This window comes from Adiantum capillus-veneris, chromosome 28 (assembly GCF_014529385.1).
Source record: "Adiantum capillus-veneris isolate H3 chromosome 28, ASM1452938v2, whole genome shotgun sequence".
In the NCBI taxonomy this organism is placed as follows: domain Eukaryota; kingdom Viridiplantae; phylum Streptophyta; class Polypodiopsida; order Polypodiales; family Pteridaceae; genus Adiantum; species Adiantum capillus-veneris.
Genome location: NC_140958.1, coordinates 70257466 through 70401644, shown reverse-complemented (window position 1 = coordinate 70401644; position 144179 = coordinate 70257466). Strand labels below are relative to the sequence as shown.

Below are 144179 nucleotides of genomic sequence, written 5' to 3'. Positions count from 1 at the left end.
TTTCTCTCCTCTTGGAAGGTGGGTCTTAGGATCGCTAAATAGTTTAAGTACGCTTCCCCTGCGAGGTGGAGCTAGATCTCATTACTAGTAGGCTCGAACTCGACTCACTTTGTGATGAGAGATCGTCCACTAGTTGAACCCTGAACCACATTGTTGCTTCCGCTGTAGATCTAGTGGCCACCAGGTTTACCATCAGATTCGTCGTTTGATACGACGGGGTGGGGACCTCACACCTAGTATCAGAGCTATAGGTTTACTAACTGGAAGATGATGTTGTTTGAAATTTTAAAAACTAAGGGATTGTAGGATAGCTCGTACTCAAAGCTTGAGCATGATGTTTCCCAGAATAATGACATTGGATTTGTCTAGTGGATTGTCTCCTGAGTGATGTTAAAGAGTTTTACTCGTTGAGCTTGTTGGGATTCAGTGGGTTCCACATGATGTTTTTTTTTGAGAAGTCGTTGGTGCGACTAGTGCTGCGGGCAGGTAGCCTGTTGATGCACATAAAGTTATAAGTATGGATCAAAGCTCTCGAGTAAAGTTTTTACCATTATTTATCGGACAATTTTGGATGTATTCAATGAAATTTAAATGGTGGAATGGTTAAAATCATTTGTGATAGATGTACAGATTAAGTAGGCTGGTTAAGCCCAAAAAGTTAAATTTCTTCTTGAGTATGGAAAAGCTTAGGTTCATTTGAGAAGAGTGCTATAGTAATGAGTTTTATACCATTGGATAGGCACCGCCTGTTGCTCTCTACTCGGCAGCGCAAGAGAAGAAGCTCCTCCTTAAACTAGCTCAGCCTCCAACCTTTAAAGGCGAAGGGGAAAATGTGGAAAGAGATGCAGACGTATGGATGGAAGCAATGGACGACTATTTCGAAGCTGCGGGAACTCAACCCGAGAACCAAACCATGCTTGCAATGTTCCGCTTATCTGGTGATGCCAAGATCTGGTGGAAACAACATTGCAGGGACTTGGATATCAAGGGATCTTCCAAGTCATGGGAAGACATCAAGGCTGCTATGATGGGACGTTACTTACCACCCGCCTATAAAACCTTGAAGATGAACGAGTTCTTTTCCCTTCGGCAGCTGACTTCATCTGTCGAAGAGTATTATGCAAAGTTTGTCACTCTACGGAGATATGCTCCTAAGATGACCTTGGAACAACAGGTGGCGAGGTTTTGCCAAGGGCTAATCGATCCTTTGTATACTCGGTTGGAAGCTCTCAGGCCGACAACACTACAGGATGCCTTGCTAAGGGCCAAACCGTTAGCTAAAGAGATTCAAAGGACTACCTAAGATAGTGAATACTATTTGTCAAAGAGGGCCAAGACAGACAATTGGAGTAACAGACCAATCAACCCTGCATACAACCATCGTCCGGTAGTAGCTACCACGACAGCTACCGAGTTTCCCAATATAAGATGCTTTGAGTGCCAGGACTATGGACATTACAAAAGTTGATGTCCAAAAAGGATTTCCCAAACATCCGGTGCTAATAATGTACCTCTGAACGCCAACGGGCGAGGTCAACCAAACGGAAGAGGAGGCCGAGGAAGAGGAAACATAGGACAAGGAAGTAGAGCTTTCGCTAATGCCGCAGTGAGACAACCAACTGTGGGTGATGAAGCTGATGAGAGAGCAGCAATGTACGATGCAACTGCTAATCCTAGTGAGCAATAAATCAAGCACCAGAATCTCATCAAAGTTCAGCAAAATAAAACGCATAAAGTTAAAGACTACTCTATTATCAAAGGATATCTTTACTTTAGACAAAGGATATATGTACCTAAGTAGTTAGCATAGAGTTTATCCAAATGTATTCTTGAGATGAGGACATCTCAATTTTTTTCACGATGGGGAGGTTGTAAGGTCTCTGACCCCAACCAAAAAGAGCACCCTTGTACCATGAAATGATCATAATGAAAAAAAGTTACTATTTTTAGCAGTTTTCCGAATTCTGTCAGTGCTATGATGTTTAAAATGTCATAAAGCTTCGAAATGTGAATTAAAATAATTCTTGTGAAAATTTTCCAAATATAGTAAGTTTTTGGTCACCCGACCCGTCTAGTTTTGACCGTCTCAAAAATCTGCACCTGTATCCCGAATTAAATAAAAATGCATTTTCGGACGCCGGGGGCTGCTAAATATGGCAGGTATTCAGACCCGTACGTCTTAGTTAGAGCGTAGTATAGCAATTTACGGCATCAAAATCCGACTCGTATGGCCCGTTTTAGCCTAAAACCAATTTTTCACAAAATTGTCCGGGAAGCACCGGGGGCCCAAGGCTGTGTGGGAACAGGTCCCAGGCCACTCCAGATCAGCTTTAGTAGCTAGGGGACGCCCTCTTGCTTTGTGGGAGTCCTGGGAGAGTTTCCAAGCCAGTAACTAAGTCTTAGAGTCAGTTAAACTAGCCAACCTGACACTTGGTGAGTAGGCAACTAGACTTGCCAATGCAGTGAACTGAGTGCTCCTCCAGATGCTAATAGCAGGGCTGATCGATTTTCAGCTTGAGGAGGCCTATTTAAAGACCTGCACACACACACACACACACACACACACACACACACACACACACACACACACACACACACACACACACACACACATGCTCACACACAGAGTGCACACACACACACACCTACACACACTCTGGGAAGGTGCTGCGGGAACACACACCTTTTGAAGGAGAAACAAGGAGGGAGGTGCTGTCGAATTCTCGCCTCAAGAAGCTCGATTAGATCAGAGAATCAAGAGGATTATCATCCCTTAATCACGATAACCACAGTTTAATTAATGCTTTCTGCAAATCCTTTTCATTACCGCCTAAATTTCTCGTCTATTATGCTTATTCCTAGTCGTAATTCTCTATAATTACTCTCTAAATTCTCATTAACCATATTCTATTATGTAATCATCATCCCATAGCTGAATTATCAGCCATTCATCACTCTCAATTAATGATTAGAGAATAATTACTAGAATTTTCTCTCTCTAGGCAGTATAGTAATTAATCGGTAAGCTAGTAATTGTGTAGATTGATGAGAACCACTCTTTCTATCACACATTGATAGTGTAACTGATTTAGATCCATCTTTGTTATGCATTAAGATATAATTAAGGTAAGATTAATCTGTCATTAAGTCTCTAAGAGGTGGTTTTTCTCACACCTATGCATGCGGTGACTCTGCACCCTCTAATTGCTAGGAAAGAGATTAATCGTGCTTAATTCATCTCTCTGGTAATCCCAATAGTGAAATCCTAATTATTCTTAATCATGTAAGCCGAGTAATTATCTTTAGAGCCGGTTCCCATAGGATTATGTGCCATCCTTAATGATTGCTTTATGAAAAATCTAGATCTATTATATAGGAGGGATTAATTAATGTCACTAATCTACCCATTGAACTGTTATGATGCTTGCGAACCTTAGCTCTTTCTCCAAGCTAATCATTTAAAGTAGTGAGAAATGGCCCCGGCTAAGAGGACTCGCTTCGGTGGTGCCCACGATCGCGAGGCAGGAACGAGCAATGTCAACGGGAAGGGGAAGGCTCCCATGGAGGGACAAATACCGGCCATCTCACGGGCCATCGATGAAGAAGGGGAAGAGGTAGATCATATTTTTATTCAAGTTGTTTAAACTAACATTGCATACGCTAGTTAGGAATGCTCATATCCCCAATCATGTTGGAGAAATCCGACGGAAACCTCGGCATTGAAAGCATTGTACATTAAGTTCTAAAGTAGGAAGGAAATGATTGATGGGAATACTGTTTGCAATAGGAAAGATTGTCTGCTAGGGAAAATTTAGCTCGGCATGTTCATTCTGTTTCCAATGTTGAATTAGTCATGAACCCCCTACTGATCACAGGGGGCAGAGTTCCTGGTTAAGAGCTCTTGAATCCACGACTGCTGGTTAAGCGGTGGATACCCACGTCTGCTGGTTAAGCGGTGGGAATGTCCATGTCGTGCTTTCTATGCGGTGGACATACCTAGTTGTATGGGCAGCTAGGCGACAACGGGAGGAGTAAACTCTCGCTGGAGGGGGAATGTTGTACCTCTAGAACATTGGAATTTTTATGAATAAGTTTGAGTAGAATTTTTACTAGAATTCTGTCTTGGTGTTTTTTGCAATACTGGTTGAAGGGCTGTCTTAACAAACAATGTGCTTCGGAATTAAAACAAGGAATGTCTATGTTGAACAACCTTTGTGGTAGTAATTAGGTCACACAAGGAAGTGTGAGTGTGGGGGTGGAAAGTGGGGGCTTGGCTCAGGTTGCCAAAGCCTACGAGATGGGTGGTCCCGATTGGTCGGGAACTCTCTGTCCCCTATTGTTTGATAAATTGTCACTATTTGATAAATTGTTGTTGCTCGATAAAATATTATTGTTAATAAGTTGTTACTACTTGATATAAAGAGTTGGTTGATCATGTTTAAAGAATCATTTAGGAAGAAGAATTGCTGAAAGAATATCTTTTGTTCCTTGCAATTAGCGAGATGTCTCGCGGTTAGCGAGATGATCCTGCGATTAGCAAAAAATAAGCTGAGATTATTGGCTCTCTTTTTATCCCTGTGATTAGCGAGATGCCTGACGGTTAGCAAAATGCCTCGTGGTTAGCGATATGCCTCGGGTTTAGCAAGATGGAAAGGTTGCACAATTCGCAATTAGTGAATAAATCAATCCTTTGCAAAGGCTTTATTGGTTAGACAGAGAAAGGCCGCGGATAGCGGCAAACTCATAAAAAATTGAAAAAATTATTCTTGTTGAAATATAGGATTGCCTTCATTAGGCTTTGTTTGAATTGTCTTGCTGATGTTCGAAGGACTGGATGAACAAACCTCTATTCGAAACTAATAAAGGAACCATGTTTGTATTTGTAAAACAATGTGATAGTAACTAAAAAAAAAAAAGAATGGGTGAGTGTGGTGTGGAAAGTGGGAGAGTAGTATCCTAACGGATCTATGTTTAAGATGGGTGGATCCGATTACTCGGATACTTTTCATAAGATTATTAGATAGTTAAGTATAAGTTTAATATCACATTTACGATTTATAAATGGTGACCGTGCCTCTGAAATGTGGGAAATAAGGCGTTGTTTATAGATCCTAAGTATGTCAATGAGATTTTATCTTTGTGATATATGAATTAGCTCCTATTGAAATCCCTTGATTATCGACCTAGCCTGTGGTGTAAGACCCTTAAGTCCACGATCACAATGGATAGAGGAATTCCTCTCTTGTATTGCTTGTATCTATACTTCGTGGAAACGGAGTAGGGTGTCATCACATGGAACTTGAGAATAAAAGAAGGCTATCTATCAAGTCACCCCAATATCCGGGGTTGGGGACTTCACAATTGGTATCAAAACTTTATGTTAAAAGTTTTCAGTGGTTACCCATAGCTTCCTCGTGTGTACCATTTTTTATATCTATTATCCGACTTGCAGAGATATTACAACATGCCAAATTGATATGTATCACAGTTATGGTTGAAACCTCCACTATATTTTCTCATTGAGAGTTTTTTCTAGATACATATATGACATTTTGATATCTTTATGAATAGAAAGATTGAGTTTTTTTTCTTCAAAAAAATTGTTTGACTGGTTAAGTCATGTAAGTGAGTTTTTGGTAGATTAAATAAGTCATGTGATTGAGATTTGATGGACTGGATAAGCTACATAAGCTCTTTGTGGTTGTATATCCTGATTGATTAAAAAATGCGATTGAGTTTCGATGGATTGGATAAGTCATGATTGGTCAAGTTATGTGATTGAGTTTTGATGGACTAGAGAAGTCATGATTGGTTAAGCCATGTGATTGAGTTTCAACAGACTAGATAAGTCATGATTAGTTAAGTTATGCGAGTTTAATGGAGTGGATAAGTATTGATTGGTTAAGTCATACAATGGAGCTTTTAGTGGATTGGATAAGTCTAAGTTTGGAAAATACCTTAGTATTTTGAGTTATTATAAACATTGATGTTAATATATGCGTACACTCAGGGGAATCCTCAAATGGAACTTTTACGTTGGAAAACCCTAAGAATGATGCTATTTACACGGAAATTCAGGAGAGTAAATTGTTGCTCAAACAAATGCAACAACCTTCTTTTAAAGGAGAGGATGCTGATATTGAGAAAAGATGCAAAAGTATGGATTGAAGCTATGAATGATTACTTCTCTGTTGCAAGAATCAAGCAATGCAGAGATGTTTTGCCTCTCTAGAGAAGCAAAATTATGGTGGAAACAACATTGTCATGACATGGGAGTGTTGGAGAACTCCCAGAGCTAGTGGAAAATCAAACAAGCGATAAAGAAAAGATACTTATCCCCTGCCCATGAAGCAATAAAGATGAATGAGTTCTTTATCTTGAAACAATGCAGCTTATCCTTGGAAGAGTACTACTCAAAGTTTGTAAGGATTAAACTTTATGTACCACCAATGACCATAGAGCAACATGTAGCTTGCTTTTGTCAAGGTTTAAGAGAACCAATTAACTCACGATTCGAAGCCCTAAAACCTACCACTATACAAGATGATTTACTACGAGCTAAACCTTTAATAAAAGAACAAGAGATTACAAGAAGAATTGAATAGAATTAGAGCTTCACTGATATACAACCACAAAGAGCTTATGTAGCTAATGCGCAAGATCCTCCACACTTGAATGTTTGATGCTTTGAATGTGCAGAGTTGGGACATTATCGGAACACTTGTCCACATTTGACTAATGGAGCAACAATATCAAGTGAAGCAGACTAAGGACACCACTCTTTTGGACATAATGATGGTCGAACTAGAAATGAGAGTAGGAGTACCCTCACTTTTTCTCGAGATGAGGACACCTCAAATCCATACGTTGGGAAGATTTTAATGTATCTAATATTTTTTAATAAAACTATTTCATTTATTTTTCAAAAGTATTTAGAATTTGCATTTTGTTAAGTGATAAAGTGTTTCAATGGAACGATTGGATAGAAAATCGGATTCTGGATTCTGAAACTATTGATTATGGTTCTTATTCACTTGGAAACAATAGGTTGATATGGGAAACTTAAGCCTCAAAACTATATCTAAAGATAAGAGTTGACCCTTAAGAAAGAAGTAGTAATTTTAGGAAAGAGAGTAATTTTAGGAAAGGAAGAGTATTTTTAGGAAAGGAGGAGTAGAACTAGTATTTTTGGGAAAGAAGGAGCAATTTTAGAGAAAAAAGAGAAGTAAGTCAAGTTTAGAGCTTCTTTCCTTGGAAGCCACGCTTCTCCTAAAATTAGAGACTCAAAATCGCACATCAACATGCATGCCCGCAAAAAAAATATAAAAAGAAAACTAGCCACAAACGTGCGCAAACTTATCTCTCTGCTTTTCGCTATTCTTAGCTTGTGATTTTGGCTCTTACGAGCCTATATAAAGGCCCCCCTTCCCTCACTTTAAACACACACACACACACACACACACACACACACACAGAGAGAAGTTCTCAAAAGTGGAAGCTCTCTTGCCTTGAAGAGGAAGTTACCTTCTCTCCCTCAACTTCTCACCCTCAACCCATCTCCATCTCTACCACCATCGTGTTGTCCCTCTGATCATTGAGTTCTCTTCCTCTCTCTCTTACAGTCTTTTCAACAAGCAAGGAAACCATAACTCTGCTTTTCACAGCGAAGCTTTCCTTTTCTCTTTTGTGATACGATGGCCCCCAAGCAAGTGACTCAAAGCTCCAAGGATGCTCCTGTTATTCCATCTCCAAGGAAGATGCAAAGGAAGGTATCATCTACTCCAATCATAAATCAAGCGGAGGTATCGACTCCGAAAGAAGTTGGAGCCGCCCAACCTCAAACACCGGAGGTAATTGCATATGTTACTAATCCGGTAATGCAAATTTATAATTTTACATCGTTATGCATGTCGACCTAGTAAGTCAAGTTTAAGAATTCTCTTAAACCGTCCAAGAAATGTTATTCTAACACAAGAAACAAACATATGTTTTTGTAGAATAGTGAAATAATTATTTGATAAATTATCACTGTTTGATAAATTGTTATTAATTGATAAACTATTATTGTTGATAAGTTGTTACTTCCTTCACTAATAAAAAATGCCCAAGGAGAGTCCATATTGTTTCTAATTGGCAATAACGCCATCTACACTCTGTGAGGGATTCCACACTCCAAGCTTGCACATCCAACAATCATAGTGAAATTGTATGTACAAGGAGGTGCGGGATTTTAAATAGCGCATCCCAATACCTAATGCTCCAACCTTACAACGGTAACTATCCCCATTGTGCGTGCCCTCCACAAAACCCGAGTCCTCTTCTAAAAGCATCCCTGAAGCCTCATAATGCACATCTTTACATACAAGCATTGTGGTAGTCTCCACAAATCCAAACTCTTTGAAGATATGCACAAAACAGTGAATAGCCAAACACCAACTCAAGCCCACAGACTTGAAAGCATTAGAATATTTCAAGGAGTTTTGGACATCTATTATTATCTTTGCTTGAAAGATGCTACCAGCCACAAATCTGGTTGTGGCCACTCCATACTTATTAAGGAAGATACATTTATGGGTTCAAGCTTTCCATACCCTTGTGTAGAAGCATACACAATATAGGAGTGAGAATAAAAAAAAGTTCTTCTTTGAACCAGTTTTGTTGGGCAAAGATATGAGAAAATTGTTGCTCCAATATCCACATGTATATCATTGAATGTGTCGAAGAGGCTATGTAGTGGATGCTCCTCCACCAATGTGGATGGAAATATGACTATAAAATAATGGAAACTGATAATCATGAATCCATAAGAACATTCCACTGTGATTTCACACCCAGCTTTGTATTCTCAAAACATGTACTTACAATGTATTGGAAATCAAGCTGGTTGTTGCAATTGCATGCTTCACATTGACAAAACATGTTGCACAATGGCTACGGTCCCCTTATCTTTGTGATTCTTAAAAATAAGGAGCTTTCCTTTTCGATGATGATCCAAATTTGCACGATTTTTCACACGGTGAGGGTCAATAGCAGATGGTTGCATGTATACCCAAGCACCTTTGGTAAACTCTTATGGCACCCACTCACCATCTATACCTCTTGTGTTGTGGCATGTAAGTGATGTGACCTCATCCTTTGGCCACCTTTGCGGAGTAGAGCTGGCCATGGGTGAACAAAGAAAATTAGGAGGAGGAGGAGGACCTTGCTTGTTGCTACAATGTAGGTGGGAGAAAGTGAATGAATTTTCTTGGTGTGCCAATGGGAGGTGGTAGTTGAAGAGAGGGGGGGGGGGGGGGGGGGGTGGCAATGGAGATAGAGAAGTTGGATGACCCTTACTTGGTGTGGCAATGGGAGGAGGGAGGGGAGGAGAGAGGAGCTTCCTTGCTGCAACAATGGAGATGGTGTAGAGAGAGAATATTGGACTAGAGGTTGAGTGTGATGGTTGCAACCAAGGAGGGGTTGGAAAAGGGGTTCTAGAGAGAGAAAGTCACTTTTTAACTGAGGAATAGTTTTGAGGGAGCTTTGGATAGTAAAAAATGATGTTTCAAAAGTTTTTGAATTTTAGGGTTTTTTGGTGCAAGTTTTGACTTTTGGAGGTAAAAAAAGCATAAAATAGGTTTAGGGGGGTTTAAGAAGATACGATTTGATTTTTGAAATTTCTTTTCGAAAATTTTGGGGTTTTTTCACAACCGGATCCAAAAGGAGGGAAACTTGGAGGTTCCAGGTGCCCCCCCCCCCCACCTTCTTACTAGGTAAGAGGCCGTGAAGAACTGTAAGAATACTTTGTCTCCCTACTTTTTTGAGGGCATAGAGTGTGTCCATCACCCTCTTCTCATTGGTTGGCCTCTAATTAACCTTAATGCCAAAGGGCCCCTAGAGGGTTCATATTTTTCCTAATGCCTTTCCCTGCCCATAACCTCAATTGGAAGAGATCTCTGGTTTTCACAAGCATAACCTTTGTTTTGGATTCATTCACAATCAGTCCACTATGCAAGAAAAAGTTCTCAAGGACAACCATAAGCTTTTACACATCTTCTAAAGTGTATGCTATAAGCACTACATCATCCGCATACAACAAAATCATGATTATTGCATTGCAAATAGTGACCTCTTCAATGCCTTCTTCTTGCATAAAGTCAAGTACCATTTGTTCCAATTGATTGATGCATAAACCAAAGAGAGTTGGTAACAACGGACATCCTTGTTTAACCCCAATAGTACTTGAAAATTATTTTGAAATTCCTCTTTCCATGTGCAATTGACACATCACCTTCTCATAGATTTGAGAAACCGCAAGCATAAAATCACTTGGCACTTGAAGTTCTTCCATACTTCTCCATAAATGGTTACGTGAAATCATATCAAAGGCTTTCTTAAAGTCCACAAGACAACAATACAATTGCTTGCCTTTCAACCGTTTTTCCTCCATTAGAACACGAAGAGTGACAAGATGATCAATGGTGCTATGGCATCAACAAAAACCCGCTTGTCATTCTCTTCAGACCAATCATTCAATTTCATCTCCATTATGCACCCAAACATCTTTGCCATAAGAGACCCAATCATTATAGTTCGTTAGTTGTTTACATTTTTCACATCCCCTCCTTTATACAAAGGCTTGACCCAAGTAGTACTCCAAGCATAAGGCATACCATGGTGAAGTGCAAGGTTGAACATATCACACATCCACTTATGTGTAAAATCTCCCATCCATTTAATCATCTCTGGCTTGATACCATGAAGATCTCCCACTTTGTGAGTGGCCAACTTTTCAAGCCCACTGTATACATCCTCAATAGTAATTTGCAGTAGGGTCTAAATATTTTCTCCATTAATTGATTGAATGTGGCTGGTGCATTAGTCAAACCAAAAGGCATGACCAAATATTCATAAAGAAAAAACGTTGTACGAAACGCGTCTTTAGGATATCTTCATCCACTATCCTTATTTGATGATAGCCACTTGATGATAGCCACTTTTAAGGTCAATACTACTGAAGTAGGTAGAGCCTTGTAGCTTATCAAACAGATCTTCTACCCGAGGCACGGAAAATCTATTTTTGATAGTGATATTGTTTAGTGCTCAATAGTCCACACACATGTGGTATGTACCATATTTCTTTTACACTAAAAGGACTGGAGAACAAAAGGGAGAGAAGCTAGGCCTCACCATCTCTTTGTCTACCAATTCTTGTACTTGCTTCATGATCTCCTCTTGTTGAGCTTGAGAAACTTGATAAGGAGGCTTGTTATGTGGTGAGCTTCTTGGTAGGAGCTCAATTTAATGGTCATCATCCCCTCGTTTTGGAGGTAAGTCCATAGGGATATCGTCGATGAACACATCTTGGAATCCTTTTAGAACATTAGACAAGTCTAACTCTTCTTGATTCCTACCATTTTCATTTGATGAAATATTAGGATCTTTTAGGAACTCTTTCACAAAAATCATGTACGCAAAAACTGAGCTCTTCATTGATTTATCAAAAGCAGGAGGACTTAAAAGTGGTATAGTACGATCAGACTCACTAGCATCTATATACATGCTCTTTCCCCTATAGGTGAAGTAGATTCTCCTTTTTGGGAACTTCATGTTGGCAGCCATGCAATTGAACCATGGTGCCCCTAGGATAGCATCCTCATGTTGGAGAGGAGAGATGAAAATTTATTCTTTGTCGACATAGCTTTGGACATGAAGGCTCAACTTCCCAATCAAGGGAGTAAAAAAGGCTTGCTATCCCTTGAAAGCCGTGTCAGCCGTTACAATATCTCCCATCTTGAAAGCTTGAATACCCAACTTGGTGGCCAACTACATTGATATGAAGTTGTGAGTAGAGCCAGGGTCAAACAAGATGAAGGAATCATGCTCCCTTACCTTTCCCCAAGCATAGGAGAGAGGTGATCCTTTGCAATGAGCATCCTCTTTTGGAGCTTTGATAGTGGAATCTCTAGGAGCCTCATTGCGGGCATTTTTGTTAGGGCAAGAACGATAACCATGTCCTTGCTCCTCACACTTAAAACATTTGTGGTGTGTAAGGTCCCCTTTCCACCAATACCAAGATTGGAACGGGGTCCTTGTTGACAGGTCTCTAGGCCTATTAAAAGTCAAAGTCTCTAAGTAAAAAGGGTCCAGGGAATAGAACTGTACCATTGACAATGGATTGGGTCTATCGCCCTAGAAGAAGATCTAGTCTTGTCTCATAGCGGAAACAGGACAGCATCTTGAAAATCTAAGACTGTTTGTGCCAGTTCCACAATTTTGGGCTAAGGTATTCTCAACCAACACTTTTTTCCCCCTAACAGATGTGAGGGCACAGCCGCTAGTGAACTCCTCTTCCAATTGGAGAAGTATTCTAAAAGTTTTTAGTGCACGAGAATGGATAGTTACCTGACTAATCAGGCCCATCTGTCCATGATTGACAACCTTAGTCAATCCCCACCTACCACCTTGCACTCACACATGATTCTTTTGTTTTCTAATTACTATCACTTTTGTATAATATTTAAAATAATGGTTTCTTTTAATTTTTCTTCACAGTGATACCTTCTATGAAGTATTAAAGACAACATTGAAAAACATTCTTTTAGCAAACATACATCTTTAAACTTAAGAAAGGGTATTGTCAATCAAAAACATTATCCATAATAACCATGACTAGTACTCTTCTTGCCTCAAGACCACCTAAAGGTGAAAAATGGCACCCATTCCTTGTTCACAATCCGGGGTGGAAACCCATCACCCAAAGTTCGGGGTGCCCATACACCAAACCAGATGCCCATACAATCGGACGGCTCCCCTAGGATAAAAACAATATCCTAACTTATGTAGAAACATCAAAACATGACATGGAGTAGAAACTCGTTGTTCATGGGGGTAACCGACTTATCAGTGGCTGGAAAGCCATCATTATCCATCAAAATATACCAAGGAGTCCTAGATTTCTTGAGACAAGCTGTCTTAAGGATGATCAATCATATCCTTTCTAATTCAAAATTCTTACCAAAACATTTCTTTCCTAATTTACAAATAAATGCACATTGGTTTCTTGGAAGATGTCTTCTGTTTTCAAACAGTTTCACTTTTCCTAATTCCTTACTCCCTCTTTACGTATGCAATGTTAATATTTAAAGAAGAACTTGAATTATTTAAACGTATTTATAATGAAGACCCACCTGGGACTGGTGGGACATTTGTTGTAGTGTCAGGGCCTAAATGCTCTCATGAGTAGGCCTACTACTAGGCCCGGCTTCGTCGTCGTGCGACTCTCTGGCTCTTTTAGGAACAATATCCTTATCATTAGATTGAGGATTGGCTTGGGTCCTTTTGGTTCCATGGCTTCTTATCCTTATAAAAAAGGACATCTATTTATTAGGTACATCCTCCCAAAACTTGACTTAACCTTTGTATTCAATCTAATTCCTCTTTTTAACCCAATTAAGGTTAAATTTGTAGTCCTAAAAGTTAATTTCTTGACCTAGTAATTTCTTATTTACTTATATGGGTAAGATAACTTCATCATAGCTTCTTTAAGGGTTTTCTCATAATTTTCTTATAAATTTTTGCATCCTTTTTTAATTTCCCTATCTTTATTAAGCTTAAAATCTTCTTTTTTGCTTAATATTTATTATATTCATTATCTCTCAAATATTGAATTTGCTCAGCTTTATATCAATGGTTTATACTTCTAGTAATTTTCTTAGAGACTTTTAGCAGTAGATTCTATTTATCTTAATTAATCTTTAAATAAAAATAGAGTTTTTAATCAATTGTATTTACTTAAACTAATAAATTATTTATGTTAAAATTATCACAAGTATAAAATAATATTTTCTAACACTGATAATTATCTTGTAATTATCCAAGCTAGTTATCTAATTTTATCCTTTCATTTTTAACTAAAATTAGTCTATTTAGGTCTAATTAAATATCTAAACTAACATTTTAACCTTAAGCTACTATCAAGGCTTACTTATGATGTGAAATAACTTTGATAAATAGCACATAATTATCTAACTTGATTAGTTAATTTTCTCCTTTTGATTTTAGCTAGAATTAGTCTATTTTGGTTTAGATAAATAGCTATATTAAATTTTTTTCCTTAAGACAACTAGCATGTCTTGCTTATGATATCAAATAGCTATGATAAATAGCACATAATCATTTAATTTGATTAGCTAATTTTTCCCTTTTAATTTCAACTAGAATTAGACTATTTTGGCTTAGATAAATTGCTAAATTAATTTTTTATCTTAAGATAATTACCATGGCTTAATTACAAAATAAAATAACTCTAATAAATAGCACATAATTATCTAACTTGATTAGCCAATTTTCCCTTTTTAATTGTAGCTAAAATTTATCTCTTTTGGCTTAGATAAATAGCTAAATTTATTTTTTAACCTTAAGATTATTATCATGTCTTACTTATAATTTAAACTAACTCTAAAAAATAGCACATATTTATCTAACTTGACTAAATAATTTCCCCCTTTTAATTTTAGCTAGAATTAGTCTATTTAGGCTAAGATAAATAGCTATATCAATTTTCTGACCTTAAGATAATTTTCACGGCTTATTTATGATGCAAACTAACTCTCATAAATAGCACATAGTTCTCTAGCTTGATTAACTAATTTTCTTTTTTTAATTTTAGCTAGAATTACTTAATCTTTTCTTAGATAAATAGATAAATTTATTTTTTGACCTTAAGATAATTATTATGGCTTACTCATGATGTAAACTACCTCTGATTAATAGCACATAATCATATAAGTTAGTCTACTAATTTTTATGATTAATTTGTTGCTTAAAACATATAATTTCAGCTTAATTAAATGCTTAGACCAATTTTTTGATAGCTGTTGTAATTACCCCGTATTCTTAATAGTATTTTCTAATAGTGATAATTAACTTAGGAATATTTGAGTTAATTAAGTAGATTTTTTATTAGTTTGTTTTTAAAAATAGTTAATTTTTGTATAATTAATCCCAAAAAGTAATAAAAATTATGATATAATTTTTCTAGCTTCTTAGCAACCTAATCAATTTGTGGTAATAATGTTGTAGTAACATTCTTAATTTAAGACTAAAAAGATTAATGTCATCTCTAATATGGTTTAATAATTAATTAGATTAATATACCTAATCTTAATCTAAGTAATTAGAAAAATATAAAGAGTTAAGAGAGTAATTTATACTATAAAGAGGTTTAATCTTCTTAATTAATTATATTAATTAAGAAAATAGAGGTAATTTAGCATAATTTTTCTAATTAAAATGAGATTAGGCTAATTACCATTCATAATCAGGTATAGTTTTTTCTCACATAGAGAGACGCAAGGGGGTCCTATTTATAGATTTCTGACACTTACAGGCTAGAAATGGTAGTAGGTTGCATCCCAAGATCTATAGCTCTCCTAGTGCCTTCTGCTGATATTCTTGTCCCTGGCAAGTTAGTGATGATCCCTCCCAGCACCTGCCAGCTTTAAAAATCAAATCTGCTAAATTTTGATCTATTTTTTGTTGTTTTCATAAATATTTGGAAAAATATCTGGGAGGCCTTAGTAAAATTCTATGCTTAAATGATTACTACAACCATTTAATTTTTCTTAGCAAATTAATTGACATTGAATCTTTCAGAGCGGCTAGCGGAGTCAATTTTTGTCTGACCTTAATTCTAAAAAATTCTAGCCCTGGGTTTCTTGTGCTAAATACCATTTTTAATTGCTTTTGAGATAGTGTTTTTACCTGTTTGTATGATCAATGATTTCTCATAAAGCGTTGAGTTCACTCCCGACAGCTAGAAAGGGAGACCTTACAATCACCCCAACTTAAGAATTTGAGATGCCCTCATCTCAACCGAAATTGGAAAAGACTTTGAAAAAAGAGGTTTCATCTTCCTAAGTGGCACCTCTGGTGGGATAATCTTTCCACTTTACCAATTGTTATTGATTACTCTTTTTTTAAGAGTTCTCTCTCTAGTCTCAAGGATACAATCTGGTTGGAGTTTCCACAATTCCTTACTAATTACTCAAATTTTCCCGAGAAACTCTCAATTTTCAGCCTATCTTAAAAAACTTTACAAACTAATTGTATCATCTCAAAAACTAGGTTAAATCCATTCCATAAAAGATTCATATATCCACCTTGTCAACATGAACGCGCTCGGTCTAACTGACCATTCAGAGCAATCAGCATTCAACAAGTATTATGTATTCCAGTTTTGCCAATCTGAACGCGCTCGGTATGTTCTTGCCATTCTAAGAAATCTACATTCGGCACAAGCTTCCACCATTTCACTAAAGGTATCCCCTCTGTACTCTAACCTGGTTGACCAACATTATGTAAAGGGTTTTAAGAGGTATCATACAAAGAGTTCTTTTGGCTTCCTATTAGTCTCGTACATTAAGACTTGAATATCTAGGTCTTTTCGAAGGAAGGCTATCTTGTGCACAAGGAATATGAGTTGGTTTTTAGATAACCATCTTATTTCTAAGATTTGAATTCTACCTTCCTTACGAGAACCTCTTTCTTATTTGCTAGATCTACCCTTAATTTCTTGATTGAATGTTAATCTAACTTTAGATTCCTTAAGTAGTTTTGGGAAAGAAAATAATGTATACAAGTATCATATATAACTAGCTCAAATTTTTACATTATCAGTTTATAGTGGTTTACAAAACTACCTATTGTTGTTGAGCTCTAGGATTGCTAATTGTGGCCAAGCGAGCGGCTCTTTCATCTTCCTCGTTCATTAAGGTTGGTTCTCCCATAATTGCATAAGCTCTGGCTCCTCTTGCTCTTCCTCTACCTTGTCCTCCATTTCTACCTCCTCTTAGATTGTCTCCTTGATTTTGAGAAATGGCTCTAGCATTAGTTCGAGGCTTTTTCTCTTCTGGACAATTATTTCTATAGGGCCCCATTTGATTGCATCCATAGCATCTAACGTTTGGGAAGGTCCAAGTTCGCTACTGCAGCTACTCCACGTTGTTGATATCCTTGGTTGAAGGTTCTCCTCGCTCTTTCCCTAAAGCTATTAAATCCATTATAGTTCCTTGTAGAGTTGGTTCCTTCAGCTGCAAGACATACCAACAAAGGGGTGCTCAAGGAGCTCCACGACAACCATTGGGACCATGTTGTAAATGTGGGGGCTACCATCTTATGAAAAACTATCCTCATACGAAAATTGTCAGAGTCAATTCGTATTGTTCAGACTGTGGTATCAATCATTTGATCCCCAATTGTCCAAAAAATCCAAGCAAAGTGATTAAAACAACTATAAACATTTTAGAGGCAATTCCTTCAAGCAGTGTTTCAGAAAACAGAACAATAATAACCTATACAGGTTATCACACGAGCTCAAGCTCAAAAAGAGAAAGGAGGACCTGTAAATGAAGAATTAGGACTAAAATCACCTAGCATTGAAGAAAAAAGCCAACAAACACATGGAAGGCTAGAAAAGCACGCGTAGAAGTTAGGAAAGAAAGAGAACAAAATGTCCCAACGAAAGAATTACAACGAACCAAAGACAAACTAGAAAACTTGAAAGACAAATGATTCAAAAACCAGAAACACAACAGACATAGAGGTTGAGAAGAAAGGGGAATTTAAAAGTGCGAGATCAAGCGATCTGTGCTAGTAGAGAAAGTAAACAAACATCTAGATGCACTCTTGAAAGCATATGAATCAAGGCTTAAAATTGACCAAACTCAGGAACAAAATGGATGACATATCCCTATGCTGAGTTAGAAAAATAGAGATTGGAAATGTGTCAAAAGATGATCCAAACAGCGCAAACCTTACTAGAGCCAACTGCAAGGAAACAAGTGGAGGAGGTAGAACTTCCAATATCAATACCAAGGAACCCTCCAACACAAGGATATGAAAGAATAAATGTTAGCCCGGAAATTGAATTGGAACCTGAACATTCAATTGAAAAACCTAGGATAGTGTTGAACACAACAGACCAAACATCAAAAGGTTTTCAACCTATCATACCGGAATTGTATAAAGGATACGAGGGCTTGAATGACCTTTGGAGGTAGATAAGGGAAGCCAATGAAGCTAATGAACTAAGCCAAAGGGTTAATGAAACCAGTATGGGAGAATATGCATTTCTTCCTCCTATTAAAGAACTTGAGGCAGGACCTCAAGCAGATCTAGAGATACACTCGTATTGGAGAGACAAGGGATTCGTGAGATCTTGGGATAGTCAACCTATATCTTTGAGAGCTTTGCCCTCTTATGGGAGAGTATGAAGCAAAGTCGGATGTGAAAGTTGTTCCATCACGGAGACTCTCTACAAGGAAGGGTATGGACTCCCAGGGGTAGATAACCATCTTATCAACTCCAGTGACTTGTACCATTAATCTCGCCAAGCTTCTCAAAATAAGACCTAATATGTGGAATATGGTAGGAAAATGTCTCGAAAAATTTGGAGTAAGGGATCCAAATTCACGAATGCGGGAAGGAATCAAGGAATTAGAGAAACCTCAATTAAACATGCAACCAATACCCTTAAACAAGGTAGGAGAATATTGTGAAGGGAAAGATAGAAATACTACGCTCCTATTTGAATTAGATGGTGTCACCACCATGGCAATTATTGATAGTGGAGCTGGTGTAGCCATCACAACAAAGGATGTATGGAAGAAATGGGGGAAACCAGCTTTGAGGACCACCAAGATGAAATTGCAACTTGCTAACGGCTATATGGAGAGATCCATAGGGCTTTTAGAAAAGGTAGTTGTTACATCTTGTAGAATCGAGTACGAGCATACCTTTGCAATCGTGGATTTTGACAAGAAAAATAACTACGACATAATACTTGGATGATCCTTCTACGAGAATAAACCTTAAAGACCATATCTACAAATATGTGGACTGAACCTCGATAGAGGAGTTTGATTCTCCTACATTAGTAGGGTCAGAACTTCTAGCCTAGCTAGGAAAACCAAAGGAGTTGTGGATGTGTGGGGCATCTAATTGTGGTAGCCTAAAATGAGAAGAATGCATTCTAGACATAGCTATTGAGGATACAAAATACATTTCGAAACCTTTTCCAAAAGAGTCCTTAGAACCTTTAGAATGGAAAAATATTCTAGCAATCTTAGATGTGTGCGCTATTGCGGAGGAACCGATGGCTAAGTTTTGTGACCAAGATGGTTATGATGTGGTTCCATACTACATTGTTGAGCTAATAGAAGATGATGATTACCAAAACTCAGGACAATCAAGAAAAAATGAAAATAAGCAAGAAGTAAACGGGGAGTTGTTCCACGATTCTACATATCATCTTGATATATTGGTATTACTCATTGCCCCTAGAGCGGCGAATCCTCGAGAGTACGTGCCTCTGAAACATGGGAAAAAAGGCACTCGGGGTTTCTCTCCTCTTGGAAGGTGGGTCTTAGGATCGCTAAATAGTTTAAGTACGCTTCCCCTGCGAGGTGGAGCTAGATCTCATTACTAGTAGGCTCGAACTCGACTCACTTTGTGATGAGAGATCGTCCACTAGTTGAACCCTGAACCACATTGTTGCTTCCGCTATAGATCTAGTGGCCACCAGGTTTACCATCAGATCCGTTGTTTGATACGACGGGGTGGGGACCTCACACCTGGTATCAGAGCTATAGGTTTACGAACTGGAAAATGATGTTGTTTGAAATTTTAAAAACTAAGGGATTGTAGGATAGCTCGTACTCAAAGCTTGAGCATGATGTTTCCCAGAATAATGACATTGGATTTGTCTAGTGGATTGTCTCCTGAGTGATGTTAAAGTGTTTTACTCGTTGAGCTTGTTGGGATTCAGTGGGTTCCACATGATGTTTTTTTTTGAGAAGTCGTTGGTGCGACTAGTGCTGCGGGCAGGTAGCCTGTTGATGCACATAAAGTTATAAGTATGGATCAAAGCTCTCGAGTAAAGTTTTTACCATTATTTGTCGGACAATTTTGGATGTATTCAATGGAATTTAAATGGTGGAATGGTTAAAATCATTTGTGATAGATGTACAGATTAAGTAGGCTGGTTAAGCCCAAAAAGTTAAATTTCTTCTTGAGTATGGAAAAGCTTAGGTTCATTTGAGAAGAGTGCTATAGTAATGAGTTTTATACCATTGGATAGGCACCGCCTGCTGCTCTCTACTCGGCAGCGCAAGAGAAGAAGCTCCTCCTTAAACAAGCTCAGCCTCCAACCTTTAAAGGCGAAGGGGAAAATGTGGAAAGAGATGCAGAAGTATGGATGGAAGCAATGGACGACTATTTCGAAGCTGCGGGAACACAACCCGAGAACCAAACCATGCTTGCAATGTTCCGCTTGTCTGGTGATGCCAAGATCTGGTGGAAACAACATTGCAGGGACTTGGATATCCCGTCCCCAAGGCTACCTACAACGCTTTCTGCTTGGTTCATGGGATGAGAAGATGTTCAGAAAACGTCATCGGGTGAGTAAAAATACATTTGAGTGAATTTGCTCTATGTTGGCCCCAACAATGAAGCGACAAAACACGCGTATGCGTAGAGAAATCAGCTTGGAGGATAGGGTTGCACTTTCCTTGCATAGACTTGCAAGCGGAGCTAATGTGGAGGTACTTGCAGATATTTATGGTCGTGCTAGAAGTACAGGTCCAAAGATCGTGCTGGATTTTTGCAAGGCAGTCTGTACAAGTGGTTTACGTGATTTCTATATACGTTGGCCATCACGCACTCGAATGTTGCAATTGGCTGAGGAGTTTCAACAAATTCATGGCATACCCAATGTCATTGGGGCAATTGATGGGTCACACATACCTATCATTGCACCCAGGGAGAATGCTGTGGATTATTTCAATCGGAAAGGATTTCATTCCATTCTCCTCCAGCTGCCAGTGGACTCTAATTGCATGGTGTGGGACTATGACGTCGGGTGGGAAGGTTCCATCCACGACTCTATGAATTTCTCAAGAAGTGAGCTTGGAAAAAGATGTGAGAAGGAAAAGCTTAATGAGTTATGCCTTGTCGGGGATTGTGCTTATTCTGCTTGTCCATATATGTTGGTTCCTTTCAAAGGTAGTAAGGATGGCTTACCTGATGATAAATATTATTGGAATTTCATACAGCCATCAACTTGCATGGCAGTAGAGAGGGCTTTTGGTATGTTGAAAGCTCGTTTTCACATTATTTTGAAGCGTTGCGACATGAAACTCTACAACATGCCATCTCTTGTCGTGGCATGTTTGGTCCTACATAACATATGTTGGTGCACAAAGACCAGTTCAACATGGAATGGATTAGGGATGCAAAGCTGGAGGTTCAAAGATTTTCACGTAGAGAACAAGGCCATATGACAACATCAGTTTTGGGTGAGTTGCAAGATATTAGGCCACAAACTAAGGATCAAGTAGTAGCACGTGGACAAAATGATGGAGGTTATAGTATTGAGGTAGAAGAAGATGACGATGATTGTGAAAGCAATGCACATCACTTGGGCTTCAAAGCTGCCAGGCACGACAATTTGGCAAGGGTAATGTATAAAGAGCACACGCAACAAAATGTCCAATTGGCATTTGGAACCACGAATGTAATTGACAGTGACAATGATAGTGCTGATGATGAAGTTGAGGGAATATGACATGCAAGATGCATTGTTTGTTGCATCATAAAATGCAAGTCTACCTTGCGGCAATTTTCTTTGAAGTTTTGTCTCTTATTTAAGAAAAGTGGATTTTATTTTTACTTCGAGAACATTTCGTAATCAATAATTGTTCAATGATTGGCCGGTTGTCCTAGTTGTTAACCTGGATTGCTCAGTTAAAAAGTGTGTTTTCTTTCCGTCTTCTAGCGAGGTAATCCGCAGAATGCAGCAGTCTCATTAGCTCGCATTTTGCTCACATTCTGCCTCAGGCTGCTTGTGTTCTGGACAGGTTGCTCATATCCAACACAGGCTGGTTGCGTTCTGGTTACATTCTGCACAGGCCGAGAGAGAGCTTGCGTTTTGGACAGGTTGCTCTCATCATCAGCTCAAATTCTGCTCGCGTTTTGCACAGGCAAGGTTGCTAGTCTGGTAGCGTGCGCAAGGTGTTTCTTTTTTTAAACGCAAGTCCGCCTTCCGGGTGCTCTAGTGTGACAGCAAACCAACACGGCCAATTTGGGGCGCATGTTGGCCTAGTGGACATCATTGGACACCTCATCATGGCCGGGTGTCCCAGTGTGACAGGGGCCTTACTTTTCTTTCTTCTCTAAAAATACTCCTTTTCTGTAAATACTCATTCTACTCCTCCTTTCCTTTTTTTTTTTTGGCAAAACTCACAACAATGAATGAATATATTAAACAAATCAAAAAATTACAAGGAGAGCCATGCTCATCGATAGAGCCAAGGAATCTAGATAGACCATATCCAATCCCACAACATTAGATACCAACCATAACCCAAAGTTCAAGACCATCCTTAAGAAAACCATATATTCAAATACATTGGCTAAATAGGGTGCCACCCTTGGAGGAGAAATAAGTACCATCGATGGGGCCGAAGTCCCCATCACCCGAGCCGAGATTCGAGATGTCACCACATCGGAGTAGCTGCCACCCACCACCATAGTGTCTCATTGGGCTTGGCAACAAAAAAAAGGAGCATAGATGAAGCATTTGCCATCAAAAAGCTGCACTCCAAGGAGACCGCCAACAGAGAACCGAAGCTTGAAGTCCCAAACCAAAGCCAGGCTGTTATGGGTGAGCCACTCACCCGCAACATCCTTTCCTAAAAATATTCTTCCTTTCCTAAAATTACTCTCTCTTTCCTAAAATTACTCCTTCTTTCTTAAGAGTCAACTCTTAGCTTTAGATATAGTCTTGAGGTTTAAGTTTCCCATATCAACCTATTGTTTCCAAGTGAATAAGAGTCATAATTGATAGTTTCAGAGTCCGATTTCTGATCCAATCATTCCGCTGGAACGCTTTATGATTTAAAAAAATATGAATCTTAAATACTTTTGCAAAGTAAATGAAATAGTTTTATTAAAAAATGTTGGATACATTACAACACGCTTATTTTTGTCCTCTCATCAGTAATTTTTATGTGCCATGAGAGCGCCATCTCCTCTATGATGGTGTGTTATCTCCACCATGTTATTTTCTTCCCCACCATGCACTACAAAAACGACATTCAAATATTGGTTAGGCACAATGCTCAAAGAAAAAAGTAATTTAATGTTCAAAATTTGTCCAAACATCATGGTAGATACGAACTATAAACAATTACCTATTATTGACATACTTTGCTCACCCTTTCAAAAAGGCTTGTTCTTGACATAATCCGATGCTCACTGAGGATATGCATGTAGACCTTTTAGATATAGGAGTAAATTTATGAGGAGCACATTGTTTTTGCTCACTCCCTTGTAACTTCTCAATGTGACAAGCATGTGAGGTGGGTTTTTGATTGCCTTCTCGGGGCTTCCATCCACTAGAATGGTGTCTAAGGATGCATGATGTAAGGTGGAACAAATTGAGATCTAAAGTTCTTCACAAACAATACATTGAATGATGGACATCTATCTTCATTTTGCATCTCTCGTCACAATGTCCTTGATGTAAGGTAAACTTAAAATATGTCTCACCGTAGCGAGCCTCTCTATATTTACTTTTTATTAACTCCATAATTGGGGTGAGATTTTCTCTTGCATAGAGCCCCACACCCCTACATTGAAAATCTTGAATATCTCTATAAGCAATACCAATAGGATTGATCATAGTGACACACCCATTTGCCCTATATTATGCATTATGCGCAGCATGGGAGGGAGCACTTTTTCACCACCAATGTTTCAAGAGGACACCATTCACATCAAACACAATGAGTTATCTTTTGGCATGGCAAGAAGGGGGTGGGCCTTTGCCTTCACAATGATCAATTTTCAAACAAGTCTTTCTTAGATTCATTACTAAATTTCCACTTCATACTACTGGTTTAGGGCACGTTTAGGGTTGACACTTACCATTGCTGGATGTTTTTATTCTTCCACCGACTCTTCACAATTTATCAACACTACATGCCGGCCCATTCAAGTGTCAGACGTGCAAGGAGTTTACATCCTGCATAGAATTGCAATACTACATTTCCCTCATATGTATAGAGAGAGAGGGGGGAGTAACTTCTCTCCAAGTCTCCTACAAAGATAGTATCATTCAAAATACATGCATAATAAATTAAAAAGGGAAATACTCTCGAAGCGAATGTGTCAAGGTTGTAAGACATACCCCGCTAAGGGGAGCCATCTGTTTTGTGTTGCCATTCTCTATCTGTGTAGTAATCCATGATAATGTTTGAATCAGGACACTAATACCTAGTGTACCTCAGGTTGTATGCATACCTGAATGATGTGCCATTGATTTTTTCACTTCATTGTGAGGTGCACTATTGCATTGCACCATGACAGTTGGGCATAAGAATCAGATCACTGCTTGAAATTGACATAACTAAACATATGTATGCTTTGTTGCTTGACACTTTCTCATCTCCAACAAAAAGAGTAGGCTCTCAGCCTGGACTAGCCTCCACCGTAGTAGACCTACCATTGACATTTCCTTTCTTGTGTCATTTTCTTCTCTTGTAACCACCCACCATAATAGAGCCCATGCTTACATAACATCCATCACAGAAATATATTTTATTACTTATGACATAGGTCGACATTTGTTGATATTTCTTGGGAGTGTTCAAAATTTTGTAACAAATTTATTGATGGACACTTTGGGGTAAGCATGAACAAGTGCTATATTATTTTCAATCAATGTTTAGTGGAACTATTAGGATTTCATGGTGACAAGGGTCTTTGAGTCAATAAGTCCTCTCTCAATGATTGCATGTCTACCTCTCAACCTGATCTAGGATCGGATGTATTTGGATTTTTGGGAGGCAAGGTATTGGTGATTGCTCCTTCACCTTTGTCCGTTTTTGTGTTGCTCACCCCTGTATACAATATATATATATATACATGGCTGCTATTAGTACAATATTTTTTCATTAAGGCAACAAGAAGGGTAGGTAAATAATTTCCTATGTAGACTGTGGGGCTCTTACAGATTTTGGAGTCAGAGAGGGTGGCACATCACTTTTGTCTTCATATTTTAGGAAATCTTATGGGCATTCACCATCACTGCATCTTGGGCTTCATTGTTCATGATTCTCCTCCTCATCTTCCATATGTGTGTCCTCATTTTCAATGTCTTTTCCTTTTAGAAAATGTAGGTTCTTACCTTGGCAAATGTATTTGTGATTAGTGTTATGGAGTTAAAATGACATGAATTGATCATAGTCCAATCCTGTAGGCATTTGTGTAATTTTTCCTTTTGTTGTTGCCTTATCACTCTTTTGATCTCCGCCTCCCTAAACTGCTCTTGCTCATCGAGGTGTGTCTTTTAGAAGTCAATGAAAAGAGGACACTCTACATACATTTTTTTAGGCCACAATGCTATGCGTTGCTCTTTTGTATACATGCAGTGTAATTTACATTCAACAATTGTTACGTTTTGGGGATCCTATCTGTCCAACCCAATTTTTGTAAAGTTGGTATATGCCTCTATATATATATATATATATATATATATATATATATATATATATATATATATATATATATATATATATATATATATAGAGAGAGAGAGAGAGAGAGAGAGAGAGAGAGAGAGAGTCAATTACACAACTTCTCTAACATGCAATCATTGACAATAGGATTACATACCTGTGAAAAGACTGTTTGGCAACCATACTAGTACCCTCCGTGTGTGTTTTCTTATTTTCTTTGAAACTCCCTTTCAACCAATTGCAGTGCACCTCATATAATTTGCCATGGTACCTCGATTGCCACTTCCATATACTCTTCACAAGGGTGTTTTTTTTTAGAGAGATGACATGAATTCTTTAGCAATATATATTATCTCACATCCTCTTTGATGAGTCAATTCCACCAGGTCTCTCATCACAACCATGTGTGGAACATAAAGTGGTTGCCTACATTAGCACACGACCATGTTTTAGAATAGTACTGTTTTTTTGCAACACTATATCACAATGAGATTACTTAATTTGGATTTTAGGCCTAGATATAACATTGTTGAGACATTGCTAACCAAATCCATCAGCACATTGCTAGGATGTTTGTTTGGTAGTGCAATACATATAAGACTATATAATCGATCATCTATCAACCATTTTGGTTTTGTGCTCTTATCTATGTCCATAAGTAAGCTAAAAACACATTACAAATTTTAGATCAGCACATGAATGCAAATATAACTCTCTTTGAGCCTAGTTATGTTTGGAGTTACCTCCGTCACTCTTCTCCTAGGTCAACATCTGCAATTGTAGATGTCTGTTGCGTTTTGCTCCTCCTCCTTTAATATGTAGAGAGAGAGGGTAGAGAGAGAGAGGGATGGAGAGATGGTGAAAGAGAGAGGTGGGAGTGAAGAGCGAGAAAGAATGTGTGTGTGTAGAGAGAGAGAGAGAGAGAGAGAGAGAGAGAGAGAGAGAGAGAGAGAGAGAGAGAGAGGGTATGTGTAAAAGGAGGGAGAGGGAGTTTTTATATAAAAAAGGAGAGGAGAATTGGGAGGGAGGCACTAGTGATATTGCTAATTCCCCTAAGATCCCACTCTCTTTTTTTTTTGGTTCTCTTCTCCATCTTTCTCTCTACCAAAAAAAAAGGAGGTATGAGGGGGCACTAGCGATATTGCTAGTGCCTCCATAGCCCACTCTTTTTTATTTGGTATAGTCTCTCTCTCCACCCCATTTCTCTCTTTTCTCTTATCTCCTCTATCCCTCTTTCTCCGTATTATCTTCTCTCTCTCTCTCTCTCTCTCTCTCTCTCTCTCTCATTTTGAAATGTGACTTTTGTCTGTGCACTTAAGGAGATGCAAACAGATGAAGGGATTATAAATAGAGATGGCTCATTTGAGCTTCTCATTTTTTTCTTTATTCGTGCTCTCTCATCCTTTAGATGTTTACATATCCACATTCCAACCGTCCCTCTCTCTTACCCCCATTTTTCTTTCACCCTCCCTATCTCTCACCCCCATTTTTATGACACCCCCTCTCTCCATTCTCTCTCACCCTCTCCCTCCGCCCTCCACAACCCCCCTCTGCCCACAAATGTTATGTATGGCTGAAAATTATGACACCAAAAAGAGCACCCATTTTTGTAGTCAGTTGCTACATTCCTCATCCTGATTCCTCCTTTTATACTTGCATGGATAGAGATCAACCATTTTTTTATTTAGAGGAGGACATTGCTTATTTTAAAGGTGAAGGTGATTTTATTGTCTTTGGGGAGATGAACGCTTGCACAAAAACATTGAAACACGATACTCTATAATTTGATATGCCATACATTTCAACGGAGCTGGAGAAAGTTCACTTGTATGATTGTACTTCAATGGATGAGAAAGAGCGGGATCACTATGGAGAGTTTCTTTTACACATGTATAATAGCACAGGTATGATCATAACTAATGGTGTATCTTTGTGGAGTGGAACCAATGGATTTACATGTAGAAAACATAATGAGGATAGTTTGATTGACTATATGCTACTCTTTGAAGCCATTATGTATCGCATAGAGTTTTACACTTGGCCAAAATGAACTCAGGGATTAAACCATCGGACCTTATGTAATGACCTTGCATGTGGGGAAGCAACTAAGCATGATAATCTCAGCCAAAGTGAAGAGAAGTTATCACTATGTACGAATTTTGAATGGGCACCTACGTACATTGAAATGGTTGAGGAAAAGTTATGGATGACAAAGCTTCAATATGACTCACCATTAGAAACTAAATTGGAAGCTTTCAAGAAATTTCTTTGTTCTTGTGCCGAAGAATGCTTTGCCACAAAGCTGCATGTCCATGGTATCAACAACAATAGATCACACAAAACATGGTTTGATAAAGAATCTCAAGATGCTCAAAAGTCCTTTATTAAAGCTTGATGCAACTTTGGACAAAGAAAACTATCAAATTCATCTGCATGCATACAAGCATTGATTCAAAAGAAGAGAAGAAGATGGAAAGTAAAACAACATTTTTTTTCAAGTACAAGAAAAGGCACGTGCATGTGGAAGATTTTGGAGAAACCTAAGGGGCAAGCGGGTTGAGAGTTTTGGTAACTTGAGTCTTGTGGATATGTACATACATTGTAGGCAACTATATAAAAAACCAAATGCTGGAAAAATGTCATTTTATGGTTCACTCCTATGTATGCCCTCTTTTTTTAACTATTGAGGATGTATGCGGTGGGCTCAAAAAGTTGGCCACTCGCAAAGCGGGAGATCTTCAAGGTATCAAGCCAAAAATGATTAAATGGATGGGAGATTTTACACATGAGTGGATGTGTGATATGTTCAACCTTGCACTTGAACATGTTATGCCTTATGATTGGAGCACGAATTGGGTCAAGCCTTTGCATAAAGGAGGGGATGTAAATAATGTAAATAACTATCGGACTATAATGATTGGGTCTCTTATGGAAAATTTATTTAGATGTATAATGGAGATAAAATTGAGTGATTGAACTAAAGAGAATCAAAAGCGTGGACAAGTGGGTTTTTGTCAACCCCCTTAGCACCATTGATCATCTTGTCACTCTTCGTATTCTCATGGAACAAAGTCGATTGAAAGGCAAGTGATTGTATTGCTGCTTTGTGGACTTTAAGAAAGCCTTTAATATGATTCCACGTAACAATTTATAAAGAAGGATGGAAGAACTCCAAGTGCCAAGTGAATTTATGCTTGCAGTTTCTCAAATATATGAGAAGGTGATGTGTCAATTGCGCATGGGAAGAGGAATTTCAAAAAAAAATGCAAGCACTATTGGGGCTAAACAAGGATGTCTATTGTCACATCTCATTGGTCTATGCATCAATCAATTGAAACAAATGGTACTTGACTTTATGCAAGAAGAAGACATTGAAGAGGTCACTATTTGTAATGCTATAATCATGCTTTTGTTGTAGCATACACTTTAGAGGATGCACAAAAGCTTATGGTTGTCCTTGAGAACTTTTGCTTGCATAGTGGGATGATTGTGAATGAATCCAAAACAAAGGTTATGCTTATGAAAACCAACCATAAGAAAATTACCATTCATTGTGTACAACAATGAGACACTTGAAGTTGTTGAGAGCTTTAAATACCTTGGCCTTGAGGTTTCCGCCAATCACAAGTGGCATGAATGTGCTATGTGTTGTTTGGAAGCGGAAAGAGAGCGTAATATGCATTTGAGACATGTGTAATTCCAAAAACATCAAGTGTTGGGTTCTCAAGAAGTACTTTTTTGACACATTGGTGACACCAGTTCTTCTTTATGGAGTTGAAGTGTGGAGTATAATCATCTCAAAATCTACTTGGAAAGAGTTTGAGAATTTCCAAAAGCATTTTCTTACAAACTTTCTCCAATTTAAGACACAAACACCATATAGGCTCCTACTTCTTGAGTTGCCATGGAAAGGGTTGTGGAGTACATGATAAAGATGCGTCAAAATCCCTAACATCAACTTCCTACAATTGCATGGAAAGCAAGCAAAAAAGTTCAAAAGATACATAAAAGCAAGATCTTGAGCACAAGATGGATGCAAGACATAAAGAAGTGGTTTGGGAGATGGGATGCATTACACTTGCTACATGATGCCTCAATTGACTCCCAAGTGAATGAAGCTTTTCTACAACGCCAATGTATTATGTCTTGGGAGGAATCCGATGGGTCACGCTTCATACATTACACCACCCATATTGCCCCCAACTACAAAACCATGTTCATTGCTGAAAGAGGAAACTGTACTCACCCTTACATGATTGAGCTTATCCCCTTGCCAGTGACGCACTATCGTAGCCATTCAACTTAGCTCCCACTCCCTTCGATGCAAGACATGGCGATGGGGCAATGGAGAAGAGTCAAATCATTTGTGCACATTATGCTCACTGCAAGTTCAAGAGTCTGAGTACCACACACTACCAGAGTGCTCAGGTTTTAGTCATATCCAAACTTGCTTCCCTCACATTTTTAGCCATGACTTAGACCTACACACTTTCCTCTCCCAGCCACATTGTGGGCACTCTATTGTGACCCTCATCACCACAATTTTGGAGCATCGAGAGTCGCTCATCAGTCACACACATACTGCATCACATCTAACTTTGATTCCATGAGTCATATTTGACCTCCAAGGATGATAATAAAATCTATCCTTCTCCCTCTCTCTCTCTCTCTCTCTCTCTCTCTCTCTCTCTCGATGTGTGTGTGCTCTCCTCTACCTTCACTCTCACTGCATCCCTCTCTCCACTCTCCTCCTATCTCATTCTTTCTCCCCCTATCCCTCACTACATCCCTCTCTCCTCCTCATGTCTCTTTCTTTCTCCCCCTATCCCTCACTCTACCTAGCACACTCACTCGTCCTTCCTCTCTCTATATACAAAAGACTCCTCCTTGATCTGCTCCAAATCCTTTGACCAAGACTCGCTCCCTATGTGTGACTGAGATCCTCTCTCTCTCTCTCTCTCTCTCTCTCTCTCTCTCTCTCTCTCTCTCTCACACACACACACACACACACACACACACACACACACTCGGGTCTCTTTGATTGTGTATCCACCGGTGCTGAGAACTTGTCTCCAATTTTTTCTCGGGTCATGTATAGGCTTGTCTGAGCTCTAAAATAGCTATCAAAAGGCTATCTTTTGATGTGCTTCTCAAAATGAGATTATGAGGGTAAAAAGAGCTTCAAAAGGGGAATAAAACCTCATGATGCCTATTGAAAATACTACTAAGATGATGAGCGTGTTGTCATAGTAGTCAAAACCAACATCCACCTTGAAAGTATGCACGTAGGAATGCAAAAAATATCAGCTCTCAAACTCACCTGCACTATGCTCCTTGTGCCTTTCAATTGTATGGTATGTGAGCTCTTAACCTTCTACACTTTGTACACAAAACAGATAATGTTCATTGACTCCTTATTTATATTTGATATAAGAATAAGGTTAGCTATGAGTTAGTATGGGTGTATCTGGCCAGAGGAGTTGACAACAAATCAACTCAAAAGTAAGAAGGACGAGCTCAAGAAGATGTTTGAAGCTCACAAACAAGATAAATGGGCAGTCTATTGAGGCAGTAATTTAGGAGTTCCGGACTTCAAAAGGGACTCTCCCCTCAACTATCCCCTTTTAGGTTTTCTTTTTGTTTCCTTTATGTTTACCCTTCTAATGGACCCTCAGTCCTTAATTGATATGTATCTCATGTCTTTACGTTCAAGCATGTCGCTGTAAAATGTTTTGCACCCGGTTCCATGGGTCATATTTGACCTCCGTGGATGATTGATCTCTCTCTCTCTCTCTCAGACACACACACACACACACACACAAAGTTGTATCCATCCTCTTCATGTCCAACTGATATTGTTGCAAATCTATGTGCTTCATCATTGCCCGTTATTACTGCATACTATAGACTAACGCATCGTTTTTGCTATTAGAAAATTTGTTTAGTTATTTCAAAAAGAGATATCTTAAGAAGTTCTTGCTTTTGTAATAAAAGTTTGATCTTTCTCGATCGTACAATGCTCCAAATATAAATGATGAAAAATTGGACTTTTCTTTTGAAAACGATAGTGTAGTCAATTTTTCAAGTCCCTCCTCTGGTAGGTATGTACCCATGTCTTTTTAATAAGAATAGTCCCCCTGTGTCCACGTGCGCATGCCATGGCTGAGAAAAGTATGTACATGTGCATTGTGCATGTGCTATTAGGAGTTCTTTCTTTCTCAACCAAAAAGGTTGCCTTTTTACTTTTGATAAAAGTTTACCTTATTCTTGTTCTACTAGTATTCGAACTTTACCTTCTCTTGTACCTAACCTTTTATATTCTGATGGTTTACTACGTCCTTTTTATGAGTTTAGTTTATTCAATGCATTTCTTGTTTCACGAGAATTTTCATTCTTACCATTGGTAGAATCCCCCCCCGCCCCCCCTCTTCCCTTCCCTCTTTTTTTTTGCCATGCTCACAATTGTGAGTGGATGAGTTATACTAATCTAGAAAGAAATGTACAATTGTTCTCAAGCCGGTTAGGTGCCTCGAGGAGTCATATGACACGTTTTGGGGCTACACATCCCGTGAGAGATGAGAGCTACTTAGATAATTACATTTTGGTAAATGGTTGATGCCAGACCCATGTTGGCCTTGATTGCTTGATTCTAGTCTTCAGAGTTCATGTGTTTTCCAATAGAGATGATCACTTCTCTGCTTTCTTGAATAATCTCAAGTTTGAAATTAGACATCGAGTGGTCATTTTATTAATGCCTCCTTGGGGGAATTGGCATTGTGTATACTCTTAATCATGATATTGTTCAGAGTGATAGATAGATACTACATGACCTGTCTTGCTCCTAACTTCCAATCGTTAAAGGCTTTGACTTGGAGTAGAACACTCCTTGAAGGACACTAGTGCATCTTCTTGTTTACCTTTAGTATACTCCCAATAACCATCATGAAAGAGTACATGTGCACGGATGCGTGCGTGCATGGTTCTATGATGGAGAGAAAAGAGGACAAGAGTGCACTATACGATGTGGGTGGAGCAAGCCTCCGAGAAGTGAGGATCTCTTTATTCTTCTCATGATCATGGTGGAGCTAAATCGTAAAGGAGACACGTCTTGTCTCTTGCTCAATTCATGCTAGCAACAAAACCAAGACTATGTCGTCTCGTACCTCAGATACATGCATAGGATATAGCAAGCCACCATGGGTTCCCCTGACAATCACTAATGATCCACAATGCAGCTAAAAAGACTACTCTCTAAGCAGTATTCGACACCCACAATCCACTAACTATCTCAATGAGATCAATCTCTATCTCAATAGAGAAGCATAGCATATGTGTCGTAGCCTATGGAATGCACCACTGGGCAATGACAAGCAAACATCTCCTGCATTTGCAACGTCAAACATCGATCATCCAAGTGTACACAACCAAAGCTCCCACTAGAGAAGGTATTAAACCACTCACAATGTGGTGTGATATGGAAAACTACATCCTCATCCAGCAACCAACAGGGAGAAGTATCACCTCTTGAAGACATGTAAGGAGGAGGAATGCTATAAAGGCAAGTGTGACATCACCACGCGTCATTGGCATATGAAGCCACCGCTCTAACATGTATCAATACCGTAACTGCATCATGCTCTAGCATGTGTTAAAACCTCACCTGCATCACCTTGTTGCCTTCATATGTCTGAAATAACGATGCTTGATGTACCCTGTGTGACCATAATGCCAACATCACAAGTACTGGTACCCAGGAGACCGTCACCCTTCATGAGTGATCACTGTAAGATCTGATTTGTCACATATGTTTCCTATATGGCTTCTAAGAAACCAAACCTATGGTGAGAAATCCTGGGAAATTGATAGAGTTCCCTTGTAAATTGAGCAAAAAACTCAAGAAAAATATCAACCATAAACCATGCCAAACTGGAACAAACTGGGATATCACTCGAACACTATATAATCATGAAAACCATGATCAATTGCATCAAGTCAATGCTAGCATATGTGTAAAACAGCTCTAAAATCTTCAATCATAAACAACGTCACAAACCAAGTGAGCCAATCTAGGACAAACAACTCAACCAAGCGGAAAGTGCATAACCATATACACAAATAGTGAGCAAACACACTCAAAATGCATCCCACAAGAAAACTACCTGCAAAGATCTCTAAAAATGTGTAAAACCTGTGACTACCTATAATTCGTACCCACACGAGAATATGCAATTGACTAAATGTGTGAAAAGTGAGAGTCTAAACTTAATCACTATCAAAGTGGGAGTCACGCTTGACCACTAAACCATCAAAGAGTAAACTACAGATACACACAAAACATGGTCCATCAAAAGCTGATGTCACTTATGGGAAATCTGCTCCAAAATTCTCCAAAATGGCCCGTCAAAGTTGTATGTGTCTCAAGTGTGTTTTCAAAGCTAAAAAAATCATTATCAAAAGTACTAAGGAGACACTATGGAGCCAAGTTTCTTTGGATGAGGGCTATAGGAAAGCCTATGCCACTCTCTCTCTCTCTCATCTGTCTCCTGCTAAATCGAAGTTGGGATGCCATGGGAGGAACTATCGGAGCAAAACTGCTCCAAAATGGGCATGGAATGGTAGCCGATGGCAAGACTCCGCTGGAGGAGAGCCAAAACCGCTCTCGGTTGCTCTCACTATTTCAAAGCCAAGAAAAGCATGCCAATGCCATCTTCTACCATCAAATGGAAATTGCTAGCCAACGTCATAGCCATTGATGTCGAGTCTAAGAGTCAAAGCAGAGAAGAGCGTTGAAAGCTAAGAAGATGTCGTAGAATGTGTACTTGCCAAATCCAGAACTAACCCAATCTAGCCCATCTGCTCTCTCTCTCTCTCTCTCTCTACATGTGTGACAAGGTCTTCAAATCATAGCCATTGATTCGATGTCAAAGTTGGAAAAGGCAATGATTAGTACAAAAGCAACTCAATCTTAGAATTATCTTTAAACGTGGCTTATGAGAATGAGGCCTCATTCTAGTATACAATGATAATGACTCATTAAAGAAGTACTTCCCAAGTAGTAGGAGCAAGTGTAATCATGGACAAGCATTTGCTACAAGCCAAAAAAAAATCCAAGAAAGGATAGAGTCCTCACCTACATCCATTCAATCAAGACAACAAGTACGTTAGTTTTGAATGTGTTTTACAGGTGTCAACGGACTATATCAGTTGTTATCCATGTCCAACTTACAAATTTTTTTACTTAAACAAACGTCCAAAGTGTACATTTATTTCAAAACAAAAAAAAAAGCTAGTGAAAAAGGCCATTACCCTTTTGAATTATGATAGTTATTATACGTATGGTTTCTATCTAGCCCAATTTTTAATAGACCTTAAATAGATATTTACATATGTATCATTTTGATCAAAAGGCCACCACCCCTTCTAATCAAAGTGACTTAATACCACCATTAGTTCAAAGTTATTTTGTGCCTACTTCTCAACTATACACCATCAAAATTTTACATAGCATGCTTGTCATTCACTTATTTTAATGTGGAAAAATTAGTCAAACAATTCTCCTAGACCAATCAAGTGTATGCAGTAAACCTCTTACCACCTCCATCTTTAAAACCATCAATCAAAACATAGTAACTTTGTCCTTAGCAACAGATACGACGCTAAAAAAAAATTCATGTTATACCTCAAATAGTTGTCTGTTGTTTGGTTAAGGCAAAAAAAATTCAGCTAAGCATATCAAGCCAAACAGATCCACTAGATTTAGTTTGAGTAAGAGGAACCAAAAAATATCAAACCTGTATAAACAAGTGTAAATAAGCCATTCCTTAGGTGAAAATAAACCCATTAAATCTAGTATGTTCAGTCACGGCATCGTTATAAAAAAAACCTCCATCATGGTATGCAATATGGCCCGGATCATAGTTCGCAATACATCATCAATGTGACACCATGATTATGCTAATAGCCCAACAAAAACCATGCATCAAGGGCTCATTGGACTCCGCCCCCCCTTTTTTACAGTTATCCCAATATACCGAGCCAGTACGTAGATACACCACTGGTGTATCTTGCTTTTTAATGGCATCAACGGCTTAAACCCGCAGCTAATAGCCCAAAATATTGAGTCAGTATGCAGAACTACAAGCCCAAAACCTAGGCCTTAGACTTATTGCCATGCTTACTCCTGAAGTGCATGGGTATGAACTAATGCTAGTTATCCCTATACATCAAAAAATATGGCCAAATCCTAGTTTTTCTAGAGTGAATGCCAGCCAAAGCATCAATCTAGAGATACCTACACCCGTGCAGTCATAAAACACAAGGCATGTGAAAAAACCCTTCATAAATCCTTGCAATTCTCATTTATCTACTCAGGCCAAGTGTCTTTTATGCCTAGAGTCAAAACAAATCAAAAGAAACTATGTCAACTACTTTTTTTTTACATACGTCGTTAGAGAAAGCACATAAGTTCATGGAGTAGTTTGTTCATGGCTGCTAAATCTCAAGCCACACCATCTTTCTTACTTTAGTTTAGAAAATTTCCCTACATACCATATAAAACTAGAACGTTTGGTGTGAAAAAACCAAGTAAATAAATACTTTTACAGAATGTGGACCTGAGAAGCACCATCTTTCTCCACGAGCTCCATGGTTAGATAGTAGGTAAGATTCCAGGAAAAGCCCTCAGATCTCTCTTCACACCAACACAAACACCACACAAGGAGACTAAGTGAGGGAATCAAGGCCATCCTCTCCTTTATATAGTGCTTCATGATGATGCAAACCTGTGTCTTTGAATTCTACTCGATTTCCAAAGTGCCTGGCTACAAGCAGAAGCCGCCATGGCCCCATAGGGGGATTGAGTGGGAGAGAAGAGAGAAAGAACATCATCATGAAGCGTGCGGGTGCACAGAGCTCATATGACAGTAAGGTCGTGAGGTAGATATTGTAAACGATAGGCGTGAACTACTCGACATGCACAAAGTCATTTAACTCAGTATCCAAAAATGCCCGCCAGTTACCATTATTTTGGGGTAGTGTCCCATAGTTCATGCGCCTTTGAGAGGCTAAAAAGGTTATTACAGTGATGCTTTAAGGGGCCAGTCCCAAGAAGGGAAGGGGGGGGGGGGATTTTGTAATGAGGGGTTGTGGGGTAAAGAAATCCTAAATCCAACCTGGTAAAGAGTCGGTTTTTGTGCTAGGTTAAAATATTAGTTGTATAAGTACTTAGGGGTGTGTGTGTGTGTGCACTCGCATGCGTGCACAAACACAACACTGAACAATAATTGCATACCTATTGGCCAATTTTTGCTCTTGACCTTGGCCAGTGCCACCTGCTTCCTTTAATTTCCTGTTTGATTTTCTCATTGTGTTCACTCCCCCAAGATTTTGCTCCGCTTGTGATTTTCTCACACTACTTTGAAAAATTAAAGAGCATTGATGCATGTTTGATTCCATGCTCGGAATGCGCTTGCTAAGGCTTGCTTCCAATGCTCCATTCACTACTCGATTAGGAGCTACTGAAACTTCTCTCTCCAATTGTAAGCTCTTGTGGCTGCCCACCTGCACACACAAAAAAAATAGCCCTGTAGAGCCCCCAATTTGCTTCTCATTTTGAGCTGCTACTCGTTGCCCACCTTGGAAGATTCCAATGCTCACTTCACCTTCAAGCCTTTGAATTTGATCCTTGATTGCCCATTTTTTCCTAGTGTTGTTGCTTGATCGGTTCTCACTGCACTTGCCCTTGCTTGATTGTGCTCGTTGTAGACATCTTGATTACTGCTTCTAAGCTCGACATGCTCGATGCTCTGCACTTCAACATTCCTAGCTTCCAATATTCCATGGTTGCTTAGGTTGCTTGCACACGAGCAAGGGCTTCAAGCTCCAAGATATGTCCATAGGCTTCAAGATGCTCACCTGCTCAATTCTCTGCAACTTTCAAGATCTCCAAAGAGATCAATTTGCAGACCTTCCTCCCTTGCTTCATTTCGTGCAGAGATTTCCCTCCAAGCTAAGCTTCTCAAGTGGCAATACACACGCCGTGATGCTCCAAGCTTCGTCAAGCTTCAAATCTGCCTTCTCCTTGCTGGCGGATCCGGGCCAAGCTCAAACCTCAAGCTTCCATAGTTGTTGCCAAGAGCTCGTTGGAAGGAGGGGCGGGGGGGAGGGAGGATAGGGGGTCGAACAACGAGAACGCAGGTGGGGGGCATAGCCTAAAAGCACTTTTTTTTATATGCATGAACTTTGCGTGCAACAGGAAGTCGGTCGCGGTCAACTGGCCTATGTGGGAGGACTCGTTCCAACTCCAAAGTCATGCGCTCGATCTTAAGATCTGTTCGTTGCATATTTTGGGGTTGAAAATGAAGACTAAGGTGAGAAGGTGGAATCTCCGCTAATTCCACCTAATTGAGTGGAAAGGAGCAAGTATAGAATTTGTAAAAAATAAAAATTGTATAAAATCTACAACATACCAAAAATAGCATGTATCTATCACCATATACGTACATACACTTGATATATTGTTTCATAGCACTATGTAATAGCTATAGGAACGGAAACACCTATCGAGCTTCCTCTGACACCAAACTAGGAGATTTGCAAAATCTTGAACCTTTGTGTTCGTGCCTTTCAGCACACTCTAGCTCCAAAATGGAGGTTCAAACATGCCCAAACGTGAAATTTGGATGCATAGGCCTAGTTGAGAGTACTATGTAGAGTGCTGACATGCAAGATCTCCCATAGAAATTGTCAAGGTTGAAGATCATTATTGACGCCTCTTGAGAATCCCGTGGGTGAGTGTACTACCAACCCTAGGGGATGCACCTTCTAGGTATGAAGGTGTTTCACGTGCACTTGACTTGAGGATATTTAACAATTGACATAAGTTACAGATTTACATTTACAAGAGAGGCATTTTAATTCATTTTGTAAAAAAAAAATCAAGTTTATGAGGGAAGATGGGTAGTGTCATTCCAATCCACAAAATGTGTAAAAGGGGTTTTTTATTGGGATTTGTTTGCACGTGATTTAGAGGGTTTTGTAAGGTGCTTCCCAAAACTACCGACACAACAAGGAGGAGAATGGAGAAACCCTTACCCTTAATCGCTTCTTAAATTGCTACTCCTGCTTGTTGCTCATAACTTCTTAGCTACAATCACTCTCTAATACCACGAAAAGAGATAGAGAAGGAGAGAGCTTGAGCTTTTTCAAGCACACATAAATGACAAAGAGAGTACACAATGGAGATGGAGACTCAAAGCTACTTTTCTCTTTTATTACTCAAAATGACGATAAAGTCTACAAAAACTTAAGTTGGAAACTAAAAATAATGAGAACTATCCTATGATGCTAGGAGCATTGCCACCAAGGGAAGGTTTTACTACCGCTTGCCTTTTGCTTTCCACTCACACATCTTTGCTTGCCACTCACACATAGAGACCCAACATCACCAGCAAACATTTCACGCCACCAGTAATCCCCCTACGAAAGGGATGGGAGGGCAAGCCTCTCCCAATGCGCCATAAGTAAAAGGGCACGGAACACCGAAAGCGGGGGGTTGTCGGGGCCCTCCTCCCAAGGCATGCCCAACCCCTCAATCATTTTTCCTTTCCCCACAACATTAGGATTGCTAGCCTCCCATCACCCAGCAAACCACCCTGCCATAGAGCACCTAGAAATCCAAAGGCAACTAGGCAGAACAACTCTCTGTCCCTCTACGCCTTCACTGTCAGAGATGGTATCTCTGCAAACAGCACCACTCCCTGAGTCGGAGTCCCTTTGTGTGTGTGCGCGCGCGCGCGCAATTCATTGATTTTCGTGGTTCACCCCCCCCCCCCCCCCCCCCCCCCCCCCCCTCTCTTTTCCCCCAAAAAAAAAAATCATGTGGTTCTTTGCAAGTCCGTCACCTCTAGCCCCATCTGCAATATCGTTGCCTCCCTCCTCCCTTCTCCCAACAAGTTCCATCATGCCCTATAGCCCAAGGCGCACAACTATCTCACAATCAGATATTGCTGCTCACATTAGTCGTGCAATACGATGTTATGTAGCCTTGCTATCCGCTGCTCATTGAGCGACCTCCCACACACCTGATCCCCATCTGATGCTCCTGCTCACAGCATTCCTACCTCCTTATCTGATGCAGCTTATTCTTTCAACATATGTTGTACCCTTACCTCGCTCCTTCCACACACACACACACCCACACCCACACACACACAGAGTAGCGTTTGTAGCTCTGCTCATGCTATGTGTGTGTGTGTGTGTGTGTGAGTGTGAGTGAGAGTGAGAGTGAGTGAGAGAGAGAGAGCATGCGTTTCTTGCCTACCCAACCTAAACATATATTCTGATAGTTTGTGCCCCTCCTCTCTCTGCGCACTGCCCATTGCTCATCCTCACTCCTTTAGTGTCTTCGCTCCAACTCACCTCGTTAGCTTATACCCTCCCCACCTTTGGAGAGTTGTGTGCATGATAAAGCACTCAAGGCACCCTCAACTCCTTCGCTGTCTATTGCGCAGCCAAGCAAAGCGCATGATCAAAATCTCTCTCTCTCTCTCTCTCTTCTCCTCCCATCTTTACACATGTCCATAAAACACTCTCTCTCTCTCTCTCTCTCTCTCTCTCTCTCTCTCTCTCGCGGAGTCTGTCTCCACATACCGATGAGTGGTGGACAAAGTGGATTTTCAGGTCATGGGTCGGACACTCTCTCACTCTTTGGGTCCTCAGCTCCAGTTCAGGTTGCAACAACAAGTCGTGAATGGTTGTGGTTCGGCGTCGAGCAGCGGCTTGTATGGTCGTGGTCGGCTCGACAGCTCACCCCAAATAGCCTGGTTTTCCGTTCAACTGCATGTGTTGGTGTTTGTGTTTCTCTCCGTTTTCTAAGTATCGCCAGGTTCTCCTCGGTGGTCGGTGGTGATTTCCGTTCACCTGATCTTCTTTTTGCTTGTGGGTCTCTTGAGGCACATCGGTGGCTGGTGGCAGCGGCTCCTGTGTGGTGGCACCTCGGAGTTCAGCTCGGGTGATGGGGACAATGGACCCCGCCCCGTATGGTCTTTCTCTTTGTCGAGGGTGGCAATTTGGTGTATGCGTATTCAGATGCATCTTAGGGATGACCTATGTCTGGGGTGGCAGTCTCAACATGGGCCTCTAGATATATTGGCTATGGATTGTTGGTTTACAATGTCTAGGAAGTTGTATCTGGTATCTGTGGATCGTGTTGAGCATGGATTATCATGTATTTTCTCTATTTATATTATATACTCACCCACCAATTGTGGGTTTTGCAAAAAGAAAAAAAAAAAGACATACCTATCCTACAAGAAATACATATCTAGCTCTTCATGTATAGTTTGTGCGCGTATCAAAAGCAATATCTGTGAGTTGGAGTCTTGGTTTAAAATAGCTGACGTGCATCTTCATGCTTGGTTAATGTCATGCATTCAAAACTCATCTTGCATTGTTTTTTTTTTTTTCTAGTAGCAAATCGCACATATCCCACGCGAGACGATACAAATATCCTTGTGAACGCAGAGCATCGCTAATTGGCTGCTAGCTCCATCGTATTTTAAGTAGATGTGCATGCTTCTTGTTGTACATACCAACTTTTGTTACGTGTAATGCTGATGGAGAATCCTCAACATTCAATTGCACTCCACTGCACCTATGGCTGTTAAAAGCCCCCTAGATAAGCTTTTGAATGTGCATGTCCATGCAACAAATAGTGATAGGCATGCCAGGATTGAGCCTATCCCATCTCAACCAGTTTTGGTAGCATATCAATCAAGAAAAGTGGTTTATTTATTTGGGAAGAAATATCCTTAGATGTTCTTGTTTTTTTATTCCGAGTTTGATCTTCCTGAATCGTACCATGCTCCAAATATAAATGATTTTGAAAAGGATAATGAAGTCAATTTGTCAAGCCTCTCCTCTAATAGTATCTCGTGTGTGTGTGTGTGTGTGTGTGTGTGTGTGTGTGTGTGTGTGTGTGTGCGTGCGCGCGCGCGCACGCATCCGTGTGTTCATCCATGCACATATGTCTGTAAATGTGTAGACATGTGCATGTGCTAATTAGGAGTTCTTTCTTTTTCAGCTGAGGTTTCTTTCTCACTTTTGAGAGTAGATTTCCTTCCTTTTTTTTGTTTTATCCGTATTCAAAATTTAACCTTTTTCTATCAATATAAATGCAAAGATTAATTAAGGAAGACAAAAATACATCCGTATACCCCAGGCAAGGAGAGAGAATATACATGAGCATGAAGTCGAAGTTACATACAGACATAATAAAACGTATCTCTGCGGGCCATATATGAGGTTACATTGAGATAAAAAAACAAGTTGGGCACCATCTTAAAACATATCTTTGCAGTGGGTCAGATATAAGGTTACATTGAGACAAAAATACATCCGTATACCTGGAGATATAAGGTTACATTGAGACAAAAATACATCCGTATACCCCAGGCAGGGAGAGAGAATATACAAGAGCATGAAGTCAAAGTTACATAGAGACACAATAAAACATATCTTTGAGGGTCATAGATGACGTTACATTGAGGCAAAAAACAAGCTAGGCCCCATCTTAAAACCCATAGACAAAGCATCAATTCTGTTTTGCATATTTATCATCAGTTTGTGGGCTTCGACCATCCTTGCTTTGTGTTCTTCAAGTTTCTCGCCAACTTCATCTAGCATCTTTTGCATAGCTTCATATCAACCAAAATGTATAGCAAAGGAGAACCTATCCATTGATGCTTCATAGCCCTCTTCACAATCTTCCAATACTTTGGCTTCAGAATTGTAAAGCCTAGCTTGAGCCACGTTGAGTTTCTAAACGTGCAATTTGGAATCGTAAAACAACACCCCCAAACTTTCGATCGGGTAAGCCCCCTCTAAATAGAAGTACACACCTCCTTCCACATAATCCACATGTATTCAAAACGGATTTTAGAACAATACGAAGAAAATAGTCTAACAAAATCCCCTAATAACCCTAGCAGAATCCCCTGGCAGGGCTAGCCTCAAAGGCATGCACAATACGAGAGAGAGCGAAAGGGTGAAAGAATCTAGGAATCTTGTGAGAAACTAATACATTTTGATTTTTGGTGATGCTAGGTATACTAGAGCCATGATTGTGAAAATAGGACAAATCCTTTTTGGCTCCAAAATGTGTCATCTCTTTCTCTTTCTTTGTTCATCTCATAGAACCCTGTTTAGGTTATCTCTTTGACAACACTATCCATGGTATGTCATTATGATTTTGGAGCCATTTTTTTGTGGCCAATCTGTTCAGATGCTTTGATGGCTTCGAGGAGAAAAAAGGGGCAGATGGCACGTGGCCTTTGGGTTGGGATAGTCCGGTGTTCTCTCTCTCTTTCTCTCTCTCTTTCTGTTGTAGTTTCGTAGGCAATACAACTCTTTGCATGTCGTGCTACTCTGTGTGTGTGTGTGTGTGTGTGTGTGTGTGTGTGTGTGTGTGTGTGTGTGTGTATGAGACACTCTTCTCTTGTTGGAGGTCGGGTCGGGCTCCACGTGATTCCGTGCCGATGTGCATATAGGACAATCGTGGAGGGAGGACGTGCAATGCAAGGTTAGGGGACTCCGAGAGAGTATAAGTTGTTATGTAGGTCGACGAATGGGGGCACCTGTTGTTAAGAAATAGGACGTAGCTAAGTAGATAATAGATTATCTTACTTAATGGAAAATTTCCACATGCAAGAGATTATAGAGGGGGGAGAGAGAGAGAGAGAGAGAGAGAGAGAGCACAGGATATATGTGGTTCACTCAATGTGAGCTACATCCATGGGAAAGCAGCCACTCAATGGCTTTAGTACTTCAAACAAGAAGTAGGTTACAAAGGGATTACCCTTAATGGAGCTCTCGCCTTGCTTCACTCTCGCCATCCTACACCCAACTTCACAATGCACCACAATCCATTTTGTGTGTAGAAGAGGCCTTCTTTTATAGTCCAAAAGGGTTGCCCTCTCTCATGAGAGATAGTCGTGTGTGGCCGCCCTTGTGTAGACAAGTCCAAGTTGAACTCTCCAATGCGCCCATGTGTGGTCGCCCTTGAGAAGACAAGTCCACCTTTGAAATCGGCCACCGGCCATTGACTTCCGACCATCGGCCATCGCCAACCGATCGGCCATTTTCGACCACTTTCCGCCGTCCGGCCATAATATTCTGACGAAGCTAATCTCGAGCAAAGCTCGAGACTGGCCGTAAATTTATTTATTTTTGCAAATGATTTTTCTTCACGCACGATGGCTTCTCCTCATAACAGGGGCCTTACAAATATACGTTTTTTAAACAAAAAATTACAAGGGGTAAATCAAGCCGCCATACTTAACAATCTCCCACTTAATCTCCACACCAAACCTGTGACTGCTTTCCATCCTGGCTTCTTATCCTTGAGTGCCGATTGAAGATGAGCAAAATCTCACCTTCTCCTTGTTGACTACCTTTGTAAACATTTCTGCAGGATTTACACTTATGTGCACCTTTCTTAGCTTTAGTTGTCCCTCTTCCAAAAGAGTGCTTGTTCCTTGAGTGAAAGACTAAATTCTTTGCAAGATGAATAGCGCTTTGGTTGTCACTGTACAAGATACAATTGTCTTGCTTGTATCCAGGCTCCTCCAAGAATCTGTGAAGCCACATAATCTTTTTGCTCACCTCTGTCATTGCTACATATTCTGCTTCCGTGGTAGAAAGTGAGACCACTTTCATCAACTTTGAAGCCCAAATTACTATTGTGCCTCCAATTGTGAAGACGTAGCCAGTAGTGCTCCTTCAAGTGTCTTTGTCACCTACCATATCTGTATCAGCATATCCTTGCAATAAAATGTCAATGCCTCGAAAATACAAAGCATTTGTGGTTGTCCCCTTTAGATACTTAGGTATCCACTTCACTGCTTGTCAATGCTCTTTACCTGGATTATCCATGAACCTACTCACCAACTCCCATTGCATGTGTAATATCTAGCCTTGTCCAGACCATAGCATATATTGGAGAGCCTATCGCTACAGCATTTGGAACTTTAGACATATAGGCTATCTCCTCTTGTGTCTTTCACATTCCTTGGTTAGTTTAAAGTGACTAGCCAATGGTGTAGAAATCGATTTTGCATCTTGCATTGCAAACCTTTCTAGTACCTTCTTGATGTAATCCTCTTGAAATAGATTTACTGTCTTCTTCGTCATGTCCCTTGATATCTGCATACCGAGTATCCTCTTTGCAGCACCTAAATCTTTCATCGGAAAAGATTTAGACAGGTCCTCTTTTAGGTCTTTGATATCCTGCATGTTATAACTTGCAATCGGCATGTCATCAACATACAACATTAGGATAATGAGCTTCCCATCTCCAAAATTCTTTGTGTAGACGTCGTGATCTGAGTTGCATCTTCTGAATCCGTGATCCAACATCCATTGATCGAACTTCAAGTACCACTGTCTAGATGCTTGCTTTAAACCATACAATCTCTTCTTTAATCTTCCAATCATTTTCTCCTTACCTTTTACTTCGTATCTCTTAATTTGGTTGAGGCATGTAAATTTCCTCCTCTAAGTCATCGTGAGAGGGAATGTCGTATTTACATCCATTTGCTCAAGATTTAAATCACGAGCAGCCACAAGACTTAAGACAAGCCTAATTGAGTTCATTTTTACAACAAAAGAAAATTTTCCATTGAAGTCAATACCTTTCTTTTGAGAAAATCCTTTTACCACAAGCCTAGAGTTGTATCTTTTCTTGCCAGATTCTTCTTCCTTCAACTTATATACCCATTTGTTCTGCAATGCTCACTTACCTTTAGGAAACTCAACCAACTCCCATGTTTGGTTGCGATGTAATGAGTCTATCTCCACTTGCATGCTCCTCATCCATTCTTCTTTGGATTTGTGTTCTATAGCTTCTTCGTATGATTATGGCTCTCCAAAATCTGAGACCAAGAGATGGTTGAAGGAAGGAACAAACCTTTCTGGAGATCTACTTGCTCTTGTGGATCTTCGGGGAATATGTTGAGGCTCCTTTTTTGGTTGACATTGTTGCATATTGTCACGGTTTGCACTCCTTGAGTCTTCATCATCCTCAAGCTCCATGTACTCATCACTGTTTCTTTCGTTTGTTTTCTTTTCAAGTAATCTTTGTACATATTTTGTTCATTGAAAATTACATCCCTACTTCTAAATATTTTACCATCTTCAAACTATCATAGATGATACCTAAAGTCAGCTTCTCCATAGCCAACAGTTTTTGGACTTTGCATCTAGTTTTGACCTAAGGCTTCTATCTATGTGCATGAAATCCTCGCACCCAAACACTTTCAGAAATGTATAATTCATTGGTTTACATGTCCATGCCTCTTCTGGAACTCCTCAATCCAATGCCGTTGAGGGTGATCGGTTGATCAAGTACACAAACATATTTACTGCTTCCGTCCAAAGCTCAAGCGGTAGGTCTGCATGTAGCCGCATGCTTCATGCTCGCTCCATGATTTTTTTGTTCATCCTTTCAAAAATGCCATGTTGTTGAGGTGTACTTGGGGTTGTTCTTTGCCTCTCAATGCCATTGCTAGCACAAAAGCTTGGCTGCATTATTCACCTCCATTGTCGGATATGAGCCATTTAACCTTGGTACTTGCTTCATTCTCTACAAAAGCTTTCCCCTTTGAAATATAAAAAACACATTGTATTTATTTTTCGTGACATAAATCCATGTTTTCCTAGTCGCTCATCTAGAAATTTTACATAGTACAATGAGCTACCAAGTGATGGTGTACTTGTAGAACCCCAAACATCAGAATGAACCCGCTCAAGTTTTTTATTTTTATTTTTCATTTCTTGATTTTTGAAATTTTACCCTCTTTTGTTTACCGTAAACACAATCTTCACAAAACTCTAATTCCCCTTCTTTCAAACCAGGTAGAAGCTTCTTTGATTGAAGGATTTGCATTCGTTTGGCACTCATATGCCCAAGCCGGTAGTGCCACACCCAACTGTCGACTCTTGTAGTTGTTGCACAAGTTGAAGATTATGTGTTGACAATACACAAGTAAAGTATACCAACCTTTTTTCCTTTGGCAACCACCAAAGATCACTTTGAGATCGTCCAATGTTTGTTTCCGAATGCAATGTCGTGACCTTCATCATCCAATTGTCCTATAGAAATTAATTTTTTTGCGAAGAGAAGGAACATACCTAACATCTTTAAGCTTCCATTCATTTCCATTAGTAGTTTTGACACAAATTGTACCTTTGTCGACAATTTCACAAGCTTCATCATCTCCCAAGTATACATACCCAGAATTACCTTTGGTGTAATCTTGGAAATGCTGCTTGTGCGGTGTCACATGGAATGAAGCCCTAAAATCTACTATCCAGGAATTAAACACATTGTCTAATGAGAGAATTAGAACGTCTTGCTCTACTTTACCTGCCACATTGGCGTCCCATGTTGGTTTGTTGTCTTGAGACTTCGACTCCTTCTTCTTCTTTAACTAGCAATCCTTCTTGACGTGGCCCTTATTGCCGCAATTCCAACATTCAAGAACTAACTTTATGCATGACTTGCTCCGCCTTGAGCGATCACGTCCCTTTTGGTTTTTGAACCTCTCCTTAGGCCTTCCTCTTGTTTCCACCGACAGTGCAACACTTGATGATTCTCTTGTGCTTCTCCTTCCTATTTCCTCGCTTAGGAGAACACCCACAACATCATCAAACTTCAGAGTTTTTGTGTTAGAGACAGAGTTACTTATAGCCATCACAAGGTTGTCCCAACTATCCGGTAGAGATGATAGTATCGCACTTCGTCGTCGAAATCGACCTTCACCGATCGAAGTTGACTTATGTTGGTGTTAAAGTTGTTTAGGTGTTCTGCAACTGAACAATTCATTGCCATTTTTAGATTGAGCAAGCGCTTCATGAGAAATACCTTATTGGATGCCGATAGTTTCTCGTAGAGGCCGTCAAGTAACTTCATCAAGTCCTCCGTGGTCTTCATCTCCGAAACATTGAAGGCCACCGTTGATGCCAAGCTTAACCGGATTGTTCCTAATGCCTTTCGGTCAAGGACAATCCAAGCTTCATCCTCCATTGTTGTGGGCTTCTTTTCAAGACCGCCTAGTGGCAAATAAAGGTCCCTCTAGTAGAGATAGTCTTCGATTTTCATCTTCCAGTGTTGGTAGTTTTTGATGTTGAACTTCTCAATCTTGAGCTTCCCTTCGTCCGCCACTACTCCCACAGAATTCAAGGAATTCTTTCCTTGAGATAATTTAGCTACGAGCAAACGTTGCTCTGATACCAGTTGTTAGGAAATAGGGAGTAGTTAAGTAGATAATAGAGTATCTTACTTAATGGAGAGACAACTTTTCACACATGAGAGATTATAGATTAGAGAGAGAGACAAAGAGAGAGAGAGAGCAGGGACCATATATGTGGTTCACCCAATGTGGGCTACATCCACGGAAAAGCAGCCACTCAATGGCTTTAGTACTTTAAATAAGAAGTAGCTTACAAAGGGATTATACCCTTGATAGCGCTCCGGCCTTGTTTCACTCTCACCACCTCATACCCAACTTCATAATGCGCCACAATCCATTTTGTTTGTAGAAGAGGCCTTCTTTTATACGCCAAAAGGGTTGCCCTTTCTCATGAGAGGCAGCCGTGTGTAGGCACCCTTGTGTAGACAAGTCCAAGTTGGACTCTCCAATGCGCCTATGTGTGGCCGCCCCCTTGAGAAGACAAGTCCACCTTTGAAATCAGCCATTGGCTATTAAATTCGGCCATCGAACACCAAGCCATTGACTTTTGAACACCGATAATCGGCCATTGACTTTCGACCACTGGTCAACTGATCGGCCATTTTTTGACCACTTTCTATCGTCCCGCCATAATATTCCAACGAAGCCAATCTCGAGCAAAGCTCGAGACTCTGGCTGTGAATTTTTTGTTTTTCAGCGAGTGATTTTTCTTCACGCACGATGGCTTCTCCTCATAACAGGGACCTTACAAATGTGCATTTTTAATACAAAAAATTATCAGGGATAAATCAGGCTCCATACTTAACACCTATCAGCGCAGGTGGAGTTTGTTGAGGCAGGGCATCGAAAGCCGCTAGCAGAGCTCACATGCATGTATTTGCTCTGCAGTTTGTGGAGCAAGAACAGTCATGGTGCAATGGTTGAGTTGTGGGAGTAGCATGCGCACAAAGCAAGGGAGGGTGCAGCTCTCTGTTGGCATCGCATGATGCCGAGCCACCATCGCACTGTCTGCCCCTCTCTCTCTACATTGATTCGTATTCGGAAAATCTCTCTCTCTCTCTCTCTCTCTCTCTCTCTCTCTCTCTCTCTCTCTCTCTCTCTCTCTCTCTCTCTCTCCCGAGAAGGGACTACTGCACATGATGCTGGGAACAGGCGGAGGTGGGCAGGCCACGCAGCAGCGGCCCATGAGAGGACATTCTGTGAGGATGCAAGGGCATGTAAGAAGATAATGCGAGGAGGGAAGGTGGCCCAAGCAGGAAGCATGCGCAGAACGTAGGGGATTAGCAGCACAGAGAAGCTGAGTGATGGAGACTGTCGGGGGGGGGGGGGGGGGGGGAGCCAAGGGTTCATTGTAGACCAAAGTGGAGAGGGAAAGAGTCTTCTCAGATTCTCAATAATAAAGCGATGTAGAGCCAGTAGATCTCATAGTATGAGAAGATGGAATAATAGCCTTGCGCATTTATCACAAAAGGAGGAGCAACACAAGAGAGAGCTAAGGAAAATAGAGAAAGAGGTGGGCCTTTTTCAATTTGTTCAATGCTACATGTATATACTTGCTAGTATATGTGTGAGTATATCCTATCAGGTCAATGGTAGGACCAAGGGGGCACAGCCTTAGGCTAAGTATGCAATGTTCAAGTGATTCCTAAAGATAGCTAAGAGTCTATAAAAGGAGACAAGTTGGGTGTCGAATAGCATGCATAGTTCTGGATAGTCTTCCATTGGTACTAGAGACCAAGGGAAGGAGGGGAGGTCGTGGCCTTGCATGTTCTCTCTCTCTCTCTCTCTCAACTTCCATGGTGGATCCACTGTAGCATAGACCACATGGGAATGAGGCCTTTGAGGCATGCTAGAGCTGAGCTCGAGTGGGTCCAAACCATATGTAGAGGAGGGGGTTGAAGTCTCCCTAGTGAGAGGAGCATATCTTCACACACGAAATCTTTCTAATATCACCCTAGCAAGTGTTGGCGGCTCATCTTCCATCTCACTCGTCTTTGCACGTTGCCCACTATTAAACATGACCTTGGATTCACATTGCTTTGGAGATTGAGGGCATTGGAGTGCCCAAAGGGCACCATCCCACACATCCCGCAAAGGGACAAGCCGATTGATGAAAGGAGGCTCCCAAGCAACACGAGGCATGCATCCAAGGGGCCAATCCCACAAAGGGACAATCCAATTGATGAAAGGAGGCTCCCAAGCAACACAAGGTGGGCACCAAGGGGCAAATCCCACAAAGGGACAAGCCAATTGATGAAAGGAGGCTCCCAAGAAACACAAATTGTGCATCTAGTTAGGTGCAAGCACAGGCCCATGACTTGCAAAAAATCTATAGCAATCGATCACAATTTGGGCAAGCAAGGCTTCAATGCCATGCACGACTTCAATGTCATGCTTTGCAATACAGCAAAAAAGAAGGCTTTGATGCCACTACTCGAGGAGCTTGACCTTTTAAATTTTTCCCATGCATGGCATGTGATGGTTTCAGGGCATGTGATGGTTTGAGGAAGCATTAGAAGGCTCCAAGAATAAATGCTCGTCATGCTTTTCAATATTGAGCTGCCAATATCTAAAGCAAGGCTTCCATTTTATGAATATGGAATGGTCGCTTCCAAATTTTGAGATATGCTATCAACATATAGACTTGGAGGGCTTAGCAAGTGTATATGAACAATTATCCAATGGGTGCTAGCATAAACCAAGGCAAGGGGATCCCACGGTACATAGGACAAGCTCTAAGTATATCAAAATTCACTGCTATAAGCCGGATTCAAATTAAGATACTTCAAAAGCCATGGCTATGAGCCGGGGTGGTACATTACTACATTCCAAGGACTGCAAAATCCATTTGAAATTCATTCTCAAGTGAGCACTTGCTTCTGGATCTTGAGACAACTTGCACATGTTGGGTGACAAGGTTGGAAATTTTAAGTTTTTATTGTATTTTTCACCTTCTATTGGCAAGCATCATAATTTACAAAGCAAGGTGCTTTGAAAGCCATAACAAGAAGCGAATGCTTCTATCCCATGCCAATACCCTACTCATTGAATTAGGATCTTCATCAAGTCACCAGGGGCTAGGGAATCTACATTATTTGGGATACAAGTTTATAGTTTCTATATGAGAAGGTTGAATTGTGTTGAATGCCACCTTTGGATAGTGTAAGTCACTTAAGGGTATCGACTAAAACCATTAAGACCGTCATTGTAGCCAAGGACTTATCGATCTCTTTTTCTGAGTTGCATGGAAGGCGTGACAGTAAGGTAGATATATTCCACCCAATTAGTTTTTATTGCTACACTACGAAGAGATTGGGTCTAAGAGGACCTCTTTGTTGGTAGTTTCAAAGAGTCAAACCTTTAGTATTAAGAAAATGATCAAATGATAGCTTTGAATTCAAAGAGGCAAAACAACTAGTCTATTTGAATCAAAGTTTCCCTCAAAATGAAATTTAAAATCTAGCAAGTTAAACCATATCATTAGATAGCTTTTAAATTCAAATAGGAAAAACGGCTAGTTTATTTGAATTCAAAATTTCCCCAAAATGAAATTTAAAATCTAGCAAGTAAACCCATATCATGTAGCATATCAATAGAAATAGCTCTACACTAGATTACAGATCTATACTCTCCGCTCAAATTAAAGATCATTTGTGAAGGGCCAAAAATCATAAAATCTTTCACCTTTTGGAAAAGAAAGGTGTATACTTTGACCACTCTTACATAACCACCATTCCTGCACACATGACGTGCACCTATTCGTCAAAATGTTAATCACCTCCATAATCTCGTGGCAAAATAAAGAGGCCCTCCTAGACCCCATCTTCTTCCTAATGCGATGCAAGATACTCTACCAATCTACCAACATAGGCAATGCGATGCCACATAACAGTTTATCTAATATGAGGACAAGAGTTCCCAACTAAGAGAGAAAAATTTGAGGCAAGAGAAACTTACAGTGTTTATGATACAATGACCCCAATGTTAGATGGTGATGAAATCCATGCCATATATTGGTGATGAGGCCATAGGCACAGATTTGTTTAGAGGTACTACACATTTGATAGTAGACTATTGAGGTGATTGAGAAAAATCTCCTCGAAGAGGACAACATCCTCACGATGTAGAGATGGAGAGAGAATGCGACCCATCAATAGCAATTGTTGGAAAGCCCCAAAGTTCAAGGCAAGCCTAGGTGGCATCAACCACCATATAGTAAAAGGTTGGTTCCCACAAGCAACATTTATAGCCAACACAAGTGGGAATGGTTACTATAAAAGTGAGGGGAAGGTACTCACAAGAGGTGAGCCATATTTGTTTATCCAAAGCCAAGAAACCTCAAATAGGGAAAGTATAATTGTGTAGTCAAATGCCTATAGGCAAAAAAGCCAAAGGCAGGACTCGTTGGCAATACCCATCATTGCAAAAGGAAAAGGAGGCTCCACAAAGATGAGCACCTCCAAGTGAGGCAGAGAGTTTCCACTATGAGGATACGGATCAGTTAAACAGCTAGAGCAAGGTTTTGTGGCATCAACCATCATAATGTGGAGGGGGTAGCTCCAGTTAGGAGACACGTTCTTAGACCTAAATTGATATATTCAAGAAGTCCTACTTCCACAATTATTGACAAAACTTGTTTCAAATAAGGCCAATGTGCTCATAGTCCATTGGTAATAGAGCGATTCAATTTAGAAGATCCTCTATTTAGATAAGGTGTAAACACCATTTTGACAAGTAAGTGAAGTCAAGCCCAATAAGGAGGTTGATTTAGAAAGGGTGAAAGATTAAAAACTTTGTGAGAGTTTCACAAGGGTTAGGTGTGGGTCAAAGTGGGAGAATCACCACCACTTGTATAGCTATAGAAATCCACGAAAGATCTTTTTCACTTTAGCGCTTGTAATTTGTTGCCTCCTAGTCATAGTGGCAAAAATTACCTACTTGCCTCCCAAGGTAGCAACCTCTACCTTACTATAACTGATGACCACCAAATCTATGAATCTCCCATTACATGTTTCATGGACAAATAGTCAGTACCACTATACTTAAACTCCAAAAAGTATACTAGAATTTCAATATGGATTAAATCAATTGGAACTCTTATCTGGTAGGAGTATTGGGACAGAAGCCCATTGGAAGCTCCACCTCTTATAGAAGTGAATTAATCCATGTATTTGAAGGAGAATGTGTGTTTAAATGATTCAAGTGACAATACCATCTATGTTCAGGTCATCTACAAAACCTCCCTAGTGCACGTTTTCATTGCTTCAAGGAAGGACAAAATTCAAAACTAGATTTTTTGGTCCTTACACAAAAAAATTTATCAAGGAAAATCCCACTAAAAGAGAATCAAATTATAGGGAGTGAATTATTGACCTTGTTAGACAATGTTTTTGACCCTACTAGTCTTGTTCTAGGAGAAGATGGCTCTCTTCAAGTTCTAACAAGCAAGCTAGTACCTATTAGACCTCCAATTTTGAAGAGAATGGAAAATGTTTTTCCAACTAATACAATCACTCTAAGTATTTCCAATACAACCTAGAAGAAGATGACATGAACACAATCAGATAAGCTTACCTCTTCTCCTTTTGTAGAAATCATCATGTCTCAAGGTGAAGAACAGGCTTTGTCAAGTATCATGAGTTGAAAGAGAAAAGAAGAAGTTCCGTGACTCCAATAAAGCTTTAGTCTCTTTGCTTAGACCCTCTAAAAGCTATAAGAAAATACTTATCTTAAAATCATTTCAAGTGTCATGCTGAATTGCAAAGGCTTAACTACTCCAGTAAGACATGTTGCAAGAAAAATTTGGATGTTAAAGTTACACTTATCTTTTGAATGGAAATTATTTCAAGTGTCATGTTGAATTGCAAAGACCTAACTAATCTAGTAAGACTTGTTGCAAGGAAAATTTGGATGCTAAATTTACATTTTTATCTTTTGGTTTTATATGTCTACAAGAACAAAAAACAAGAAGAGATGCTCTTCTATTCAACCTAAAAGAATTGGCTTAGATTTTCCAAGATTTCTATATTGACCGTTCATAAGGTAAAGGAAATGTGGCCTTAGGTATCTCCTCCAAGCATCACAACGTAAAGATGGGCCAGCACCATCAGTGAGTAGGGTAGCGTTGATCACCCCTGTCAATTGTCCAATTGTGCCTTTATATGCTTCTAATGCCATTTTCAGTAGGAGTTATGCTTGGGAAAACTATGAAAAACCTAAACCCTCCAATTCTTGTTGTTGGAGTCGAGACTTTAATATGGTTGTATCAATCATAGATGGAATCAATTGTTGGGACAAATGGTATCACATAAACAGAGGGAGTCTTTGGTTTGGTCCTCAAGAGAATCCTAACCTAGAGATGTCTCTATAGATACATAAGTTATCTAAATTAGCAAAACAATCAAATAATCATTTCCGAGCTTCAAACTAGACACAAGCTACATGTTTATAGACATGGTTGAATCAAGTTGAAACTATCAATAAAATGATTGTTCATTTCTTTCGCAAGGGCACTAGCCTATAGTCGTAAACATTAAGTATTCAGACACCTACTACAAATCTAGGTGGCCTCACATTGACAAATCCCTTCTTAGACTACATTCGGTCAAGAGAAAGATAAAGGAGATTCTTGACTCTAATTCTCCCACGGATGTTCCCCCTAGCAAATTATGGCAGCTTTCAATCAAGGAAACCTAGAAGGCCTAAACTAAGTTTGATAAAAAAGCTAGAGACATAAGAGCTAGGAGAAGTATGATGTTTAAGGAGAGCATTAAAAAAAGAAAAATGGGTCTCTAGTAAGCTAGACCCTCCCTCTTAAGCCTTACAAAACTCAAGAATAAGTTGAAATATTTAGAGCTCTCGGTGTCACCTAGTATTATGTGATTCATGCTTTTAAAGAGTTCAGAGTTGTAAATTAATTATGTCTAGCTATGGCTATGGAGTCCTTGAGTTTCTCTGTGCTCACAAGACTTTGTTACTAATGCAATGCTCTAAACTCTTTTCTCTAGTTCCTTCATATTTTTCATAGTTGTTACAAGTAAACAACAATGACTAGGCTTGAGCTCACCTCAAGGACGGGTATATATTGACAAATTACCATTAAATGCAACTTCCTTTTTAAGCTCATCATTAATAGTGGTAATCTCCACTCAATCAAGGGGCTTCTAGTTATATTAAGTGGTTAAATAAAATTAGGGGTACTTGTGGAGTTTAAACCTAACCATACTTGTTGATAAATGATGTGTTGTGAGGTACCTCACAAGAGTTTTAAGGATGAAAATTTCCCGGAGGGTTCTCTTTGTAGAAGTAAAAAATGGTTCTTAGAAGAGGGACTATCTAAAAGGACTTTTTATCATTAGACATTGAAAGGGGGTTTTAATTTCACAAGTGGAGGGAAAATGGAATAAGTAGCAAAGGGGGAAGGCAATGGATTAGAGGTGGGTGGATAGGACAAGAGGCTAAAGGGTTACTTTTTATACACATAATTGAAGAGGCTTAGATTGCAAAAAATAGGATATAGAGAAAGAGGAGACGAGGAAGCTAAGGGTCTTGTAAAATACAAATGGTTTAGGAAGGAGAGGTGGGGGGAGAGAACAAAATTTAATAAGGGAGAGTAGGGCATGGTGGTTTAGAGGGAAAGCTACCCAGACTAAATGACATTTACAAAACTCCGCCGCAATCAGATATAGCAAAAGAAAAAAAGCACCTATTCGTATAAAAGAAAACAAAAATTAACTCATATGAACATCACAATGAGAATACTCCATGTGAAAAAAAAAAAAACAATATTATTACACTAGATGAAAACATGGCAATGTCAATACATGCTCTATGTCGATGAAACAACACAAAAGCTTCTTTTTTATTTCTTGAATGCTAGAGACAATGCATCCACCAGCGAGCTCTTGATCTTCATATTTAAAGATGCACTCATTATTTATTTATACCCTGACCAATCACAATTTTTTGCAGCCAAAAAACCATTATTAGCAACCAAATTTTTGTGTATGGATGGAGGGGAGGGGGGACAGATCTTTCTTTCTCTGTGGTGCCATTGAAAACGCAGTGCTACTTCTTGCGTTTCTCGCATTTATAATCAACAGAAGACATACAAGAGCTTGATTTCATACAAGAATTTTAAAGAGGGATGCAGTGTACAAAACTCACTGCGAATGCTAACTGCTTTATATACCTGTGCTTAGATACTACCACCAGCATCCAACCGCAATGACCTCTAATAATCACCAAATAATCGCCAGCAGAACCAAGTAAGGTAAGCAAGTCATTCCTTCACTGAATTGCAACTCTGGGTCATGTCTTGGACTGCAGAAAGACCGACGAACGCCGTAGTGTCAGCCTTTACAGAATGCCTTTCAACCATCTTATGCTTTGATGCGAACAATAAATGAACCTGTTTAAAAACAGGAGCTTCAGCATCATCAATCTTACACCCACCTATAACCAGGAATACCAACAGCATTGACATTGCCCTCCTTATCATCACAATTCATTACTTAATCTCCTTACCCCTGACTTAGTTTCATCAGCTTTACGATGAAGCAACTAACATGGCTACTCATATAGCTTTAAGCAACATACATGAAGTTTAACTGCCAAACATATTCGTAAAAAGAGAATATTACCAAAGTTACCTCTGAAATTAGTGGAAATTCCTAGAATACCCCTCAAACTTCAAAAATTCCTAAAATACCCTTGTACCAATTTTGGACAGATTTCACCAATATTTTGCCTCATTTATTCTTTTTGACAAAAGAGATCCGTCTCTAAGTGTCTTAGACAAAATTTTCAGTAAAATAAGATAAGAACTAGAGGTGTTTGTGTCTGAAAATAATGAAGCATTTCATCTCAAGAGCCCACAATACCATCTAAATCCTAGTTCTATCATCTTTACTCGATCTTTTCTATTAAGGGAGAACTCTCCCATTCTTCCTATGAAAACTGCTCAAAAAAAATGTCTTTGCAGGTGTTTGCAAGATTAAAAGGGGTATTTTGGGAATTTTGGAAAAAAATTGGGAATGATTGTAAATATATGAGGCGTATTATGCAAATTTCCACAAACTTCAGGGGTATTTTGGTAATTTTCCCTTGTAAAAAACCCAAGACTATCACTGTCACCCAAGACCTCTAGTGCGCAGCTTACTTAAAATGGTAGTATAAGCGACAATTGCAAATCAAGACAGCAAAAAGAAACAACAATGCGCACACAATACTCGGGACAACTTGCAACCAAGTCAAAAGAAGAAGCACTTACATGCAGGAAGGCTTGCAACCTCAGCAGACACATCACAAGGGACTCCAAGATTGGTCAAAGCACCACGTATTAGTCCGCATGGAAAGTAGAGATACTGGCCAGCAGCTCTAGCAGCCATCACGGCATTATTTGTCAACGAATTTTCAATGGACACTCCATCTGCATTGTGTATGGGAGAATCCAAAGAAATGTGTGTCAGCCAACGGAATCGATTATCCTGAAGGACGAATACACCCTGCAGAAAGAGAGCACCTATTTAACATTAGATTGCATCATACAAGAGTAGCGATTGGGACCAAAGAAATTTCATTGTGCCAGTCAAATTGGTGCCCGCAATTCAACTTGCCAAACTTTCATCACCATACCCGATGATTTGTTTTCAAATTATCCACTTGCTTCTTAAAAATCTCTGCCCAAAAGTCTTTGCAAATAAATTTGATTGCCTCTAAATGGTCTCCAAATCTGGGCCTCTCCTTAGTGTATCTACATCAAGAAAAGAGAAGAGTTCATCACATACATAGCTTTTTGCTAAAGCAGAGGACAAATAAACGCAAATCCAAATATCATTCATGTTGTATTGAATGCTTGGTAACAGAAGGGTTTGTTCCTCGGCAGAGAAACACAGTTGATTCAGACCCCACGCTCAAGTAAATACAGAGGTCGTGATTTGTAGATCTTAAGCTCTAGAGGAGCCCTGCACACAGATTCTAAAAAGAAAACAAACTGGACAAGACACATTGCACCACCTCCCCACAGAACAGCACCAGTCAAAATCATCAGTAAAGGTAGAAAAAAGGAGTGACCAGCAGGCATAACTGATTAACTACAGAAGACCTCACCACCTACACAACCCTTGAAATGTCACGTGCACATGGGCTTGATGAGCCATGTGGACATGCTACTACGAACCAGAGCCAATCCATACACTACATTAGCATAAGAGATCTAGCACTGGCACATTTGTGAGCCTGTTCACAGACCTGCATATCCAGGCATAGCTCTCTTCGCACAAGTGATTGTACACGGCACAATCTGATGCTAGAATATTTTTGCAAGCATAAGCATATAGCTTAGGACTAATATGACAGGAAGTTACATTCCCATACCAGCTGAGAATGTGGAGCATGTTTCGAGCATGTGTGTGCTTAACCCAGTTTGTTTTTGCTCGTATTTTCTTCAAAAATTTAAATACGAGCTCTAGGTAGACCTCATTATACAATTAGTTTTTCCATATGTGAAACACATACAGGTACAAAAGTACGAAAAAAGTGCAACTCGGATCCCAGAAATAGCATGTAGTACCCTAAAATATAGGAAAAGCATGCCAACACTTGGAGACATCAAACATCAAAAACCATATCACAATTTAATGCACACATTCCCAAACTCTAGAGTCTAGAGGTCCATGTTCATGCATCATAACATTGTAATTTTTAATCCGCTACATCGCAACAAGAGTGAGGTCGACAAACTGCAAATACATGTATACTCACGTACAGACTGAAGATAGAGGTCAAAATTAGGGAAGTCCATAAATGCATAAGAGAAAGCAAGTCAGTAAAAAATGGCCCGAAGGCCACACTCGTCGCTCCTCTACATAAGTCAAAAAGAGAGTCCAAGTGCCAAGTGGAAGAAATTGTCACCAGGAGGAATGTTTCCTGTTGCCTTCTTTAAATATGTATTACATATTTTTTTAATTTTTTTTTTTACTTGTTTTCCCCAAAACCCTTGAAAAGATGCAAATGGACATTGCATGGCCAGTGTGAAACGTTTGCGGTCGAACGGGTTTCTCACATCCGGAATCTAGGTCGGTCAATCAAGAACTGGTCGGACCAGTTAGCATGCCAAACTGAAAATTGATCATGTCTACAACTTGTCTTATATTTGTCAAAAGTATATGTATCACATCTGCAACTTGATTAGTGCCTTTGTCAAAGTCAATTGTAACTTCGAGCTTTGCAAAGAAAAGATTGAATCTTTATCTGCTTCGAGTGAAACTATTGGTAACTGACTTGTTGGATGACGACCACTTGTTAAAAATGTGTAAGGTATTCCAGTGGTTTGTTTGGAAACAGTAAAATCCTCCTGAAGGAATGTCGTAGACTGAGACAGAGTAGTGTTTGGAGGTATATCCACCTGTAACAACTTGTGTCCAAAGATTCAATTGCAGCGACTAAATTCATGTTGCAAGAGTCTGTATCTGTTTTATCCTTTGCATCGTTAAAGGTAAGGACTGGAGTCTTCAAGTTTAAAGAATTATCATTCACCGTTGCATTTGGTATATGTTTAGAGACAAAGACTTTATTCTGCAAGGGCGGTGATGAGGCGACTTTTTCTGCCTGGATCACTGTAACAACTTGGGCACCCCAAGTCAAGATTCTACCGCGACATAGCAGAGATTCACTTCAAAACAGTTCACAATTCACACTTGATTCGACACGGCCCGGTAGAGTTCCGTGCCTAGAGATGTTGGCCCCAAAGACTGGCGCCCCTTTCGGTATTTCTTTTTGTATTAATCTGTGTTCAAAGTACGAGAGTGGGAGGGTTCTCACTCTAAGACTCTGCGTCCAGATGCTCTGAGGAGTGGGGGCCCTGCCCACCAAGTTATAAGTTACAAGGGATGCCCAAAAGTAGGTAATCAAAAGCTTCTAAAATTAAAGCAACTGAGTCAAAAGCAGCCAAAGTAAATCTGGGAATTCCGTACAGCAGCGTAAAAAGCCGAAATCCGTACGCCCTGCCACGCCAGCAAGCTTCCACATTCTGCGTCGGAAATCTCAAACTACCACGTCAGCCTATCTTCCGCATTTTTCGGGCCTGTCCAGCCAGTGAGTGTCTCTGGTCTGCTGCTTTGTTTTTGTTTTCGGAGTCGGGTAGGGCACGCCCGGCCGCTCCCCTCATACACCAAAAAAGTATACAAGAAGAACGACCAGGACTATGCACCCAGAAACCGAAGGCAAACGCTTTTGTCACTAGTTTCCTCTGGACTACGGGAATCCGTATCTACACTCTTAGGGCCATGACTAATGCCTTGAGAGACCCATTTCGCCACCTGGATTTGGGCATGACAGCGACCAAGTACCTCTGTTGAGAGGCCCAAGTATTGCGGGACTTGCTTCGGTCTTCCCTTTGAAGTTGCCGCCTCCAAGTAACTTATCGCTCACCTCACTAAACTGCCTTTGAAACCCGATGGTTTTCCCCTAGGAAATGCCATACCCGCTTGGAAGGGCGTCGGCTCACAGGTGGCGTCCGCTGAGGTTGGTGGTGTCTCCCGTTTGCACCTCCCAACCCCTTTTAGGTGAAGTTGACCCCTCCGGGGGGGGAATGGCACTTGGACGCTCTTGTAGCTCATCTGGCTTTGCTTGGGGAGAATTACGTCATTTCCCCCGGAATGTGTGTCCAGGGCCATGCCACGTCATCGATTGTGACATACCCTCTTCTTGAAAGCATTGTAATCGCCCTGGATTACGCCTGCAAAACAGACAGAGGCCATAAACTATCTTAGCAGACACTGACTGTTAGTACCGACGCACTAGGAACAACACATCTAGCCATAGTTACATGGGACAGCGGGTTGGGGTCGGGAACGGAGACGAGGAAGGGGACGGGACGGCAAAAGTCAGGAAAAGGGGACGAGGTTCAGAACGGCAAAAAAATAAAGAATTTTTCTAGCATTTTTTGACCTACACACATGCCACACATAGAGCATCACTTTGACCACAAATTTACACTAAATAGACCAAAGAGCACGAGTCATATAGGCACAAATGTGCTAATCAAACATCGATGGATACAAAATGAAAAGTGCATGCCACAAGGGCTCAAAAAGGACCTAGGACAAGCCTCAAAAATAACAAAAAGTACAAAGAGCTAGGTAGACTCTAGAAGAGTAGACTCTAGACTCGAGAGTGATCAATAATCATCAAACTCAAAAAGTGCTCGCCTGCTGAATCTCCATATCGTCGTCGGAGTCGAGGTCATCAGCGACATATGAGGCCTCGCGAGGCTCGCATTGAGGCTCGAAGTCCTCCTCTAGTTCCTCCAAAAGTGTCTCAGCCATAGATGGATTCTCTTGTGCCATCTCCCACTCAGTGAAGGAATCTGCCTTGTGTGTGACGCTCTTGGAAAGCATGCGCAAGTTAGCGCTCGCAAACACCAAATCATTGGCCCACTGGACCCCAAGGTGATTCCTCTTCTTAGAGGCAATGTGGCTGTACACACTCCATAGTTGCTCCAAGCAACTAGTGGTACATGCTTTGCTAAGGACACGAACAGCCAAGCGCTGCAAATGTGGGCCATCTCCTCCATAGTCCTCCCACCACAAAACCAAGCCAATCTTGTTGCGATGAACCTGTGCATCTACACATCCATAGGAGCCCTTCTTTTGCCTGTAGTTGAGTAGCTCGTCTCTAATCTTGCGCCTAGTGTCACTGCTAGGCTCAAGGCGCTCCAATGCAAGCCGCCATCCTTTGCTCACCTCCTTGTCAGTCTCTCGACGCCTTCCCTAAAACTCAGGGTCAAGCACATAAGCTGCCGCATGAAGTGGAGAATAGTATCCATTCCACCTCGACTCACACAAGCCATGAATCTCCGCATACTGAACAGGGTCAGGCACAAGCTTCTCAAGTGTCTTTATCATCCGATCCATGGCTTCGTAGACTTTGCCGATGCATGGTAGCAAGCCATCCACAACTCGAAGTAGGTGTAGAATAGGCTTGACCATGGCGTCAAGAGTCTTCACCTCCTCCCACCAAGCGACGTCGTCGGCCCATTCTCGGCATTTCAATCTTGTTGCTGATGTAGATTCCGGCATGGCTTGGAACTCATCACTGAGAAAGAGGCCCCTTAAGGCTCAGCCACATGTAGACAAGCGGCCTAGCATAAGCCAATTGAATGCAAATCTTGTCTCTGAATATTTGAGCAAGGACAAGTGGCTCCTCTTTAAGAACTCATGGCGCACTTTTTGATGGTTGAGCACAAAGAAGACAATTTGAGAAGTGTCACCAATGGTGGGTGAGATCCATGACAAGCTCCCTATGTCCTTGAGGAGGTTATTGAGGCAATGCGCCATGCAAAATGTGACATGGATGCTGAGATACATGCCCTCAATGATAGCCAAGGCTGCCCTATTTGACGCCTCTCCATCTGCAACCATACAAAGGATATTCTCCGGGCCGGTGATCTCTATGGTGCTTGTCCACTCTGCAGCAAGCATCTCCGTGGCCTTGCCACTATCGGATGCATCATGTGACTCCACAAAGTACATCTCCCCTCGAGAGTAGGCCACCACTCCGTGGATGGACCGCTTGCGGGTGTCACTTCATCCATCTACAAGGAGAGAGATGCCATTGGTCTCCCACAAATCCTTTGTTGCTTCGGCCGCTTTCTCCACGGCAAGCTTCTCTTTGTCAAGGAGGGTGGTGCGAAGCCTCTCTGATAAAGGTGGCACATAAGAGGAGCCATATTTCCCTATTTTCGTAACCATGGTTCGAAAGTATGGAGACCTATCCACTCAAAATAGAGCATGTTGTGTTAGTATGAAGAGTCGAGAGTGGAGACCCCATAATGAACACAAAATGGGAGATTGCAATGTGCATATGCCAAGGGAAACTCACCACGAAGCATGGAAGGCAATGTGGTCGTGGAAGAAGAATCTGGCAACCGATCTATCCACCTCTTCCTTCAATTTAGGATTCCAATTTTCGTTGAGGGTGCTTTGGCAATGCGCAACGGAAGAGGACGGTGTAGATTGAACGCTTGAGAGGTGGAGTCAAGGTTGGCTTCCCTTTGCTCTCGCGGTGTCGCCGTGACGAAGGAATCAACGGCAACAAAATGGCCCCTCTTGGCCGCTTCCGCGACCTCATACACTGCGAGCTTCTCAAGAAGCTCCAACCTCTTCTCGGGAGATACTGGAGGGCAAAACTTCACCTCGTGACCGGGTTTATGAAGAAGATGGGCTCGCACTTTGTTTGCACCACCCATTCTCCTGTACAAGCATAGCTTGCACGTCTATGGTCTTGCACCACCACCTTTACCACGCGTGGTAGAGTCCACTTCATCCCACCACGACCATGTTTGCACGGCGGGCCTCCTTCGAGAAGAGCCGACGTCCGTCTCCGGTACAGCAAGCTGCGTTTTCGCCGATCGGATGAAAATCCGACCGTTCCCAGCCGTCTCGCTCCGTCCCCGACCCGGTTACGCCCGTTTTGCATCCCTAAGCCCCGTCCCCTACGTCCCTTGTAACTATGCATCTAGCACATGTACCAATCGACACTCACATCACAGGACATCACTTGACTTCACAGGACATCACATGACAAATCACATTCAAAACTCATTCCAATCTCAGACCATGATAAATCCGCAACGTATTTAGCAGTCGCATCTACATCCAGTCGGGACCTCACAGATGCCCAATTAACTAATCCTTATTGCAATCATGTCTATAGAGATTTATCAGACCGAATTGCAACAGTCATTTCGTCTATCAGTTCCTACACTTAAACAAGTCAAGTACAAATCAGTATTATATTATCAGGAATTCCAAATCTTAAAGTCATTAGAACAGAATACTGTCATCCCACAATATCCCTGAAACCCAATAGGCACATCAGTGACTCTATTATCAAAAATCGGGACAATCTGTTGACAAAGGAGAGGAGTGACTCCTCCATCCACTTCGCATCCAATGCGGAAAAGTTCTTGTGACCAAGAACAGCCTTATCGCTTTACCTTTTATCTTTCTATCTTTATGTGCCAGTATCTGTTCTGGAACGAGTATCTTCTCGCTTTCCTCCACTTTGAGTTGCTCATGTGGCTCCCCATCATCGGGCACATCGGCCTTTAAAAGGCTTCAAGAGACTCACATGAAAAGCATTGTGAATTCTCCAAGTATCGGGCAGCTTCAGTCTAAAGGAGACATCATTTATCTTTTCTTTTATCAGGAAAGGTCCATAGTATCTCATGCTAAGCCAATGTTCTCCCAAATAGCCTTCCAAAACAAACTCGTGAATCGGGGATCTGTGTCAAAGACAATTGTCTCAGGCATGCCATGTAATCTGAATATCTGGGCAATGAACAGTCTCGCTAAGTGATCCAGCTTGACTGTTTTCTTCACTGGAATGAAACGAGCTTGCTTGCTAAATCTGTCAATAACAATCCAAATACCATCGTGCCAAGTCTGTGTCTTTGGAAAATCAAAAATGAAATACATTGCAATAGTTTCCCAGGGGCGGGTGGGAATGGGTAAGGCTGTAACAATCCCTGTGCTTTATGCCTGTCAAACTTGACCTTCTGACATACCAAGCAACTACGTACAAAATCGTCAACGTCCTTGAGTCTCTGCCAAAAGAAGTATCGCTCCATACCTTTCAAGGTGGTATCAATGCACGATGACCCATAAATGGTGGACAGAGGCATTAAGTTAGAGAACCTTTTCCCTCAACGGCTATGTAACGCACAACATCGTTTTCTTCATCAAGTAGCCATCCCGAATGGAATATTTCGCTACTACCTCCCCATTTTGTATTCGACTTAATACATTTCAGAAATCTGTATCTGTGGCATATTGATCTACCAGGTCCTCGAAGCTTCTATGGTGTATCATGAAAATAGCCAGAACCAACCGCTTCCGGGACAAAGCATCTGCCACCAAGTTCTTATGTCCCTGCACATGGACAATCTGGAAGTGAAACTGTCACAAGATGTTTGCCCACCGCATTTGCTTTTCCAAGAGCTGATGGTCAGTGAGGACCGTAAAATCGGCTCCGAGTAGGTAATGTCGCCACTGAGTAAGAGCATGGATAACCACCAAAAGCTCTTTCTCATATATCTGTGATGTCAATTCCGGCCTTGAAAACAATCGGCTCTCATAGGCAATGACATGGCCTTCTTGCATTAAGACCGCACCCAAACTACGACCACAAGCATCACAATTTACTTCGAATGACTTCTGCAAATCCGGCAAAGTCAAAACTGGTCCCGTAGTCAATTTCTCTTTCAAAGTCTAAAAGGCAATCACCTCTGTGGGTCCCCATGAGAAAGGGACTCCTTTCTGTGTCAAGAAATGCAAAGGGGACTCCTTTCGCGCCACACGATAAGGTGGCCAGTTCGGTGATGTGCTTCCAAGTATCAAATCAATAGTATGATCCTCAGGACGAGCTCGCCTAGCAGGCCCTCAGAGAAACAATCAGCACCTGAGGAGAAAATCTTGGCGTTCTTTTCGAGGTCATAACATATTCGACCTTCAATCATTATTCAACTCTCTCAAAAAAATCGAGTAAAGAAGCTGAATTTTATCGAGTACAATCTCTGCGCCTTTCATTTGTTGAAGTCGCTTTCTCAACCCGATAGTCAACCACGACGGTGTTTGTTGCTAAATTGGCTTTATCTGACATAAAAATAATTCTAAATGAATTATTGGATTTATAAGTGAGAGGGTTTTCTCGATTGGAACACCAAGAAAAATAATTCTAAATGAATTATTGGAATTTTAAGTGAGAGGGTTTTTCTCACTGGAGACATCCGAGTACGGAGTATTCCTAGTGCGTCATTCAAAGTAATGACAGAAGCACTGAGAACGGGAATATCTGTAAGGCCACTAGGAAAGGGTACTTCTGATGCGTCACATCGGATGGGTGACAGGGAGCATCGGAAAGAAGTATCCGACCATCCAAGAACGGACATCTCTGATGCGTCATAGGATGGGTGCCATAGAGCATCGTGAAGGAGATTGTACCGTAAGTTCGGTAGGAAAGATGTGTCACAAGGTGGGTGACGGGTGCATCGGAAAGGGAATATCCATAGTCGAGAGGAAATTCCGAACTGTGTTAGAATTGTGCACAAGGAAAAGCAAGCACTTGAATGAAGATGGGTTCAGAGGAAACTTTGAAGAAAAACAGATGCTTTTTGAGAAAGCAGGATTGCTTTTCGGGAAAGCAGATGCTTTCCCGCGAGGAAGTCGAGGAAATCTATGTCTGCAGTGCAACTGTGCATGTGATTGCATCCAGGGACGCCAGGGAAGTGTTGTGAAAGCATTGTTTTTAACTTATAAGGTTTTATTGAGTTTTTGGACAGATTCAGACTATTTTTAAAATATGCAGACCGCCCATTTAATAAGTGGGCAGCCATCAATAAGGCGACAGATCAGCCAGCGTTTTCTCTCTTTCTTTTTCTGGCAGAACAACGAAAAAAAAATTGGAAAAAAAAAAACGGCAGCGATCTCTATGCAAGCAACGATTCGTGCCCGTGGCTAGGAGCTATAAGAGCATCACATGCCCTCACTCAAAGGGGAGGATCAGTTTTTGCAAGGAGATGTTGTTGCAGAGTTCACCCGCAAAGAAGACGTTTGCCGGTGATGCCCATGGCTGCCCCAAGTGTACCCGATGTCCCCAAGACCCAGTGTGTGAGTTCCTCGTGAAGAAGTGCTTACGGAGCGTGTTTCCATCGCGACAAGCTGCTGTTTTTCTCTGTTTTCAGCCCATAAACGTCGTAGACGGGGCTGATTTACGAGAAGGAACTCGAGAACACACCTCTTTTGTGTGTAGGATTGGAAGAGAGGGTTTTCTATGTAGAGATCTCTTCCAGGGAATGGCTTTTCGAGAACCGAGTTGCGTTTCGAGCGTCGAGACTTTGAAGGTAACGATTTTCATGTTATGATCTCAGAGTATTTGATTGCAGGTGTACTTCCTCTTCGTGAGGGAGTAGGAGCAGAGGAAGGCATGAGCCTCTGCACGAGAAAAGCGCTCTGAGGAACTAGAGCCAGATCAGCCCAAGGGTTTCATACCCGAGTTTGGGAAGTAGATCCACGGATCGCAGAGAGGTAGTCTCTCAAGTTGTGATCCGAAAGTTGGAATTCCCAAGTAAGGATTTCGTGTCCGGGAAAGCAGAGTTGTTCTACGGGAAGAGGACTCTGGAAACAGAATTGGAAAAGAGAGTTGCAAGGATGTCATGCCGCGAGTCTGGAAGGTGAGATCCAGAGGCGAGAACCTTGGTTCTCATGGATTTGGAATAAGGAACGGAAGTTCCTTGGAATAGGGCTTTGCCCTAGGAATAGGAAGCCGAGGCTTCCGAGAACCATCAAGTCTTATTCTAGAACGAACGTGGTAATACGTTCGGTTCAAGTGCTTGTATAGACTTCTCCTCAATAATAAAGATACTATTACGGGGGGGGACCAGCCCATCTTCTGGTCCCCAGTACTGTGTCGATCTTCTCACTCTTTTCTCACTCTCTTATCTCTCTCTCTATCTATTTCTCTTTATATCCTCTGGCTTCAGTAATAAGTGATAAATCCTATTTATCCGAATGTATTTTATATTGTTATGCGCTCCCGTTTGTGACAGTGTTCTTGTGGTACCAAGGGATTTCGAGGAGGACGTTACAATCTCCCAAGGGAATTACGTAGAAGTCCTCGTGCCCTAAACACCCCTGACATTGCAAACGAAGTTTGCCAATGATCGGTGCAATGGCAACATCCCGTCCGGGTGCCGCTAGAACTACCTCTGCCTGTGGCCTCAGCCTGTCGGGCGTAATTCCAAATCGAGCCGCCAATTCAAGTGAAAAGAAGTTGGCCTTGGCTCCTCCATCAAAGAAAATGAGGGCTTCCTGATCTTTCACTTTGCCCTAAGTGCGGTAAAGTTTTGTGCTTTCGTTCATCTGCTTCGGTTCGAGCCCCACGCAATGTGGTACCAGTTCTGCTTTCATCTGCCTTTTCTGCCACGTTTCTCTGCTGCTCTAGAACTCTCTGGCCTGTCTTCAATCTGTTCTTGTTGTGCCTTTTTGGGGCACTTTGCGAAGATGTGTACAAATTCCCCGCAACCAAAACACTTCCCCTCTTTGAGATAGATGGCCCTTTCTCTAAAAGTCTGTTGAGGACGTGTATCTTTCTTTTCTCTTCTTTGGAACTCTTGCTCATTTTACTTTCATTATTAGAAGTCTATTGGGTTCTCTGAGTCAAGATCTCATCAGTGAGGTAAGTCAGATTGCCCGAGTATATCGAAAAACCCCGTTTCGCATGACCCATGAATTCTTGAATAGAATTTGGTTTTTGTTCCAAGCAGTAGTCTCGGATCTCTGTAGGAAGTCCGCAACAAAACCGCTCAATTTGTTCTTTAAACGAAACCTTCTTAAATAAAGAAGCTAGTAAAAAGAGCTCCAAAATCTCTCGCAATCAATGTCCAAAGAATCTCCCTTGGTCATCCAAAGATGATTCCAAGCGGTTCGTATGTCTCGTTCGTACTCCCAAGTCAGCCAAGAAGAAATAAAAAGCCTTTTGAAGTTCAACCATTTAACCAAAGCTTCCTTTCTCAGCAGAAGAGTGGACCACCATGTTCGAGCATCTCGGAACCCAGAAAAGGATTCGAATGTACTATCCACCTTCTTTAAATTCTTTTACTTTCTTGCTTTTATCTTCGAGGAAGTCATATTGGTTGGCTTTATAAAAATGTTTCTTCTTTGCATAAAACATGTGATTATCGGAGTTCGAACTGTTTGAGGATGACTCCTCTGTAGAACTGTTAGAAACTGAGGCTTCTTTGCCTTTTTCTTGCCCTTTCCGAAGCTTTGCTTTTTGATTCGCTTGTCCATGTCTTTCGGCGAGTACAGGTTCTGCTTTTCTGTACTTGTCTCTCTTTTCGGCTTTCCTCCCTACCTGAGAAGAGAAGCAATGGCCACACGCCATCTCAAGTAAATCTTATCGATCAGGTAATTCTTCAGATGTCTCGCCAATCTCAGATCCCTGGAATACTTAATTAATCTGTTCACACATATGTCAATCTGCAATTGAAGTTTGAACTTACTCTCAGACTCTGCGTCCAGATGCTCTGAGGAGTGAGGTCCCTGCCCACCAATTTATAAGTTACAAGGAATGCCCAAAAGCAGGTAGTCGAAAGCTTCTAAAATTAAAGCAACTAAGCCAAAAGCAGCCAGTAAATCTCAGCCAACATAAATCTGGGAATTCCGTACAGCAGCGTAAAAAGCGGAAATCAGTACGCCCTGCCACGTCAGCAAGCTTCCCCATTTTGTGTCAAAAATCTCGGACTGCCACGTCAGCCTGTCTTCCACGTTTTTCGGGCATGTCCAACCAATGAGTGTGTCCGGTATGCTGCCCCACTTGGGAATGTGTGTCCAGGGCCATGCCACGTCACCGGTTTGTGACAATCACGGCCATAGAAGGGGTTATGTGCTTGTCCGTTGTCACACAAGAACCGGAATCTTTTAAATCTTCAACTGTTTCAACGGGTATTAAGGCTTCCAATTGAGAAGGGGGAGGTCCAGGGAGCTGTTGCCCCTTAGACCTCTGAAGAATCCGCTTCGACAAGGAAAGGATCAATAAATTTTCAACTTTACCACCATCTATTAAGAAAGACTTAAATGTAGGGCATGGCTTGAGAGGGGGAACTTGTCCAACGTCGCGACATTCACGATCGAATACTCGACTAGGGTTGGATATATGTGCCACTAAGTAATCCCATCTTGATATCGTTGATGATCCTTTGGAAGCTTCACGTTGCTGCTTCTGTTGCCAATGATTCCGATAAGAAGTTTGCTTAGAACTGTAGCATTTCCAAGAATATTCATGCTGAGACTTTTGTTGCTCGCATGAAGGTACTTTGTGTCTAGTTGTCTCTGAGAAACCATGCTTTGGGTGAGAATACTTGAGTTCCGAAGCCTTTTGTTTGAGTGGTTCTTCTTGGTCAACCACTAAAGCGTTGGAAGAAGATGGCGGAGCAGCAGCATTAGTCGTCCAAGAAGTGTTTTGCGTGTGCATTTGCTCTAAGCGAGTGTGAATTGATGTGAGGCTCCTGGCAAGTGCTGCCATTTGTTCTTTGAGAACTGATATCGGGTCCTCAAGTGGAATAGAGTCGTTGCCATCTTGTAATTCGGCCATGCCGACTCCTTAGGGGGAGTAATTGATAACTTGGAACAAGCTCACAAACTGATACTTTGCAGGCAGGACCTGTTTTTGGAGCGGCATGATGGTGGGTTACATAGACCAAGTAATCCTAGAAGCCGCGAACTGGAACCTGTGTGGGAGTAGGTGCTGCTGCAGGAACAGGTTCTAAAATGCGTACTCCAAGAACAGAAACGCTATCTAGAAAGGGTTCTGGCTCCGAGGTATCGGGAGTCACAATACTTCAGGTTCAGAAGTGTCGAGTATAATGATCACGTCGTGTTCCCGTAGAACTTCAAGAATCTCGTCTATAAACGAGAGAAATGGGACGGGTGCGTTGAATTCTCCATCAACCATGTGGCACGCGCGCAGAGAAGGCCCCAAAATCCAGCGGTGGGAGAAAGAGCAACGTGCAAATTTTGATATCGCTGGTGTGCAAACATTCTTATGAGTTTTCTTTCCTTTTCTATGTTATCAGCCCAAGAGTGCCCACACTTGAGTAATAATTTTGGGGTAGACCGGCCACACTTGGGGCTTAGAAAATTTGGGTTTATTTTATAACTTTAATAATTAACGCTGCTGCTGCTGTCTTTTACGTAAAAAACAGCGATTCGATGCAACGCTTTCAACCCACCGCTTTCAGCCCAAGCGATTCCAGCAATCCAGCGCTAAGGGGTATGCCTCTTGAGAAAGGGGAGCGTAGCCGAAAAGGGGGTAGGCTGTGAAACCGGCCTGTTCAATCCAAAAAGGGCGGTAGACTTTAAACTTAAACCTTATTTACTTTCACCCATTTAATTTGTCGTCCACTTTACCTGTACTTTCAAGACACAACAAAGGGGAGAGGGATACAGGCTGCTAGATTGCACTTGTATGAGAAGACCGATACCAGATTGGCCCCTAACTTAGGCGCCACTTTCGGTATTTCTTTATTGTTCAACAGAGGGAATAAACGTTGTGGTTCCCTACAAGCTGCCCCGCACAGACTTGGCTGAATTTCAACTGTTCCAGCCCGATTTCGGCAACATAACTGTACTAGGACCCTTCACAGTCAGTATTCCCACGCATAGACTGACTTTCCCGACGCATACGAGCACTTTGCAAAACCTGGCGAGAATCTGCAGCACGCTGAATTCTCTGTTTTCAGCCCCGAAAATGCGCCAGATCACCTGTACAGCGGTCCCCTCGCGTCCCCGGACCTCCTGGGGGTATTAGGGACCGTTTAGGGCCAAAACCCTAAACTTGCAAAAATACACAGCAGGCTGTAATTTACTGTTTCGGGCTCCGTTTCGCGTGCCGGTCACATCCGTAGCAAGTCCTCGAGCTCCCGCACCTATAGGGCTACTTGCCCTTTGAATCGGACGAGATTTCTGGCGTGAAACCTCTCCGAATTCACCTGTACCTGCGGGGGACTGGCCGCTAGCTCATCCAGTACCTGTGCAAGAGGCTCTTGCCTCGGCAATTGCGCATGAACCCACACAACTGTACATTGGTCAAATGAAAAGCCCACTAGAGGGGCATAACATACTGCCATAGGGGAGAGAGAGGGCAGTGCGTAGCGTGCAGGGCATCACTCCTGGCACCGCACTGTACATAGGAGGGAAAGCAAGCACTCCATAGCTCTTAACCTGTGACAGACTGAAAATGAGCCCTTCTCCTCTCTAAAATCAGTGCCCCCTTCTCTTCCATGAGGAAAGTGCACCAGAAAGTGCCACTTGGCACATTTATAAGCATTTTCCCGTTTCGGGGTTGCCGCCTAAAAATCTCCCAACCGGTCGCCCAGTTGACTTCACGACAGAGTAAGAAAATGTTCTCCTTGTCATTCCGGAGGTAATGACGCAAACACATTTTCAAGTCTCAAAATAGCAGTTCCCTAAATTTTAGGAGATGCTGCCATTGTATCTTTCTAGGTCATCTGACCCTCTTTGTACACTGTAGCCACACCCAGAACTGAAATGTAGCCTCTGTAACAAAGGATTCTTGTTTGGCTAGTCAATGACCCCACTTGGCTAACCATAGTCCTTGTCCAACCTTAGGCTCTCTTGCCCTCAGGCCTGGACTCCCTCTGGACAGTTCCACACTAGCTATGCAATGCAGGGCAGTTAGATTTCCCGAGGGGTGTTTCCAAAAAGTGAAAGTAAATAGATAATAAGAAAGAAATCAACAAAAAAGATAGATAGTAGTCACACGCTGGTGACAGGCTGCCTCCTGTGTGTGTTCGCGGGGTGCGAGAGCAGATCCAAAAGGGTGTCACCGAAGTGGAGGGGTGCCTTCTATCGTACCCTTTGACGAAGAGGTGCGAGCGCAAAGGTTCAATACAGCCCAGCAATTCAGCCAGCACTTCAGCGAGAATATTGTGAAAGGGTGCCGCCTGGAGGGGTAAGAGCAAGGGAGTGGTACTCAGCAGCGCAAGGGGCACCAACCAAGAGGTTGTACGCAGGGTCCTCCGGGTACGCCGCACACACACACCTCTCTTCTGTCTTGCATATAGAATTGGAACATAAAAATTTATGTTACCTCATGCTCGTTCGTGTGTGTACCACCTTTCCTCTACTTCTATGCAATGCCAAGAGAGGGGGGAGAGGGTAGTGGCGAGGGTGAGAGACTCGCAACCTTCGGGTCCCCGGAAAAAAATTTGCTCTGATACCATTGTAAGGATTCTAGTTACTAATCCTTAATTAAGTTCTTAAACTTATGATTAAAACTTAAGAAACTAGAACTTGACTCAGAGACAGGACTCAGAAGACTCTGTGTTTGATTGATTGGATGATTGAAATGTGTTACAAGGGTGTTCTTATATAGAAACTGAAGAGATACGATGAAGAGACATGACCATAGGTCAAAAGACACGACTCTAAGCCAATAGTTGTGTCCCTCTGCTGTAGAGTCCTGACCCTTCGGCGTAAAGGTGCAGCCATTCGTTGAAGAGGCATAGCTATTCGCCGAATAGGTGCGACTCTTGGGCGAAGGGACGCATCCTTGGAAGAATCGAGGGTCTCGGATCTGCTACATCTTTGTATCTGCAAAATCAAGCAAGAAGGTAATCCAACACAAAGAATACGTCACAATCGTGACAACAGCTCTGCCATGTCAACAGGCCAACGCAAAATCCGAAATTCCGTACTTCTCTGCCACGTCATCGACTGGTTACAGGTGTGTGAAGGTCCAGCTTTATTTTAATGCCTTTATGTCCTCTGGGCCCCATCGGACGCAGCCCCAAAAGTTGGTGGTCTTCTTTCAAAATAGGCCACTCGGCAAGACTTTGTAAGTCGGTAAAACTTCTCCTACTGCTTCAGCTTCTTCACTTGGGTTTAGGCCCCTCAGCTGAGATCTGAAGGTTGGCTCCAATCTTCAGTGACTTGACACGTAAGTAGTTGGTGACAGACGTCCATCACTGCATGGCACTGCCTTTGAGAAAAAACAATGGCTTGAAAAAAAAATTGATCCGTCTTGCGTAAGTGGTCTTTATGGTTTATGACCTATAAGACAGAGCGATGAAAACGGGAGCGTGCATGATGCGCGATGAAGTAGGGGTGGGAGTGGCTAAAAAGTCTGGGGTCTATACACGAAGATTCCTTTAAAAAAATTTCCAGTGAACTTTGGAAGCGCCATCTTGCTCTGTTTGCTCTTTGGTAGGACCCCGGTATGTTTTCAGAAAAGCACACGCCTAAAGCTCTGATACCACTGTCACAAGAACGGCACCACGTGCCAATGGAAATGAACAGACTAAACAAACTTTTAGCACTTCAATAACAATTGAACTGAGAGAGAGAGAGAGAGAGAGAGAGAGAGAGAGAGCACATGCAACACCCCAGAGAGTATTGGCCCCAAACCATGGCACCCCTTTCAGTGTTTCCTTATATTGTTTAAACTCAGTACAATGCCGGTACTCCACCCTCTGCACCTTTGTACTGAAGTGTGCCAAAGAATGAGCCCTCTGCACATATTTAAAGGCCCTTGGCCCATGAAAAGCGGTTACATGAAAAGCTTCAAACTCAAAAGCATCTATTCCAAAAAGCATCTTGCCAAAAAAGCTGTCAACGCAAAACAAGGAATAATGTATACTCCCCCACGACAACACATGTTAAAGCAAAACGCGGAAATACGTACACTACCACATCAGCACAGACAGCACGAAATCCGGAAATCCGTACAAACTGTCACCTCAACATGCCAACAAAACTCGGGCGTTCGTACTAGTTGCCACATCATCAATTTTTTTACGCTTGTCTTTTCTTGTGGGATCTACTTCTAGTTTCTTGGGCCCCATCGGATGGGGTCCCAAAAGTTGGTATAAACTTCTTTTGTTGATTCTGTTGCGGCTTCTTAGGGTTTAGGCCTCTCAGCCGAGATCTGCAGGTTGGCTCCGTTCTTCCATGGCTTGACATGTCAACAATTTGTGACACTTGAATACGTATTATAGGTGTCAACGAACCTATCAATTCTTATCCAAGTCCTACTTAAAAAGTTTTTAACTTGGACCTAGTATCCTTTTTAGAGTATCAAATAGTGCAAAGTATTTAGGAGACAAATAACCCATCAAAAAGTAAGTAGATAAACCTAAAGAAGTGTATTTCCACATGTTTTCATTGTGATCAAAAGGCCACCACCCCTTCTGATCCAAGTGTCAAAAGTTCCCATTAATTTTAAAGTGTAATCATTGGGATCAGAAGGCCACCACCCCTTTTGATCCAAGAGTCAAAAAGATCCTTTTAATATTTCATTTTTTTAAAGTGTTATGTATTCAAAGCATGATGAAACCAGATAAGCTATGCACCTCTCTCATCCGATTTAAATATATATATACATATATATTAGAATAGTAATGTGGATCAGAAGGCCATCACCTCCTTATGATTCACGTGGCATAACCACTACTACATTAAGTCTACTAAAGTTTGTTTTGAGTAGTCATTCATTATGGTCTAAGAATATCTAGATTATCTACCACTTCTTCTTAAAACCATATGTTACAATGTTTAGATGTCAGTTTTTTCAACGTAGAGTCACGACAAAGGTTTACAAGATGTTTGCCAAATGGCGAAAACAAGTAATCATAAATCTTAAAAGATAACAGCCTGGTCTTAAATGCCATAACCCACTACTTTGTATTTGAAAGCCGACTTCCATTTGAAATGCTTTCTAGAGTTCTCTTTGGTAAAGACAGAGTTTTAAATAATTTCTACACCAAACCGTGGCCTCAATAACAGAAAACCCAGTATCAAAAATCACAGTCAAATCAGAGCTTCAGCCATAGTATTAATAGAGTTAAAACAAGCCTTTTAATGCCAAAAAAGAAAATTCACCCTCAACAACCAGCTGGTGAGGTTCAGTTAAATCACAACCACTTATCAATCTGTAAGCCCAGAATTTAAAAATCACAGCCATATTCACCAAGTCAAATAACATCAAAGCTTCACCCATAGTATTAATAGAGTTAAGAAAAGTTCGTAAATGCTAGAACTTCAACAGATATCAGAAATGAGTCTTATTCAAAGGGCAAGGATAAGCCAGAGAAGATCAATACCCAAATTGTTTAGAGAAATCAACTATTACCCAAATAACTATCATCCTAAACAAATGTTGGCTCTGTTTATGAGTAAAAGCCTAATGTTTAGTCCAACTCAAGGGCCAGTTCAAAGTCAACTAAAAGTGCCACACAACCACTACTTTAAGAATTCCAAGAGCCCATCTGATCCGATGTTGTTTATAAGTTACAAATGTAAATTAGGAGTTTTTGGGGATATTTTTCACTTTGGGACAGACGAGCAACAAAGGGGAGTATAGGAGTAGGAGAAATATCTTAACTTGTTACAAACCTAGCACTAGCCAGGGTCCGAAATATCCATCTCTAAAGTAGGCTCTTACCCCAGAACTAAAGCACTCACTCTAAAAGATTTCTCAGCAGGAAAGCCAACCATCATAAGTTCTATCCCCCATGGGAGTAAGTGTACTCAAAAAGCCAGAATCTAAACAACCTCGAGCTAGAGCATATCAAACATTTATAGGCCATACTCCAATAGTATAATGGCAAAAATATATGTAAAATGTAACTCAAGGATGTAGAATCTCAAAAATAGTAAAAATGAACTTGTTATGCAAGAATCACGATCATTAACAATTGGTTGTGACATACAATGGTACTTCAACACATTGTACATGAACAATCGTGCCATATGAGCAGATTTTATCTTCTTCCTGACAGGAATAAAATGGGCCTGTTTGCTGAACTTGCAAATAATGGTCCATAAACCATCATTCCCTGCCTGCGTTCTTGGAAGATTTAAGATAAAATCCATCAATGCTATCCCATACCTTATCTGGAATAAACAATGGTTCTAACAACCCTTTTTGCCTGTCAAACTTGACCTTCTGGCAAATTATAGGAATTTCTAGTTGTAGTCCATCACGGTGTCCATCGTAAGCATTTCAGGGTAAACCACTCTGCCAAAACCTTCTTTATTTTTCAAAATCATCGAAATCAAAATCCGCTCGCGTCAATGGGTAGGGTTTGTCGAGACAAACTCCTTCTTCTTCATCTCATCCTTCTCTTGCAAGTGGTCTTCGGTTCTTTATGGCTTATGCCCCTTAAGACAAAGCGATGAAGATGGGAGCACGCCCAATGCGCAATGGACTAAGGGTGGAAATGGCTAGTAAGTCCAAGGTAGGGACACGAAGATTCTTTGATTCTTCCTCCCCCAAAAAGCAAGAAAAATATCTCGTGAAATCTGGAAGCGCAATCTTGCTCTGTCCGCTCTTTGGTAGGACCAGTATGCTTTTAGAAAAGCACACAACTCGAGCTCTGATACCACTGCAACGGGAGGGCACCACATGCCAACGAAAAAGAATAGAGAAGACAACTTTAAACACTTCAAACAATTGAGCTGAGAGGGAGTTTATGACACATGAGACGGGAAGTGGCCGAGTTCCCCCCCAAGAGAGCTTTGACCCCAAATCCTGGTGATCCTTTCGATATTTCTTTATATTGCTTCAACAGAATACAATGCCGGGACTCCGTCTCTTCACCTCACACGGGAGCATGCCAGAGTATTAGCCCTCTACACATATGTAGCCCTTGGCCCTCTAAAAACAATTTACATAAAAAGCATTGACTCCAAAAGCTTTTGGTCCAAAAGCATCTGACCCAAAAGCTTGCATCGTAAATTCTGGAAATCTGTACAGTATGCCACGTCAATAGCTACCACCGTGAAACATGGAGTTTGTCACAAATTGCTGACATGTTAAGCCACTCAAGAACGGGGGCCAACATGCAGATCTCGGCGGAGTAGCCTAAACCCTAAGAAACAGAAGCAAAAGAAGAAGAAAAAGCGGAAGAAGTTCCCACCAACTTATGGGACCTCGTCCAATGGGGCCCAAGTGACAAAGGCATTAAAATAAAGTTGGACCCTCACACACAAAAGACAGCATGGAAAACTGATGATGTGGTACCTGTTGTACGTACTACGGACACCCCGCAAAACGCGTTGACTGATGACGTGGCATCTTGTATGGAAGTCCGGACTTTATGCAGGCCAGTTGACGTGGTAGAACTGTACGGATTTCCATGTTTTACGCTAATGGTTGACGTGGAAGAGTTGTACAAATTTCAGCTTACACTGGCAGCTTTTAGGCGTCTGTTTTTAAGCCAGTTGCTATTGAGTTTCAAGCTTTTCATGTAAACTGCTTTTCAAGGCCAAGGGCCTTTAAATATGTGCAAAGGGCTCATTCTTTGGCACGCTTCAGTGAGAAGAAGCAGAACGCGAGTACCGGTATTGTACTGAGTTCAAGTAATATAAAGAAATACTGAAAGGGGCGTCAAGGTTTGGGGCCAATACTCTCTAGGGTGGAATTCCACCACTCCGTGACACGTGTGCTCTCTCTCTCTTTCAGTTGTTATTGGAGTGCTAAATGTTAGAATTACATCACTTTGTTGCGTCACACGTCTTGGGCATACTTGTACGGCTAGTATGTCTCTGGGCTGGCCACCCATAGTCTAGGTTGTACCTGGTCCGCCCGCCCGAATGTGGGGCCGGTCGCCCACTTTGTCCAGGCGCCCTCATATATTTCCTGTGAGAGTGAGCAGCGGAAAGAGTGTGAGCCACGCACGCCGAAAACACTGAAGAGAGAGAGAGAGAGAGAGAGAGAGAGAGAGAGAGAGAGAGAGAGAGAGAGAGAGAGAGAGAGAGAGAACACAAGTGCTCTGCAAATGATGCTCTCAATACACAATCTGTATGACTACAAGACCCTAAGCATTCTATTTATAGAATCTTAGGTTGAGGTAGGGCAAAAAAATGTAACTGGTGCAAAAAACATAAAAGCCTAAAAATGGCTAAAAATGTGTGCACCCAGCCAGGCTCAAAAAATGACCGGCCAAACATGTGCTAAAAGTGTCCGCCCATGCAATCTACATGATGTGCGATGGGTGGCCAACCCAGGACAATCACTAGCCGTACAAAATGGCGAACCAACGGTGGTGTAACTCAACACCTCCTCTCAGCACCGGATGCTGAGACAACACAGAGGAGTCGAAGGTGAGAAGCCAAAGTCCGCTAAGGTACAGCTTCCGTGAAGATGTCTGTTGCATTGTCCGCTGTAGGAACATACTCCAATTTAAGATCTCCAGCCAAAACCTACTCCCGAACATAGTGGTATTGCACCTCAATGTGCTTTATTCGAGCGTGAAAGATAGGGTTCTTGGCAATAGCAATGCAACTCTGATTGTCGCACAAAAGACAAGTCGTAGGAGTGGGGGGAAAACACAACTCTCCCAGTAATCTTCGTAGCCCTATGGCCTCACAAGTAGCATAGCAAGCTGCTCTATACTCAGCCTCTATAGAAGATAGCACAATGGTGGGTTGCTGCTTACTGCTCCATGAAATGGGTCTCGAGCCGAGTGTGAAAACTACTCCTATAGTAGAGCGCCGAGAATCTGGATTTCCTACCCAATCTGAATCGCACCAACCAAGTAAGGTGCAACCCTTGGAGCGACCATAGAAAACACCATGGTCCAAGGTGCCGCTGATGTACCACAAAGTACGTTGGGCACACTGTCAATGTCGCAGACCAGGTCGGGTGTTGAAGGAACTGAGGACAGAAACTGTGTAACAGATGTCTAGTCGGGAATAAGTCAGTCATACGAGGCAGCCAACAACATTCCTATACTGCTCCAAGTCAATCCGTGGGGAAGGATCGTGAAGCGATACGTTCTCTCCGGGCTCAAGAGGAGTGTCAATCGGTCTACAGCCTGTCATCTGGAATCTCTCCAGGATAGCATTCACATACTTCAGCTGAGAAAAGAAGATGTCGTCTTGTATCTAAAAAATCTGGAATCCAAGAAAATAGTGAAGAAGCCCAAGATCAGTAATCTCGAAACACGTCTCCCTTTCATGATCAACTTGATCCAGTTGGTCCAAGAGCCTGAGAAAATGAGATCGTCCACATAGACAATCACTATCGCAACCAAAGAGCCATCAGAGACAACATAACAGTTGGAATCTCATGAGGTACGCCATAACCCCAGCTCCAAGAGAAACTGGTCAAGTGTGAGGTACCACTGTCGTCAAGCCTGCTTCAGTCCATACAATGCTTTCCAGAATTGATAGACCCAATCCTCCTTGCCTGGTATGCGAAACCCAAGAGGTTGCTCCACATAAACTTCTTTATCCAAATCTCCATTCAAAAACGCACTTTTGACATCCATCAGGAAGATAGACCAACCAAAGTTGGCTACAAGAGCAAACATTGTGCGTATGGTAGTCATGCGAGCAGTGGGAGCAAAGGTCTTTCAAACTCCACGCCTGGTCGTTGTGTGAAACCCAAGCAACAAGTCTCGTCTTGTGTTTGTCGAGGGAACCATTGGCCTTGTACTTTGTCTTGAAAATCCATTTCGTAGAAACCACCTTCCGCTTGTTGGGCCTGGAAACCAAAGTCCAGGTTTTATTCCGCTCGATAGCGTCCATCTCTGTCTGCATGGCACGCTTCCAGCAATCATGCTGGAGTGCTTCCTCCACCGAGGAAGGCTCAACTTTTTTTGTTGTGTTTTGTTTTCGGAGTAGGGTAGGGCACACGCGACCGCTCTCCTCATACACCAGAAAAGTGCACAAGAAGAACGACCAAGACTATGCACCCAGAAACCGAAGGCAGACGCTTTTGTCACTAGTTTCCTCTGGACTACGAGAGGCCAGAATTATCTACACTCTTAGGGCCATGACTATTCCCTTGAGAGACCCATTTCGCCAACTTGATTTGGGCGTGACAGTGACCAAGTACCTCTGTTCAGAGGCCCAGGTACTGCAGGACTTGCTTCGGTCTTCCCATTGGCACTTGGGCGCTCTTGTAGCTCATCTGGCTTCGCTTGGGGAGAATTATGTCATTTCCCTCGGAAGGGATCGGATTCAAAATAACAACATAGGCAGGGCAACATTATCTCCCCATCCGCCTATGCAAAGCACCCAAGTACCGGGGTACAACTTCACCGCGGAACTTCGCCACAGGCACGTGCCCTGCGGTTCCGACCCTCGAGTGCGGATCACAGCGTACCCAGAAGGGCATCTGCTTCCGCTTCCACGGAGGAAGGCTCAACTGGTGAAGCCTGAATCTGAGACATGAGTACAAGTTCACGAACTCTACGCCATCATAAGCTTGCCTATCCTTGAGACGTACAGAACATCGAGGCTGTCCAGGGTCTGGCGAGTCTGGTAACTTTGTAACTCCAGAGAAAGAAACCATAGAGTAGAGCCAACCAGGAACTAACTTTTCCTTGCAAGGTGGGACCGCCTCCACCCAAGGAGAACCATCATCCACATCAGAATCGGAATCTGACACCGCATGATCGGGTGAAGTAACTGGCTGCGGTGTAGAGGGTACACGAACAGGAACAGGGATAGGATCAAGTGTAGGAGGTGGACGAGGAGCATAGCAGCTAAAATACGCGTATCTTATTTAGAATACACGACGTCCCGTATTGAAACGTACATACGTCTCATAACGTTTTCAATTCTTATGTTTTTTTTGCTCAAAACATATTTCTTTTTCAAATTGATCAATTGTGTTTTAGAGCTTCATGGTGCTTGTTTTAAGTATGCTATGGCTAAATATTGAAGAGTCATTGAGGAGGTCCATGAACCGCTTCATTTGTTCTTATTGAAGAGGTCCATGAACCGCTTCATTTGTTCTTATTGAAGTATCATATCTAAAAAAGTTGACGTATTTTATTTTTTATTCTCAAAAATACGTGTAGTACACGTATTGTAAACCGCGTATTAAACGTCTCGTCCTGTACCGTAGCTGCTATGACGAGGAGGAGGTGGTGTGCTGAAGAGCTCCATGAAAGTCACATCACGGCTAATTGTGGTGGTCTTGGCGTCAGGATCGTAAAGCTGGTATCCATCAGACTCTCGTGAATAGCCCATGAAGATGAACTTCTTCGCCTTGAAGTCTAACTTTTGTCGCTTCTCCTTTCGCACATGGACGAAGGCTGGACATCCAAAAACTCGAAAGTTTGAGACTCGGCCGAGGGCTTGCGCCCGTAGTAAGCCTGATAAGGAGTCATATCCTGCAAAGCATGGGTAGGAGAACGGTTCTGGATGTAAACCGCCGTGTTGCATGCCTCTGCCCAGTAAACACGGGGCAAAGAAGCATGCGCAAACATCGCACGAGCCATCTCCATGATAGTCCGATTCTTCCGCTCAACAACTCCGTTCTAGGAAGGAGTCTAAGGAGTAGTCAAGTGGCGTTGGATGCTCTCTGACTTGCACCACTGTGCAAAGTCCTTCAAGGTGAACTCACCCCCTCTGTCTCAGCAAATACATTTGACGTGCAAGTCCTTCTCCTTTTCAACCATCGTCTTCCACTTTCGAACGAAATTGAAACCTAAAAGCCTCCAACTTTAGCTTTAGGAACCAAGCCCAAGTGCACCTGCTGAAATCATCTACAAGCACAAGTAAAGACTGTGAGCCAGAAAATGAAGGAGAGCTCATCGGGCCACATAGATCAATGTGAACCGATGCAAGTGGTGCCGAAGCTCTATTGGATGCCTGCTTCGGAAAGGCAACCCTATGTTGCTTGCCCATCTGGCAAGCCTCGCATACGCCTGATGAGGAGCGTATCGCTGGTAAACCCTCCACCATAGAGGTCCTAGCAGCCTACTGAAGCTGCTGATAACATAGATGTCCAAATCGTGCATGCCATAGAGAAGAAGACTTTGTGGTCCTAGGCAAAAGAGCAATGAGGCGGTATAGGGAACCATCTCGCTCACCGTGTCCAAGGATAGTACCTATCATAGAATCAAAAATGGTGACTGTGCCACTTCCAAAGTGTATGTCAGCTCCCTGAGAGTCCAAACTCGACACAGAGAGGAAGTTGAAGGCCATGTCCGGAACGTAAAGCGCCTCCATTAAACTGAACTTCGGGTCTGAGGTAGAACGAAAGAGGGTAATCTGGCCTGTGCTATACACTAGAATCTCATGGTTGTCACCCATAGTGATGGTCAGCCCGTGAGTCTCCCTGAGAGAGCTAAACCATGACTGTTGGGGAGTTATGTAAGTGGTGGCTCCACTGTCAACAACCCAACTACCTAACTGCGATGTAGCAAGAGCGTGGTCCATCGTCGTGACAAGAGCGGTCCCCACCGTCTCGTGAGAGGCTACTACTGTAGTCGAGGCTGTTTGTTTCTCCTTGTTGGCCTCGTCTCGCTTCTTTATGCATTCTGATTCTTTGTGCCCTTTCTTGTGGCAATGGTAACAATTGATGTCCTTGTTCTTCTTCTTCTTCTTACCTTTACCTTTCTTGTTACCTCCTTGAGCTATCAAAGCTCCTTCTGCATCAACAGCACCTCCAGCTCGGAATGCGGAGTGCCCCTCAATCTGTCTAAGGGAAGGGAGGTACGTCCAGATGTGAGCAAACTCGAAAAGTAGGGATCAAAGCGTGGGGGAAGCTTGAAAGGTAAGAGACCAGCCATGCGTGCTGAGGTGATGTCGCCTCCAGCAAAGACAAGGTCGTCCCAAAGTTCCCGCACGCCATCAAGTGAGTTGAAATCCTTGAACTCAAGGTTCTACAACTTCAGTTCAAGTGTGATCTGTCTGGCAAACGAGGTCTCCTCAAACTGGTCAAGAATTCGTCTCCACAATGGATGTGCATGCTCCTCTTTGGAAACTTCCTTCGTGATGCGGTCCGAGAGGTTCATCATAAGAAAGGTGAAGACTTATATGTCTCGATCCACCCACTCATCAATCTAGGCCTGAGTGGCGGTGGGCAGGGAAGGCTAAGTAGCCGAATGGGTGAGATCATTCAACCATTCCCAGAGTCGATGGTAGGCAATAATTGTGCAGACTCGTGTCCTCCACACATAATAGTTGTGTAAACCGAACTTCTCCTCAGCAAACTGGGTGAGGGCATAATTGTTGGATGTAGCGATGGCAGATGCCGACGTTGTCACAGAAGTGGAAGTGGCCGTAGTCGCAAAAGACGTAGTTGTCACGTGCACATCTAACCCTATGTGTACGTGGACAAGCTACTTCATGACATGGGTTCAGTTCAGTTCAGTTCAGTTAGCCTAGCTTAGGAAGTGTTCTGGCACTTTTGTGAGTCTCTTTGAAGACCGTGCATGTCCAAACACTTAGAGTAGATACATATCCTCTGGTTGTACATAGCATGATCATCAGATTTCCATTAGAACTCATCTTGACCAAAGTTCAACTTTCACTTCCGCTGCACCTTACATTGGTATCAGAGCTTTCGCAATGTTCTGTATCACTCAAGGAAAGAACCACAAGAACCACATAATTTTTTTTGCTTGTTGCGGTCGCACGTAACCCAAGTCCTCTTGGGCGTGTCAATTCCTAATCGTGTTTTTGAAGAGTGACAGGAAACCCAAGAAAGAAGGGCTTGTCCAGCCTCCCCTTGTGCCTCTTTTCACTCATTGAGACCGAACCGTGCACTTAGCGGCCGGCCAACCGACGTGAGGTGGGAAAAAGCAGCCTTGGTGTGAGCGAAAGGCCGCCAAGGGGTGCGCCCGCGGAAAAGAGCAGAACTCGAGTGAAGAGAAGATTCTTCTCTAACACAAATTGCAAGCTAAAGAAGAACCTCAAGAACCTCAAGACCCTCAAGAACCCAAGACCCACAAGAACCCAAGTTCCTCGTGAACTTAAAAACCAAAGACTTCAGTGGATGGTCATCACCTGAAGCAGAATGGATACTTCGCATGAAGGTGGTGAGCATTGGACTGGCGAAGAAGAGTTTTCCCCACCAGGAGGTTTCTCCGAACCTCCCCCTTCCCCATCTACACAACGGATTGCAATAACTCCTATGGATGCTTTCGACAAGATGATGATGGACAAGACGTTAGAACGCAAAGCAAGAGAAGCAAAAAGAAAGGCCGTCTTTGAGCGTGAGCGTGATGAGCGTGAGCGCGAGCGAGCACGCTTGGAGGCCGCAGAAAGAAAAGCAGAAATACAACGTGAACACGAAGAAAGAATGGCAACCATAGAGCATGAGCACAACGAAAGGAAAGCTGTAACAAACTTGGACACTCCAAGTCAAGAATAAATCGCGACAGCACCAAATAACCACTTCAAACAATTTACAGATCACAATAGACTTGCACTGGCCCAGCGGAGTTCCGTGCCTAGAGATATTGGCCCCAAAGACTGGCGCCCCTTTCGGTATTTCTTTTTGTATTATTCAGTTCAACGTACAAGAGAGTGGGTCGGGATTCACTCTCAAACTCTGCGTCCAGATGCTCTGAGAAGTGAAGGCCCAAACCACTTATTTAAATGTTTACAAGGGATGCCCAAAAGCAGAGCCCCAAAAGCTTCAAAATCAAAAGCAACTGCTCTCTCTCTCTCTCTCTCACAGAGAGTCTAACTGAAAGCAAAAGCATTCTCTCTCTCTTTCTCATTGCATAGAGAAGAAAAAGCACACTGCCTTACGACTGGCTGTAACAGACTTGGACACTCCAAGTCAAGAATCAACAACCGCGACAGCACCAAATACCACTTCAAAACAAGTCACAGATCACAATAAATTTACACTGGCCCGGCGGAGTTTCGTGCCTAGAGATATTGGCCCCAAAGACTGGCGCCCCTTTCGGTATTTCTTTTTATATTAATCATATCAAAGTACAAGAGAGTGGCTCGGGGATTCACTCTCAGACTCTGCGTCCAGATGCTCTAAGAAGTGAGGCCCTCACCACTAATTTAAAGGTTACAAGGGATGCCCAAAAGAAGAGCCCCAAAAGCTTTTAAAATAAAAAGCATCAGTTCTCTCTCTCTCTCTCTTAGAGAGTCTTTTCTCTTTTTTTTAATTTAAAAAAAAAGCAAAATTTGCGTTTATTTTTATTTTTAAATTTTTAGCCTCCGCGATTCTCGGAAATTAGGGTTTTTGGAAGAAATTAGGGTTTGAAGGAATTTTAGGGTTTTTGCTGTCCGCCACGTCATCACTTTGTGACATACCCCACTCTTGAAAGCATTGCAATCGACCGCGATTACACCTGCAAAACCGACAAAAGCCATAAACCGTCTTAGCAGACACTGTCTGTTAGTACCTACGTACTAGGAACACACATCTAGCACATGTACAAAATCGACAGTCACATCACACGACATCACAGGACGTCACCAGACATCACAGGACATCACATGACATTCAACATTCATTCGGATCTTAGACCATGATTTAGCAGCAATGTAGCTAGCAATCACATCTAGGTCCAATCGAGACCTCATCGATGTCCGATTGACTAACCCCTATTGCAACCATGTCTATTCAAGATCAAGTAGACCAAAATGCTGCAGTAATTTCGTCTATCAGTTCCCGCACTTAAGAGAAGTCAAGAACAAATCAGTATCATTATCAGGAATTCCATTTCATAAAGTCATCCAGCAGAATACTGTCAGCTCTCAATATCCCTGAAGCTCAAAGAGACATCAGTGACTTTAGTATCAAAATCAAGGCATCTGTTGACAAAGGAGCGGAGTGACTCCCCTCTTGTGCATCCCACTGCACCAGATCTCCGGCCAAGCCGAATTCTGGGTTCCGTTTGGAGTAGACTATGCTAAACCAAAACATCGAGGTAAAGTTTCACAATCTGAGAAGTATCTACTAGGTCCTCCTCCTCCATCCACTTCGCATCAAATGCAGGAAAGTTCTTGAACTTAACCAAGAACCCGCCTTCGGACTTTACCTTTCTTTGTATCGTTATGTGCCAAAATCTGTTCAGGAACCAGGATCTCCTCGTTTTCTTCCACTTCGGGTTGCTCATCATGCTCCCCATCATCAGGCACATCACCCTTCAAGAGACTCACATGCAATGCATTGTGAATCCTCCAAGTACCTGGCAGTTTCAATCGGAAGGAGACATCATTTATCTTTTCAGTAATTTGGAAAGGTCCGTAGTATCGCATACTAAGCTTTGGAACAAGACTCTCCTTTCCCTTTTTCTTTCGTAGGCGTGCCTTCTCAAAACGTAAGAGAACCCAATCATCCTCCTTCAATTTCAAATCGCGACGATGGCGATCCGCTGCCTTTTGCTGTCGTTCTTGAGACTCTTGCAAAGTCTCGCCAACCTTGGCAAAAGCCGTATCCAAATCTCGCGAATATTCATCCGCTTCCAATATCTAATCTTTCGTGCTCAGGAAGGATAGAACCTTCGCAGCACTTTCAACAATCTCACATGGCGTCTTCCCCGTCAAAGAGTGTATCGTGTTATTGTAGGCAAATTCCACCAAAGGTAAGTTCTTTTCCCATTGAGTCTTCTTATCCGAGATACAAGCTTCAATAAATCTAAAATCACTGAATTGGCAATCTCAAATTGCCCGTCAGTCCGCAAGTGGAACGATGACGAGAACTACAACTGCTTGCCAATGTTCTCTCGAATTGCCTTCCAAAACAAACTCATAAATCTGGGCTCTCTGTCGGAGACAATCCACTCAGACGTGCCATGTAATCGGAAAATCATCGTGATCATTCTTTGTTCTCGGGACATCAAAAATGAAATCCATTTCAATACTTTTCCAGGGGCGGGTGGGTATGGGTAAAGGCTTTAACAATTCCTGTGCCTTGTGCCTATCAAAATTGACCTTCTGGCATACTAAGCAACTGCGCACAAACTCTTCCACATCCTTTTTGAGTCTCGGCCAAAAAAAAGTATCTCTCTATCCCCTTCATGGTGGTAGCAATGCCGCAGTGACCCGTAAAAGGTGGACAGTGGCATTCAATCATAACCATTTCCCTCAACGGCTGTGTAACGCACAACATAGTCTTTTTCATCAAGTAGCCTTCCCGAAGGAAGTATCCAGCTATTGTCTCCCCATCCCGTATTCGTGTGAAAATATCTGCAAAATCTGTGTCAGTGGCATACTGATCGACCATATCCTCGAAGCTCCTATGATGTATCGCGGTAATAGCCAGAACCAACAGTTTCGGAGACAAAGCATCTGCCACCACATTCTTCTGTCCCTGCACATGGACAATCTGGAAGTGAAACTATGACAAGATGTTCGCCCACCGCATCTGCTTTTCCAAAAGCTGCTTCTGTGACAAGAAGTAGCGCAAACTCTGATGGTCTGTAAAGACAGTAAAATCCGCTCCGAGTAGGTAATGCCGCCACTGCGTAAGAGCATGGATCATTGCCAAAAGCTCTTTCTCATAAATATGTGCTGTCATCTCCGGCCTAGTGAACAATCGGCTCCCGTAAGCAATGACATGGCCTTCTTCCATCAAGACCGCACCCAGACTACGACCACAACCATCACAAAATACTTCAAATGACTTCTGCAAGTCCGGAAAAGTCAAATCTGGTCCTGTAGTCAAGTTCTCTTTCAATGTCTGAAAGGCAGTCATCTCTGTGGATCCCCACGAGAAAGGGACTCCTTTCTGTGTCAAGATATGCAAAGGGGAAGCAACCTCTGCAAACTTTCGTATGAACCGCCTGTAGTACGGACACTGTCCCAAGAAGCTTCTAACTTCATGGACATTCCTCAAATCGGGCCAATCACGGATAGTCTCTATCTTGGCAAGGTCCATTTGCACTCCTGCTGTTGACACATTGTGTCTCAAAAAGTGTATCTCTGGTAGGAAAAATTCACTTTTCTTTGCATTAATCACTAACGTGTGATCTCGTAATGCCGGAAAGACTTGAAGCAGATGGTCTTTGTGTTCTGCCTCATTCTTGGAGAAAACAATGATGTCGTCAAAGAAAGTGCCAACAAATAGCCTGTACTCTCGAAAAATCATGTCCATCATCCAGTTAAATGTCGCAGGAGCATTGCTTAGTCCAAAAGGCATCACCAAAAACTCAAATAACCCAAAAGTCGTTCGAAAAGCTGTCTTGTAGACTCCCGGGGAGATCCTGATCTCATGATATCCACTCTTCAAGTCAATCCTATTAAAGCACGAGGATCCCCGTAACCTGTCGAGTATATCATCGATCCTAGGGATCGGAAATCTGTTCTTGATGGTGATTTTGTTGAGAGCTCTATAATTGATGCACATTCTCCAAGATCCGTCTTTCTTGAAAACCAACAACACTGGAGAGCAATACGATGAAGTACTAGGCTGGACAAGACCCTTTTCCAAGAGGTCTTTCACTTGGTTCGTAATCTCTTCATTCTGTGCTCGGCTCACACGGTAGGGTGGTCGGTTCGGTGGTGTGCTTCCAGGTATCAGATCAATGGTTTGATCTTCAGGCCCTCTCAAAAGCAATCGGCATGAGTGTGGAGAAAAATCTTGGCGTTCTTTTGATCAAGTCAAAACATATTCAACCTTTATCCATCGTTCAGTTCTCTCCCAAGAGAATGAGTAAGACACTGAAGTTCATCAAGTACAATCTCTAAGCCCTTCATTTATCAAAGTCGCTTTCTCAGCCCGGTAGTCAACCACGGCGTAGTTCTTGTGGTACCAAGGGATCCTGAGTAGAACGTCACTCGCGTGCCCTGAACACCCCTGTCATTGCAAACGAAGTTTGCCAATGCTTGGTGTAATGGCAACATCCCATCCGGGTGCCAGTCGAACTACCTCCGCCTGTGGCGTCAGTCTATCGGGCGTAATTTCCAAATCGAGCCGCCAATTCCAAGTGAAAAGAAGTTGGCCTTGGCTCCTTCAAAAGAGCTTCCTGATCCTTCACTTTGCCCCAAAAGCGGCAAAGTTTGTACTTTCATTCATTAGATTCGGTGGTTCCATGCCATGTGGTACCAGTTCTGTTTTTCTATCTGCCTTTTATGCCACGTTCCTCAGCTGCTCTCGAACTCTCAGGCCTGTCGTCGTCTTTATCATTCTGTTCTTTCTGTGCCTTTTTAGGGCACTTCGCGGAGATATGTCCATGTTCCCTGCATCCAAAGCACTTCCCCTCTCTGATGAAGCGAGCTCTCTCCTCAAGAGTAAGCTTGGGTCGTGCATCGTTTTTCTCTGGGTTGCTCTTTTTCTTTCTACTTCCATTCCCAGAAGTCTGTTCGGCTCGTTGTGTCATGGTCTCATCTGTGGGGTAGGTCAAACTGCCAGAGTGAATGGCAAAGCCCCGCTTCGAATGACTCATCAACTCCTGAATAGAAGCTGACTTCTGTTCCAAGCAGTGATCTCGGATCTCTGTAGGTAGACCCAAGGTAAACCGCTCAATCTATTCTCTGAACGAGATCTTCTTGAATGAAGAGGAGGGTAGAAAAGAGCTCCAGAATCTTTCACAATAAGCATTGATTGTATCTTTCTTGGTCATCCGAAGATGGTTCCAGGCAGCTCGTATATCTCGTTCATATTCTTGCGTCAACCAAGAAGAAATAAAAAGCTTCTTAAATAGCCATTTAACTGGCACAGTCTTGTTTAAAAGAAGTGTGGACCACCAAGTACGAGCATTCCTCTTAAAGTAAGAGGCAGCTCTCCGAATCTTGGAGTGCTCTGAATAGCGTCCTCCCGCGAAAGCGATGTCAAACTGTTGTATAAAAGACAAAGCCTTCGAAGCATCTGAGTATCCTGAAAAAGTATCAAACTTGATCAAGTGGCCACCTTCCTTAAACTCTCGGACTTTCTTGCTTTTATCTTCGAGAAAGTCATACTGGTTAGCTTTGTAAAAAAATTCTTCTTGTCCGCATAAAAGTTTCCCTCATCGGAATCTGAGCTGTCTGTAGACGAGTCCTCAGTAGAACTGTCAGTCTCTGGGCGAGATGTAGCCTTCTTTGCTGTTTTCTTGCCCTTTCCGAAGCTTTGTTTCTTCCTTCGCTTTTTTTGCTTTGTCTGTCTTCTTCACTCGAGTCTAAAGAGCTAGAAGAACTATCAGAAGAAGAAGAAGAATTGGGTAAGCCTTCAAACTTGACACGCTTCTTTTGTTTCTTTGCCTTGTTGAATGTCGACTGACGACCCAAATATCCCGGGAAGTCAGTGCCTTTCTTCTGCTTTTTGCCGTGCTTTTTGCCTTTCTTTTACACGTCGAAAAGCTGAGCAATCCGTGCATCAACCACGTTCTCCAGTTCCGTCTCCGTATTCTTGGAGGCAAAAGGTTTCTTGAGAGCGGGTTTCGGGAGTGGAGTTGTGGTTTTCTGCCACTGTTCATGCACGAAGTCTCGCTCATATATTTTGCCAATTTTGGATCCTTCGCAAAACTGAGCATCATCTTCGTTGCATCGCCGATTAATTGACGACGCTCCATCTCTTGTCTCTCCGCCCGAGTAGGCAGAGGCGGGCAATACTCTGCATGAATCTTCGTTGTTATCCCAGCCCGCATCTCCAGAAGCAGAGGGAGTCGACTGATCATTGCCTGAAGCCATAGGTGCCGCGGAAAAAAAATTCGGGGATCGGATTTCCCGTAGAAGAGAAATGGGCCGTGCTCTGATACCACTATAATAGACTTGGACACTCCAAGTCAAGAATCAACCGCAACAGCACCAAATAACCACTTCAAAACAAGTCACAGATCACAATAGATTTACACTGGCCCGGCGGAGTTCCGTGCCTAGAGATATTGGCCCCAAAGACTGGCGTCCCTTTCAGTATTTCTTTTGATATTAATCATATCAAAGTACAAGAGAGTGGCTAGGGGATTCACTCTCAGACTCTGCGTCCAGATGCTCTGAGAAGTGAGGCCCTCTCCACTAATTTAAAGGTTACAAGGGATGCCCAAAAGCAGAGCCCCAAAAGCTTTTAAAATAAAAAGCACCAGTTCTCTCTCTCTCTCTTAGAGAGTCTTTTCTCTTTTGTTTATAAAAAAAAGCAAAATTCGCGTCGCATGATTTATCGCCAATGTAGCTAGCAATCACATCTAGGTCCAATCAGGACCTCATCGACGTCCGATTGACTAATCCCTATGCAACCATGTCTATTCGAGATCAATCAGACCAAAATGCTGCTGTCATTTCGTCCATCAGTTCCTGCACTTAAGAGAAGTCAAGAACAAATCAGTATCATAATCAAGAATTCCATTTCATAAAGTCATACAGCAAAATACTATCAGCTCTCAGTATCCCTGAAGCTCAAAGAGACATCAGTGACTCTAGTATCAAAATCAAGGCATCTGTTGACAAAGGAGCGAAGTGACTCCCCTCTTGTGCATCCCACTGCACCAGATCTCCGGCCAAGCTGAATTATGGGTTCCATTTGGAGTAGACTATGCTAAACCAAAAGCATCGATGTTGCTAAATTGGCTATATCTTACAGAAAAATAATTCTAAATGAATTATTGGATTTATAAGTGAGAGGGTTTTCTCGCTTGGAACACCAAGGAAAAAATAATTCTAAATGAATTATTGGAATTTTAAGTGAGAGGGTTTTTCTCACTGGAGACATCCGAGTACAGAGTATTCCTAGTGCGTCGTTCAAAGTAATGATGGAAGCACTGAGAACGGGAATATCTATAAGGCCACCAGGAACGGGTACTTCTGATGCGACACATCGGATGGGTGACAGGGAGCATCGGAAAGAAGTATCCGACCATCCGGGAACGGACATCTCTGATGCGTCATAGGATGGGTGACATAGAGCATCGTGAAGGAGATTGTACCGTAAGTTCAGTAGGAAACGACTAGGTGATGGGTATTCCTGATGCGTCACAAGGTGGGTGACGGGTGCATCGGAAAGGGAATATCCATAGTCGGGAGGAAATTCCGAACTGTGTTAGAATTGTGCACAAGGAAAAGCAAGCACTTGAATGAAGATGGGTTCAGAGGAAACTTTGAGGAAAAACGGATGCTTTCTGAGAAAACGAGATTGCTTTTCGGGAAAGCAGATGCTTTCCCGCGAGGAAGTTTATGTTTGCATTGCAATTGTGCATGTGATTGCATCCAGGGACGCCTGGGAAGTGCTGTGAAAGCATTGTTTTTAACTTATAAGGTTTTATTGAGTTTTTGGGCAGGTTCATACTATTTTTAAAATACGCCGGCCGCCCACTTAATAAGTGGGCAGCCATCTGATAAATGAGGCAACAGATCAGCCAGCGTTTTCTCTCTCTTTTTCTGGCAGAAAAGAAAAAAAAAAAAAAAAAAACCCGGCCACGATCTCTACGCGAGCAGCTATTCGTGCCCGTGGCTAGGACCTATAAAAGCATCACATGCCCTCACTCAGAAGAGAGGACCGATCTTTGCGAGGAGGAGATGCTGCTGCAGATTTCAGCCGTAAAAAAGACGTTGCCGGTGATGCCCATGGCTGCCCCAAGTGTACCAGATGTCGCCAAGACTCAGTGCGCGAGTTCCCTCGCGAAGAAGTGCCTACGAAGCGTGTTTCCATCGCGACAAGTTGCTGTTTTTCTCTGTTTTCAGCCCATAAACGTCGTAGACGGGGCTGATTTACGAGAAGGAACCCGAGAACACACCTCTTTTGTGTGTAGGAATGGAAGAGAGGATTTTCTATGGAGAGATCTCTTCCGAGGAATTGCTTTTCGAGAATCGAGTTGCGTTTCGAGCGTCGAGACTTTGAAGGTAACGATTTTCATGTTCTGATCTTTGAGTATTTGATTGCAGGTGTACTTCCTCTTCGTGAGGGAGTAGGAGCAGAGGAAGGCATGAGCCTCTACAGGAGAAAAGCTCTCTGAGGAACTAGAGCCAGATCAGCCCAAGGGTTTCGTACCCGAGTTTGGGAAGTAGATCAACGGATCGGAGAGAGGTAGTCTCTCAAGTTGTGATCCGGAAGTTGGGATTCCCAAGTAAGGACTTCGTGTCCGGGAAAGCAGAGTTGTTCTGTGGGAAGAGGACTCTGGAAAGAGAGTTGGAAAAGAGTTCCAGGGATGCCATGCCCTGAGTCAGGTAGGTGAGATCCAGAGGCGAGAACCTTGATTCTCGAGGAATTGGAATAAGGAACGGAAGTTCCTTGGAATAGGGTTTTGCCCTAAGAATCGGAAGCTGAGGCTTCCGGGAACCATCAAGTCTTATTCTAGAACGAACGTGGTAATACGTTCGGTTCAAGTGCTTGTATAGACTTCTCCTCAGTAATAAAGATACTATTACGGGGGGGGACCATCCCATCTTCTGGTCCCCAGTACTGTGTCGATCTTCTCACTCTCAATCTCTCTCTCTCTCTCTATTTATTTCTCTCTATATCCTCTGGCTTCAGTAATAAGTGATAAATCCTATTTATCCGAATGTATTTTATATTGTTATGCGCTTCCGTTTGTGACAATCGAGGTAAAGTTTCACAATCTGAGGAGTATCTGCTAAGTCCTCCTCCTCCATCCACTTCGCATCTAGTGCAGGATAATTCTTGAACTTAACCAAGAACCCGCCTTCGGACTTTACCTTGAACTTAACCAAGAACCCGCCCTCGGACTTTACCTTTAGTATTCGTATCTTTATGTGCCAAAATCTGTTCAGGAACAAGGATCTCCTCGTTTTCTTCCACTTCGGGTTGCTCATCAGGCACATCACCTTTAAAAGGTTTCAAGAGACTCACATGGAATGCATTGTGAATCCTCCAAGTATCTAGCAGTTTCAATCGGAAGGAGACATCATTTATCTTTTCAGTGATCTGGAAAGGTCTGTAGTATCGCATACTAAGCTTTGGAAAAAGCCTCTCCTTTCCCTTTTTCTTTCGTAGGCGTGACTTCTCAAAACGTAAGAGCACCCAATCATCCTCCTTCAATTTCATGTCGAGACGATGGCGATCCGCTACCTTTTTCTGTCGTTCTTGAGACTTCTGCAAAGTCTGCGAACCTTGGCAAAAGCCGTATCCAAATCTCGCGTATATTCATCCGGTTCAAAGATCTTATCTTTCATGCTTAGGAAGGGTGGAACCTTCGCAGCACCTTCAACAATCTCAAATGGCGCCTTCCCCATCGAAGAGTGTATCGTGTTATTGTAGCCAAATTCCACCAAAGGTAAGTATCTTTCCCATTGAGTCTTCTAATCTGAGATATAAGACTTCAATAAATCTAGAACCACTGAATTTGCAATCTCATATTGCCCATCGGTCTGTGGGTGGAACGATGACGAGAACTGCAACCGCGTGTCAATGTTCTGTCAAATTGCCTTCCAAAAAAAACTCGTAAATCTGAGGTCTCTGTCGGAGACAATTGTCTCAGGCATGCCATGTAATCTGAAGATCTGGGCCACAAACAATCTCGGTAAGTGATCCGGCTTGACTATTTTCTTCACTGGAATGAAATGAGCGTGTTTGCTAAATCTGTCAATAACAGTCCAGATACCATCGTGACCTCGAGAGGTCAAAAATCAAATCCATCGCAATACTTTCCCAGGGACGGGTGGGTATGGGTAAAGGCTGTAACAATCCCTGTGCCTTATGCCTGTCAAACTTGACCCTCTGGCATACTAAGCAAATGCTCACAAACTCTTCCACATCCATTTTGAGTCTCGACCAAAAGAAGTATCTCTCTACCCCCTTCATGGTGGTAGCAATGCCGCGGAGACCCGTAAAAGGTGGACAGTGGCATTCAGTCATAACCTTTTCCCTCAACGGCTGTGTAACGCACAACATAGTCTTTTTCATCAAGTAGCCTTCCCGAAGGGAGTATCCAGCTACTGTCTCCCCATCCCGTATCCGTGTGAAAATATATGCAAAATCTGTATCTGTGGCATATTGATCGACCATCTCCTCGAAGCTCCTATGATGTATCTCGCAAATAGCCAGAACCAACGGCTTCCGAGACAAAGCATCTGCCACCACATTCTTTTGTCCCTCAACATGGACAATCTGGAAGTGAAACTGTGACAAGATGTTCGCCCACCGCATCTGCTTTTCCGAAAGCTGCTTCTGTGACAAGAAGTAGCGCAAACTCTAATGGTCTATAAAGACAATAAAATCCGCTCTGAGTAGGTAATGCCGCCACTGAGTAAGAGCATGGATAACAGCCAAAAGCTCTTTCTCATATATCTGTGATATCATCTCCGGCCTTGAGAACAATCGGCTCTCGTAAGCAATGACATGGCCTTCTTGCATCAAGACCGCACCCAGACTACGACCACAAGCATCACAATAACTTCAAATGACTTCTGCAAGTCCGGCAAAGTCAAAACTGGTCCCGTAGTCAATTTCTCTTTCACGGTCCGAAAGGCAGTCACCTCTGTGGATCCCCACGAGAAAGGGACTCCTTTCTGTGTCAAGATATGCAAAGGGGAAACTTTCGTATGAACCGCATGTAGTACGAACATAGTCCCAACAAGCTTCTAACTTCATGGACGTTCTTCAAATCGGGCCAATCACGAATAGTCTTCATCTTGGCCGGGTCCATTTGAACTCCTGCTGCTGAGACAATGTGTCCCAAAAAGTGTATCTCTTGTAGGAAAAATTCACTTTTCTTTGCATTATTCACTAACTTGTGATCTCGTAATGCCTGAAAGACCTGAAGCAAATGATCTATGTGTTCTGCATCATTCTTGGAGAAAACAATGATGTCGTCAAAGAAAGTGCCAACAAATAGGCTGTACTCTCGAAAAATCCTATCCATCATCCGGTTAAATGTCGCAGGAGCATTGGTTAAGCCAAAAGGCATCACCAAAAACTCAAATAACCCAAAAGTAGTCTGAAAGGTTGTCTTGGCGCAATTCAGATCTGATGATATCCACTCTTCAAGTCAATCCTATTAAAGCACGAGGATCTCTGTAACCTGTCGAGTATATCATCGATCCTAGGAATCGGAAATCTGTTCTTGATGGTGATTTTGTTGAGAGCTCTATAATCGATGCACATCCTCCAAGATCCATCTTTCTTCAAAACCAACAACACTGAAGAGCAATACGGTGAAGTACTAGGCTGGACAAGACCCTTTTCCAAGAGGTCTTTCACTTGGTTCATAATCTCTTCATTCTGTGCTCGGCTCACACGGTAAGGTGGCCGGTTCGGTGGTGTGCTTCAAGGTATCAGATCAATGGTATGATCTTCAGGACGAGCAGGTGGTAGCTCTCCTGGTAGGCCCTCTGAGAAGCAATCGGCATGAGAGTGGAGAAAATCTTGACGTTCTTTATCAAGTTTAGACATATTTGTCCTATCCTTATCGCTCAATTCTTTCATAAAGATCGAGTAAACAAACAGACAAGATTTCATTAATTTTGAAATGGCCGAAGCAGATACAATAGGGACAGACTCGCCCTTTAGTTTAATATCAAGTACAATTGTTCTGCCCTTTTTTGTAGTCAAAGTCGCTTTTCTCGCCCGATAATCGACCACGGCGTTGTTCTTGTGGTACCAGGGAATCCCTAAGAGAACATCACAACCCTCCAAAGGCATTATGAATAAGTCCTCATGCCCCAAACACCCCTGACAATGCCACCGAAGTTTGCCAATGACAGGTGTAATGGCTACGTCCCTGCCAGGTGCCGCTAGAACTGCCTCTGCAAGTGGTCCCATCCGATCGGAGTAATCTCGAGCCGCGCCGCGAATTCCGGTGAAATGAAGTTGGCCTTGGCTCCTCCCTCAAAGAAAATCAGGGCCTCTTGATCTTTCACTTTGCCCGAAGCTCAGCAAAGTTCTGTACTCTCATCCATGGTGTCGGGGTCGGTACCCACACAATCTGGAACCAGTCCTGTTTTCATCTTGCCTTTCCGTCCACGTTCCTCACCTACTCTCGAACTCTCAGGACTGTTGTCGTCCTTATCATTCTGTTCTTTCTGTGCCTTTTTTGGGCACTTCGCGGAGATGTGTCCCTGTTCCCCGCATCCAAAGCACTTCCCCTCTTTGATGAATCGAGCTCGCTCCTGAGGAGTAAGCTTGGGTCGTGCATCCTTTTTCTCTGGGTTGCTCTTTTTCTTTCTACTTTTATTCCCAGAAGTTTGTTCGGCTCACTGTGTCATGTTCTCATCTGTGGGGTAAGTCAGACTGCCAGAGTGAATGGCAAAGCCCCGCTTCTCATGACTCATCAACTCTTGAATAGAAGCTGACTTCTGCTCCAAGCAGTGATCTTGGATCTCTGTAGGTAGACCCAAGGTGAACCCCTCAATCTGTTCTCTGAACGTGACCTTCTAGAATGAAGAGGCGGGTAGAAAAGAGCTCCAGAATCTTTCACAATAAGCATTGATTGTATCTTTCTTGGTCATCCGAAGATGGTTCAAAGTAGCTCGTATATCTCGTTCATATTCTTGCGTCAACCAAGAAGAAATAAAAAGCTTTTTGGATTTCAGCCATTTAACTGGCGCAGTCTCGTTTAAAAGAAGCGTGGACCACCAAGTACGAGCATTCCCCTTAAGGTAAGAGGTAGCTCTCCGAATCTTGGAGTGCTCTGAATAGCGTCCTCCCCCGAAGGCAATGTCAAACTGCTGTATAAACGACAAAGCCTTAGAAGCATCTGAGTATCCTAAAAAGGTATCAAACTTGATCGAGTGGCCACCTTCCTTAAACTCTCAGACTTTCTTGCTTTTATCTTCGAGAAAGTCATACTGGTTGGCTTTGTAAAAATTCTTCTTGTTCGCATAGAAGTTTCCATCATCAGAATCTGAGCTATCTGTAGACAAGTCCTGAGTAGAACTGTCAGGCTCTGGGCGAGATTTAGTCTTCTTTGCCTTTTTCTTGCCCTTTCCGAAGCTTTGTTTCTTGCTTCGCTTTCTACCTTTTGTGTCTTCTTCACTCGAATCTGAAGAGCTAGAAGAACTGTCAGAAGAAGAAGAAGAAGAAGAACTGGGTACTCCTTCAAATCGAACAAGCTTCTTCTGTTTTTTTGCCTTATCAAAAGTTGACTAACAACCCAAATATCCCGGGAAGTAAGTGCTTTTCTTCTGCTTTTTGTCGTGCTTTTTGGCTTTCTTTTGCACGTCAAAAAGTTGGGCGATCCGTGCATCAACCACCTCTTCTAATTCCTTCTCTGAATATTTCTTGTGAGCAGAACGTTTCTTGAGAGTGGGTTTCGAGGGTGGTGTAGTGGTTTTCTGCCACTGCTCATGCACTTCCTGAAAAGAAGTCTCGCTCATATATTTTGCAAGTTTTGGATCCTTCGCAAAATTGAGCATCATCTTCGTTGCATCGCCGATCAACTGGCGACATTCGATCTCTCGCCACTCCGCCTAAGTAGGCCGAGGCGGGCCATACTCTCTGCCGGAATCTTCATTGTGATCCCTACACGCATCTCCAGATGCAGAGGGAGTCGACTAATCCTTGCCTGAAGCCATAGGTGCCGCGGAAAAAAAAAATTTGGGGATCGCATTTCCCTTAGAAGAGAAATCGGTCGTGCTTTGATACCACTGTAACAGACTTGGACACTCCAAGTCAAGAATCAATCGCAACAGCACCAAATAACCACTTCAAACAATTCAAAGATCACAATAGACTTGCACTGGCCCGACGGAGTTCCGTGCCTAGAGATATTGGCCCCAAAGACTAGCGCCCCTTTCGATATTTCTTTTTGTATTAATCAGTTCAAAGTACAAGAGAGTGGGTCGGGATTCACTCTCAGACTCTGCGTCCAGATGCTCTGAGAAGTAAAGGCCAAACCACTTATTTAAATGTTTACAAGGGATGCCCAAAAGCAAAAGCTTCAAAATCAAAAGCAACTGCTCTCTCTCTCTCTCTCACAAAGAGTCTAACTGAAAGCAAAAGCATTCTCTCTCTCTCTTTCTCATTGCATAGAGAAGAAAAGGCACACTGCCGTACGGCTGGCCGCAAAACCCGCCGCAATTCACGGAAATCTGTACCAACTGCCACATGTCATTTCCCCGACAATTTAGGGTTTGCTGAAATTAGGGTTTCAGCCAGATATTAGGGTTTGCTGAAAATTACGGTTTTTGGCAGATTTTAGGGTTTCAGCCAGAAATTAGGGTTTCTGCTGTCCATAGCCACGTCATCACTTTGTGACAAAAGCCGCCTTATTCTGATTCTTTTCTCAAGTGCAGGCACAGATGCAAGAGATTCGGGAAAAGGAGACTCTCAGAGTCTCTTCTTCTCCAAAGCATGACACACATGATTTGCATGATAATGACAAGCATGATGATACGCATGATGATTTGCATGCTCAAGATGTGATTATTCACAAGCATGATGATTTGCATGATCAAGATGTGATTACTCACGAGCATGATGATTTCCATGATGAAGATGTGATTGTTCACAAGAATGATGGTTTCGTGGATACTTTGTATAGGGAAGCTAACCTCATTGCAAATTCGATCAATCACGACGAACCGATCTTTGCTCTCAAGTCGAGGTTCCAAGAACCCCCACAGGAAGTATTATGTGTTCAAATGATTAGTCAGTACGCATTGTTCGAGTGTTTCATTTGTGATGCTTTCCTGTATTTTAGTCACTGTCCTTATGTGATCCCTTTTCATAGGCATGACATATTGTACGTTTAACACGATTCACTTATGAATGAGCACGGATGTATACAGATTACTCAGGAAAAGATGAAATGTTTGCATTCAAGAAACTCACATTCCATGTCTCTTCCTTGGTATGACACAGTATCCGAAAGAGAAAGATTGAGCATCAAGCATAGGCATTTCCATTGTGTTTTGCCACAGTTGATTGATTTGGATAAGAAAGTCAAGATCGACCCCATTGTTTGCGTGTGTTTGATGAACGGTTTGGCACTCCGTCTATATGTTCATCTACATTGCATGCACAATCTTTGAAGAAGAGTAGAATTTTTCCAGTCACGTTACATGGAATGGGTATGTTCATGTTTTTGTGTTGGAAGTGGTTTCAAGAATTTTCAGCCTCAGAGATTCTTGAAGAAGGTACACGCATGACTATAGAAGAAGTTGAGCATTGAAGGAGACAGAGATCACTGTGTCGCTTTCGACGCGGCCCATAGAAGCAAGCGTTGCAAACCTTTATGAAATTCAAGTATTGCATGCAGGACCCACGCATCAAAGTGGACCGGCGAAGAGTCCTTCCCAGGATTCCAGACGCTGTTGGCGATCTCCCTCGAAGCCATACAGTTCGGTACCAGTACCTCACTTTGAAAAGGAGGGGAGTCACGTGCACATCTAACCTTGTGAACAAGCTACTTCATGACATGGGTTCATTTCAATTTAGTTAACCTAGCTTAGGAAGTATTCTAGCACTTTTGTGAGTCTGTTCTCGCAGACCGTGCATGTCCAGACACTTAAGAGCAGATGCATATCCTTTGGTTACACACAACATGATCATCAGATTTCCATCAGAACTCATCTTGAGCAAAGTTCAACTCACTTCTGCTGCACCTTACAGTAGTGGCCCCCTTCTGGGACTGTTGTTGTTGTCCCTTCTGCTTCGAAGTCGACATGTCGCATGCTCAAAGAGAAGTCCCAAAGGTAGATCGATAAGATCGCAAGTCATCGATGAAGGTACCGTTCCCAAGGCTGTAGCAGTCCAAGATAACTGCACGGACAACCACCGGATGGTGCCCTAACGAGCAAGGGATGGTTCAACCGCTCAAGAGGTAAAAATTCAGCGTGCTGTCCGCCCAAAAAACGTTGCAAAGGGTGCTGAAAACAATGCTAATAGAGATTTCAGCGTGCCTGTACCCCACCGGTCGGTGCGGGAGCATCGCACAGTGTCAAAGGAGAGGGTTCTTGCACTTTTCAACCGTTGAGGGACTGAAAACAGAGAAAAAACAGCAAGTAATAAGTAACGAAAATGGTGTCGATTGGGTGTAGATACCTGTCCAAAATGTAGATCTGCAAGTTCCACGCAGTGTAGAAGACTCCTGGGTGTTCCTTGGCCGCTCCCATAGGTGCACAAGATCAGTGTTTTGTGTAAAACGCCGCAAATCACCAAAAACTAAAGCAAAACACGGAAAAACGCAGCAGGAGAGGGATGCAAATCAAGGCTACAAGTGCAAATACGCTAGCTGAATCTGCAAAAATGCTAGGTTGTTGAAAATGCTAGGCTGAAATTTTGCAGTTTTCCGTGACGAAAGGAGCCAGAATTGCAAGCGCTAGCCTCTGGAGGAGAGATCGATGCAAATTCTCCGCATCTTGGCGACTGATACCATGTTAGAGTGAGCAGCGAAAAAAGTGTGAGCCACGCGCGACAAAAACGCTAGAGAGAGAGAGAGAACACAAGTGCTCTACAAATGATGCTCTCAATACACAATCTGTATGACTACAAGACCCTAAGCATTCTATTAGGTTGAGGTGGGCCAGAAATGTGTAACTGGTGCAAAAAACATAAAATCCCAAAAATGGCTAAAAATGTGTGCACCTAGCCAGACTCAGAAAATGACTGACCGGACACGTGCTAAAAGTGTCCACCCATGCAATCTACATGATGTGCGATGGGTAGCCAACCAGAGACAATCACTAGCCGTACAAAAAAGCGAAGCAATGGTGGTGTAACTCTAATATTTCCATATATCATTTTTTTGTTGGGTCATGGGGATTTTTATCATGCCTTGCCCTACCTCCCCTTGGGCACCTATATATGGGGCCAAGGGGGTACCCACTTCCACATCTCTCATCACACAGAGATCATCAAATACTAATTGTATTGAGGGTCTTCTCCTCGTGGTAGTCATGGGCCCCCTCTTCCCTAAACCAACGTTTTGTAATCTACTGTCTCTCTCTCTCCTCTCTCATGCTTCCTCACACGCACACTCACATGGTATCAACAGCTTCAAGCTCTGCCGTGTTTCAAGACGCATCCCCGCAACAGATTCCTCTCCAAAAGGATCAAATCTGCCAACGTTTTTGGAGAATCTTCATCGCTCTCATCCCCTGAGGCTAGCGCTAGCATCTCTGCAGACTTTCATCGCAGGAAAGTTGCAAAAGAACCTAGCGTTTTTCCGCCCTAGCGTTTTTGCATCTACCGGCCCGGATCTGCACACCTACTGCAGGCGCTACCTCCCTAGCAGCGGATTGCACCCAAGATCAGCCTTGCGTTTTTCCTGGTAGATTTGCGTTTTTGGGATTGCTTGCGTTTTTGAGAACTTGCTGCATTTTCAGTCACACGTTGCCCTTGTGCACTCGAGTTAGCGGCCTACACTCGCCTAGTGAACCTTCTACTGCCAGGCACTTGCAGATCTACGACATCGTCAGGTATCCCCCAAAAATCGGCACCATTTTGGCATTGATTACTTGCTGTTTTTTCTTTGTTTTGAGCCCCTCGATGGCTGAGAAGTGCGAGAACCCCCTCCTCTGACACTCTGCAGCTCCCGTACCGATCGGTGGCGTATAGGCATGCTGAAATCTCTGTTACAGCAGTGTTTTCAGCACCCTATGTAGCGTTTCTTGGGCGGACAATGTTGCTAAATTGGTTTTATCTGACATAAAAATAATTCTAAATAAATTATTGGATTTAAAAGTGAGAGGGTTTTTCTTGCTTGGAACACCAGGAAAAATAATTCTAAATGAATTATTGCAATTTTAAGTGAGAGGGCTTTCTCACTGGAGACATCCGAGTACAGAGTATTCCTAGTGCGTCATTCAGAGTAATGAAAAGAGCACTCTGAAAGGGAATATATGTAAGGCCATCAAGAACGGATACTTCTGATGTGTCACATCGGATGGTGACAGGGAGCATCGGGAAGAAGTATCCGACCATCCGGGAACGAACATCTTTGATGTGTCATAGGATGGGTGACACAGAGCATCCCGAAGGAGATTGTACCATAAGTTCGGTAGGAAAGGACTAGGTGATGGGTATTCCTGATGCGTCACAAGGTGGGTGACGAGTGCATTGGAAAGGGGATATCCATAGTCGGGAGGAAATTCCGAACTGTGTAAGAATTGTGCACAAGGAAAAGCAAGCACTTGAATGAAGATGGATTCAAAGGAAACTTTGAGGAAAAACGGATGCTTTCTAAGAAAGCGGGATGCTTTCCCGCGAGGAAGTCTATGTCTGCATTGCAACTTTGCATGTGATTGCATCCATGGACGCCTGGGAAGTGCTGTGAAAGCATTGTTTTTAACTTATAAGGTTTTATTGAGTTTTTGGGCAGATTCAAACTATTTATAAAATACGCCGGCCGCCCACTTAATAAGTGGGCAGCCATCTGATAAATAAGGCAGCAGATCGCCATCATTTTTTTCTCTCTTTCTGGCAGAACGGTGCACAAAAAAAAAAAAAGACCGCGATCTCTACGCGGGCAAGAGTGCTCTGCTATCTTTGTCGTGGCCAAGGAGCTATAAAAGCATCACGCCCTCTGCCAGAGGGAAGACCAGTTTTTGCAAGGAGAAGATGCTGCTGCAGATTTCGGTTGCAAAGAAGACATTGCCGGTGATGCCCATGGCTGCCCCAAGTGTACCAGATGTCGCCAAGACCCAATGCGCGAGGTCCCTCGCAAAGAAGTGCCTACGGAACGTGTTTCCATCGTGACAAGCTGCTGTTTTTCTCTGTTTTCAGCTCATAAACGTCGTAGACAGGGCTGATTTACGAGAAGGAACCCGAGAACACACCTTTTTTGTGTGTAGGATTGGAAGAGAGGATTTTCTATGTAGAAGATCTCTTTCGGGAAATTGCTTTTCGAGAACTGCTTGTGTTCGAGCATCGAGACTTTGAAGGTAACGATTTTCATGTTATGATCTCTAAGTATTTGTTTGCAAGTGTACTTCCTCTTAGTGAGGGGGTAGGAGCAGAGGAAGGCATGAGCCTCTGCAAGAGAAAGCGTTGAGGAACTATAGCCAAATCAGCCCAAGGGTTTCGCACCCGAGTTTGGGACGAAGATACACAGATCCGAGAGAGGTAGGCTCTCGACTTGGGGATCCGGAAAATGAGATTCCCAAGGAAGGACTTTTCGTCTGGGAAAGCAGAGTTGTTCTGCAAGAAGAGGACTCTGGAAACAGAGTCGGAAAAGAGTTGCAGGGATGCTATACCTTGAGTCTCGAAGGTGAGATCCAGAGGTGAGAACCTTAGTTCTCGAGGATTTGAAATAAGCAACGGAAGTTCCTTGAAAAACGGTTTTGCTCTAGGAATAGGAAGCCGAGGCTTCCAAGAACCATCAAGTCTTATTCTACACCAGACGTGGTAATACGTTCGGTTCAAGTGCTTGTATAGACTTCTCCTCAGTAATAAAGATACTATTAGGGGGGGGGGGGGGGGGGGGGGGGGGATCAGCCCATCTTCTGGTCCCCAATACTCTCTCTCTCTCTCTCTCTCTCTCTCTCTCTCTCTCTCTATATATATATATATATATATATATATATATATATATATATATATATATATATATATATATATATATATATATATATATGTATATATGTCTATATATGTATATATATATATATATATATATATATATATATATATATATGTATATATATATATATATATATATATATATATATATATATATATATATATATATATATATACACACACACATATATGTATATATACATATATATATGTATGTATATGTATATATGTATGTATGTATATATATATATATATATATATATATATATATATATATATATATATATATATATATATATATATATATATATATATATATATATATATATATATATATATGTATATGTATGTATCCGCTGGCTTCAATATAAAGGGTAAATGTTATTTATCCGAGTATAATCTATATTGCTACGTGCTCCATTTTGTGACAGACAGCAGGCTAAATTTTTGCCTATTGCGTGGTCAATCACTCCATTGCTCGTCAGCACACCATCCGCTAGTTGTCTGAGCGGTTATTGTGGACTGCTACAGCTTTGGAGACGTAACGGTATCTTCAACATTGGCTTGATCATCTACAAGCATACGATCCTTGAGAGATCCATTCATTCCAGCCATCATTCGACGGTTGCGCACTCGAGAGGAGGTGGTGACTCGTGGTTTGCTATGGACACACCTATGCACTCATCAGAGGAGTTCACACGAGATATGGCCACGCTCATGGCATATGGGATTCCGACATTCCCGGAGAAGACACCATCATCTTGGGTGGACAGACACTTACCACATGACCTCGACACGTCCAATCACTTGCTTACACGGGAGCATCTACATGGACTTAGGGAGAGGATCTTGGAGGATCTCTTCTTGGACAGGTTCATTGCTTGGATCTACAAACTGAAGTGGGACTTCAGTTCTTTAGACTCTCTTGGAGAGTTTACACACAAGATCAGGCACCATTATGCAACTACATTCGGAGTCACCTGGAGCCTGGCTTGGATGATAGTGCAGTTTCTCTTCTACAATCCTGATCATTTGGATTGCTACCTTCAGAGTTACTTACACTCACCCTTGGTAACCTTACAACAGACTTATCCCCCGACCAGGGCAGTAAGCCACTCCCAGCTCAATCGCATTGAGAGCCACACCGAGATGCGGTTTGGTGGCATTGTTTGCGTGGATTCTGTTTTGGTTGACACCAAAGGAATTGGAGGCAGGAGCTACAGGCAAGATGGCGTAGACAAATTGGTATGGCCTTTCCTCTTCTCAGAGGTCCTTCACAGCACAGACTGTTGAGTCTGGCTTTCCCCTCATCTTGGATTACCCTATTTACTGACAGGACACCATCCGGTAATGGTCTGTGCGCTCTCTCGATGACTGCTGCAACTTACGGTAGCTTCTACATTGGTCAAATGAAAAGCCCACTAGTGGGGCATAACATACTGCCATAGGGGGGGGGAGAGAGCACTGCGTAACGTGCAGGGCATCACTCCTGGCACCGCACTGTACATAAGAGGGAAGCAAGCACTCCATTGAAGCTCTCAAACTGTGACAGATGCAAAATGAGCCCCTCCCCTCTCTAAAATCAGCGCCCCCTCTTCATGCATGAGGAAAGTGCACAGAAATGTGCCACTTGGCACATTTACAGCCTATTTCCCGTTTCTGGGTTGCCGCCTAAAAATCTCCTGACCGGTTGCCCAGTTGACTTCGCGGCAGAGTTGTAAAATGTTCCCCTAGTCATACCGGAGGTAATGACGCGAACACATTTCTCGGCCCAAAATAGCAGTTTCCTAAATTTTAGAAGATGCTGCCATTGTATCTTTCTAGGTCATCTGACCCCCTTTGTACACTGCAGCCACACCCAGAACTGAAAATGTAGCCTCTGTAGCAAAGGATTTCACTTTGGCTAGTCAATGACCCCACTTTGGCTAACCATAGTCTTTGTCCAACCTTAGAGCTCTCTTGCCCTCAGGCCTGGACTCCCTCTGAACAGTTCCACACTAGCTATGCAATGCAGGGTAGTTAGATTTCTCGAGGGATGTTTCCAAAAAGTGAAAACGAATAAATAATAAGAAAGAAATCAACAAAAAGGATAGATAGTAGTCACACGCTGGTGACACATTGGCCCGACGGAGTTCCGTGCCTAGAGATATTGGCGGCGCCCCTTTCAGTATTTCTTTTTGTATTAATCTGAGTTCAAAGTACAAGAGTGCGGACAGGCGCTCACACTCAGACTCTGCGTCCAGATGCTCTGAGTTGTGAGAGGTCTGCTCACATATTTAAAGTTACAAGGGATGCCAAAAGCAAAGCCCCAAAGCTGAAAATCAAAAGCTCAAAAGCTTTGTAAAAATAAAGCAGGAGTTTCTCTTTTTCTCTCTCTCTCTTGCTAAAATAAAGCAAAGAGGCTTTCTCTCTCTCTCTCTCTCTCTCTCTCTCTCTCTCTCTCTCTCTCTCTCTCTCTCTCTCTCTCTCTCTCTCTATAATAAAGCAAAGAGGCTTTTCTTCTCTCACTCCCAATTTGCGTGGAGTAAAATAAAGCAAAGCTGCGCTGCTTTTACTGTTGCCGGAAAATCCGCCGCAAATTGCAGGCTTCCATGTCAGCAGCGAATTTATGCATTTCACGAGCTGCCACGTCAACAAATTAGGGTTTCTGATTTTCTGGAGTTAGGGTTAGGGTTTCAGCAAATTAGGGTTTCTGATTTTTTGCAATTAGGGTTAGGGTTTCAACAAATTAAGGTTTCTTGCAAAGCAGGCAGCCACGTCATCACTTTGTGACGTACCCCCCTCTTGAAAGCATCGTAACCGCCCTCGATTACGCCTACAAAACAAACAGAGGCCACAAACCGTCTTAGCAGACATTGACTGTTAGTACCTACGCACTAGGAACACACATCTAGCACATGTACTAATCGACAGTCACATCACACGATATCACAAGACATCACAGGACATCACATGACATTCAACATTCATTCGGATCTTAGACCATGATTTATCGGCAATGTAGCTAGCAATCGCATCTAGATCCAGTCGGGACCTCATGGATGCCCGATTGATTAACCCCTATTGCAACCATGTCTATTCGAGATCAATTAGACCAAAATGTTGCAATCATTTCGTCTATCAGTTCCTATACTTAAAAACAAGTGAAGAACAAATCAATTTCATTTTCAAGAATTCCATTTCATAAAGTCGTACAGCAGAATACTGTCAGCTCTTAGTATCCCTGAAGCTCAAAGAGACATCAGTGACTCTAGTATACAAAAATCAAGGCATCTGTTGACAAAGGAGCGAAGTAACTCCCCTCTTGTGCATCCCACTGCACAAGATTTGCGGCCAAGCTGAATTCTGGGTTCCATTTGGAATAGACTATGCTGAACCAAAAGCTTCAAGGTAAAGGTTCACGATTTGAGGAGTATCTGCTAGGTCCTCCTCCTCCATCCACTTCGCATCCAATGCAGGATAGTTCTTCAAGAACCGCCTTCTTACTTAACCCTTATTATTTGTGTCCTTATGTGCCAAAATCTGTTCAGGAACAAGAATCTCCTCGTTTTCCTCCACTTCGGGTTGCTCATCGGGCTCACCATCATCAGGCACATCACCTTTGAAAGGTTTCAAAGGACTCGCATAAAATGCATTGTGAATCCTCCAAGGGTCAGGCAATTTCAATCGGAAGGAGACATCATTGATCTTTTCGAAGATCTGGAAAGGTCCGTAGTATCGCATACTAAGCTTTGGAAAAAGCCTCTCCTTTCCCTTTTTCTTTCTGAGGCATGCCTTCTCAAAACGTAAGAGCACCCAATCATCCTCCTCCAATTTCAAATCGCGACGATGGCGATCCGCTGCCTTTTTCTGTCGTTCTTGAGATTTCTGCAAAGCCTCGCGGACCTTGGCAAAAGCCATGTCTAAGTCGCGCGTATACTCATCAGCTTCAAAAATCTTATCTTTCGTGCTCAGGAAGGGTGGAACCTTCACAGCACCTTCAACAATCTCAAATGGCGGCTTGTAACAGACTTGGACACTCCAAGTCAAGAATCAACCGCGACAGCACCAAATAACCACTTCAAAACAAGTCACAGATCACAATAGATGTACACTGGCCCGGCGGAGTTCCGTGCCTAGAGATATTGGCCCCAAAGACTGGCGCCCCTTTCGGTATTTCTTTTTTATATTAATCAGATCAAAGTACAAGAGAGTAGCTAGGGTTTCACTCTCAGACTCTGCGTCCAAATGCTCTGCGAAGTGAGGCCCTCACCACTAATTTAAAGATTACAAGGGATGCCCAAAAGCAGAGCCCCAAAAGCTTGAAGGCAAAAGCAAATTCTCTCTCTCTCTCAATGAGTCAGTAAAAAGCACGTTTTCTTTTTCTCTCTCTTTCTCCCAAATCAAGCAAGTCCGAAAATTAGGGTTTCTGACACAAATTAGGCTTTGCAAGAATTTTAGGGTTTCTGCAATCCGTAGCCACGTCATCACTTTGTGACATACCCCCCTCTTGAAAGCATTGTAATCGACCGCGATTACGCCTACAAAACAGACAAAAGCCATAAACCGTCTTAGCAGACACTGACTATTAGTACCTACGTACTAGGAACACACATCTAGCACATGTACAAAATTAAGAGTCACATCACAAGACATCACATGACATTCAACATTTATTCGGATCTTAGAGCATGATTTATCGGCAATGTAGCTAGCAATCACATCTAGGTCCAATCGGGACCTCATCGATGTCTGATTGAATAACCCCTATTGCAACCATGTCTATTCCAGATCAAGTAGACTAAAATGCTGCAGTCACTTCGTCTATCAATTCCTGCACTCAAAAAAAGTGAAGAAACAAATCAGTATCATTATCAAGAATTCCATTTCATAAAGTCATCCAACAGAATACTGTCAGCTCTCAGTATCCCTGAAGCTCAAAGAGACATCAGTGACTTTAGTATCAAAATCAAGGCATCTGTTGACAAAGGAGCCGAGTAACTCCCCTCTTGTGCATCCCACTACACCACATCTTCGGCCAAGCTGAATTTCTGGGTTTCGTTTGGAGTAGACTATGCTAAACCAAAACATCGAGGTAAAGTTTCACAATCCGAGGAGTGTCTGCTAGGTCCTCCTCCATCCAATTCGCATCAAATGCACGAAAGTTCTTGAACTTAACCAAGAACCACCTTCGGACTTTACCTTTCTTCGTATCGTTAGGTGCCAAAATCTATTCACGAACAAGGATCTCCTCGTTTTCTTCCACTTCGGGTTGCTCATCAGGCTCCCCATCATCAGGCACATCACCCTTAACAGGTTTCAAGAGACTCACATGCAATGCATTGTGAATCCTCCAAGTATCTGGCAGTTTCAATTGGAAGGAGACATCATTTATCTTGTCAGTGATCCGGAAAAATCCGTAGTATCGCATACTAAGCTTTGGAAAAAGCCTCTCCTTTCCCTTTTTCTTTCGTAGGCTTGCCTTCTCAAAACGTAAGAGCACCCAATCATCCTCCTTCAATTTCAAGTCGCGACGATGGCGATCCGCTGCCTTTTTATGTCGTTCTTGAGACTTATGCAAAGTGTCACGAACCTTGGCAGAAGTTGTATCCAAATCTCGCGAATATTCATTCGCTTCAAATATCTAATCTTTCGTGCTCAGGAAGGATGGAACCTTCGTAGCACTTTCAACAATCTCAAATGGCGTCTTCCCCGTCGAAGAGTGTATCTTGTTATTGTAGGCAAATTCCACCAAAGGTAAGTTCTTTTCCCATTGAGTCTTCTGATCCGAGATACAAGACTTCAATAAATCTAAAACCACTGAATTGGCAATCTCAGATTGCCCGTCAGTCTGCAAGTGGAACGATGACGAGAACTGCAACCGCGTGCCAATGTTCTCCCAAATTGTCTTCCAAGACAAACTCATAGAATTTCTCTTAGCCCCTATTTGGAAATTGATTTGAGAGGCCACCATAGTATGATGTATTACTGCCGATATGGTGCGTTGCCTTTGGGAGTTGACATACTCCACCATTTCTTCGGTTAAGCCCGCACAAAATTGCTACTTTTGCTCTCCAAAAGCCAACTTTTTCAAGATAGTGGCTTTGAGTTGTAGGTCCCAAAACTTGTCTACATATTTGTGGATGGATTCATAGGGAGAGAGCTTCAAGCTTCACCATTCGGTGAGTACTTTGTCTTTGGCATTGGTGGCCAAAAACTGTTTCATAGTGGAAGCTCTTAAAGCTTTCCATGTTCGTGGAGCTTCATCGTTGACCCGTAGGCTAGACCACCGTTGTCTGGCGGACTTTTGAAAGTGCATAGCTATATGGTGTAGCTCAGACGTGCCGTGTAATCGGAAAATCATTGTGATCATTCTGTGTTCTCGGGAGATCAAAAATGAAATCCATTTCAATATTTTCCCAGGGGCGGGTGGGTATGGGTAAAAGCTGTAACAATTCCTATGCCTTATGCCTGTCAAACTTGACCTTCTCGCATACTGCGCACAAACTCTTCCACATCCTTTTTGAGTCTCGGCCAAAAGAAGTATCTCTCTACCCCTTCATGGTGGTAGCAATGCCGCGGTGACCTGTAAAAGGTGGACAGTGGCATTCAGTCATAACCTTTTCCGCAACGGCTGTGTAATGCACAACATAGTCTTTCTCGTCAAGTAGCCTTCCCGAAGGGAATATCCAGCTACTGTCTCCCCATCCCATATCCGAATGAAAATATCTGCAAAGTCTGTATCTGTGGCATACTGATCGACCATATCCTCAAAGCTCCTATGATGTATCGCGGAAATAGCTAGAACCAACGGCTTCCAAGAAAAAGCATCTGCCACCACATTCTTCTGTCCCTGCTCATAGACAATCTGGAAGTGAAACTGTGGCAAGATATTCGCCCACCGCATCTGCTTTTCCGAAAGCTGCTTCTGTGACAAGAAGTAGCGCAAACTTTGATGGTCTGTAAAGACAGTAAAATTTGCTCCGAGTAGGTAATGCCGCCACTTAGTAAGAGCATGGATAACCGCCAAAAGCTCTTTCTCATATATCTGTGCTGTCATCTCCGGCCTAGAGAACAATTGGCTCTCGTAAGCAATGACATGGCCTTCTTGCATCAAGACCGCATCCAGACTACGACCATAAGCATCACAAAATACTTCAAATGACTTCTGTAAGTCCGACAAAGTCAAATCTAGTCCTGTAGTCAATTTCTCTTTCAATGTCTGAAAGGCAGTCACCTCTGTAGATCCCCACGAGAAAGGGACTCCTTTATGTATCAAGATATGCACAAGGGGAAGCAACCTCTGAAAACTTTCGTATGAACCGCCTGTAGTACGAACACAGTTCCAAGAAGCTTCTAACTTCATGGACATTCCTCAAATCGGGCCAATCACGGATAGTCTCTATCTTGGCCGGGTCCATTTGCACTCGTGTTGCTGAGACAAAGTGTCCCAAAAAAATGTATCTCTCAAGCATATGATCTCTGTGGTCTGCTTCATTCTTGGAGAAAACAATGATAGCATCAAAGATTTAAGAAAGTGCCAACAAATAGCATGTACTCTTGAAAAATCATGTCCATCATCCGGTTAAATGTCGCAGGAGCATTGGTTGAACCAAAAGGCATCACCAAAAAACTCAAATAACCCAAAAGTCGTCCGAAAAGCTGTCTTGTAGACGTCTTCCGGCGCGATTTCGATCTGATGATATCCACTCTTCAAGTCAATCCTGCTAAAGCATGAGGATCCCTGTAACCTGTCGAGTATATCATCGATCCTAGGAATCGGAAATCTGTTCTTGATGGTGATTTTGTTGAGAGCTCTATAATCCATGCACATTCTCCAAGATCCGTCTTTCTTCAAATCCAACAACAATGGAGAGCAGTACGGTGAAGTACCAGGCTGGACAAGACTCTTTTCCAAGAGGTCTTTCACTTGGTTCATAATCTTTTCATTCTGTACTCAGCTCACACGGTAAGGTGGCCAGTTCGGTGGCGTGCTTCCGAGTATCAGATCAATGGTTTGATCTTCAGGCCCTTTGAAAAGCAATCGGCACGAGTGTGGAGAAAAATCTTGGCAAAACATATTCAACCTTTATCCATCGTTCAATTCTCTCCCAAAAGAATGAGTAAGAAACTAAAGTTCATCAAGTACAATCTCTAAGCCCTTCATTTATCAAAGTCGCTTTCTCTGCCCAATAGTCAACCACGGCGTAGTTCTTGTGGTACGAAGGGATCCTGAGTAGAACATCACTCGCATGCCCTGAATACCCCTGTCATTGCAAACGAAGTTTGCCAATGCTCGGTGTAATGGCAACATCCCATCCGGGTGCCGGTCAAACTACCTCCGCCTGTGGCGTCACTCTGTCGGGCGTAATTCCAAATCGAGCCGCCAATTCCAAGTGAAAAGAAGTTGGCCTTGGCTCCTTCAAAAGAGCTTCCTGATCCTTCACTTTGCCCCAAAAAGCGGTAAAGTTTGTACTTTCATTCATTTGATTCGGTGCAAGTCCCACGCCATGTGGTACCATTTCTGCTTTTCTATCTGCCTTTTCTACCACGCTCCTCAACTGCTCTCGAACTCTCAAGCCTGTCGTCGTTCTTATCATTCTGTTCTTTCTTTGCCTTTTTAGGGCACTTCGCGGAGATATGTCCATGTTCCCCGCATCCAGAGCACTTCCCCTCTCTAATGAAGCGAGCTTTCTCCTGAGGAGTAAGCTTGGGTCGTGCATCCTTCTTCTATGGGTTGCTCTTTTTCCTTCTACTTTCATTCCCAGAAGTCTGTTCGGCTCGTTGTGTCACGGACTCATTTGTGGGGTAGGTCAGACTGCCAGAGTGAATGGCAAAGCCCCGCTTCGCATGACTCATCAACTCCTGAATAGAAGCTGACTTCTGTTCCAAGCAATGATCTCAGATCTCTGTAGGTAGACCCAAGGTAAACCGCTCAATCTGTTCTCTGAACGAGATCTTCTTGAATGAAGAGGCGGGTAGAAAAGAGCTCCAGAATCTTTCACAATAAGCATTGATTGTATCTTTCTTGGTCATCCGAAGATGGTTCCAAGCAGCTCGCACATCTCATTCATATTCTTGCGTCAACCAAGAAGAAATAAAAAGCTTTTTAAATTTCAGCCATTTAACTGGCGCACTCTTGTTTGAAAGAAGTGTGGACCACCAAGTACGAGCATTCCCCTTAAGGTAAGAGGTAGCTCTCCGAATCTTGGAGTGCTCTGAATAGCGTCCTCCCGCGAAAGCGATGTCAAACTGTTGTATAAAAGACGAAGCCTTTGAAGCATCTGAGTATCCTGAAGAAGTATCAAACTTGATCGAGTGGCCACCTTCATTAAACTCTCGGACTTTCTTGCTTTTATCTTCGAGAAAGTCATACTGGTTAGCTTTGTAAAAAAATTCTTCTTGATCCCATAAAGGTTTCTGTCATCGGAATCTGAGCTGTCTGTAGACGAGTCCTCAGTAGAACTGTTAGTCTCTGGGCGAGATGTAGCCTTCTTTGCCTTTTTCTTGCCCTTTCCGAAGCTTTGTTTCTTGCTTCGCTTTTTGCTTTTTCTGTCTTCTTCGCTCGAGTCTGAAGAGCTAGAAGAACTGTCAGAAGAAGAAAAAAAACTGGGTAAGCCTTCAAACTTGACACGCTTCTTCTATTTCTTTGCCTTGTCGAATGTCGACCGACGACCCAAATATCCCAGGAAGTCAGTGCCTTTCTTCTGCTTTTTGTCGTGCTTTTTGTCTTTCTTTTGCACGTCGAAAAGCTGAGCAATCCGTGCATCAACCACGTTCTCCAGTTCCTTCTCCGTATATTTCTTGGAGGCAGAAGGTTTCTTGAGAGCGGGTTTCGGGAGTGGTGTTGTGGTTCTCTGCCACTCTGTCTGTACCTCTTCCACAGAGGTCTGGTTCATATTTTGCCATCTTCGGGTCCTTAGCAAAATTGAGCATCATCTTTGTTGCACCGCCAATCAATTGACGACACTCCATCTCTTGTTGCTCCGCCTGAGTAGGCCTAGGCGGGCCATACTCCGTGCCGGAATCTTCGTTGTGATCCTTGCCCGCATCTCCAGATGCAGAGGGAGTTGACTGATCATTGCCTGAAGCCATAGGTGCCATGGAAAAAAAATTGGGGATCGGATTGAAGAGAAATCGGCTCTCTTTCTCCCAAATCAAGCAAGTCCGGAAATTAGGGTTTCTAGCAGAAATTAGGGTTTGCAAGAATTTTAGGGTTTCTGCTGTCCGTAGCCACGTCATCACTTTGTGACACGCCTTCCCCGTCGAAGAGTGTATCGTGTTATTGTAGGCAAATTCCACCAAAGGTAGATACTTTTCCCATTGAGTCTTCTGATCCGAGATATAAGACTTCAATAAATCTAAAACCACTAAATTGGCAATCTCAGATTGCCCATCATTCTGCGGGTGGAAAGATGATGAGCCCTGCAACCGCGTGCCAATGTTCTCCCAAATTGCCTTCCAAAACAAACTCCTAAACCTGGGGTCCCTGTCGGAACAATTGTCTCAGGCATGCCATGTAATCTGAAAATGGGCCACAAACAGTCTCGCTAAGTGATCCGGCTTGACTATTTTCTTCACTGGAATGAAATGAGCCTGCTTGCTAAATCTGTCAATAACAGTCTAGATACCATCGTGATCACATACTTTCCCATGGGCCGGTGGGTATGGGCAAAGGCTGTAACAATCCCTGTGCTTTATGCCTGTCAAACTTGACCTTCTGGCATACCAAGCAACTGCGCACAAACTCTTCCACATCCTTCTTGAGTCTCGGCCAAAAGAAGTATTTCTCTACCCCTTTCATGGTAGTAGCAATGCCGCGGTGACCCGTAAAAGGCGGACAGTGGCATTCAATCATAACCTTTTCCCTCAACGGTTGTGTAACGCACAACATAGTTTTCATCATCAAGTAGCCATCCCGAATGGAATATCCCGCTATTGTCTCCCCATCCCGTATCCGTGTGAAAACGTCTGCAAAATCTAGATCTGTGTCGACCATATCCTCGAAGCTCCTATGATGTATCGCAGAAATAGCCAGAACCAAAGGCCTTCGAGACAAAGCATCTGCCACCAAATTCTTCTGTCCCTGAACATGGACAATCTAGAAGTGAAATTGTGACAAGATGTACGTCCACCGCATTTGCTTTTCGATAGCTGCTTCTGTGACAAGAAGTAGCGCAAACTCTGATGGTCTGTAAAGACAATAAAATCCGCTTCGAGTAGGTAGTGCCGCCATTGAGTAAGAGCATGGATAACCGCCAAAAGCTCTTTCTCATAAATCTGTGCTGTCAATTCTAGCCTTGGAAACAATCAGCTCTCGTAAGCAATGACATGGCCTTCTTGCATTAAGACCTCACCCAGACTACGACCACAGGCATCACAATATACTTCAAATGACTCTTGCAAGTCCGGCAAAGTCAAAACTGGTCCCGTAGTCAATTTCTTTTTCAAAGTCTAACCTCTGCAAACTTTCGAATGAACCGCCTGTAGTATGAACACATTCCCAAGAAGCTTCTAACTTCATGGACATTCTTCAAATCGGCCAATCACGGATAATCTCTATCTTGGCCAGATCTATCTGCACTCCTGCTGCTCAGACAATGTGTCCCAAAAAGTGTATCTCTGGTAGAAAAAATTCACTTTTCTTTGCATTAATCACTAACTTGTGATCTCGTAATGCCTGAAAGACCTGAAGCAGATGATCTCTATGTTTTGCCTCATTCTTGGAGAAAACAATGATATCGTCAAAGAAAGTGCCAACAAATAGCCTGTACTCTAGAAAAATCATGTCCATCATCCGGTTAAATGCCGCAGGAGCATTGGTTAAGCCAAAAGGGCCAAAGGCATCACCAAAAACTCAAATAACCCGAAAGTCGTCCGAAAGGCCGTCTTGTAGACATCTCCCGACGCGATTCTAATCTGATGATATCCACTCTTTAAATCAATCCTGCTAAAGCACGAGGATCCCTGTAATCTGTCGAGTATATCATCATCTGTCGAGTATATCATCAATCCTCGAAATCGAAAATCTGTTCTTGATGGTGATTTTGTTGAGAGCTCTATACTCAATGCACATTCTCCAAGATCCGTCTTTCTTCAAAACCAACAACATTGGAGAGCAATACGGTGAAGTACTAGGCTGGATAAGACCCTTTTCTAAGAGGTCTTTCACTTGGTTCATAATCTCTTCATTCTGTGCTCGGCTCACACGGTAAGGTGGCCGGTTTGGTGGTGTGCTTCCAAGTATCAGATCAATGGTATAATCTTCGGGACGAGCAGGTGGTAACTCGCCTGGCACGCCCTCTGAGAAGCAATTGGCATGAGAGTGGAGAAAATCTTGGCGTTCTTTATCAAGTTCAGACATATTTGTCATATCCTCATCACTTAACTCTTTCATAAAGATCGAGTAAACAAACAGACTGGATTTCATTAATTTAGAAATGGTCGAAGCCGATACAATAGGGACAGACTCATCCTTCAGTTTTATATCAAGTACAATGGTTATGCCCTTCTCTGTAGTCAAACTTTTTTTTACTTTAGCGAGTCAATGTCGCTTTCCTCGCCCGATAGTCGACCACGGCGTTGTTCTTGTGGTACCAGGGAATTCCCAAGAGGACATCACAACCTTCCAAAGGCATTATGTAAAAGTCCTCATGCCCCAAATACCCCTGACAATGCAACCGAAGTTTGCCAATGACAAGTGTAATGGCTACGTCCTTGCCGGGTGCTGCTAGAACAGCCTCCGCAAGTGGTCCCATCCGATCGGGAGTGATCTCAGGCCGCGCCGCCAATTCTGGTGAAATGAAGTTGGCCTTGGCTCCTTCATCAAAAAGATCAGGGCTTCTTGGTCTTGCCCCAAGCTCAGCAAAGTTCTGTACTCTCGTCCATCGTGCTGGGATCGGTACCCACGCAATCTGGAACCAGTCCTGTTTTCATTTTGCCTTTTCTCCCACGTTCCTCAGCTGCTCTCGAACTCTCAGGCCTTTCGTCGTCCTTGTCATTCTGTTCTTTCTGTGCCTTTTTAGGGCACTTCGCGGATATATGTCCAGTTTCCCCCCATCCGAAGCACTTTCCCTCCCTGATGAAGCGAGCTCGCTCCTGAGAAGTAAGCTTGGGCCGTGCATCTTTCTTTTCTGAGTGCTCTCTCTCTTTCTACTTTCATTTGTCAAAGTCTGTTCAGCTCTTTGTGTCATGATCTCATCGGTGGGGTAGGTCAGACTGCCAGAATAAATGGCAAAACCCTGTTCTGCATGACTCATCATGCCCTGAATGGAAGCTGACTTCTAATCCAAGCAGTGGTCTCGGACCTCTAAAGGTAGACCCAAGGTAAACCGCTCAATCTGTTCCTTGTACGAGAACTTCTTAAATGAAGAGGCGGGTAGAAAAGAGCTCCAGAATCTCTAGCAATAAGCGTCCACTGTATCTTTCTTGGTCATCCGAAGATGGTTCAAATCGGTTCGTATATCACGTTCATACTCTCGAGTCCGCCAAGAAGAAATAAAAAGCCTCTTGAATTTCAATCATTTAACTGGCGCAGTCTTGCTTAATAGAAGCGTGGACCACCAAGTTCGAGCATTCCCCTTAAAGTAAGAGGCAGCTCTCCGAATCTTAGAGTGCTCTAAGTAACGCCCTCCCGCAAAAGCGATGTCAAACTACTGTACAAAAGACAAAGCCTTCGAAGCATCTCTATATCCAAAAAACGTGTCAAATTTAATTGGCTGTCCACCTTCCTTAAACTCTCAGACTTTCTTGCTTTTGTCTTCCAGAAAGTCATACTGGTTGGCTTTGTAAAAATTCTTCTTCTTTGCATAAAAGTTGTTGTCGTCAGAGTCTGAACTGTCTGTAGACGAGTCCTCCGTAGAACTGTCACTCACGGGGCGAGATTTAGACTTCTTTGCCTTTTTCTTGCCCTTTCCGAAGCGTTGCTTCTTGCTTCACTTTTTGCCTTTTCGGTCTTCTTCGCTCGAGTCAGATGAGCTAGAAGAACTGTCAGAAAAAGAAGAAGAAGAAGAACTAGGTACTCCTTCAAATCGAACACGCTTCTTCTGTTTCTTTGCCTTTTCAAATGTCGACTGACGACCCAAATAGCCCGAGAAGTCAGTGCCTTTCTTCTGCTTTTTGCCGTGCTTTTTAGCTTTGTTTTGCGCGTCAAAAAGCTAAGCAATTCGTGCATCAACCACCTCTTCTAATTCCTTCTCTGTATATTTCTTGTGAGCAGAAGGTTTCTTGAGAGCGGGTTTTGGGGGTGGTGGTGTGCTTTTCTGCCACCGTGCATGCACCTCCTGGAAAGAAGTCTCGCTCATATATTTTGCAAATTTTGGGTCCTTCGCAAAATTAAGCATCATCTTTGTTGCATCGCCGATCGATTGACGATGCTCCATCTCTCGATGCTCCGCGTAGTAGGCCAAGGCGGGCCATACTCCTTGCAGGAATCTTCGTTGTGATCCCTTCCCACATATCCGGATGCAGAGGGAGTCGACTGATCTTTGCCTGAAGCCATAGGTGCCGCGGAAAAAAAGAATTGGGATCGGATTACCCGTAGAAGAGAAATCGGCCGTGCTCTGATACCACTGTAACAGACTTGGACACTCCAAGTCAAGGATCTACCGCGACAGCACCAAATAACCACTTCAAAACAGTTCACACTTCACAATTTTTTCGACACTGGCCCAGTGGAGTTCCGTGCCTAGAGATATTGGCCCCAAAGACTGGCGCCCCTTTCAAAATTTCTTTTTGTATTAATCTGAGTTCAAAGTACAAGAGTGCGGACAGGCGCTCACACTCAGACTCTGCGTCCAGATGCTCTGAGTTGTGAGAGGCTTGCTCACATATTTAAAGTTACAAGGGATGCCAAAAGCAGAGCCCCAAAAGCTGATAATCAAAAGCTCAAAAGCTTTGTAAAAATAAAGCAGGAGTTTCTCTTTCTCTATCTCTCTCTCTTGCTAAAATAAAGCAAAGAGGCTCTCTCTCTCTCTCTCTCTCTCTCTCTCTCTCTCTCTCTCTCTCTCTCTCTCTCTCTCTCTCTCGCTAAAATAAAGCAAAGAGGCTTTTCTTCTCTCTCCCCCAATTTGCATGGAGCAAAATAAAGCAAAGCTGCCAAAAAGCTACGCTGCTTTTACTGCTGCCGGAAAATCCACCGCAAATTGCGGGCTGCCATGTCAACAGGGAATTTCCGTGTTTCATGGGCTGCCACGTCAACAAATTAGGGTTTCAAATTTTCTGCAGTTAGGGTTAGGGTTTCAACAAATTAGGATTTCTTGCAGAGCGGGCAGCCACGTCACACTTTGTGACAACAGGTTCATACATTGACAAGTTTCCGGTCATTCTCATGACAATTCTTGATCTTCCCCATTTTCTTCAGACGGTTTGACTACAGACACCACAAATCCTATTCGGCACGACACTTGCAGGTCTATTGGCACTTCTTTTACGACAAGGAGTTGTTTTCACACTCAGTTCGGGACCTTCGCGCAATATCTTCACCCTGTATCGACGGAGTACAGCAGTTTGCTACACTGCTCGTGATGGCACTTTACCATAGAGATCTCTCGACGGTTGGGACATCCCAAACTGCTGCTACACTCGCGGAGTTCGCCGGACTATTGTCCTTCAATGGACATTGCAGCAGACATCTTCATCATTTGCCTCACATCTTCGGCTTCATGTGGTTTGTTCAATATTCGGTGTTGAGAGGGGGTGTTAGAACTTAGACTTATACCACTCTGCTGCTTCACAAGTCTAGGGCATACTTGTAGGGCTAGTATGTCTCCGGGCTGGCCACCCATAGTCTAGGTTGTACCTGGTCCGACCGCCCAAGTGTGGGGCCGGTCGCCCACTTTGTCCGAGTGCCCTCATATATTTCCATATATCATTTTTCTGTTGGATCGTGGGGATTTTTATCAGGCCTTGCCCTACCTCCCTTTGGGCACCTATATATGGGAACAGGAGGGTACCCACATCCACATCTCTCATCACACAGAGATCATCAGATATTGATTGTATTGAGGGTCTTCTGCTCATGGTAGTCATGTGGGTTGATCACCCCCTCTTCCCTACACCAACGTTTTGTGGTCTACTGTCTCTCTCTCTCTCCTCTCACGCTTCCGCACACACGCACTCACACTAAAAGTTTGTTCTTTTCTATTGGCACGTGGTGCCCGTCTTGTGACAAAGTTCCTTACACCTGCCACGTCAACAGCCTGCAATGCAATTCGCACAATTGCCTAGCCAACAAGTCAGCGTAAAACCTCGTTTGTCACAAACTACTGACGTGTCAAAGCCCTGAAGAAGGGAGTCAACTTGCAGATGTCGACCGAGGGGCCTGAACCCTAAGAAGAACAAGTAACAAAAGAAGAAGTCCTACCAACTTATGGGGACCACGTCCGATGGGGCCCCAAGTGACATAAAGGAAATACAGCAAGACCTACACACACACAAGAAATTGCGTAGCTTCTGATGACGTGGCAGATTTTTGAAAATTACGCTAACTGATGACGTGGCAGGTTGTACGAATTTCCACGTTTTGCATTGACTACTGACGTGGCAGCTGTACGGATTTTCGTAAATTGTGTTGGCAGCTTTCTGGCATTGCTTTTGGGACCAGAAGCTTTTGAGTTTGAAGGCTTTTCATGTAAACTGCTTTTCATAGGCCAAGGGCCTTTAAATATGTGCTAAAAGGCTCATTCTTTGGCATGCTTCCTGGAGAAGATGCAAAGTCTGGAGTACCGGCTTGTACTATGTTGATGCAATATAAAGATATACCAAAAGGGGCACCAAGGTTTGGGGCCAATACTCTGGGGTGGAATTCCGCCGCTCCGTGTCGCGTGTCGTCTCTCTTTTTCATTTCAGTTGTTATTGAAGTGCTAAAAGCCTGTTCAGTCTATACTTTTCTATTAGCACGTGGTGCCCGTCTTGTGATTGGTTTGTTCGCATAGCTACTGCCACGTCAGCACTATGCTATGGTTTGTGTGTGTGGATCCTTCTTCATTAACTTACAAGGTCCCATAAGTTGGTAACTCTTTAATAGTTGGCCCCCATTCCGCGAGTATCTATAAGTTGACAAACACTTCGTCTTCGGCTTCTACTTCTTCTGCTGTTGCTTCTCTTAGGGTTTAGGACCCTCGGTCGGGATTTGCAAGTCGGCTTGGGTCTTCCGTGGCTTGACACGTCAGCAGTTTGTGACACTAGTGATATTCTGCTAAATGAATTTATGAAAAGATGTACATTGAAATAGGAATTCCTAAAATGAACTTGTGGCGTGTGCCCCCTCATATGTCTATTGTTTTGAGTACGTGTCTATAGGATGAAATGATTGCAACATTTTATCTATTTCACCTGACGAGTGATGTAAATGTGATAGTAACGAGATTTAGTAGATCAAGACATTCGTGAAAAGATCAGCGCGGTCTAGAAGTGATTGTTAAATAAGTTACAATGATCATGATTCTCATCTGACATCTGGACGGGATATAATGATGTGAATGTGATGTAAACGTTCAGTGGCTATCGTCTTTATGCAAGTGCTGGATGTGTGCGGTCTAGTGCATGTATACATAGAGTCAATGTCTATTGAGCTAGTTTATGTCCTTTGTCTATTTTGCAGGTGTAATCGAGAGAGATTACTCTTCTCTCAAAAGGGGGGTATGTCATAAATTAGTGATGTGGCATGGCAAGGTTACCACGAGGGTTAGGAAATTAAAACCAACTTGGGGTCACCGGCCAGGAGGGGCCTAAACCCTTTATAAAAAGAGAATCACAAATCCTGCTTACCTGGCTAGCTATATGGACATCCGCAAATCGCAAGCAGGTTGTTGACGTACGGATTGCCACAAAATGCCAACCAGATTTTAGGCGTTGATATGGGGACCTATGAAGCTTTTGAACACGTGTAGCTTTCCATGTGAAGCTTTTGAAGGCCACGGGCTTTAAAATATGTACCGAGGGCTCTCTCTCTAGCATTCTAGTTGTAGCGGAAGTAAAGCAGAGGCCCCAACCTTGTACCTTTGCGAAGTAATAAAGAAAGAAGTACAGAAAGGAACGCCAAACTTTTGGGCCAGTGCACCCAGGAGTGGAACTCCACTGCTCCGTGACAACTCTCCTCTTCTCTCTTTCTATTTCACGTTCTATTGTTGCAGTCTCTCTCATGTGTTGCTATAGACTTCTTGCTTGAAGTGTCCAAGCTTGTTAAAAAACACGTTACATGGTGACACTACAACGGAAGAATATGATTGCTTAATGAGACTAAAGCAGGAACGATCAAGGACGTTCCTGTAAGGATTCTAGGTGCTAATCCTTAATTAAGTACTTAAACTCATGATTAAGACTTAAGAAACTGAAATTGAACTTAGAACAAGACTTAGAAGACTCTGTGTTTGATTGATTGAATGTGTGATACAAGGGCTCCTTATATAGGAGACGAAGAGACATAAATGAAAAGGCACGTCTCCTGGTGAAGAGACATGACTTTAGACGTAAAGACACATCCTTTCGGCGAAGAGCTGCAACCATTGGGCAAAGAGTCACACCCGTAGAACGAAGGGGTGTGACCAGTCGTCGAAGGAGTGTGGCTTTTGGCGAAGAGACACGTCCTTTGGGAGAAGGGGTGTGACCATCCAAGCGCAAGGGTCCTCCTTGGCATGGCACTTCGCGTATCTGCAACTAGGAGTAGATGTATTGCTGTTAACATAGTCACAATCGTGGCATTCCCTCCCATTTAAAATGAGAGCCCGTGTCAAAGAAATGACTTCTGATGTTGATAGAACTCTGGAAAAGCATTGAATCTTCGAAAATCTTCAATCTTTGAGTTATCAGAAACCTTTGTCTTGAACCTTTTCTTCTTGCGAAACCTTTTTGCTTTGACTGCTAAGTCCCATATCATTGCATTGTTCAAAGACTTTTTAGAGGAATCTGGCATAATCAGGTTGACTGCAACAAAAGATTGATCTTCAAAATCCTTCGTGTGATGTAAGATTTCTGGTTCAAAATCTTTCAATAACTGTGAAATATTTGGGGAAGAGGAAATCTTCTCAAGGTACTCTTCAGATGGGATGACTTCAACTTTAGTAATCTCTGGAGAGGATTTTGGCTTGAGACTGTAATCATCTTCCAATAATGAATCCCAAAATTCTTCAAAATCATCTTCTGGAACTGTAACTTCATGGCTTGTAATTGGCATATCATCATCCAATAAAGAATCAAAGAAAGCATAGTCGTCTTCAGACTCGGAATCTGCAACTATATCTTTATCTTTGTCTTCATCAGTTGATTCAGGAGAAGTTAATGAATTCAAAAATTCATCAATTATAATATTTGCATCTGCATCGGAAATCATATTCTCTTCATAATCCACTGTATCATGTCGCTTGACTAGTACACGTGAGGCTTGAATCACTCTTCCCGTGTAAAGTCAATTCACGTCCATCTTTGAACAAATTGATAGTATGTCCTCGAAAGCTAATTGCTAGATCATATTGGAATAACCAATGCTGACCAAGAATCATGTCGTAATAAGATAAAGGCGTGACTTCGAAATCCAATTGATCTGCATAAGTTTGAATCTCGAACTGTAACTGTCGAACTGTCTGATCACAAGTCAAAATTGATCCATCTCCTAATTCCACATCATATAAGTGAGATGTCTTCTGAGTTGGTAAGCCAAGCTGTTGAACTATCTGTGTGCTGACGAAATTATTCGAGCATCCGCTGTCCACCAAAATATTGATGGAGCGACCATTGAGTAGTCCAAGAAGGCTCAAAACTTGCTTTGAGAGAGGCTCCAAAATTGAAGAATTGCACTGAGCATGCTTCATAAGAATACTCGTATCCTCTGAGACACGAATCGTATTGACCACAGATTTTCCTTTATCCTTAGCAGAATCTGGTTGTTCAAGATTCGATGATATTTCCGCGTTGGAATTTCTTTTCGAATTAGACGGATTTGGTCTCTTTGGACATTGATACCATCTATGGTTACCACTGCAAATTGTACATAATCCTTCCTTCTTTGAAGTTGAAAATGCATTTGACGAAGAGCCTTGCTGAGTATTGGAATGCCGATCTTGAGAAAAATCACTTCCTTTACCACGATCAAGTGGAGGAACATGTGAAGAAGATCTGCTTTCAGATTGTCGATCTTGAGAATAGAACCTTGAAGTTGAATAAGGTTGTGTTGCTTGCTGTCTGAAGTGAGATTGATGTTGTTGACTTTGGCTATAGTTGTCTCTGCGATCGCGCTGTGAAAAGCGAGCGCTGTTTGAAGATCTGTTACCAGGGAGAAAATTCCGTGCAGGGCGCCGATTATCGCCAAGACGCTCCACATAGGCAATTGCAGCATCCAAAGTGGTAGGGTTGTATTTGTGCACATCATCCTTCAGGTTGGGTTCGAGTCCGTCGATAAAGCTGTGAAGTTTATCAGAGGGACTAAGGGTCTCTATCTCCAAAGTTAGTCTTTGGAACTCTATGATGTACGCGGCCAAGGAACCTGTCTGGCTCAGGCGGCGAAGAGAGGACCGGGCATGAAAATCCGCATTGGCAGGTTCGAACGCCTTGCGAATAGCACGTCGGAATTTATCCCAAGAAGGTGTGTGTTTACCATCAGCAACCCGTCGTTGCCACCAAAAAAATGTTGTGTCCTTAAGCAGAGAACTAGCAAGTGCAACTTTTTTACTCTCGACCAAGTCTGTGTTCGAGAAGTAAATCTCCATTTTGAACAGCCATTGGTCCAACACGCGCTTGTCGCAGCGACCAGTGTACGGTTCCGACAGTTTAACATCAAGCTTCTTCTTCTGTGCAGCATTAAAAATTTTATAAAGTAATTGAAGTTCGCGATTGTCTACCTCATCAGTTGGATCTGGTTCGTTGGGTTCATCCACTGAAGCTTCGGAAGAAGGTGTTGAAGATGCTGCATTTGTAGTTCGAGAAACAACAGGTCGACTTCGAGAAGTGTTTTCCGTGTGCATCTCATCCAAGCGAGTGTGAAGTGATGCGAGGCTTATGGAAAGTGTAGTCATCTGCTCCTTGATAAGAGTAAGGGCATCGTCAAATTGACCACCTCCATCCTGAGAATTCGGCATGGTTACGCCTCAAAAGGAACTCTTGAACGGATGTAGATTCTAGTTCCGGAACAGGTTCTGGGACGGGTGCTCCGTGAGCGGAAAATCTCTCTGGAATAAGTTCGCGCTCTGGAGGCGGGGGATCTGGAATAATTATCACGTCCGGCTCTGAGAAGAAGAATCCGGAATCACGAACACTTCATGTGTAGTGGAATTCTCGGGCAAGATTTCGTCGGGGAATTTTGTCTGACAGGTTATCCAACTGCTCTCATCGGCAAAAGGTACTGCACGCAGAGTGTGCACAAGGCCAACGCGGGTGGGTTTTCTCTTTGTTTTTTTAAGTTAGTATATTTGGGGTTTTTTTTTTTTTAATCAAGTGAGTGAGTTCACATTGGTTTTTTAAAAAATTGGGTCTTTGGGCGGCCAACTTAAATCAAGTGACCTTAAGTCACTTGAATAATCTGAAAATTGAATAAACTGCCCAACGTAAAAACAGAAAGACCTAGCCAACGTAGAAATAAGTCCAACGAAAGTCCATTGGCAGCGTAAAACAGCCAGCGCTTGCAAATTAGAAGCCAACGTTTCAGCATCAGGTGACGTTTCAGCCATAGTTACAGGGGACTGGGGGGACGGGGGGGACGGGCCCTAGGGCCGGGGAACGGCCGTAACCGGGCCGGGAACGGCTGGGAACGCCGAGGGACGGACGGAAAACGGGCCGGACGGGCGGGTCGCAGGGGGGACGGACCGGGGACGGCCGGGGCCGGACCGAGGTCGGATGGACCGGACAGGGACGGCAGGGGGCGGCCAGGGTCGGATTCAACAAAGTGACTGTTTTTTACCGTTTGCAAGGGCTCTGTGCAGCCCCAACTGCCATATTTTTTAAGCCTTGGCCCTTGGGAGGCTATAAAAGGCTCCCTTGGGCCTCTTAATACTCATAGTCTCAATGCTCAATGCTCATTCCATTTCCCTCAAGCTCAAGGCTCAAGTTTGAACTTTGAAGCTCTCCTCTCCCTCTTCTACCCACTTTGAAGCTCTCCTTTACTCTCTCTCCACACAAGCTCTCCTCTAACCCTTCTAACTTCTAAGCTCTACTCTCTCGAGTCTCTCCACCATCATGTCATCTCAAGCCAACTCCACTTCTCAAGCCGCTTCTTCTCGAAGGAGGCCCGCCGTGCAAACGTGGTCGTGGTGGGATGAAGTCGACTTTAGCTCGCGTGGCAAAGGTGGCGGTGCAAGACCATGGACGTGCAAGCTATGTCCATACAAGAGATCGGGTGGTTCAAACAAAGTGCGAGCCCATCTTCTTCATGAACCCGGTCACGAGGTGAAGTTTTGCCCTCATGTAGCTCCCGAGAAGAGGTTGGATCTTCTTGAGAAACTCACGGTGTATGAGGTTGCGGAAGCGGCCAAGAGGGGCCGTTTTGTTGCCGTTGATCCCTCCGCCACGGCGACACCGCAAGAGCAAAGGGAAGCCAACCTTGACGACATCTCTCGAACCTTCAAGAGCCATGGATCTACACTGTCCTCTTCCCTTCCGCATCGTCAAACCACTCTCAACGAAAATTGGAATCCTAAATTGAAGGAAGAGGTAGATAGGTCGGTTGCCCGATTCTTCTTCCACGACCACATTGCCTTCCATGCTTCGCGGTGAGTTTCCCTTGGCATATGCACATTGCAATCTTCCATTTTGTATTCATAATGGGTTATAATTTCTCGACTCTCCATACTAACGCAACATGCTCTATTTTGTGTGGATAGGTCTCCATACTTTCGAACCATGGTTACGAAAATAGGGGAATATGGCTCCTCTTATGTGCCACCTTCATCGGAGAGGCTTCGCACCACCCTCCTTGACAAAGAGAAGCTTGCCGTGGAGCAAGCGGCCCAAGCAACAAAGGATTTGTGGGAGACCAATGGCGTCTCTCTTCTTGTAGATGGATGGAGCGACACCCGCAAGCGGTCCATCCACGGGGTGGTGGCCTACTCTCGAGGGGAGATGTACTTTGTGGAGTCACATGATGCATCCGATAGTGGCAAGGCCGCCGAGATGCTTGCTGCGGAGTGGACAAGCACCATAGAGATCACCGGCCCGGAGAATGTCCTTTGTATGGTTGCAGATGGAGAGGCGTCAAATAGGGCAGCCGAAGCTATCATTGAGGGCATGTATCCCAGCATCCATCTCACATTTTGCATGGCGCATTGCCTCAATAACCTCCTCAAGGACATAGGGAACTTGTCATGGATTTCACTCACCATTGGTGACGCCTCTCGAATTGTCTCCTTTGTGCTCAACCATCAAAAAGTGCGCCATGAATTCTCAAAGAGGAGCCACTTGTCTTTGCTCAAATATTCAGAAACAAGATTTGCATTTAATTGGCTTATGCTAGGCCGCTTGTCTACATGTGGTGGAGCCTTAAGGGGCCTCTTTCTCAGTGATGAGTTCCAGGCCATGCCGGAGTCTACATCAGCAGTAGGATTGAAATGCCGAGAATGGGCCGACGACGCCGCTTGGTGGGAGGAGGTGAAGACTCTTGACGCCATGGTCAAGCCTATTCTACACCTACTTCGAGTGGTGGATGACTTGCAGCCATGCATTGGCAAAGTCTACGAAGCCATGGATCGGATGATAGAGGCACTTGAGAAGCTTGTGTCTGACCCTGTTCAATATGCGGAGATTCATGGCTTGTGTGAGTCGAGGTGGAATGGATACTACTCTCCACTTCATGCGGCAGCTTATGTGCTTGACCCTGAGTTTCAAGGAAGGCGTCAAGAGACCGACAAGGAGGTGAGCAAAGGATGGCGGCTTGCATTGGAGCGCCTTGAGCCTAGCAGTGACATTAGGCGCAAGATTAGAGACGAGCTACTCAACTACAGGCAAAAGAAGGGCTCCTATGGATGTGTAGATGCACAGCTTGATCGCAACAAGATTGGCTCGGTTTTGTGGTGGGAGGACTATGGAGGAGATGGCCCACATTTGCAGCGCTTGGCTGTTCGTGTCCTTAGCCAAGCATGTACCACTAGTTGCTTGGAGCAACTATGGAGTGTGTACAGCCACATTGCCTCTAAGAAGAGGAATCGCCTTGGCATTCAGAGGGCCAATGATTTGGTGTTTGTGAGCGCTAACTTGCGCATGCTTGCCAAGAGCGTCACACACAAGGCAGATCCTTTCACTGAGTGGGAGATGGCACAAGAGAATCCATCTATGCATAGTTACAGGGGACGGGGGGGACGGGCCCTAGGGCCGGGGAACGGCCGTAACCGGGCCGGGAACGGCTGGGAACGCCGAGGGACGGACGGAAAACGGGCCGGACGAGCGGGTCGCAGGGGGGCCGGGCGGGGTCGGACGGACCGGACGGGGACGGCAGGGGTCGGCCGGGGTCGGATTCAAAAAAATGACTGTTTTTGATCGTTTGCAACGGCTCTGTGCAGCCCCAACTGCCATATTTTTTAAGCCTTGGCCCTTGGGAGGCTATAAAAGGCTCCCTTGGGCCTCTTAATACTCATAGTCTCAATGCTCAATGCTCATTCCATTTCCCTCAAGCTCAAGGCTCAAGCTCATTCCATTTCCCTCAAGCTCAAGGCTCAAGTTTGAACTTTGAAGCTCTCCTCTCCCTCTTCTGCCCACTTTGAAGCTCTCCTTTACTCTCTCCACACAAGCTCTCCTCTAACCCTTCTAACTTCTAAGCTCTACTCTCTCGAGTCTCTCCACCATCATGTCATCTCAAGCCAACTCCACTTCTCAAGCCGCTTCTTCTCGAAGGAGGCCCGCCGTGCAAACTTGGTCGTGGTGGGATGAAGTCGACTTTAGCTCGCGTGGCAAAGGTGGCAGTGCAAGACCATGGACATGCAAGCTATGTCCATACAAGAGATCGGGTGGTTCAAACAAAGTGCGAGCCCATCTTCTTCATGAACCCGGTCACGAGGTGAAGTTTTGCCCTCATGTAGCTCCCGAGAAGAGGTTGGATCTTCTTGAGAAACTCACGGTATATGAGGTTGCGGAAGCGGCCAAGAGGGGCCGTTTTGTTGCCGTTGATCCCTCCACCACGGCGACACCGCGAGAGCAAAGGGAAGCCAACCTTGACGACATCTCTCGAACCTTCAAGAGCCATGGATCTACACCGTCCTCTTCCCTTCCGCATCGCCAAACCACTCTCAACGAAAATTGGAATCCTAAATTGAAGGAAGAGGTAGATAGGTCGGTTGCCAGATTCTTCTTCCACGACCACATTGCCTTCCATGCTTCGCGGTGAGTTTCCCTTGGCATATACACATTGCAATCTTCCATTTTGTATTCATAATGGGTTATAATTTCTCGACTCTCCATACTAACGCAACATGCTCTATTTTGTGTGGATAGGTCTCCATACTTTCGAACCATGGTTACGAAAATAGGGGAATATGGCTCCTCTTATGTGCCACCTTCATCGGAGAGGCTTCGCACCACCCTTCTTGACAAAGAGAAGCTTGTCGTGGAGCAAGCGGCCCAAGCAACAAAGGATTTGTGGGAGACCAATGGCGTCTCTCTTCTTGTAGATGGATGGAGCGACACCCGCAAGCGGTCCATCCACGGGGTGGTGGCCTACTCTCGAGGGGAGATGTACTATGTGGAGTCACATGATGCATCCGATAGTGGCAAGGCCGCCGAGATGCTTGCTGCGGAGTGGACAAGCACCATAGAGATCACCGGCCCGGAGAATGTCCTTTGTATGGTTGCAGATGGAGAGGCGTCAAATAGGGCAGCCGAAGCTATCATTGAGGGCATGTATCCCAGCATCCATCTCACATTTTGCATGGCGCATTGCCTCAATAACCTCCTCAAGGACATAGGGAACTTGTCATGGATTTCACCCACCATTGGTGACGCCTCTCGAATTGTCTCCTTTGTGCTCAACCATCAAAAAGTGCGCCATGAATTCTCAAAGAGGAGCCACTTGTCTTTGCTCAAATATTCAGAGACAAGATTTGCATTCAATTGGCTTATGCTAGGCCGCTTGTCTACATGTGGCGGAGCCTTAAGGGGCCTCTTTCTCAGTGATGAGTTCCAGGCCATGCCGGAGTCTACATCAGCAGTAGGATTGAAATGTCGAGAATGGGCCGACGACGCTGCTTGGTGGGAGGAGGTGAAGACTCTTGACGCCATGGTCAAGCCTATTCTACACCTACTTCGAGTGGTGGATGGCTTGCAGCCATGCAATGGCAAAGTCTACGAAGCCATGGATCAGATGATAGAGGCACTTGAGAAGCTTGTGTCTGACCCTGTTCAATATGCGGAGATTCATGGCTTGTGTGAGTCGAGGTGGAATGGATACTACTCTCCACTTCATGCGGCAGCTTATGTGCTTGACCCTGAGTTTCAAGGAAGGCGTCAAGAGACCGACAAGGAGGTGAGCAAAGGATGGCGGCTTGCATTGGAGCGCCTTGAGCCTAGCAGTGACATTAGGCGCAAGATTAGAGACGAGCTACTCAACTACAGGCAAAAGAAGGGCTCCTATGGATGTGTAGATGCACAGCTTGATCGCAACAAGATTGGCTCGGTTTTGTGGTGGGAGGACTATGGATGAGATGGCCCACATTTGCAGCGCTTGGCTGTTCGTGTCCTTAGCCAAGCATGTACCACTAGTTGCTTGGAGCAACTATGGAGTGTGTACAGCCACATTGCCTCTAAGAAGAGGAATCGCCTTGGCGTTCAGAGGGCCAATGATTTGGTGTTTGTGAGCGCTAACTTGCGCATGCTTGCCAAGAGCATCACACACAAGGCAGATCCTTTCACTGAGTGGGAGATGGCACAAGAGAATCCATCTATGGCCGATATTCTTTTGGAGGAGCTAGAGGAGGATTTCGAGCCTCAATGCGAGCCTCCCGAGCCGGAGCCCTCATACGTTGCTGACGACCTCGACTACGACGACGATGTGGAGATTCAGCAGGCGAGCACTTCTTGAGTTTGATGATCATTGATCACTCGACTCTCGAGTCTAGACTCTTGAGTCTACGACTCTACCTACTACATAGCGCTTTGTACTTTTTGTTATCCTTGAGGCCTCAGGCTTGTCCTAAGTCCTTTAAGCTTTTTGAGTCTTGAGCCCTTGTGGCATGCACTTCTCATTTTGTATCCATCGATCATCGATGTTCTATTAGCATATTTCAGCCTATATGACTCGTGTTCTTTGGTCTATTTAGTGTAAATTTATGGTCAAAGTGATGCTCTATGTGTGTGGCATGTGTGTAGGTCAAAAAATGCCAAAAAAACTCTCTTTTTTTTTTTGCCGTTCCGACCCTCGTCCCCGTATCCTGACTTTTGCCGTCCTGACCCCGTTCCCGACCCCGACCCGCCGTCCCATGTAACTATGGTTTCAGCCAGCGATAAAATGTTAAATCTGCCAGCACTTCAGAAATTCAGCCTTGGTCCTTGCGTAGCAGAATTCAGCCAGCTTTTCAGATTTGCAGCCAACGTTTGCAGAAATTCAGCCCATTTGCGAGTCTCATGGCGCCAAGTGATTTGAGAACCGTTCGCGTGAAGGGGTGCAATCCTTGGGAAGGGGTGCGAACTCTTCAAACTGAAGGGGCACTTCCAAGGAATGCGAGCATTGGGAAGAGGTGGCACCTGCCGGCGTGGTACCCATGCGCATGAAGGGGTGCGACCATGGGTTTGAAGGGGTACTACCCGAGGAAAGGGCGCTCAAAGAGGCTCCAGCAGGAGTTGTCCCGAAAGTCACCGGGTACGCCACATAAACTCTGGGTATACCACACACTCGCACACACTGCTGTCCCATTCTGTTTATGCTGCTTTTTTATGTATAGAATTAAATCAATTATCTCATACCATCGGGGAAGAAGTTGAATTCCATCTTTCTTCTGCTTCCATGCAACTCCGGAAAAAGGGGGGAGAAGAGGGTAGCGGCGAGGGTGAGGGCTCACAACCTTCGGGTCTCGGGAAAAAATTTGCTCTGATACCACTGTAAGGATTCTAGGTGCTAATCCTTAATTAAGTACTTAAACTCATGATTAAGACTTAAGAATCTGAAACTGAACTTAGAACAAGACTTAGAAGACTCTGTGTTTGATTGATTGAATGTGTGATACAAGGGCTCTAAATGAAAAGGCACGTCTCCTGATGAAGAGACATGACTTTAGATGTAAAGACACATCCTTTCAGCGAAGAGCTGCAACCATTGGGCGAAGAGTCGCACCCGTAGAGCGAAGGGGTGTGACCAGTCGTCGAAGGAGTGTGGCTTTTGGCGAAGAGACACGCCTTTGGGTGATGTTGCTAATTGGACTATTTTCTTATTTTTAATGATTAATCTCTTTTTCTAGGATATTTTATTATGTGCACTAAGAACTGTTAAAAGATTGTAGCTACAGGAACTACCATCAAGAACGGACAAACTCTGATGTGTCATTTGATGGGTGACGGTAAACATCGCGAAGGAGTTTCCGTAAGTTCGGTGGAAAGGGCCGGGTTACGAGTGCCCCTGATGCGTCACATGATGGGTGACGGGTGCATTAGTAAGGGGGCATCCCGTAGGCTAAGGAGGAAATCCGAACTGAGTAAGAAAATACGCGTAAGAACGCAAGCACAAGAATAAAGATGGGTTCAATGAAGCTTTTTACGAAAAGCAGGAACAATCGCGGGAAGGCAAACACTTTCCCGCGAGGAATCTATGTTTGCATTGCATTCGTGCATGTGGTTGCATCCAGGGATGCCTGGGAAGTGTTGTGAAATGCATTGGTTTTAACTTATAAGGTTTTATTGAGTTTTTGGGCAGGTTCAGTCCAATTATAAAATATGCCCACCGCCCACTTAATAAGTGGGCAGCCACTTAGAAGATAAAGCAACAAAACCAGCCAGCGAATTCTCTCTCCCTATTTCGGGTAGAACAGCGCAAAAAAAAAAAAAAAACCCGGCCGCGATCTCTACGCGAGCAGCTATTCGTGCCGTGGCCAGGGAGCTATAAAAGCACCACATGCCCTCACTCAAAGGGGGTACCAACGTCAGCAAGACAAGACTCTGCCGCAAGAGATCGCGAGACTACGAAGCACGGAAGTCGCTTTTCCCGCGCAAGAGCGACAGGTATCTATTGTGGTTTCGCCATACGAATTGTTGTCACGTGTTTGTGTGGTTTGTTTTGCAGGAATCTCCCGTCTTACGGGAAGGCCCTTCACGGGAAGTACGGCTTCACGCCTAAGTCACTTACGGGAAAGTACGGCTTCGCGCCTAAGTCCCTTACGGGAAGGACGGCCTTGTGCCCAAGCCCTTTACGAGAAAGCACGACCCTCGGGTCTAAGATTACAAAACGGAGGGGTTTCCTCGGGTTCTCGTGCTTGTATAAGAATTCTCCCTGAACAAAAGAATACTCTTAACGGGGGGGAGACCAGCCCATCTTCTGGTCCCCAATACTGTCTCGATCTTCTCCCTTCTCTCCCTTTTGCAAAGTATATTATTTTTCAGATTTCTAAGTGCTCGTGTACGCTCCCGTTTTGTGACAGGTGAAGGGGTGTGACCATCCAAGCGCAGGGGTCCTCCTTGGCATGGTACTTCGCGTATCTGCAACTAGGAGTAGATGTATTGCTGTTAACATAGTCACAATCGTGATAGTTCCTCCAAATCAGCCGATGAATCGCAGAATCAACACCAAAATGAGGAAAGGATAGCAGCTACCTACATTATGCTCCTCTCCAATGTGGAAAAGCGACACACGATCAGCCTGGAAGTCGGGCACAATATGTCCCATTGCACCAATGCTATGATACTATTTCGAGATCAACAGCCGAAAAGGCACTTTGGGGACAAAAGAGAGTCACAAGAGAAAATTTCAGCTTCTCCTAACAGGAAAGTCATATACATGAGCTCACAAATACACCTATTCCACGGCAACTGAGATAGAGGGCAGCTAAAATTGGCCCGCAATGATACACAAACAACCCCCTGTAGAGATCCCTCTAAAGTTTAAACCCCTTTCAAAGATCGCAAGAAGATCCTCTATTTCTAGCTGCGAAGATAAAACTCTCTCTCTCTCTCTCTCTCTCTCTCTCTCTCTCTCTCTCTCTCAGAGCACACATACGTATAACACAGGAAGTGAGTAAACCTTTCAGCAAGTTGCAAGCCGACCTGATAACCGATGGCTTCAATGCGACGACCCGCAAGCTCGGGTTTTGAAGGATGGAGTCGGTGACAGTAGGCCTCCACCATCTCCATGCTCACCCACTCCACACAGCTCTCCGCCACCTCTCTCTCGCCCCTCGCTGCCATACCGTCGAACGGAGTATGCGTTTAGGAGTACACGTTGCCGGAAAACGCAGATGCGTCGCCAACAACATTTAGGGAAAATTTACCAGAATGCCCCTGAAATTTGTGGAAATTTCTAAAATACCCTCTAATTTTGAAAATTCCCAAAATACCCCCTGTTCTTTCTTTACATACTTGATTCTTTACAATACAAGGATTGCTTCCATTTTCACATACTTGATTCTTTACAATACAAAGATTGCATCCATAAACCTATTTTAGAAAGATTATGGCCATCGAATTAAGAAATAAGAAATTTGAATATGCAAATCATAAGTTATTTAATCTTTTGTGTCGAACAGACCCTTAAAATCCTCACTCTAACATGCCAATCATTGCTTTTATCAACTATTTTTTATAATGTAGTGTATTGAGAGATATTTTTTTCAAATTTGAGGGATATTCTCATAATTTTGGCAAAATTTTAAGATGCATATTGGAAATTTTGATAAAATTTAAGGACATTGTTGGACAAATTTGTCCAAATTTGAGGGTATTTTGGGAATTTTTAAAATTACACAAGTATTTTGGGAATTTACATAAATTTGAGAGGTATTTTGGTTTTTTTTCCCCAAAAAATAAGGTGTGTTTGGGACCAAAAATACACTCTACATCAAAAATTTGAGGATGTAACAAGTACTTTTCAATAGCCTACAGAGGTGGGAACAACAAGTAAGTGACAAAATGGTCACACCAATCGCAATAACTAGCTCTAGTGTAGCTCATTTGGTTGCGCCTTTGTAACCCCAAGGTTGAGGCCCTTGAGAGTTCGAGGCTCATGGGCTACGCTCAATGGGTGTCACCAACTTCTCCATTGGGTCCTTGTGGGTGTAATGTGTACATGAATATCTGATTGTAAATTCACATATATGTGTAAAGTCCTCCCTAATGCCTTTTGTCGCACTCATGGTTACTAAAATAGCTAGAGTCGAGTCTACATGGATTCACTTAGGATAAAGCGACGAAGCCCAGATATGGTGTACTGTGAAGTTGTAGCTAGTTATTGGGGATACTATTAGTTAATCTTGATCTCAACTACGCATTGTTGGGGTAAAGGTTGTGTGCCTATGTTGGATGCATCCAACGTGAGTAGCCATTTTCACCTTCTCATGGACATTATTTTTCCATTTGCTATGTATATATTCATGGGCTCACATTGAGTTCCAAGTTGTATCTGTTTATTCACTTCATGTATTTTGGGCGGCCGGCCATAACTTTTAAAACCCTAGGTATATAAGTGAATGTAGCTCATGTGAAAGGGGAGATATCATTTTGAGAGAAACTTAGAGTAGAGAAGAAGAAGAAGAAGAAGAAGGAGGCTATGGAGGTGGAAGCATGCAGCCGCATGTACTCTCTTCACGGACCGATTATATGCATGCAATGAAAATGAGTCCTTTTGACTTTCTCTTGCTTTTCATTAAGTTGTGTATTAGTGTCTTGATGGTGTAGATTAAGAACTAATCGCTCTCTAATTCTTGACTGCCTATTGTATGTTTGATTCTAGTGGTGTGTGCATGATTAGAGTAGTGTGTAGATTAAGGATTTGTGTATGCATTGCTCTAATCATAACTCCATGAGCTTGGGTGAGCTTGTGATTAGGATGTGACCATGAAGATTAGTAGAGAATGCAACGATTAGCAACCTTGATTAGCATAAGGGTTAGCGTGTGTGCATACACTAATCCCCTTTATTTTCCTCTCTTCTTCCTATTGTAGATAATCTCATGTGATTTCCACACTCAATTCTATCTCATTTCTCTCACATAATCACCCATGTGTGATGTTTCCGTGCTCTCGCCAAGTCACTATCATCCTCGGTAGCGGCGCCAAATGTTAACTCCCTCGTAGCATAGCTCCAAAGAATCAACAAAATTATCAATCCGAGGATGGTAGCGACCCGGCTAGGGTATGGAAACATCACACATGAGTGATTATGTGAGAGAAATGACATAGAATTGAGTGGGGAAATCACATGAGATTATCTACAATAGGAAGAAGAGAGGACTAATGAAGGGGATTAGTGTATGCACACACGCTAACCCTTATGCTAATCAAGGTTGCTAATCGTTGCATTCTCTACTAATCCTCATGGTCACATCCTAATCACAAGCTCACCCAAGCTCATGGAGTTATGATTAGAGCAATGCATGCACAAATCCTTAATCTACACACTAATCTAATCATGCACACACTACTAGAATCAAATATACAATAGGCAGTCAAGAATTAGAGAGCGATTAGTTCTTAATTTACACCATCAAGACACTAATACACAACTTAATGAAAAGCAAGAGAAAGGCAAAAGGACTCATCTTCATTGCATGCATATAATCAATCCGTGAAGAGAGTACATGCGGCTCCATGCTTCCACCTCCATAGCCTCCTTCTTCTTCTTCTCTACTCTCCCTCGTAGCATAGCTCCAAAGAATCGACAAAATTATCAATCCAAGGATGGTAGCGACCCGTGTAGGGCATGGAAACATCACACATGGGTGATTGTGCGAGAGAAATGAGATAGAATTGAGTGTGGAAATCACATGAGATTATCTACAATAGGAAGAAGAGAGGACTAATGAAAGGGATTAGTGTATGCACACGCGCTAATCCTTATGTTAATCAAGGTTGCTAATCGTTGCATTCTCTACTAATCCTCATAGTCACATCCTAATCACAAGCTCACCCAAGCTCATGGAGTTATGATTAGAGCAATGCATACACAAATCCTTAATCTACACACTAATATAATCATGCACACACTACTAGAATCAAACATACAATAGGCAGTCAAGAATTAGAGAGCGATTAGTTCTTAATCTACACCATCAAGACACTAATACACAACTTAATGAAAAGCAAGAGAAAGTCAAAAGGACTCATCTTCATTGCATGCATATAATCGGTCTGTGAAGAGAGTACATGCGGCTCCATGCTTCCACCTCCATAGCCTCCTTCTTCTTCTTCTTCTTCTTCTCTGCTCTATGTTTCTCTCAAAATGATATCTCCCCTTTCACATGAGCTACATTCACTTATATACTTAGGGTTTTAAAAGTTATGGCCGACCGCCCAAAGTACATGAAGTGAATAAACAGATACAACTTGGAACTCAATGTAAGCCCATGAATATATACATAGCAAATGGAAAAATAATGTCCATGAGAAGGTGAAAATGGCTGCTGACGTTGGTTCCTAAGCTTTGTCGTCCCCAAATCGATGTCGTGGTGAATGCTCCAAGAAGAATGTGCCTGCAAAAGACAAAAGGCAATGAAGTAGCAAGCATAATCATGTGGCAAATAAGTCATAAGGCAAAGTAAAGCACATCATAGAATGACTAAGTGCAAAGGATTATGAATTGTTAAACTACCAATAAAAGACAAATAAATTGCACTTGCTAAAAATAATTAAACAAGAGTTTTGGGCTTATGGATGAATCTATCAATTAGTTAGCTATGACGAAGGGTTAAAGCAGTCACTCTAGTACTAGCTAAGTTAGAAAAATTATATAAAGGTAAGATTCCCTATTTGTGTTTATGAGTAGAGATAAGTGAACTAACTATACAATTCCAAACAAAAGCTTGAATTTTTTACTTTAAGCTCAATGGAAGTCTTTTCTTTTTCATTTTTCTTGCTCTTTTATTCTTCATTTTTTTTTCACATTGTTTTTCAAAGCATTTTTCGTGAGTGCTTATTTTGTATGCCCAAGGTTTTATGCTTCTCAAGGAAAAGCGCCCCACTGGGAATCTCTAGGACTCTAATACCATAGGCTATGCGTGATTAAAGTACCAAAATCCAGCTGGATTTCTCCTCCAGCTTAAGCTTTTACGCTTGTGGCACTTTGGTGCTTCCATATCCTTTGTATTCTTACTAGTGCTCTTTGTTGTGAAGTGAGCAAGCCTCTCTATGCCTAAAACCCTCCTAAGGTCTCAAAAATTTAAATAATTCTGTCAACTAGAACTAGTAGGTCAAGTAAATGAGTTAACCTAAAGTCACAGCTTCCTAACCTCAAGGCTTATCAATAAGACTAAACTCTATGTTAATTAACTAAAGCATGTACAAACTTATTTATCTCTACTGACAGATAACAAGACATAATAAAATGGACTCAATCAAACCATTAAAAGCCACAATAAGCAAATATAGGTGTACAAAAACATATAGCATAGGAAGCGATACACCTAGAGAAATATGATGCAGCTCCTCAGTAGTTGTGGAAATCGGCATATAACTCTGAAGCTCAATGGAACCATGCAATCTGAAAGCTAAAGTCCATCTATGTTGCAAAATCATAAGGCAAGACACCACCACCTAGAAAGGTGTGTCAGCATAGTAGTGAAAGTTTTATTACAAAATGAAATAAATCCTAAACTAGGGTCTCAAACCTGGATACCTAGAGGGAAAAAACCCGAAGGAAAAAAGTGCCTCTAGAATAAATGCATGCAGCTAGTACACCATAGTCAATATGCTCAAGTCAATGGTCTAGTGCAACTAGGAGGGAAGAGAACTCTCTCCAAACAATAAAGCCTGTAATCTTCTAGCTCTCTGTCTAATGGTCAATGGCTGGCTAGCACCTAGCTCCATATGGATGGTAGAATCTATAGCACTAGTAATGGGTCTAGGGAGGACATCAGCCTGTGACTGTGTCATCAAATAACTTTGTAGCTTAGAATCCCTCAGTGGATGACTCTTGCCTAGCTCTAAATCAATAGCATGATCAATGGGAATCTCTGGTGAGCTATGGCTCATGGCACCCTGTGGTGTAATAAGTGGTAGGCTCTTTGGTAGCCAAATTTTCAATGTCCACGGTATCTCAAGGAAGGTATGTCGAGCTCTCCTCGTATGTGGTCGTGGATAACTAGCTCATGTATGTCCTCAGCTTGGAGTAGGCCTCTCTAATGGTCATGAAAATGGTCTAGGTCTCTGTGGCGTAAGTGTGGTCAAAGAAACTGTAGTAGATCTAGGAGGATGTGCAATGGTATGTGGTCCAGGAACCCAGATTTTTCTATGTCCTCTATAGAATCCATGTGCCTCTAGTGACTGCCTAGATGTGAGCCAACCATGTGATAGTCCATCATGCGTGTTGTGGCTCTCAATCCAAACTGGCATGTCACCACTAGCTAAAGGTCTAACATGTGTCATTGTGCGAGGCACATAAACATGTCTAGTAGTCCTATCATAAGCTCTCGATGATGAGCTATATATAGGCTTGATATGTCCTAGGTGGCTCATGGGTGGGACTACTCCTGGTGGGAACATCCTCTAATGTAGGCTCTACCTCTTGGGGTATCTCAAGTAGAATGGTAGAAGTCACTCTCGTCAAAGGGGTCCTTGGAACCTGATGTGTGACGTCTACACTCGGTGGGTGACAATCATGGTCTCTAAATACCTCATATGTTCGTGTCTCGCATGGGGGCTCTGTGTGCTCAATCATCAATGAATCTGGTGGTGAATGCTCATGAGTAGGTGTCTCTATGCATGCATCTGTCTCTATAGGTATCTACACAAAAATCTACTCCTACAAACATGCATTGCACATTTGCAAAATGGAGTTATGTGTTTTATGTCTTCTTTTACAACTCTTGTTTTCCAGAACTTTGACATATAGATACCCAATTCTCAATCCAATTCCATCATTTTTTTCAAGCAATAGAGTGTTCCTTCTTGCCTTCATGTACATCAATTGCAACATTTGTATAATGTACATTTTGGTGAAATTGTTTTAGAGGGAAAAGGTGGCCGGTTTTGATAGCATATTTATATCTTTTGAGGGACTTTTTCTTTTCAAACAAGAAAAGTTGTTTATTTATTTTAGAAAGAAATATCTTAAGATGTTCTTTGATCTTTCTCGATCGTAGCATGCTCCAAATATAAATGATGAAAATTTGGTCTTTTCTTTTGAAAACGATAGTGTAGTCAATTTGTCAAGTCTCTCCTCTAGTAGTCCCCCTTTGTGTGCACGCGCACGCCATGCGTGAGAGAAGTATGTACATGTGCATTGTGCATGTGCTATTAGGAGTTCTTTCTTTCTCAATCAAAAGGTTGCCTTTTCACTTTTGATAGTTATTCTTGTTCCATCATTATCCAAACTTTACCCTTCTCTTGTACCTAACCTTTTATGTTTTGATGGTTTACTACGTCCTTTTTGGCCTGAAGAAGGCCATAGGGTTGTGGTGGAGAAACGGTGCAATTTTTGAGCCATTGATGTAGAGGTTGTTGATGGTGGACATTTGTCCTTTTGGGTTGAAAGATAAAGTTTTTTAAAGATTATATATATATATATATATATATATAAATTATAATGGGTCTTTCCATCATTGCAATTTGGTCTTTCATTTAAAGCTCTCAGCTTTTTATTTTTTGCTTTTTGTCTTTGTTTACTTGGACTGCTTAAAAAAGAAGTGCATTCATGGAAGTTTGATCCCATGATGTGAAATATTGCATTTTTTGGCCTGCCCCAAAGGGGGGAGGCCTTAGTGATGGTTTCCCTTTTTGCTAATGAAAAAGGGAAGATTATTATTTTTAAATACATAATGTTTTATTGGTTGAAATGGATAGAAAATACTTATTACAAAGCTTAGCCAGTAGGTGGTGGTATGTTTAGATTAGAGAATGAGGAGCACTCAAGAGTCGGTACTTCTCGATCTCCCAAGACTCCCGACTTCCAAGGCGCATCAAAATAATAATATATCTGAGTGCTCTCTTAGATTTTTTTGTAACCTCTCTCTCTCTCTCTCTGTCTCTTCTTGCCCTTGCATCCTGCCATGCTATGTCTGTTTGGGGGTTGCGTTTCCTTGTTGTTTTGTAGAGAGAGAGAGAGAGAGAGAGAGAGAGAGAGAGAGAGAGAGAGATGCAGAGTGGTACAATGGCAGTTCTGCACTCGAGAAGTGTTGAGCAAGGACGGGATTGCAAAGCGCATAGGGGGAGAGCTATGAATTGAGGGGCAGTAAGAAGCTTATTGCTATCCATGGAGGCTGTTGAAGGGCACCGTAGGAGTCTGCCTGCGAGCATGTGGGTTGATGCTTAACATGGTAGGGGCTGGTTATGGGGAGGTGATGGGTGGAGAAGAGTCAAGACCCTGGCTATGGTGTGGTAAAGAACTGAGGGGGGAAGGAAAAGCAGGAGGGCACATGGAGAGAGAGAGAGAGAGAGAGAGAGAGAGAGAGAGAGAGAGAGAGAGAGAGAGAGAGAGAGAGAGAGAGAGAGAGAGAAAAGGGAATCGTGTGGGAGATAGAGCAAATTGTCTAGTGACCTCTAATCGGGAAACAAGCGAGAAAGGCAGGAGAGAGAGGGGTAAAGTTCAAAAGGGTAGAGAGAGAGAGGGTGGGATATTTTGGGACAAAGATGCAGGTGCTGATGTGCGGCATACAACTTGCTCACCTTCCGACTCCCAAGTCCTTGCCCTATCTTGTTGAGCTTTCTCCTCACTTCATCCGCTTCCTCACCTTCAAAGCCATAACGGTATCTACCGCATCATTATCAGCTTCTGCGTATCCGTCGTCCCTTCCAGGCTTCCAGATCTGTCGGCACCTTCCAAGCGCTAACCCTATCTCGGTGAGCTTTCTCCTCACTACATCATAACCTTCCTCGCCTTCAAAGCCATAACCTATCTCGCAGAGCTTTCTCTTCACTGCATCGTCTCATCAACTTGTGCAGATCAGGTAAAAGCCCCTATTTAAGAACAACAAAAATGTCGGGCCTAAGTTTCACACTGCCGTGTGAGTTTCTCAGGTTGCAATGGCAGTGCATGTAGCTTAGGAGGTCGCCAAGTCAAAAAAGAATTGTTGAACATACTTGCTCAATGTGCAAGAAATGCGACAGGTGTTTGTACAGATTGATGACAACATCCAAACTCATGACCTGACTGTGCGCTCCTTGCCGCACGTCGAAGCAAGGGACTTGCCAATACACCGTGTGCGAGCCACAAATGGCTCCAAGCACACAACAAGCCTAAACTAGCAAGCTCAAGAGAACAAAGGGTGTGTCACTCACCGCTCTACGCTCGCCTTCGTGGTGGATTCCTCGCCGCGATGAAGAAGAAGCTGCAGTCGTGCCGCGCTCAACCACTTCGCCGCCGTCGTGCCTTCGTAATGCTCGATCGCACACACACTCTCCCTCTCTCTCTCTCTCACACACACACACACAAGGAGGTGAAGAAGAAGAAGATGGAGATGGAGCAAGAGCACTCTTCTATTGCACAAATGAGAGAATGAGTAAAAATTAGGTTTAGTTGGCTTTTATAGGAGCTCACCCCATTCACACTTGGGCGCCCATGCTTAACCAACTAATCCCTTGAATGTCCAAGTTAAAGTGCGCCTGTCATCGACGATCACTCTTACCCTTTTCCTATTGGACCGACAAGCCCGGTACCTGACTCTACCAAATACATAATACGTGTCCATCGTAGGCGATAGGGTGTCCGTGAGCCGTGAGGGTTAACATGCCCCCCTTCCTGATGTAGATTCCGTCCTCGGAAGCTATTGAGTTGAAGTTGGTTCGTCGAGGTGGAAGAGCATTTGAGATGAATGTCCTTAGCCTTCTTCAGTCACTGCAAAATCAAACAACATTGGCACAGTAATTGCATTCTCTTAAAAAGCATATGCAGTTTTAGGTAGACAAATTGATTGGTAAAAGAATTTCAAACAATTTGTTAGCAATGAACATTAAATTGCAATGTAATCAAATGCATAAACACATGTAAAGGTAGAAAATTAAACAAGTCTGGGGTCGCTAATTTGACGGTCGAAAGGCACTAGAGATCGAATATTAATACCATGGGTAAGCTTCTTAATTATCTGTGGTCAATTAAGTTGTTTAATCGCGAGAGCCAAGTATTCATGTTCGAGGGCTGACTAGAGGCTATATCTAGAAAACTTTGTAGTTAAGCTACCATAAAAAGAATTTCTCATGAAATCGTCGCCTGACTGATTACTTTTTCTTTGACCTCCCAAAGTCTTTATACATTGATTCAATTATGATGTGTGTGCTTATTTTGTATGCCTTGGGTTTTTTGCTTTTCAAGGAAAAGCGCCCACACTGGGAACCTCTAGGGCTCTAGTACCATAGACAATACATGTGAGTGAAGTACCAATTCAAGCCAGGATTTCTCTTCCAGCTTAAAATTTTACATTGTGGCACTTTGATTTTTTGTTTGTTCATTTTCAACATTTTAATTTTGTAACTTTGGGGGGTCATATAACACTGTTACCCTCCCCAGGCTCATCACATTAGTAAACTCCCTTTATAATTCTTAAGCTAAAGGTCAATAGGGTTAAGCCCACTAGAAAGCCCTAGTACATTTCACACAATGCTGCCTAAATCGGATTAAGAACCTAAGTAACCATTGCTTATTAGGAAGGCATTCCCCATGGTATTAAGAGAAGATTTCTAATACCTAGCTTGGTCAAACTAGCTTAGTTGGACTGCTTGATTTTAAACCTAGACAAGTG

The 144179-nt window shown here is 42.8% G+C and overlaps 1 protein-coding gene and 1 pseudogene across 1 annotated transcript; both read right to left on the bottom strand.

Annotated features, from left to right (window-relative positions):
* Window positions 1-55854: 55854 nt before the first annotated feature.
* On the bottom strand, window positions 55855-134777 carry LOC147420639 (Transport protein particle (TRAPP) component). Its single transcript, XM_086504218.1, has 4 exons — window positions 134541-134777; window positions 57443-57560; window positions 57078-57312; window positions 55855-56216 (listed from the first exon to the last, which is right to left on the bottom strand). The coding sequence occupies exons 1-4, from the start codon at window positions 134702-134704 to the stop codon at window positions 56188-56190; spliced, it is 546 nt and encodes a 181-aa protein (XP_086360344.1). The 5' UTR covers window positions 134705-134777; the 3' UTR covers window positions 55855-56187.
* LOC147420640 (uncharacterized) lies at window positions 61003-69961 on the bottom strand (annotated as a pseudogene).
* Window positions 134778-144179: the final 9402 nt, after the last annotated feature.

Bases quoted from the DNA above. Each gene is read 5' to 3' on its own strand.
- LOC147420639 (XM_086504218.1), bottom strand. From the start codon at position 134,704: ATGGCAGCGAGGGGCGAGAGAGAGGTGGCGGAGAGCTGTGTGGAGTGG. The intron at 57,561-134,540 runs GTTTACTCACTT...TTCTTGATGTAG, and splicing joins GGCTTGCAACTTGCTGAAAG to ATACACTAAGGAGAGGCCCA. The intron at 57,313-57,442 runs GTATGGTGATGA...CTCTTTCTGCAG, and splicing joins ATTTGAAAACAAATCATCGG to GGTGTATTCGTCCTTCAGGA.